Here is a 144,179-nt window from a genome sequence, read left to right on the forward strand (position 1 = left end):
TAGTTGGGCTGGCTAGGCTCCAGTATGCAGCCCAAGAGGTCAGGTGCGTGAGTGGATTCTGCCAGAATTAGGACTTAGGCGGGCTGGCTAGGCTCCAGTATGCAGCCCAAGAGGTCAGGGGCATGGGTGGATTCTGCCAGGATTAGGATTTCGGAGGGCTGACTAGGCTCCAGTATGCGGCCCAAGAGGTGAGGGGCATGGGTTGATTCTGCCAGGATTAGGATTTCGGAGGGTTAGCTAGGCTCCAGTATGCAGCCCAAGAGGCCAGGTACGTGAGTAGATTTTGCCAGGATTAAGATTTCGGAGGGCTGACTAGGCTCCAGTATGCGGCCCAAGAGGTCAGGTATGTGGGTGGATTCTGCAGGATTAGGATTTAGGTGGGCTGGCTAGGCTCCAGTATGCAGCCCAAGAGGTCAGGTATGTGGGTGGATTCTGCCAGGATTAGGATTTAGGCGGGCTGGCTAGGCTCCAGTATGCAGCCCAAGAGGTCAGGTATGTGGGTGGATTCTGCCAGGATTAGGATTTAGGCAGGCTGGCTAGGCTCCAGTATGCAGCCCAAGAGGTCAGGTATGTGGGTGGATTCTGCCAGGATTAGGATTTAGGCGGGCTGGCTAGGCTCCAGTATGCAGACCAAGAGGTCAGGTATGTGGGTGGATTCTGCCAGGATTAGGATTTAGGCAAGCTGGCTAGGCTCCAGTATGCAGCCCAAGAGGTCAGGTATGTGGGTGGATTCTGCCAGAATTAGGATTTAGTCGTGCTGGCTAGGCTCCAGTATGCGGCCCAAGAGGTCAGGTATGTGTGTGGATTCTGCCAGGATTAGGATTTAGGCGGGCTGGCTAGTCTCCAGTATGGAGCCCAAGAGGTCAGGTATGTGGGTGGATTCTGCCAGAATTAGGATTTAGTCGTGCAGGCTAGGCTCCAGTATGCAGCCCAAGAGGTCAGGTGCGTGGCTGGATTCTGCCAGGATCAGGATTTAGGCGGGCTGGCTAGGCTCCAGTATGCAGCCCAAGAGGTCAGGTGCGTGAGAGGATTCTGCCAGAATTAGGATTTAGGCGGGCTGGCTAGGCTCCAGTATGCAGCCCAAGAGGTCAGGTGCGTGGCTGGATTATGCCAGGATCAGGATTTAGGTGGGCTGGCTAGGGTCCAGTATGCAGCCCAAGAGGTCAGGTATGTGGGTGGATTCTGCCAGGATTAGGATTTAGGCAGGCTGGCTAGGCTCCAGTATGCGGCCCAAGAGGTCAGGTATGTGGGTGGATTCTGCCAGGATCAGGATTTAGGTGGGCTGGCTAGGGTCCAGTATGCAGCCCAAGAGGTCAGGTATGTGGGTGGATTCTGCCAGGATTAGGATTTAGTTGGGCTGGCTAGGCTCCAGTATGCAGCCCAAGAGGTCAGGTGCGTGAGTGGATTCTGCCAGAATTAGGACTTAGGCGGGCTGGCTAGGCTCCAGTATGCAGCCCAAGAGGTCAGGGGCATGGGTGGATTCTGCCAGGATTAGGATTTCGGAGGGCTGACTAGGCTCCAGTATGCGGCCCAAGAGGTGAGGGGCATGGGTTGATTCTGCCAGGATTAGGATTTCGGAGGGTTAGCTAGGCTCCAGTATGCAGCCCAAGAGGCCAGGTACGTGAGTAGATTTTGCCAGGATTAAGATTTCGGAGGGCTGACTAGGCTCCAGTATGCGGCCCAAGAGGTCAGGTATGTGGGTGGATTCTGCAGGATTAGGATTTAGGTGGGCTGGCTAGGCTCCAGTATGCAGCCCAAGAGGTCAGGTATGTGGGTGGATTCTGCCAGGATTAGGATTTAGGCGGGCTGGCTAGGCTCCAGTATGCAGCCCAAGAGGTCAGGTATGTGGGTGGATTCTGCCAGGATTAGGATTTAGGCGGGCTGGCTAGGCTCCAGTATGCAGCCCAAGAGGTCAGGTATGTGGGTGGATTCTGCCAGGATTAGGATTTAGGCGGGCTGGCTAGGCTCCAGTATGCAGCCCAAGAGGTCAGGTATGTGGGTGGATTCTGCCAGGATTAGGATTTAGGCGGGCTGGCTAGGCTCCAGTATGCAGCCCAAGAGGTCAGGTATGTGGGTGGATTCTGCCAGGATTAGGATTTAGGCGGGCTGGTTAGGCTCCAGTATGCAGCCCAAGAGGTCAGGTATGTGGGTGGATTCTGCCAGGATTAGGATTTAGGCAGGCTGGCTAGGCTCAAGTATGCAGCCCAAGAGGTCAGGTATGTGGGTGGATTCTGCCAGAATTAGGATTTAGTCGTGCTGGCTAGGCTCCAGTATGCGGCCCAAGAGGTCAGGGGCATGGGTGGATTCTGCCAGGATTAGGATTTCGGAGGGCTGACTAGGCTCCAGTATGCGGCCCAAGAGGTCAGGGGCATGGGTGGATTCTGCCAGGATTAAGATTTCGGAGGGCTGACTAGGCTCCAGTATGCAGCCCAAGAGGCCAGGTACGTGAGTAGATTTTGCCAGGATTAAGATTTCGGAGGGCTGACTAGGCTCCAGTATGCGGCCCAAGAGGTCAGGTATGTGGGTGGATTCTGCAGGATTAGGATTTAGGCAGGCTGGCTAGGCTCCAATGTGCGGCCCAAGAGGTCAGGTATGTGGGTGGATTCTGCCAGGATCAGGATTTAGGCGGGCTGGCTAGGGTCCAGTATGCAGCCCAAGAGGTCAGGTATGTGGGTGGATTCTGCCAGGATTAGGATTTAGTTGGGCTGGCTAGGCTCCAGTATGCAGCACAAGAGGTCAGGTGCGTGAGTGGATTCTGCCAGAATTAGGACTTAGGCGGGCTGGCTAGGCTCCAGTATGCAGCCCAAGAGGTCAGGGGCATGGGTGGATTCTGCCAGGATTAGGATTTCGGAGGGCTGACTAGGCTCCAGTATGCGGCCCAAGAGGTCAGGGGCATGGGTGGATTCTGCCAGGATTAGGATTTCGGAGGGTTAGCTAGGCTCCAGTATGCAGCCCAAGAGGCCAGGTACGTGAGTAGATTTTGCCAGGATTAAGATTTCGGAGGGCTGACTAGGCTCCAGTATGCGGCCCAAGAGGTCAGGTATGTGGGTGGATTCTGCAGGATTAGGATTTAGGCAGGCTGGCTAGGCTCCAGTATGCAGCCCAAGAGGTCAGGTATGTGGGTGGATTCTGCCAGGATTAGGATTTAGGCGGGCTGGCTAGGCTCCAGTATGCAGCCCAAGAGGTCAGGTATGTGGGTGGATTCTGCCAGGATTAGGATTTAGGCAGGCTGGCTAGGCTCCAGTATGCAGCCCAAGAGGTCAGGTATGTGGATGGATTCTGCCAGAATTAGGATTTAGTCGTGCTGGCTAGGCTCCAGTATGCGGCCCAAGAGGTCAGGTATGTGTGTGGATTCTGCCAGGATTAGGATTTAGGCGGGCTGGCTAGTCTCCAGTATGGAGCCCAAGAGGTCAGGTATGTGGGTGGATTCTGTCAGAATTAGGATTTAGTCGTGCTGGCTAGGCTCCAGTATGCAGCCCAAGAGGTCAGGTGCGTGGCTGGATTCTGCCAGGATCAGGATTTAGGCGGGCTGGCTAGGCTCCAGTATGCAGCCCAAGAGAGGTCAGGGGCATGGGTGGATTTTGCCAGGATTAGGATTTCGGAAGGGTTAGCTAGGCTCCAGCATGCAGCCCAAGAGGCCAGGTACGTGAGTAGATTTTGCCAGGATTAAGATTTAGGCGGGCTGACTAGGCTCCAGTATGCGGCCCAAGTGGTCAGGTATGTGGGTGGATTCTGCCCGGATTAGGATTTAGGCGGGCTGGCTAGGCTCCAGTATGCAGACCAAGAGGTCAGGTATGTGGGTGGATTCTGCCAGAATTAGGATTTAGTTGTGCTGGCTACGCTCCAGTATGCAGCCCAAGAGGTCACGTGCGTGGCTGGATTCTGCCAGGATCAGGATTTAGGCGGGCTGGCTAGGCTCCAGTATGCAGCCCAAGAGGTCAGGTATGTGGGTGGATTCTGCCAGGATTAGGATTTAGTTGGGCTGGCTAGGCTCCAGTATGCAGCCCAAGAGGTCAGGTATGTGGGTGGATTCTGCCAGGATTAGGATTTAGGCGGGCTGGCTAGGCTCCAGTATGCAGCCCAAGAGGTCAGGTATGTGGGTGGATTCTGCCAGGATTAGGATTTAGGCGGGCTGGCTAGGCTCCAGTATGCAGCCCAAGAGGTCAGGTATGTGGGTGGATTCTGCCAGGATTAGGATTTAGGCAGGCTGGCTAGGCTCAAGTATGCAGCCCAAGAGGTCAGGTATGTGGGTGGATTCTGCCAGAATTAGGATTTAGTCGTGCTGGCTAGGCTCCAGTATGCGGCCCAAGAGGTCAGGGGCATGGGTGGATTCTGCCAGGATTAGGATTTCGGAGGGCTGACTAGGCTCCAGTATGCGGCCCAAGAGGTCAGGGGCATGGGTGGATTCTGCCAGGATTAGGATTTCGGAGGGTTAGCTAGGCTCCAGTATGCAGCCCAAGAGGCCAGGTACGTGAGTAGATTTTGCCAGGATTAAGATTTCGGAGGGCTGACTAGGCTCCAGTATGCAGCCCAAGAGGCCAGGTACGTGAGTAGATTTTGCCAGGATTAAGATTTCGGAGGGCTGACTAGGCTCCAGTATGCGGCCCAAGAGGTCAGGGGCATGGGTGGATTCTGCCAGGATTAGGATTTCGGAGGGCTGACTAGGCTCCAGTATGCGGCCCAAGAGGTCAGGGGCATGGGTGGATTCTGCCAGGATTAAGATTTCGGAGGGCTGACTAGGCTCCAGTATGCAGCCCAAGAGGCCAGGTACGTGAGTAGATTTTGCCAGGATTAAGATTTCGGAGGGCTGACTAGGCTCCAGTATGCGGCCCAAGAGGTCAGGTATGTGGGTGGATTCTGCAGGATTAGGATTTAGGCAGGCTGGCTAGGCTCCAGTGTGCGGCCCGATAGGTCAGGTATGTGGGTGGATTCTGCCAGGATCAGGATTTAGGCGGGCTGGCTAGGGTCCAGTATGCAGCCCAAGAGGTCAGGTATGTGGGTGGATTCTGCCAGGATTAGGATTTAGTTGGGCTGGCTAGGCTCCAGTATGCAGCACAAGAGGTCAGGTGCGTGAGTGGATTCTGCCAGAATTAGGACTTAGGCGGGCTGGCTAGGCTCCAGTATGCAGCCCAAGAGGTCAGGGGCATGGGTGGATTCTGCCAGGATTAGGATTTCGGAGGGCTGACTAGGCTCCAGTATGCGGCCCAAGAGGTCAGGGGCATGGGTGGATTCTGCCAGGATTAGGATTTCGGAGGGTTAGCTAGGCTCCAGTATGCAGCCCAAGAGGCCAGGTACGTGAGTAGATTTTGCCAGGATTAAGATTTCGGAGGGCTGACTAGGCTCCAGTATGCAGCCCAAGAGGTCAGGTATGTGGGTGGATTCTGCAGGATTAGGATTTAGGCGGGCTGGCTAGGCTCCAGTATGCAGCCCAAGAGGTCAGGTATGTGGGTGGATTCTGCCAGGATTAGGATTTAGGCGGGCTGGCTAGGCTCCAGTATGCAGCCCAAGAGGTCAGGTATGTGGGTGGATTCTGCCAGTATTAGGATTTAGGCAGGCTGGCTAGGCTCCAGTATGCAGCCCAAGAGGTCAGGTATGTGGGTGGATTCTGCCAGAATTAGTATTTAGTCGTGCTGGCTAGGCTCCAGTATGCGGCCCAAGAGGTCAGGTATGTGTGTGGATTCTGCCAGGATTAGGATTTAGGCGGGCTGGCTAGTCTCCAGTATGGAGCCCAAGAGGTCAGGTATGTGGGTGGATTCTGTCAGAATTAGGATTTAGTCGTGCTGGCTAGGCTCCAGTATGCAGCCCAAGAGGTCAGGTGCGTGGCTGGATTCTGCCAGGATCAGGATTTAGGCGGGCTGGCTAGGCTCCAGTATGCAGCCCAAGAGGTCAGGGGCATGGGTGGATTTTGCCAGGATTAGGATTTCGGAGGGTTAGCTAGGCTCCAGCATGCAGCCCAAGAGGCCAGGTACGTGAGTAGATTTTGCCAGGATTAAGATTTAGGCGGGCTGACTAGGCTCCAGTATGCGGCCCAAGTGGTCAGGTATGTGGGTGGATTCTGCCCGGATTAGGATTTAGGCGGGCTGGCTAGGCTCCAGTATGCAGACCAAGAGGTCAGGTATGTGGGTGGATTCTGCCAGAATTAGGATTTAGTCGTGCTGGCTACGCTCCAGTATGCAGCCCAAGAGGTCACGTGCGTGGCTGGATTCTGCCAGGATCAGGATTTAGGCGGGCTGGCTAGGCTCCAGTATGCAGCCCAAGAGGTCAGGTATGTGGGTGGATTCTGCCAGGATTAGGATTTAGTTGGGCTGGCTAGGCTCCAGTATGCAGCCCAAGAGGTCAGGTATGTGGGTGGATTCTGCCAGGATTAGGATTTAGGCGGGCTGGCTAGGCTCCAGTATGCAGCCCAAGAGGTCAGGTATGTGGGTGGATTCTGCCAGGATTAGGATTTAGGCGGGCTGGCTAGGCTCCAGTATGCAGCCCAAGAGGTCAGGTATGTGGATGGATTCTGCCAGGATTAGGATTTAGGCAGGCTGGCTAGGCTCAAGTATGCAGCCCAAGAGGTCAGGTATGTGGGTGGATTCTGCCAGAATTAGGATTTAGTCGTGCTGGCTAGGCTCCAGTATGCGGCCCAAGAGGTCAGGGGCATGGGTGGATTCTGCCAGGATTAGGATTTCGGAGGGCTGACTAGGCTCCAGTATGCGGCCCAAGAGGTCAGGGGCATGGGTGGATTCTGCCAGGATTAGGATTTCGGAGGGTTAGCTAGGCTCCAGTATGCAGCCCAAGAGGCCAGGTACGTGAGTAGATTTTGCCAGGATTAAGATTTCGGAGGGCTGACTAGGCTCCAGTATGCAGCCCAAGAGGCCAGGTACGTGAGTAGATTTTGCCAGGATTAAGATTTCGGAGGGCTGACTAGGCTCCAGTATGCGGCCCAAGAGGTCAGGTATGTGGGTGGATTCTGCAGGATTAGGATTTAGGCAGGCTGGCTAGGCTCCAGTATGCGGCCCAAGAGGTCAGGTATGTGGGTGGATTCTGCCAGGATCAGGATTTAGGCGGGCTGGCTAGGGTCCAGTATGCAGCCCAAGAGGTCAGGTATGTGGGTGGATTCTGCCAGGATTAGGATTTAGTTGGGCTGGCTAGGCTCCAGTATGCAGCACAAGAGGTCAGGTGCGTGAGTGGATTCTGCCAGAATTAGGACTTAGGCGGGCTGGCTAGGCTCCAGTATGCAGCCCAAGAGGTCAGGGGCATGGGTGGATTCTGCCAGGATTAGGATTTCGGAGGGCTGACTAGGCTCCAGTATGCGGCCCAAGAGGTCAGGGGCATGGGTGGATTCTGCCAGGATTAGGATTTCGGAGGGTTAGCTAGGCTCCAGTATGCAGCCCAAGAGGCCAGGTACGTGAGTAGATTTTGCCAGGATTAAGATTTCGGAGGGCTGACTAGGCTCCAGTATGCGGCCCAAGAGGTCAGGTATGTGGGTGGATTCTGCAGGATTAGGATTTAGGCGGGCTGGCTAGGCTCCAGTATGCAGCCCAAGAGGTCAGGTATGTGGGTGGATTCTGCCAGGATTAGGATTTAGGCGGGCTGGCTAGGCTCCAGTATGCAGCCCAAGAGGTCAGGTATGTGGGTGGATTCTGCCAGGATTAGGATTTAGGCAGGCTGGCTAGGCTCCAGTATGCAGCCCAAGAGGTCAGGTATGTGGGTGGATTCTGCCAGAATTAGGATTTAGTCGTGCTGGCTAGGCTCCAGTATGCGGCCCAAGAGGTCAGGTATGTGTGTGGATTCTGCCAGGATTAGGATTTAGGCGGGCTGGCTAGTCTCCAGTATGGAGCCCAAGAGGTCAGGTATGTGGGTAGATTCTGTCAGAATTAGGATTTAGTCGTGCTGGCTAGGCTCCAGTATGCAGCCCAAGAGGTCAGGTGCGTGGCTGGATTCTGCCAGGATCAGGATTTAGGCGGGCTGGCTAGGCTCCAGTATGCAGCCCAAGAGGTCAGGGGCATGGGTGGATTTTGCCAGGATTAGGATTTCGGAGGGTTAGCTAGGCTCCAGCATGCAGCCCAAGAGGCCAGGTACGTGAGTAGATTTTGCCAGGATTAAGATTTAGGCGGGCTGACTAGGCTCCAGTATGCGGCCCAAGTGGTCAGGTATGTGGGTGGATTCTGCCCGGATTAGGATTTAGGCGGGCTGGCTAGGCTCCAGTATGCAGACCAAGAGGTCAGGTATGTGGGTGGATTCTGCCAGAATTAGGATTTAGTCGTGCTGGCTAGGCTCCAGTATGCAGCCCAAGAGGTCACGTGCGTGGCTGGATTCTGCCAGGATCAGGATTTAGGCGGGCTGGCTAGGCTCCAGTATGCAGCCCAAGAGGTCAGGTGCGTGAGAGGATTCTGCCAGAATTAGGATTTAGGCGGGCTGGCTAGGCTCCAGTATGCAGCCCAAGAGGTCAGGTGCGTGGCTGGATTATGCCAGGATCAGGATTTAGGTGGGCTGGCTAGGGTCCAGTATGCAGCCCAAGAGGTCAGGTATGTGGGTGGATTCTGCCAGGATTAGGATTTAGGCAGGCTGGCTAGGCTCCAGTATGCGGCCCAAGAGGTCAGGTATGTGGGTGGATTTTGCCAGGATCAGGATTTAGGTGGGCTGGCTAGGGTCCAGTATGCAGCCCAAGAGGTCAGGTATGTGGGTGGATTCTGCCAGGATTAGGATTTAGTTGGGCTGGCTAGGCTCCAGTATGCAGCCCAAGAGGTCAGGTGCGTGAGTGGATTCTGCCAGAATTAGGACTTAGGCGGGCTGGCTAGGCTCCAGTATGCAGCCCAAGAGGTCAGGGGCATGGGTGGATTCTGCCAGGATTAGGATTTCGGAGGGCTGACTAGGCTCCAGTATGCGGCCCAAGAGGTGAGGGGCATGGGTTGATTCTGCCAGGATTAGGATTTCGGAGGGTTAGCTAGGCTCCAGTATGCAGCCCAAGAGGCCAGGTACGTGAGTAGATTTTGCCAGGATTAAGATTTCGGAGGGCTGACTAGGCTCCAGTATGCGGCCCAAGAGGTCAGGTATGTGGGTGGATTCTGCAGGATTAGGATTTAGGTGGGCTGGCTAGGCTCCAGTATGCAGCCCAAGAGGTCAGGTATGTGGGTGGATTCTGCCAGGATTAGGATTTAGGCGGGCTGGCTAGGCTCCAGTATGCAGCCCAAGAGGTCAGGTATGTGGGTGGATTCTGCCAGGATTAGGATTTAGGCAGGCTGGCTAGGCTCCAGTATGCAGCCCAAGAGGTCAGGTATGTGGGTGGATTCTGCCAGGATTAGGATTTAGGCGGGCTGGCTAGGCTCCAGTATGCAGACCAAGAGGTCAGGTATGTGGGTGGATTCTGCCAGGATTAGGATTTAGGCAAGCTGGCTAGGCTCCAGTATGCAGCCCAAGAGGTCAGGTATGTGGGTGGATTCTGCCAGAATTAGGATTTAGTCGTGCTGGCTAGGCTCCAGTATGCGGCCCAAGAGGTCAGGTATGTGTGTGGATTCTGCCAGGATTAGGATTTAGGCGGGCTGGCTAGTCTCCAGTATGGAGCCCAAGAGGTCAGGTATGTGGGTGGATTCTGCCAGAATTAGGATTTAGTCGTGCAGGCTAGGCTCCAGTATGCAGCCCAAGAGGTCAGGTGCGTGGCTGGATTCTGCCAGGATCAGGATTTAGGCGGGCTGGCTAGGCTCCAGTATGCAGCCCAAGAGGTCAGGGGCATGGGTGGATTTTGCCAGGATTAGGATTTCGGAGGGTTAGCTAGGCTCCAGCATGCAGCCCAAGAGGCCAGGTACGTGAGTAGATTTTGCCAGGATTAAGATTTAGGCGGGCTGACTAGGCTCCAGTATGCGGCCCAAGTGGTCAGGTATGTGGGTGGATTCTGCCCGGATTAGGATTTAGGCGGGCTGGCTAGGCTCCAGTATGCAGACCAAGAGGTCAGGTATGTGGGTGGATTCTGCCAGAATTAGGATTTAGTCGTGCTGGCTAGGCTCCAGTATGCAGCCCAAGAGGTCAGGTGCGTGGCTGGATTCTGCCAGGATCAGGATTTAGGTGGGCTGGCTAGGCTCCAGTATGCAGCCCAAGAGGCCAGGTACGTGAGTAGATTTTGCCAGGATTAAGATTTCGGAGGGCTGACTAGGCTCCAGTATGCGGCCCAAGAGGTCAGGTATGTGGGTGGATTCTGCAGGATTAGGATTTAGGCGGGCTGGCTAGGCTCCAGTATGCAGCCCAAGAGGTCAGGTATGTGGGTGGATTCTGCCAGGATTAGGATTTAGGCGGGCTGGCTAGGCTCCAGTATGCAGCCCAAGAGGTCAGGTATGTGGGTGGATTCTGCCAGGATTAGGATTTAGGCGGGCTGGCTAGGCTCCAGTATGCAGCCCAAGAGGTCAGGTATGTGGGTGGATTCTGCCAGGATTAGGATTTAGGCAGGCTGGCTAGGCTCCAGTATGCAGCCCAAGAGGTCAGGTATGTGGGTGGATTCTGCCAGAATTAGGATTTAGTCGTGCTGGCTAGGCTCCAGTATGCGGCCCAAGAGTTCAGGTATGTGTGTGGATTCTGCCAGGATTAGGATTTAGGCGGGCTGGCTAGTCTCCAGTATGGAGCCCAAGAGGTCAGGTATGTGGGTGGATTCTGCCAGAATTAGGATTTAGTCGTGCTGGCTAGGCTCCAGTATGCAGCCCAAGAGGTCAGGTGCGTGGCTGGATTCTGCCAGGATCAGGATTTAGGCGGGCTGGCTAGGCTCCAGTATGCAGCCCAAGAGGTCAGGGGCATGGGTGGATTTTGCCAGGATTAGGATTTCGGAGGGTTAGCTAGGCTCCAGCATGCAGCCCAAGAGGCCAGGTACGTGAGTAGATTTTGCCAGGATAAAGATTTAGGCGGGCTGACTAGGCTCCAGTATGCCGCCCAAGTGGTCAGGTATGTGGGTGGATTCTGCCCGGATTAGGATTTAGGCGGGCTGGCTAGGCTCCAGTATGCAGACCAAGAGGTCAGGTATGTGGGTGGATTCTGCCAGAATTAGGATTTAGTAGTGCTGGCTAGGCTCCAGTATGCAGCCCAAGAGGTCAGGTGCGTGGCTGGATTCTGCCAGGATCAGGATTTAGGTGGGCTGGCTAGGCTCCAGTATGCAGCCCAAGAGGTCAGGTGCGTGAGTGGATTCTGCCAGAATTAGGATTTAGGCGGGCTGGCTAGGCTCCAGTATGCAGCCCAAGAGGTCAGGTGCGTGGCTGGATTATGCCAGGATCAGGATTTAGGTGGGCTGGCTAGGGTCCAGTATGCAGCCCAAGAGGTCAGGTGCGTGAGTATATATTGCCAGAATTAGGACTTAGGCGGGCTGGCTAGGCTCCAGTATGGAGCCCAAGAGGTCAGGTGCGTGGCTGGATTCTGCCAGGATTAGGATTTCGGAGGGTTAGCTAGGCTCCAGTATGCAGCCCAAGAGGCCAGGTACGTGAGTAGATTTTGCCAGGATTAGGATTTCAGAGGGCTGACTAGGCTACAATGTGCAGCCCAAGAGGTCAGGTGTGTGTGGATTCTTCAAGGATCAGGATTTAGGCGGGCTGGCTAGGCTCCAGTATGCAGCCCAAGAAGTAAGGTATGTGGTATGTGGGTGGATTCTACCAGGATCAGGATTTAGGTGGGCTGGCTAGGCTCCAGTATGCAGTCCAAGAGGTCAGGTATGTGGCTGGATTCTGCCAGGATCAGGATTTAGGCGGGCTGGCTAGGCTCCATTATGTAGCCCAAGAGGTCAGGTGCGTGAGTGGATTCTGCCAGAATTAGGATTTAGGCGGGCTGGCTAGGCTCCAGTATGCAGCCCAATAGGTCAGGTGCGTGGCTGGATTCTGCCAGGATCAGGATTTAGGCGGGCTGGCTAGGCTCCATTATGCAGCCCAAGAGGTCAGGTGCGTGAGTGGATTCTGCCAGAATTAGGATTTAGGCAGGCTGGCTAGGCTCCAGTATGCATCCCAAGAGGTCAGGTGCGTGAGTTGATTCTGCCAGGATTAGGATTTAGGCGGGCTGGCTAGGCTGCAGTATGCAGCCCAAGAGGTCAGGTGCGTGAGTGGATTCTGCCAGGATCAGGATTTAGGCAGGCTGGCTAGGCTCCATTATGCAGCCCAAGAGGTCAGGTACGTGAGTGGATTCTGCCAGGATCAGGATTTAGGCGGGCTGGCTAGGCTCCAGTATGCAGCCCAAGAGGTCAGGGGCATGGGTGGATTCTGCCAGGATTAGGATTTCGGAGGGTTAGCTAGGCTCCAGTATGCAGCCCAAGAGGCCAGGTACGTGAGTAGATTTTGCCAGGATTAGGATTTCGGAGGGCTGACTAGGCTCCAGTATGCGGCCCAAGAGGTCAGGTATGTGGGTGGATTCTGCCAGGATTAGGATTTAGGCGGGCTGGCTAGGCTCCAGTATGCAGTCCAAGAGGTCAGGCATGTGGGTGGGTTCTGCAGGATTAGTATTTAGGCGGGCTGCTAGGCTCCAGTATTCTGCCAAGAGGTCAGGTGTGTGTGGATTCTTCCAGGATCAGGATTTAGGAGGGCTGGCTCGGCTCCAGTATGCAGCAAAAGAGGTCAGGTACGTGGGTAGATTTTGCCAGGATTAGGATTTCGGAGGGCTGATTAGGTTCTTGTATGCAGCCGAAGAGGTCAGGTGTGTGTGGATTCTTCCAGGATCAGGATTTAGGCGGGCTGGCTAGGCTCCTGTATGCAGCCCAAGAGGTCAGGTGTATTTTAGAAGGGCTGGCTAGGTTCCTTTATGCAGCCCAAGAGGTCAGGTGTGTGTGGATTCTTCAACGATTAGGAGTTAGGCGAGCTGGATAGGCTCCAGTATGCAGCCCAAGATGTCAGGTGCATGAGTGGATTCTGCCAGAATTAGGACTTAGGCGGGCTGGCTAGGGTCCAGTATGCAGCCCAAGAGGTCAGGTGTGTGTGGATTCTTCAAGGATCAGGATTTAGGCGGGCTGGCTAGGCTCCAGTATGCAGCCCAAGAAGTCAGGTGCATGAGTGGATTCTGCCAGAATTAGGACTTAGGCGGGCTGGATAGGCTCCAGTATGCGGCCCAAGAGGTCAGGTATGTGGGTGGATTCTGCCAGGATTAGGATTTAGGTGGGCTGGCTAGGCTCCAGTATGCGGCCCAAGAGGTCAAGTATGTGGGTGGATTCTGCCAGGATTAGGATTTAGGCGGGCTGGCTAGGCTCCAGTATGCGGCCCAAGAGGTCAAGTATGTGGGTGGATTCTGCCAGGATTAGGATTTAGGCGGGCTGGCTAGGCTCCAGTATGCGGCCCAAGAGGTCAAGTATGTGGGTGGATTCTGCCAGGATTAGGATTTAGGCGGGCTGGCTAGGCTCCAGTATGCAGCCCAAGAGATCAGGTATGTGGGTGGATTCTGCCAGGATTAGGATTTAGGCGGGCTGGATAGGCTCCATTATGCAGCCCAAGAAGTCAGGTGCATGAGTAGATTCTGCCAGAATTAGGATTTAGGCGGGTTGGCTAGGCTCCAGCATGCAGCCCAAGAGGTCAAGTATGTGGGTGGATTCTGCCAGGATTAGGATTTAGGAGGGCTGGCTAGGCTCCAGTATGCAACCCAAGAGGTCAGGTATGTGGGTGGGTTCTGCAGGATTAGGATTTAGGCGGGCTGGCTGGCTAGGCTCCAGTATGCAGCCCAAGAGGTCAGGTATGTTGGTGGGTTCTGCAGGATTAGGATTTAGGCGGGCTGGCTAGGCTCCAGTATGCAGCCCAAGAGGTCAGGTATGTGGGTGGATTCTGCCAGAATTTGGACTTAGGCGGGCTGGCTAGGCTCCAGCATGCAGCCCAAGAGGTCAGGTGTGTGGCTGGATTCTGCCAGGATTAGGATTTAACTGGGCTGGCTCGGCTTCAGTATGCAGCCCAAGAGGTCAGGTGCGTGAGTGGATTCTGCCAGAATTAGGACTTAGGCGGGCAGGCTAGGCGCCAGTATGCAGCCCAAGAGGTCAGGTGCGTGGCTGGATTCTGCCAGGATCAGGATTTAGGTGGGCTGGCTAGGCTCCAGTATGCAGCCCAAGAGGTCAGGTGCGTGAGTGGATTCTGACAGAATTAGGATTTAGGCGGGCTGGCTAGGCTCCAGTATGCAGCCCAAGAGGTCAGGTGCGTGGCTGGATTCTGCCAGGATTAGGATTTAGGCGGGCTGGCTAGGCTCCAGGATGCAGCCCAAGAGGTCAGGTACGTGGGTAGATTTTGCCAGGATTAGGATTTAGGCGGGCTGGCTACGCGCCGGCATGCATCCCAAGAGGTCAGGTGCGTGGCTGGATTCTGTCGCTGGTCAAGAACAGACTGCTAATGCCGGAGTCTCGATGTGTGCCCAGCACAACCACATTTGTCGTAGGTTGCTGCCGTGCACTAATGGCAGAGGTGTTGAGGCACGCCCGGGGTTTCAGCTGCACCATGCTCATTGCTAAGGGGCAAGCTATTACTGGATCAGTGGTGTTCTGCATGATAGAATTCTCGCCCAGGTAAGTGAATAGCTGTGGGTGCTGTATTCCAGCCTATGCACAAATGTTCAAGGTGAACCTTTTGGCATCTTGTTTCCCAGTTCAGCCATTGAAGGTGATACAAAATACAGTATCACCCATTTCAATCAACACAAAATATTTGGCTAGTGATTGCCAATTTTAGGGAAAAGGGCTGGGGTGCCATTGCCCTTCCTAACAGCATGCAGTACATTATTAAAAGTTGCGGTTTTGCAATTGTTTTATGTGATTTGTTGCTTCTGGCATTCACCCTTGGCAGATGCTGCTCTATGCCCCTCCACCACATTATGTATGTAAGTATGAATGCCTGTATGTTTTTATCGATGCATGCAGGTATGCATGGAGCTTTGTATGGATCCAGGCACGCATTGTGATACAATCCCCAGTCCTGCTCTGAGGACATCCAGTGCGGTGACCAAGAGCACTGGGTGCCTCCCCAGGCTAGTGGATGATGGGTTTGGGAGTGATATGGGGAGGGGAGGAGCTCCTGGCCACCCCACACTTGGCTTAGAAGGCAGGAGACAGTGACATGGAGGCAACTAGGGATCGGCTTGTTGAAGAGAAGTAGCCCTTCTGCCTGGGGAGCAGAGAAGACAAGGGATGAGTGAAATCTGGCTTTTACCAACTCCAAAGCACAGTGCTTTTGCTTGTGCCAAAGCTGGGAACCGTAAACAAGCTGAGGACATGTGGCCCCATGGAAATGGCAGTGACTTCGCCCGCTGATCCCCATCGGTATGTACCGGCGTCCAGGGGTGTTGCTAGGTCTGGAAAAGATCAGCGGCTAAGCTAATGTCAGGATTGGCAGGATTCGGGGCTAGCTATAGCCTTTTGGTTGTATTTCCTGAGCTTCTATCCGGGGCTACAACCAAAAGACCCGGGGCTATAGCCCCCGGAGCCCCCCCTAGCAACGCGTCTGCCGGCGTCCCATCCAAATCTAGACAGAGAAAGGGCGGGTCAGCAGAGTGCTCCAAGGGAATGCTGTTTTGCTGATTGGCTGAATGGCAGGATGGGACGAATGAGGCGTTCCAGTTAAAGGTACGCGGATTCAAGACAAAATCTAACCTGAATCGTTAGTGGTGAATATTGCTGAACCTTTCCTGATTTATCTTCCGCTGTAAATACTAAGGTCCCGATTCATGGAATATTTGCCCGGTTCAAAGTGAATTTGCACTGCTGAAAAGTGACTGATTCAAGGATCTGTGCAAAGTGTATTTTTGCTGTGCAAAGTCCAGGCAAAAGTCATTTTGAACTGCAAAAATGACTATGCGGTGACTTTGCCCGGACTTTGCAAAAATGCGCGTTGCACGGTTACATGAATCAAGGTTTGTACTGCCGGCAAAGTTACTTTTCAGCAGTGCAAATTCACTTTGAAGCAGGCAAATGTTAAATGTAAAAGGTATTCATATCACGCTCCGTCACCAACGGAGTTAGTCTCCAGGCGCTCAGGCAGATCTGCAAAACAAGGAGGTGGGAGGGATAGGTTAGTCGGCTGAAGAGGGAGTAGGAGAGTGAGAAGAGTGGTGTGCTTTTGGAGGCTTCAGTTTGGTTTTCACCATGCACTGAGCTTTGGTGTGTGTATTTGACTGGGCGAGACCTCGTGTGCTGTTGGTGCTGTTTATGTGTTGTTTGTTGTTGTTGCAATGTTGTGAAGTGCATGTCGTTTGCTGTGCGAGAGATGGTTGTGTGGATTTTTGGGTGAATTATGCATGCAGAGATGTGAAGTTGGGTTAGTGGGTTGTATGTCTTGGTTCTACCAGATCTTGTTCTGTTTAACTTGCATTCCTGTGGGTAGGTTTAGTTGCTATTTTACTTACTTTGACCATCTAACTGTTATGGGTGATGGCGCGGTGCATTCCCGGCTGTATTGTAGTGAACTTAGTATAATGGGATGGGGTATGTCTAGTCCCCCCCTCTGGTGTAGGTGCTGAGGATTGGCCACCCCCTATTCCCTTAGGTCTGTTGGAGCTTGGGTGTGATTTCGGCCAGGGATCTATTGATGAGTCGTCCTTGTCCTTCTGTCTTGGTCTGCTTATGTAATCAGTCTTCAGTGTCATCCTTTCATAGCTATCTCTCAGTTTGTAGTTTGGTATGCAAGGGATTAGTATCTTCATTCATCATTGTTTTAGCTACGTGTGTGCCCCTGTGGGCGGTCTTCTAGTTACACAGTGTAGGGCCAGGATTTTTGCAGTTTCCTGAATGGTATGTGGTTTCTTGTGTTACGTATGTTCTTTGGCAAGTCGTTCCAAGTCTTCGGTGTCTGGTGAGAGAAAGAAGATCCTCCAAGTTTTCTTTTGTTGTAGGGTTTCAGTTCCAGTTCGATACCGTTGCTTGATCTGAGAATTCTTGATGGTTGATGTAGGCATAATTTGTGTCTCAGTAAGTCTGCCCTTTGGTTGTGGATTGCTTTGTGCGTGATGCACTTTGATTTGAATTTGATTCGTAGTTTTATTACTAGCCAATGTAGTGTTTTCAGTGCAGGTGTGATGTGTTCTCTTCTGTGTCCTTTGAGAAGCAATCTGGCTACCGCATTTTGTATGCGTTGTAGTTTTTTTAGAAGTCATTCAGGCATACCCAAGTATAGGCTATTGGCGTAATCTACTGTGGACATGGCGAGAGCGATGATGGTAAGTGTTTTGTTGGCGAATAATAGGAACGGTAGTATCCTTTTTGCCACTCTCAGGAGGAAGAAGCATATCTTGAGTGGAGCATATTCCATGAATCGAGTAGAGCAAATATTCTATGAATCGGGCCCTAAGCTGTTAACAGTAGGAGGGGAAGTGGTTGAACGTCTAAACATCATCAATACTATAAAGGCAGCAGGTGCAGGCCGGGCTGGTGACCAATATGGCGAATAAGCATAAGTCGAAATAATCCTTCTACTACCTGTGCTAATACGAAACGTAATGACAATAAATGAACCTCTGGTAACGATATTACAGAGGAAATTGCTAGAAAGCTACAGTTATGCAAGGAAAGAAGACAACAGTATCATGACTGATTGCTGCAAGTAAAATCACTTCATATTTCCGAGCTGTAAAAAAAGTCTCCTAATAGTAGCACACAAGAAGGGGCGGGGCAGGGCGATGGTGCTGATGTGCAAGATTCTTGACAGGCAGGGACATGGATCACAACTCGCTGCTTAATCTTTAGTACTCCCTGCAGACACAGATTGCGGCACAGGTTGTCCCTCCCCCGATGATAGGTGTAATGACTTCCACGGTTGGCATGGAATCCATTTATGTACCACCGATAAGAACTTCACCAACCCCGATCACGAGGTTGAGTACCATGCCTCTGCACTATGAAGATTTGGCAGATGAAGAACAAATCCATCAGAGCCATGATTCTTCTTTGGATTTACTATCTGCCACTTTGACTATAAAATTGACCGGAAACATTATTTTATAATTAGTGGACAGACTGAATGAAGAAATTAACCATTAGGGAACTGCACCACAGAACATTGAAGTGCAGCTGTTATCAATTAGTGGCATTGTGTTCCCCGTTTTCAAACCAGAAGGTGGTCCAGGAGTCACCAACCCCAATGAGGTGGCCCCGGTCTTGGCTGAAGGTTTTGAACAGGCTCATAAACCAGAAGCAGTGTCCTTGGTTGAATGCCCAGCAAAGACAAATGGAAAAATCTGAACAAGCGGCCCCAAAACCGAGGGCTGAACATATTCGAAATAAGGAGGTAGTTCCCAGGGCTGTGGGGAGGAGAGCTAAGAATAAGTTGAACCAAAGAAGGAGGCGTGAGGAGGAAACAATGGGGACACTAACCAGTTGGTTGTTAAAGGAACAGCAGAATGGAGGTGCTCAAGTGAATACAAGAACTGGAGAAAATGTAGGTTCTTCTCTCTCTGAATCAGAACTAAGCACCGAATCAGTGATTGTGCGTTGTTTTATCCCGGAAGAAGATTAAATAAAAAATAAATAGCCCAAATTCACGTGGTGAGTGAAGTGTATGAAAACAGGTTGTCAATGGTAGAATCTCTGATTATGGCCATATCAAGCATTTATTCCAATAGGCCTGATGAACCCATAAATACATCAATCAGTGTTTTTGAATTTATTACAACAAATTTCACTGTTAAGAGTGTTCAGCAGAACAGATTTTAAAGATATGGAACTAATGGAGGGGTCACGTACGCATACCTCACAAGTGCACTGTGTTACATTAGAAGTGGAGGTCCTAATGAGAGTGTGGGGGGCCCAATTTGTGAAAATGGGCTTCATATTAAAAGATGTAGGTTTGAAACATCTTGAAAAGAAGTGCACCAGTAAGGATGTGCCTGACAACAAAACACTTAAGAAAAGATTGACTGGTGCGGAGACTGTCGCAGGCCTTGCAATCATCCAACATTTTAATGTTATAGGAACATTGGGTGGTAGGCGATTTGATTGTGGGAGGTTATGCAATCTTCCAAAATAAGGCTATAAATGGCCACTTGGGCTGTCCTTTCGGAGGGCTTTTGGAAGGCTGGAAACTGGTGTCCATCTGGGTTTGTCCACCAAGGAGATAAATATTCCTATTCTGCAAAACAATGTATTAGTAGTTGAAATACATTCCGACAGACAAACGGTTATACAAAGAATCTTGTTATTGAATGTATCTGACCCACCAGGTGTAAACTATACTGAGGACCTATTTGCTAACATCACATAAGATATATTGGGCCTCATTAGAAGTAGGCCGGTCATTCCGACCTACAATCCTGGAAACACCATCACCATCACTGCAAAGCGACCCCCGTGGTGTTAATGCAACCAGTAGCTCCGAAAACAGTGCATCGACTCGCTGGCACACTCACAGTCACCGACAATGCGCAACACCGCACACATTATGAGTGGCACGGACATGGAAAAGTGGCAGAAACACTGCGAACATCGCAGCGGTATCGCCGGCACCGCGGACATGGCATTAAACAGTGGCAGGTGAGCTGAATCAGGGCCCAGGTATGCAAAATGAGGCTAGCTGCACCTCATAGACCACTGGGAGCCTACAAAAGGGCAACACCCACACCCAGGCCACGTTCCTGCACAACCATGCTGCCAGCTGCTGTAGCAGCATTTGGGCTAGAGAACCTACAAGCAGTAGTGCACATCGTGGCAGCAGTGGGGCAGAGGGGGAGGAGGAGGCGCAGGCTCAGGAGGCAAAACTTGAACCCCGTGCCCATCCCAAACATAAACGTGCAGCAGGCACCACCCCACAGGCAGCCAGCAATACCCCACAACAGGGCCTCACCCTGGAACCTGACCCCAGGTCAAATCAACACACTATACAGGCTTGACTGGCTTCAATCATATCCATCGTCACCCTGATTGAAGAGGACATCAGTAGCCGCTTTGGCATCCAGACTGCAAGCCCCCCCTGCTGCAGGTAGTCTCCGTGCTGCATTTCCTCAGAACCGGGACATATCAGCACACTGTTGGGGAGCTGTAGGGGCTGTCATAACCCTGTTTTTCCAGAATACTGGTCCAGGTACTGGATGCGCTGCTGCACCATCCATCAGAGTGCATTTCCCTACCCCGTACCCCAGCTCAGGTCATTACCACCAAGTTGGCCTTCCATCCCATTGCATGCATGCCCAATTGCATAGGTGCAATAGACTGCACGCACGTGGAGTTGACAGTTAGACATGCAATTGAGGCGGTGTACCGAAATCGGAAGCAATTCCACTCACTGAATGTCTGGATGGTCTGCGATGCCGGACAAGTGTTCACCCATTGCTGTGCATGTTTCCCAGGGCCTACACACGACTCCATGGTCTTGCAGAATTCTACATTGCCACGCTACATGGTACGCTAGGCGGGACAAAATACATGGCTATTGGGTGAGTACCACTGCCAATGCATGACCCCTGTGTATTGGGGGGGTAGTGAAGGGGCACAGTGACCCAGGCATTGGGGTGAGTACAATTGCCAATGCATGACCCCTGCTCAATGTAATGGACAAGCACCACATTCCACACAGTTCAACGCGTAGAATTTTAAATTGCCATAGCCCGCAAGTACATGCCCTGCCTACCTCCATGCAGACCCTAGCCATGTGGAGGCACTACATGCAATATCGACATGAGAAGGTGAGTCCCTCCCCCACCCAATATACCTGTGTCTCCTCCATGCACACGATGTGTGCTCCCAATGCAGTGTGCATTGCTCACATCTGTACAGTGACCTAGGTCTGCCTGATGCAGGTCTTCCCATCACATCACAATGCCATAGTCACCCACCACATCTGAACCCATGGGCATTGACATGTGCACAACATGTTGTTTCCCAGTATCAATCCACAAATGTAACCATCACTGACCCCTGCATGGTAATGTTATCCAAGTGTGCTGTACAGATGAATCACGCAACAGATTACCAAACGGGGCATCATTGTACTGCATCTGAATCAGACAGTAATACCACAAAGACTAACATGTGCCCTTGCTTACACTCCCATGCAGGTGATGTTGGATATGCAGTCACGCCATGGCTGATGACACTCATACGAAGGCCATGGAACAGGTGTGAGAAGGTCTACAACAGGGCACACATACGCACACGTGGCATGATAGAGTGTGCCTTTGGACTATTGAAGGCCAGGTTCCGCTGCCTGAGCCGATCTGGTGGCTCATTGCTGTACAGCCCAGTGAATAGATAGATAGAGATAGCATGTTCAATGCTGCACAATCTGTGCATACGCAGGAACATTCCACTGCCCCCGGACATTGAGGATGAAGATGATGATGGTGATGGAATGGGTGCACTGCCAGCACGGGGTGCTATTGATGGACAACATGTTTGTTTGTTTGTTTGTTTATTATTTATAATGCGCGTCATACCCAGGGGTAACAGGGCGCAGCGGTTACAAGTACATGCAAAGCTTGGTTACAGCAGTTACAATGATAAATATATACATAAGGGTGAGAAATATATACAGGGAGAACAAATTTACTGGCCCATGTACAGAATATACAAAGAACATCGTACGAGTGTTGAAGCTGTGAGCAAGAGGTTAGTCATGTTGGTTGTGGGATTTTAACCATGTAGTGGCGTTAGTTCTAAACTTGTGATAAGTTTGGTCTGCTCTAAGGCTACATGGCGTAGAAAGTGTTCCTAATGTCCAAAATAGAAACTGACCACCACAGGGTCTGCATGTACACAGTCACTTTGCTGATTCTCACTATTGCAATAAACACAAAGTGGTGGGTGGCGAGGAGTCTCTGCAAGCGATGCATTTGTACATTAGGATTCTTTTAACTTGAATCTCTTCTATGAAGGAAACCAATCCGGCGTGTGTGTGTGTTGAAATCATCAGAACCTTACAAGTTCTGCTGCTGGAACGGAATCGCTGCAGAGCCGTGCACACCCACAGAGGAGTCTTTGCAAAATGTGGAGCAAGGGACTCCCCCTTCTTGACGAGTTTGTAGACTCGCTTGCACAGATTCCGTGGGGCCAGGGGGCTCGCTATAGGGTTAAGGTAGGCAACTAGTTCTTGATAGCTCAATGGCTGCGGCGAGGCGCTGGTCTACGCGGAGGCGCAGGGCTCCGTCTTCACCTTCACCATGGCAGGGGACGGGAGGAGCACGGGGAAAGGGCGGAATTAACCATGCTGGGCGTCTAACGCTCCTAATCCCACACACGAGGAGCTGGGCTCAAAAAACATGCACGTGCAGCACTCATCCACAATTTTTCATACACTTCTCATGCACATTCAGCACTTCATGTAGTGGCACAACATTAAATGGTTTGTAGACGAAAGAAATCAAGATTGTCCACTCGTCATTTGCTTTTTCACAACAGTGTATTTACAAGTAAACAGGGATGACTGGAATTATATAGGAATCAAGAACACGCGCGCTCCAACTCCCCAACGTACCGTGCTTGTGCCCGTACATGTCCTTTCTAGATGGTCCTGACAGCTGTCAAGACCTCCTACGGGGACTACTGGCCACCGAAGTAGAGGGTGTGGTGCTGGCATTTGGCACAGCTGGGTTAGCAGGTGGCACATAACCCAGGAAAGCCTGTCGGGCAAAAAGCATTGTTTTGGCGATATTTGACAATATATTATTGCCCTCCCTGACACTCTGTGAAAGACCATGTTGGTTGTTGAAAATCGCCGGGTTGCACGTGATAGCCAGCACACTGAGGTGGCACTGCTCTCCTGTTGGAGTCTATCCTCCTTGCGTTGTAGTCTGGCCTCCTCTCGTTGCAGCCTCGCCTCCTGGAGTTGTTGCTCCACAAGCTGCACAGGAGGCGGGCGCTGAGTTCCATTAATGAAGGTGTGGGGGAACGTAATGGACTGTGGCGTCTACTTATGGGTGCAATAGAAGTGGCAGCAGGTGTGTCCTCGGTTGCCACATGCTTCACTTTGAGTGCAGTGGGATGGAGGTGTCCGTAGCCACTGTTGGCGTGGCAGATGGTTGTGTGCCAGAGGTGGAGGCAGTGGAATCTCGGGATGTCTGTGTACGATGGCCACATGCAGTCACCCTTGTTGTTGGCTGTTGTGCCGAGTCATTGTCGGATGATGTGCCTGTAGGGGAATGTAGAGCATGCTGTTAGTTGTATGACAGGATGTGAATGGGGCTATCACATGCAACACACTCCTCATACTTTGTCCACTTGCATGTACAGACATTTGATGGGTGATGCACTCAGGTGTGTGGATCACGGCTTGCACACAGTTGCACGTTGTCTGCCTGTCCTGGTGGTGTTGTCACATGGGCGTGTTGCATGTGGAGTGGTCATTGGTGGATGTGGTGTGTGCCTCTAGGCCCTGACTGGGGAGGGAGGTTGTGGGCCATTGGTGGATGTGTTCTGTGCCTCTAGGCCCTGGCTGGGGGGTGGGGGGTTGTGGTCATTGGTGCATGTGTTGTGTTCCTCTTGGCCCTGACTGTGGGGGGGGGTTTGTGGGTTATTGGTGGATGTGTTGTGTGCCTTTAGGCCCTGACTGGGGGAGGGTTTTTTGGGTAATTGGTGGATGTTTAGTGTGCCTCTAGGCCCTGGTGGGGGAGTTCCATCATTTGCACTCATGGCAGGTGTGTTGGCCCGACCCCTCCTCCGCCAACTCCCTCGAACCCCTTGAGGTGTATGACACTGCTGCACCTCTCTTCCCAGGTGTGCAGCTTCAGGGGTGAAGCAGGTCCTCATCCTTTGCTGGTGCTGTGCTGCTGGTGTGCTGCCATGAGGTTGCATACAAGCAGCCGCGGATCGTCCCAGCGCTTGTGTCAGTCTTTGACAGTACACACTGTCATGCCGACTGCTGTGTACTTCTGTGCAGCGGCTGCCCAAATTTCCTTGCATGGCTGCTGGGTGCTGCGCCTTTGATCGGCGCTGAAGAGCAGGGGCGCATTGTCAACAATGTGCTCAACCAGCACTGTTAGTTCAGTCTCGCTGAAGCAGGGTTTGCGCTGTCATGTGGCTGGCATGCAGGATGTCATCTTCTTGCATCTCTGGATCAAGTCACAGTAGGTGTAGGCCTAGTGGTTACTGAGGATGGCAGTAGATTGTGGTTTTAGTAATGGCTGCCGCTCTCTTTCTGGTTTTCATGGCCACAGTGCTTCCGGGACTGGTATTTCCGTATCCTGGACAGCGGGGGCAGATACGGATGTACCGCTGCCATGTTGCACGGTGCATCTGTCTCCGTGGGTGTTAGCGTTACGGCGGTGATACCGGTTCCGCTGCAATAGTCTGGTGCGTGTGACCGACAACCCGTAATCGCACCTTATCACTGCATGCTTGCAGTTGCGGAAACAGTGTCACCACCTTCACGGAAACAACGGATTCCAGACCAGCTAACTTGTAATGAGGACCATTGTCTTGGTGGAGGTCAGAGAGTGATTCTATTATGTTGGTAGGTGACTTTAATGCCCATTGAAGAGATATTATGGTTGTCGATGCAAATAAATTGGTACATTCACATTCAAGGCTCCTCCAATAGAAAATGACCAGGGCGGGCATATGTTGGTCAGCCTTTATGAGTGATCATGATATGTTGATGCTCAATGGTCCAATCATCAGAGATGTGCTGGGAACATATACCTGGCACAAAGGAAGTAAGAGTGCTACTATTGACTTAATATATTTTGCACGTGATGTAAAACCCTCTGGTTAGAGGTCTCAGCATGCTAGAGATTGAATGCAGCGACCATTGCCCATGATATTAAAGCTTAAACTACCTTTACAAGACACTATGATGCTTTTCAAGGCTGGGGCAGCAGTCAACAGTGGTAAAAATCAGATGAGTTGGTCCCAATGCAATTAGGACAGGATGTGCAAGCTTATAGAAGAGAAGGGATGATTTTAAGATTGGTCAGTTAGCTAATAGAAATCCCAATGAGATCAAGCTATGGATTAGTGAATTAAATACCAGCATGGCACTTCCACTTCTAGCTGAACATTCTTCATGAAATGTTTCCTTTTCTACCATTTATGGCTTGCATCTCTGCTGCCTCTGCACGTAACCAATATTGATTGATATATGCATATTCTCTGTTTCTGGGGCTTCCAGAGATCTGTCTGAGATGCATTGAAACTCTTAAGAAGGTGCATGTCCACCTGAATGTCTCTGCATTCCGGTCCCTCCTTTATTGCATTTCCGTGAAGCAGAGAGTGCAATACCCGTCCCCAAGTACTCTGCTGTAACTTGGGGAGTGGTGTCAACTTAGGCAGGACACTCAAGAACCTCTCCAAAGAGCCGGGGATATAGAAAATGTAAGGCTTCTTTATTGTTACAGTTTATAGTGGGAAGGTGAGACAGGAGATCAGGTGATGCGCTTCTGCTTCCCTTGGCTCTCTCCCTGCCTGTCCCAACTGTCATTCCTGGAACCCTCACACTCACTTCATTCCAGGCCTCACACGAACACTCCAAGCTCCACTGCCCTCTCACACACACACACAACTCACATAGCAGATGTAATGCTAAACACTAGAGTTAGATTAGGCGCTAGGCTACAACACATTGCTACCCACAAGCTTAACCTTAATGCACCCCCTCGATGCCTTAGATCTAAACCCGGAGTTTACTCCAGACACCTCCTTTCCATGTTTTCCAGAAAGGTGGCCATGTTTTTTAATGTGAGCCCCGAAGTGTGGCAAAGTAGATTGTGCCATTAACGTCCCCATTGAAGAAACCTTCAGACAGAAATACAAGCCACTGCTTTGTGTTCAGGCATTTGGTTGTGGATCGGCTAATCAGGGGTGGACATTATGTCAATTACACGACTGAAAGCTAAGCACCACGAAACCCCTTGCGGTGAATGTGTGCTTTAGTAATGACTAAAGCAGAACAATGTCTGACGAATGACCTTGCATGGGAAATTGCATAAGTTACCGGGAGAAACATCTCAGGGCTATGTATAGTAGGCTGTTACTCCACTAAAATCACAAGAGATTGTGATTTTAGTGGAGAAAAGAGTCAGCTAAACCAGGCTGGGTGAGACATACATCTCAGAGGGGTGGGGAGACCAAAGGGTCTCCATCGATGCTCCCACTTTCTGGAACCAGCCAGTAATCCACAGCTATGAAGCTGCCAATCCAACCCAATCAGGGAACTATTAGAGACCTGAGCCTATATTGTTCATGGTAATGTTAATGTTTAAAGGTTATTTGTACCGCGCACTATCACCACCGGAGTGGTTCCCTGGCGTAACAACTTTATTGCGGCCCATGTGCAACTTGTATGGACTGTATGCTGTTGTTTGGTAAAGGATTAAGGTTTACAAGTTTGCAAACCATTTGATGCTAACAAAATAAATAAATACAAAAATCAAGGTATTAGCGCTGTCCACAATTTGACTTGTCCAAAGGGCCTCTGGGGTTCAAACGCGGAAGTAGAACATGTGTGCAGATCTCTGCGGCAGCCACATAACCCACTATGCTATATCTCCTGCCCTAGACTATTGTGTTGGAACGTATGGATGTTGTGACTGCGTTTCAAGTCCAAGTATAGCCCTCATTCACAAAGTCCTGAATGCAATCAGCAAGACTTGTAGATTCTCAGTAAACCATGCATGGGGGGTGGTGTGGCGTCTGAGATCAGATGAGCATGTGGCCAGCTTATTTCTGCCAGTGTCCGCTCCAGTGCCTCCCTGCCTTGCCTTTGTCTGAGCAAATGGATTCGGTATTAGTTTGACTTGGCCGAGCCTTCCACGCACTGGTAGAGCTACAAGGACCCACGCGGAGAGAGGCCCGCAGAGAGATGTGGGAAGCGCCCAGATCTCCAGGGGAGGGGCTTCCCTCTAAGCAGGGGCTGTAATTGGAAAGCCAAAAAAATGCCATACCGTGTTTTCTCAGCTCTTCGAAATAGCAGGGAGAAAAATGAAATGTTGCTCTTGTCGGTTCTATTTACCCAATTAGCCCTGCCAGTTCACTTTTTTTAGAAGGAAGGTTAGGAGGAGTGGGGGGAATGTTTAAATCAACACAGACGGGCCTTCCAGCTGCGGTCACAGACAATGGGAAGCCCCCCTGATTCACCCACTGAGAGATGGCCTGTCTCCTGGGGTGTGGGGCCCAGCCGTCTGGTGGGAAAGTATATATTTTTGGAAAAAATATGGAAAGGACATTTATTTCAGCCATACATGAGGTATTCAATTCGGGACCCCTTTGAAAATGTTTGTGAACGCCCACTACCTGAACATTATGAAGCAGAGGGTTGTGTTGCTGCCCCCTCTCCCCCGCACCCCCCCCACCCGATTCTGACTTTGCCGCCTTCACCCACAATTCACTGCTGCTGGTACCCTTCATTCCCATAACACAAGTTTGCAACTATGTTATGTTGTGCTATCTTGCATTTGTGTAGCGCCTTCTGCCAGAGAAATTGGACTTTACAGTTATTTGGGGGAGTTGGATTTCTGAGTGAATGCGTGGAAGAGGTTGTATTTTATTTGTTGAAGTACATGTTTGGTGTTAAGGTCTATTTATTTAGACCGGAGAGACATATACATGTATGCATACATAAATACATAATAACACACTCCAATCATGCTAATTATTCGTCTCCACAACGGGACAGAGCAATGATCGTGAGCTGCCCGAGTCACAGTCAAATGGTGGAGTTTTTCCATGGCTGCTTTGACGGTCTGCAAGATACCCTGATGAGGTGATGGGCCGAAACGAGTACTGGTGCAATCATCTACTCCAGATTTGCGTAGTGACCCCAGGCATTCAGCAGTGATCTGTAACGTTGCCTCATATTATGCTATGTTGTCTACTTGTCTTCCGGAGTTGTACAGCTCACTGTATACCATATGCGTGTACTACCTTCAGTTGCAGGTTCGAATTCAGGGAGTGTTCGTCTGCCCTTCATCCACGGGAGATCATTACATTCAGTACCACGAGAAGGGCTCGCTGCTGGTGTAAAGCTTTGCTCTCTTTGTAAGTGTGAATCTTTCCTCGGGGCCAACTTTGCAATTCACCCTTGCCAGGTCGACACATCTAGTTAGTATCTCTAAAACTATGGGGTACACATCTTTAAGGACAGTGCTTAGAAGTTGGAAATGTCTGACATGAAGTGCAATATAAGAACACATGTTTGCCATGTATTATAAACCCTTCAGTTTGAAGTACCTTCTCCATTAGGTTAATGTCACCTTTGGAAGTCACCTGATTTCTCATTGACATTTGATTTGCTTCATCCCTGGTCTATGCCCCAGCTTTCTTTTACCCTCATAAATTGGCTCTCAATATGTTCTCATCTTTGTGTCATTGTATAGATGGATGCGTAAGAGGATTTCTTTCCTCCATCAGTAAATACATTTCTGATCGAATCTGACATCCTGCTGTCCTTCAAATAAGTTGAAATACCATTTATTGCACTTAATATTATATTGCATTGTGTGTGTGTGTGTGTGTGTGTGGGTGCACATGTGCGTGTGGGTGTGCATATGTGTGTGGCACCAACTCAATCCATATTTGGGACTTGACACATTTCTAGTGGTGGCTCACATGATCTTTTGTCTGTCATGCTAGACTATGCCATGTTTTGGTAGGAGGCTGTTCTATGCCACCCTGCCCTACCTCTTTTCTATGCTCTGCAAATGCTAGGCTTGTTCAGGTTTGCCATGATACACTGTATTATTTTATCTTACTGTATGTCGTGTTTAAGCGGCTTGCAAATATTGTGTAAAGTTGGCTCATTTGGGATGTCTATTTGCCTCTTTGCCATGAATTAACTAGACATTTGACACCTTATTTTTGCTTTTAGGTGTGTTAACTTCACCACTCCCACTGCTCTGTTTTGGGTTTTCACTTCCTCCATCTCTTCATCTACACCTAACCATGTCCCACACTTGCTTGTTTTCCTGTTCTACTTCTCCACTTGTAACTTTTCTAATTCTGCGCTTGTAACTACTCTAGTTCTCCATTTGTAACTTTTCGATTCTGCGCTTGTAATTACTCTAGTTCTCCACTTGTAACTTTTCTAATTCTGCGCTTGTAACTACTCTACTTCTCCACTTGTAACTTTTCTAATTCTGCGCTTGTAACTACTCTACTTCTCCACTTGTAACTTTTCTAATTCTGCGCTTGTAACTACTCTACTTCTCCACTTGTAACTTTTCTAATTCTGCACTTGTAACTGAATTGCATTTTTGTGTTTCAAGGGAGATCTGCTCTTTTGTTGGTCTATCATTTTTTTGTTTATGGTTTTATTCATCCCTCACGTTCATTTTGTTTTTGGGACACGAAGATGGTTTGTGCTATCCACGCTAGATATATTATGTTATGTCAATGTTGTCATGTTCTGTCACGTTGTTTCACATTCCTGCAAAAGGCTGATCAGCACTCTGAAGCAGTTGGAAGGAGACATGTAGAACGCCAAAATAAATACATAAATACAGGATACTTCTCAGTGGCACCCAGTGCATGAAAAAGGACACAACTCCCAAAGTAGACTCCTAAATTAAGTTTGCATCCAGATTAGAAGCCCTGTTGTATTTCAGAGCATATGATGTCCTCTACTAACAGAACAAGGAAACTGAAGGCCTTCACATGGGGAGACAACGCTGGATTACGGAGATGGACTCATGAGGAGCACTGACACAGACCAAGGAACATCCTGCCTCACACACCGCTATGAGGATCAACACCTTCTTCTTCTTCTTCTTCTTCTTCTTCTTCTTCTTCTTCTTCTTCTTCTTCTTCTTCTTCTTCTTCTTCTTCTTCTTCTCCTTCTTCTTCTTCTTCTCCTTCTCCTCCTTCTTCTTCTTCTTCTTCTTCTTCTTCTTCTTCTTCTTCTTCTTCTTCTTCTTCTTCTTCTCATTCTCCTCCTTCTTCTTCTTCTTCTTCTTCTTCTTCTTCTTCTTCTTCTTCTTCTTCTTCTTCTTCTTCTTCTTCTTCTTCTTCTTCTTCTTCTTCTTCTTCTTCTTCTTCTTCTTCCTCTTCTTCCTCTTCTTCTCATTCTCCTCCTTCTTCTTCTTCTTCTTCTTCTCCTTCTCCTCCTCCTTCTTCTTCTTCTTCTTCTTCTTCTTCTTCTTCTTCTTCTTCTTCTTCTTCTTCTTCTTCTTCTTCTTCTTCTTCTTCTTCTTCTTCTTCTTCTCCTCCTTCTTCTTCTTCTTCTTCTTCTTCTTCTTCTTCTTCTCCTTCTCCTCCTTCTTCTTCTTCTTCTTCTTCGTCTTCTTCTTCTTCTTCTTCTTCTTCTCCTTCTCCTTCTCCTTCTTCTTCTTCTTCTTCTTCTTCTTCTTCTTCTTGTATTGAGCGTGGACCTAGCTCAGAGAAAACATGGAGCGCTTTAAAGGGGTATACAATAGTACAGATGCATAACAGGGCGCTTTTCAGAGGTAACAACCGAACAGATGTGCAGCTGGGGGTAGGGTACAGAGGGGCACAGAGGAGAGGTACAGCTGAACAGGGTGGCATGGAGGAGTGGGGGTGAATGGTTCTAGAGAGTCAGGAGCTGCGGGGGGCAACGTGATGTGCTAGGTGTTGAGGAGAGACTCTCTGAAGAGGTGTTTCTTGAGTTCTTTTCTGAATTGTATTAGAGTGTGGGCAAGTCTGATGCTGATGGGGAAGATGTTCCATAGTCTTGGGCCGTAGGCAGAGAAGGCTTGTTTTCTAGTCCTTTTTGCAGCAGCAAATTTCAAGTCAGCACCTGCCCTGGCTTCCAGTGGTGTACGGTCCGCCAGAGATGCTGAGTTTCTCTGCGAGGTAGCTGGGTGAATTGAGGGTGACTGCCTTATAGATGATGCAGCAAGACATGAAGTTGATCTGTGCATGCAGTGGGAGCTAGTGAAAGTCGATGAGGGTCAGGGTGATGTGAACATATCTGCCTAGACCCTTGATGAGACATCCAGCCACATGTAGGACACTTTTCAGGGGGACACAGAAGGACGACAGATGGCCTTCGAGGAGTGTATTGCCTCCATCCAGGTGAAATAGGATAAGTGCTTGAACAGTGGATCTAAGCTTGCAGGAGGGAAGAAGGGCATGGCTTCCCACTGGAGGGAGAGCTGATACCAAGCTGTCTGAGTTTTCTTAGCTATGTGTGTCTTGAAAGAGAGGTGTTTGTCTATATGGAACTCCCGAGACTTGGCACAGGATGTGAGCTCAGGTGCGAAGCCCTCAGTGTTTATGGTTGATAGCCAGGTCTGTATGTCTGGGTGTTCCGTGTTGTTTGTGAGGAGTAGAATCGGTCTTGGAGGGGTTGAGCTCCAAGTATGCACTGGACAGCCAAAACTGGATCAGCGAGAGGCAGGTTTTGAGCCGGTGGATGTCCTTGTCGGAGTCGATCTTGAGGTATAACTGTGAGTCATCAGTGTATTGGTGGATGTGGATGTTATGTGTGGTTACAAGGGCTCCCAGCAGCTCCATGTATAGATTGAAGATCACTGGGGAGAGGATGGAACCCTGCAGGACTCCACAGGTGACTGGTGGCATTGGCGATCTAGAGGAGTCCATTTGAACAAGCTGCTGGCGGTTGGCGAGGTAGGATTTGAACCAGCGTAGGACAAGGCCGCTCATCCCCATGCACCGATGTGCAGTGTCTTCTAGAAACTGGTGGTCTACTGTGTTGAAAGCAGCTGAGAGGTCAAGTAGAACCAGGAGGCATGTTTGGCCGTAATCAAGGATGTTGAGGGTGTTGACCACCAGCATGGTTGCCATCTCTGTGCTGCATCTGGGTCTGAACCCAGATTGGTAGGTTTGGAGAAGACAGTTGGTGGAGATGTGTTGAAGCAGCTGCATGGCTACTTCATTCTCATTGATGTCACCTAGAAAGGGAAGATGGGTGATTGGGCAATAATTACCTAGGTTGTCGAGATCCAGAGTGGGTTTCTTTAGTAGAGGGGGGTTTGCCTTGTCTTTATGGTCAATGGGAAGATGCCTTGAGTTATGGAGCTGTTGATGATCTCCAGGTAGGGAAGGTGAACTTCTGCAGACAGGGTCTTGAGGATGGATGCTGGGAGGATGTCATCTGTATACAATGTGGCTTTGCGGGTGGTCAGGGTTTCTACTAGGTGATCTGTAGAGAGGGTCTTGAATGCTGTAAAGGGTTTAAAGGGTGTGGAGATTTCACAATGAAGGACGAGAGGTGGGTCTGGGGATGCAGAGCTGCTGTCTATGTGCTGGAGATGCTTGCTGATATTGCCAATGATGACAGTGGATTTTTCATTGGAGTGTGTTATGACAGGGTAGGGTAGCAGGTTAACCCAGTTATTGATGACTTTGAAGAAGGCTCTGCTTTTGTTGTCAGCAGGTGTTCTGATAGTAGGAGGTCTTGGTTTTATTGTCAGCAGGTTGCTCGGATTTCTTTGAGGAGCGCCAGGTCAGATGTTGTCCTGAAGTGGTGCCAGATATTCTCTTGTTTCCTGATGACTATTTTATTGAGGTTGAGTTCTTGTATGTATCAGGGTGCAGATGGTTTTGGTTTGCAGGTGCATTGTTTCAAAGGTGTGTATTGGTTAATGGAGGCTGAGAAGGTGGCAATGTGTGCTTCCAGTAGAGAGTTGCAGTTGAGATGGAGTGCTCGGTCCATGTGAGGTAATGCTTGGTGAGGTCTTCCATGAAGGCTTCCCCCAGGAAGTTCTTGAAGGACCTGAACATTTGTCTGACAGGTTTCTGCTGTGAGTGCTTGACTGGGTAGGTGTGCAGAATGCTGACAGGCATGGTCAGGTGGTCAGACCAGCAAGCAAGAGAGTAGAGCTGTAGTGGAGGGGAAGGCAGTGCAGTGATGATTATGTCAAGGATGTTACCTTTCTCGCGCGTTGGGTCTTTCATGTGCTGTGTGAGGATGAAGGTGTCGAGAAGACTGAGGATAGCTTCCTTCATCGGTTTAGTGGTCTTGTTGCCTGGGAGGTTGAAGTTGCCTAGTAAGATGTTGGTGTGTGTGAGGGACGTGCTGTTGACCAGGTTAGTGAAGTTTCTGATGAAGGCAGTGTTGGGTTTGGGTGGTCTGTAAATGAGATGGAAGGTGGCTGTGTTTATTGAGGAGAGCAGGAGGTGGCAGGAGAAGACTTCAAAGAAGCCAATTTTCTTCCTGTCAAGTCTGGTGCAGGGCCAAAAGGCTGTGTTGATGACTGCAATGCCTCCACCTGTCTTGATTGGCTGGTCTCTGTGTTGGATGATGCAGTAATCACAGACAAGGACGTCTAGGATGCATTGGAAGTGGGTGTCAGCCAGGTGTCAGTGATGAAGATGGCATCAAGGTCATGTGTAGTGATGAGGTTGTTGATGTCTGCTGCATGGGTGATAGCTAAGCAGACATTGGTGAGAATCAACTTCTGTGTTGTGTATGGTGAGGGGGTGCTGAGGGCTTGAGGATGATGTGGGTGAGGTTGTTGCATTTCAGAATCCATGCCTTAGGGAGGTCTTGTTGATTTTGCCTGGTGATGGTGGGGATGGCCTGTGTCGAGGGAGGGAGAATACATATGTCAATGCGTGCTTACCTGTTGTCTGAACAGGGGTTCAGACCATGTGTCCTCCCGCTTTGAACAGGTCCAAACAGGAATTGCCCTTTAGGTAGGGCTAAGAAGGTGGATGGGGCTTAGGCCATGTGACCTAGATCCACTTGCACCTGCTTGAGAACTGCAAAGGAAAAAACAAGTGCAAAAAGAGGAGGGCATCAACAGTTTAGCAGCGATTGACAGGAGTGCAGGGCTTAGGCCATGTGACCTATCTCCACTTGCCCCTACTCACCACCTTCACATAACATTCCAGAAAAACCTCAAGAATTTCCAGGAATTCCAGTCCCATATGTTGCCCAGAGTGAAGCCACAGGTCTAAACCCACCATTCTTTAAAAGTGCCCATTATTTCTCCCAGCTTTCTTCTCTACAGGACATTCCCATTTCTGGTGGTTCAGGTTCTGGGGGAATAACGTGAACGGCTATTTGCTCATGATTTCCTGCAGATGGTATCAACAGACAATGATACCCTGGCACTGTGGAAAGCCTAAAACTGTGAACACTGCTGAACCAAAGATGTGCTCATTTTCTTAAACATTCTGCACAAAAGTGGGGCAGAAAGTAACTGCTCACTGAAAGACAGACACATATATCTACCCACCCTGCTTGTGGCCATCCAGTTACATATTTCTCCAGTGGTGGCTTGTGATTTATTTACTTGGAGCAGTGTAAATATTTCAGTCAAATATGCTGGATAAACCGAGCGTAGCGAGAGAGCCCGCATCAATCATAGGAGAAGTTTTTAAAATAAGGGGTTTCAGCGGTGCATTTTGCAGCAAGCTTCCTCAAGTCTAGTCGCTCCGGCACCTGGGGGATTTAAGTCCATTGAATAGTCATTGCGGTTTACAGCTGGTGGAATGACTGAGCTTTCATTGCAGTCACTGTAAGAGTGACTAAAGTGGGCAGAGATGTTCCGGGCCACACTATCCATTACCATTTCATCTAGTAGTGGGTTCCGACTCAAGAGATGGGCATCTACAAGATGAAGAACATTGGCAACATAGGACATACAAATGGTTTGGCCTATTTTCAGGAAGATCCAGCATGAACCATGTGCTAAATGAGAAGTTAACATCAGAAGTCCCCACTATGAGACCCCTGAGGTTAATATTGAATATCCACTCTTTCGAGTTTCCACCAGTTACAGAAAGAGAGATGCTCTCGTTGGTGTGCCAATTTAAAGCCACATTTTGTAAATGTGATAAATGTCCACCTGAGGTGGTGAAAGCTTGTGCTGATCAGTTTATCCCTATCTTTACCAAATTGGTACATTTGTCATTCAGCAAATGCCTGGTGCCAGCTAGCATTAAACAAACTTGGATATCACCACTTTTTAAGAAACTATCCCTTGACCCTAATTTGCCCTCCAACTACAGGCCCATTTATAATGCACCATTCTTACTTAAGATTCTGGATCAGGCTGTCTCTCTGCAAGTGCAAGATTATGTGGATAAACATCTGACACTGGGTCATAAACATTTGGGTTTCCACAGAGCCCATAAAAGAGAATCCGCTTTGCCCGGTCTTAAATCCAAAATGCTGGAAAAAGTGGATAGATGACTTCTAATGCTCATTGATCTCATAATATGCTGCTCACCAGGCTCATTCACTCATTGCACTTCTCGTCTTCAGCTGAAATATAGGTGGAATCCTTCTTAAAGGGTCACACCGCCAGGGTCTTTGATGATAATCAGAAGGCTGACGATGTTGGTGACATGTGGAGTCCCTCAGTGGTCTTGTTTGTCCATTGCCTTTTTGAAAATGTTCACCATACCCCTATTTGAATTACCTGATGCCAAAGAGGTGATATACACAAACTATGCTGACGATACACAGTGTCTCATCCCACTCTCGGGTGATAACATCAGAGACACTGAGGCCGTCGACACGGTTTTTCCCTCAAATCTGGATGATGGACAGTGGCTTTGTGCTTAATGACGCTAAAACAAAGATGATCGTGGGGACAGCCGCACTATTAAAGACATTAACCCGGCCTACAGGGGGTTTCAGATAGCCTGTTGTGTCATTACCACCCTCTCTAAAGTTAAGACACTGGGCTTGTTAACATGTGTGCAACAGCAAGACCTTTGGCGGTAGGGCAGATAGTGCCAGCGTTATTAGCTCCGGCGTTACCGCCCAACTCGTGATGAGGCTGAGAGTCTAGGTGTGCAGTTGTAGGTGGCAATTGAGGGGCTGTTGAACATCATTTGGAACTTATAGTGTCTCTCTCTACTCATCTGCAAGAGCTTCCCCTGTGTGGAACTGCAAGATCGTTGGCGTGATGAAGCAGAACAGTTGTGCAAATGTGTACATTGTTGCAGTCAAAGGGTAGGAGGCTACAGCCCACTCGGGAATTTCTTAGCAGGGATGAATAAGGCAAGGGAGCCATCTGAATCCATGGGGTTATGCTGAAGATCAGGACAGTTATCTATTGTCAACATTATACAAAGGTTGTTATTGACAGAGACGTTCATGTGTTTTGTCGCATTTTGTTAAACACTCAAAAGTCTACGCAGCCATTGTAGGGGAAATAAGTTATCTTTGCTTGATGGGATCTGTGTGCACAGATGGAGTTCTGAGCGGGCTTCTGTATCAGGAAGGCTCTATGGTGTGGTGGTGTGAGACGGTGCTGCGATGTGCCCATGTCTGTAGGGGAGCGACTGCCTTGTTCTCCTTTCCAATTTTGAAAGCTTGTGGATAAAGCTACCTCACAGGGGCCCAAAAGGCCCACCGATGCCAATCGGTACCCTGCACCACAAGACAGTTTGTTTGCATATATGGCAGGTGGTATGATGAGATTGTTGCTTGTCTACTGTAAAATGTCTCCACACTCCCGATTGTGTTGTCAATGGCCTTAACTGTCCTTCTTTGAGGCTGTTCTGCGTACTTTTCAGTGGATGCTGTGTTGGTGCTGATGAGCCCAGTTGGTTGCCATGATTGATTGCAGACTTGTAACAGAGGTGTTGCTAGGGCGGGGCTAAGGGGGTGGTAGCCCCTGGTCTTTTGGTTGTAGCCCAGATAGAATCTCAGGTGCTACAACCTAAAGGCTCGCTAGCCCCCTGTCCCGACAGTTCCGACATTAGCGTAGCCCCGGGTCTTTTCCAGACCTAGCAATGTTGTGCAACTACCAGAATGTGCTTTTGTTAAAAACATGTTTGTACACTGGTTCAGGGAGTGTCTGAACCTTGCTTTCTGTGGACAGTGCTTTCATTTGAAAATTGTAAGGGGTTGTTGATTCCTGTGTCCACTACTCCTGCCTCCAGGCTTCCCTCGCTATCTGTTGCATCATCAACGTAGGGGTCTATGAGTCTCGATCGTGAACCAGGGAATGACTTTGTTAGGTTCTTCATTGACATCTGTTTCCAATGAAATCAGAGGTTGGGCATTTTCAGTAGAAACCCCTACTTTCTCATCCATGGATTGATTTCTTTGTTGTTGAGGTGATGCTATTTCTTCTACCACTTGTGCCTCTGCTGGTGGCAGCCTATCATCCTCCTCTTCTTCGTAAACTCTATTCTGTGGCACCTGTGCATAATGATAGGCACTGCCCACTCCACATTTATTTGAGTTAGATGCCCTAGTCTTTTCAGAGGAACGCTTATGCAACTACCAATTGACCAGCATGGCTCTCACAGGGACCCACATAGTATGTGAGTTTTTCCAATGCAAACATTTGCTGCTGCTGCTGCGGGTGGAAAATGTCCAACAGATAATTCTACCTGGTCCCCACAACCTGCAAAATGTGGCTATAGCATCAGGTTAAGTTTATTTTTTTCACCACTTCCCTTAAATCAGCCATGGCCAAATACCACTTAAATGTGCCATCATTGAATAAAATAGTAATTCAATTTAAAACTGGTTAGGGAAGTCAGAAAATCCAGTTCAAAGAACCTTACTTGTACTACAACCTTGGACAGAACCATCACCCGCTCAAAGATTATTGATTTCCTCAACCACACCTTTGGGTCAGTCAGATAGCACGTCCCCAGACGTGGTCACTTCCTGTGCATGGTTTCCACTTGAGTGAACATAGAACTGTTAACAGATCTTGTCCAGTAATTGCTTCCTTGTTGATGGGGGGTATACCTTCTATAGAATCAGCCCAGGTCCACTGGCCTTCATTTTTGGTCCTGCTGAATTTGAAGATTAACACACTTAATAAGGCAAACCCTTAGCCACTCTATCCAATCACGCACCAGCCTCACTCTCACACCACACCAACAATTGACAACATTTGCCTGCCTCAGTCAAGAACAGTGGTTTCTGCAACAGTCAGAAAAGCACCTGCCCATGCCGTCCGAGGAAGGTCCATCCCCCTTTTATTCCACAATGAAAATTGACAACAGCCCCCCCCCCCCACCAAGAACTGAGGTTTTTGAAAACATACACACCCAATTCAATACGATAGGAGGATCTCGCTTTTCTTTGAACCCACCAGTCCTGCCAAAGTAATTAAATGAAAGATGTTTGGAGCATTGAAAAAAGATGAAAGGGAAAAAGGACATTGTAAGCATGTGTGAAGGTTTCTAAACTACCATCACTATTGACTGGCCTTTGAATACACTTTTATGAAAGGGGTGAACATAAGGGCTGTTGGTTGTGTTTTTTCCACCCCAAACCTTGTTACCATGCTATAGTATAACACAGTTGTATTGTTGTTACGGTTATCTGTGTCTGAACCTTAGGTTCATTCCCTACTGAATATATTGTTTTTGAATCTGTTGATGCTTGCAAGACAATCTGGAGGGTTTAAGCCTTGAGCTCAGCCAAATCTACTTAATAAAAGAGCAGAAGCAGATGACAGAGTCTAGGTGTGCAGTTCTAGGTGGCAATCGAGGGGCTGTTGAACATCATTTGGAACTTATACTGTCTTTCTCAACCTCAAGAGCTTCCCCTACCACGGCAATGAAATCCTTTTGTGTTGGCTGCTAGTTCATTTACTCAATTACGTGATAGAGCTGAGGGTGAATCGGTGAGTTAATGGACACCTTTTCTATTATTTACTTAAACCAAGAAAAGTTTGTTCAATTGAGGATGGATGTTATCTGTGAAAGGAGGGACATTCAAATTTTACTATCATCGGACGCCATTCAAACAAGGCAAACAAGACCTGTTAACAGTGTTGTTGCCACAAAACAACACAGAATGTTCATGTGATTAAACTTCTATAAAGAACTCTTTTTGAAAGAAACCATCCCAACATGGCCTCATTACGAGTCCGGCGGAAACCAGCCGGTTTTTACGACTCAGTTACCGCCGGACTCGTATTACTATTCCGCCTCCGTGACTGCCAGAATTGCCAGGGCATTACGACCCTGGTGTCCCGGGAATTCCGGAAGCGGAATTGGGTAAATCCCCATTCCCATTGAGTCTCACAGGACTCAATGGGAATGGGGAAGTGGAAACACTGGCACCATCTCGTGATGGTGCTGGTGTTACCACGTCTGCCTGCAGGCGGGCAGTGTTAAACCCGCCAGGTCAGACCTGGCGTGAACGCCACCTCCCCCCTGCAGGACTCGAGATCGGGTGGTCCGGAATTAACAGTGGCAACGGGTTTACCGCCACTGTTATTTCCGGACCGCCCGACCCATGATGAGGCTGTTAGTAACTGATTTAGATACAACCAGAGGGTTGTTAACTAATTAGAAAAGTACAGGCAAATTTAGGTCCAATGATGGAGGTATTTCCAAACAATAATACATGCAGACCATAATTAATGTGATAAATACACATCTCATACCACAAATGCAATATTATTCATATATAAAAAACATATTTTCATTACTCGCATATCAAAAATATAATGTGCAAAATGAAAAGTGCAAAGTGCTCAGATATCTCTCCCAACAGACACACTAAACATACACTTCAGGAAACATACATACAATTAACAGATGTTTAACAATGTAATTCACAGACAGGTGTGCCATCTCATTCTTCAACTGTATAACAAAAAAACAAAAACATAAAACTTGCCAAATGATCAAGGGAAGTGGTACTGACATACAATAGGTAGATAGGCTTACATACTCTGAAAACATAAACATAAACAGGTTATACAAACATCATACACAATAAAGGTCATCATAGCAAATGATCTTGGCTGATGATACGAACTTACAAAAAGGTCTGAGTTGAACTACGTGCCAATACGTGTGCAACATTCAGCAATTAGCCACTTACCTGCTGCTCAACAATGAAACTGCAGTGGATATTTTAAACACTCTGTCGCGTACTAATGAACAATGTAGTCTCATCTTCCTCAGGGCCAATCTTGGCTTACAAATTCTTTTTTTTTTTAAACCTTTTATTTATTGGCATAAAGGTCAAGACAGGCACAGTTCAAATTACATGGCATTAACAGCATCTGACATCGTAGGAAGGCGACAAGCAGCACAAAGAAAAAGCAAAAAGACAAAAAGAAAAGAGAGAGGTTAGCTCACGCGTGGCCTATCTGGTTGTCCTGGAGGGGAGATGAGGTCAGATCCATTACCTCTCTGCTATTTAAGTAGCTGCAAAATTCCGACCAGACATTTTTGGGGCGGGATGTCGGAGGTAGGGATCCAATGTACTCCTCCTCGCACATTTGCGTCCATGTAAGGGCTTTCAGCCACATCTTAAAAGTGGGAGGATTGCGGCGCTTCCAGCATTGTAATATGCATCTTTTGGCCACCATAATACTTACATTTACAAATTTTGACATTTTCTTTACATTCTCACCCTCCCAAGCACCAAATAGTATGGCAAGTGGTTCCATAGTTAACTGAGCGCCAGCTATTTCTGAGAGTGCCTCTGTCACAGCCGTCCAGAATGTGTCGAGGGCAGGGCAAGCCCAGAACATGTGTACGTGGTCCGCCTCACACGATTTGCATTTGGGACACAAAGGGGTCGGGGTGCCAGTGAATGATGCGACTCTATAGGGTGTGTAATAGAGTCTGTTGAGGAGTTTAAATTGAATGCATCGGAATCTGGCGCTCAGGGAGACCTTACGTGTGTGTGTACACATTTTGCTCCAGAGATCGTCTGTGGTTTCAACTCCAAGCTCCTTAGCCCAAGACTCGCGTGGTTTAAGAGAGTTGTCCGCAATGTTATTCAGTTGTATTTTGTACAAATTAGAAATTATGCTCCTGGCGTTACCGGAATTTGCTATATATTGTATTTCAGGTGAGTCTGGGGGTTCAATAGGGTATGAAGGCCACATTGTCCGTACTGCAGCTCTAAGCCTATAATACTGCAGCATTTCGAGTGGAGAGTTGGAGTGATCAGGGCGCCATGTCTGGGGGTTAATAAAAACCCCGTTAGGGAAGAGGTCTGCAAGGGCATGGTATCCCAGGTTTTCCCAGTAGCGTATGAGATTGGGGTCGTGTGTGGGGGGGAGCCCGGGGAACTGCCATAGAGGAAGCCATTTGTAGTATGGGCGCTGTTCCCGGTCCGAGCCCAGGATGTTCCTCTAGGCCCTAAGTGTAGCGGCCACCGGGTCCGCCTGGGCGTCTGTTTGGAATGCGCGGTTTAATAACAGGGACATTATACTGGTTCCACCTCCCGCCAGTTTCTCAAGTTTTACGTGTATGGGCGGATCTTGGAGCGTGTACCAGTGAGAGGCATGATGGGCCTGTGCAGCATTCCAGTATAGGCGAAGGTCTGGGGCCGTGAACCCGCCTTTGTCATAGGGCGGCGTCATGTGTTGCCATTTCTTGCGGACTGAGCCTGGGTGCCAGAGGAATTGTGCGCACTCCGAATGGAGCTTCTTGAAGTATTGGCTCCCAGGCCAAATCGGGACGTTAGCGAAGACATACAGGAGTTTAGAGACCACCACCATCTTTATTAGAGATAGTCTGCCCGCCAGGGATAAAGGTAGTTTGCGCCATTTGGAGAACTTGGAGCAAACTAGGAGGGCTGTTGCCTCGTAGTTATCTGTTAGTAGAGAGGCCCTGTCTAGTGATATTTGTACCCCAAGATACCTCACCCCATCCGGGGACCAGCGCAGCGGGTACTCACAGGATGGTCGTTGGGTCGCCGCAGTGAGAGGGAAGATTTCGGACTTAGAGTAGTTGATTGTGAAACCTGAGAATGTACCTATCTTGGTGATGTCTCGAATGATCGGGTCCAAGTATGTGGAAGGATTTCTGACATACAGGAGCACATCGTCTGCATATAGAGAGATGATCTCTGGTGCATCCAGTAATCGTATGCCTTTACTGCCGTGCCAACCCCTTATATGATCAGCCATGGGTTCTATGGCGAACGCAAACAGGAGAGGAGAGAAGGGACATCCCTGACGAGTGCCCCTGTGTAGTGTGATGGGAGAGGAAAGAGCAGAGTTTACAAGAACCCTAGCTCGTGGGTCTGTGTATAATAGTTTTATGTAAGAGGTCATTTTGGGGCCTACACCCATTTTCTCCAGCACGGCCCACAGATATTGCCACGAGACCATATCAAAAGACTTTTGGGCATCTAGTGTGACCGCCACAGCGTCCGCGCCTGGGTCAATTCTAGACATCACATTAAACAGGCGACGTATGTTTAGTGCCGTGGATCGGCCCGGGATGAACCCACCTTGGTCTTCATGAATCATGTGGGACATGAAAGGGAGAAACCTGACGGCAATTATTTTAGCAAAGATTTTCGTGTCGGTATTAATAAGGGATAGAGGCCTATAAGACCCACACTTGTCCGGGGGTTTACCAGGTTTGGGGAGGACAGTTATTAAAGCTTCTCTGAGGGAGGGGGGAAGGCAATTCAGACGGAGTGATTCGGCCCAGACCCCATGTAGCACAGGCGCTAGTATGGCCACATGCTCCTAGTAGAATTCAGAGGTGAGCCCATCTGGGCCCGGCGCCTTGTTTTTGGGGAGGTTCGATATCACCTGAACTATCTCCTCTAGGGTAAATGGGGCGTCTAGTATTTCACGGGTGTCTTGGGAGATAAGGGTCATAGGGATGTTCTCAAGGAGGTCGTCTAGGTCTTGGGCCGAGTGTTCTGGTTGGGGACTATACAGATTGGCGTAGAAGTTAGTGAAAGTGTCTAGTATGGACCGATCCGACCAGTGTCGCACTCCATTGCTATCTATGATGCTATCAATGCGGGTCCCACCAGTCTCAGCACGGACTAGCCTGGCCAGGGTTCTACCCGGTCTGTCCCCCTCCCCATATTTGCGGGCCGCAACAGGGCGTGTAAAGTATTGTATCTCTCTTATGGCGTGTGATTCAAACTTTTCCAGTTCTGATCTGATCGCAGCTAGGGTCATTGGGGACTGAGTGGTCAGATAGTCCTGTTCAAGTGCTTTAAGTTTGGTTTCCGAGTTGGTTAAGGACTGCCTTATAGCTTTCAGGACACCAGCTTCCCTGGAGATGCACATCCCCCTGATGTACGCCTTGAACGCCTCCCATCGGGTCCCCTCGGACGTATCGGTTGTATTGTTCTTTTCGAAGAATGTGGTTATGTCGGCTAGGATCTCAGCTTTAAAGACGATGTCTGATAGGGCGGTGGATTTGAAGCGCCAGTGGGGTCTTAGGGGCACTACGTCACCAAGTTGGATCTGTAGGAGTACAGGGGAGTGGTCAGATAGCGTGCATGCAAGTATCGTGACATCTGAGACTTTCCCTACCAGTCTGCCAGAGAGTAGGAACAGGTCTATTCTCGAGGAGCTGTCGTGAACAGTGGAATAGAAAGTATAGTCTCTGTCGTGGGGGTGGAGCGTTCTCCATATATCGTGTAAATTGAGGGAGCCCATATGTGAGAGAAGCCGCTTGGTCGCTCTTGGTGTGGGTCTGCGACTGGTCGTCGTCCTGTCCAGTAAACTGTCCAGTGTTAGGTTCATGTCTCCCCCCCATATTATGGGGACGTCTATGTATTTCATAAGTATGGCTGTCACTGCATCAAAGAACTCGGGGGTGTCGATGTTGGGCGCGTACACGTTGACCAGTAGGCATTCTTCATGAGCCAAGGTGCAATGCAGGATTACATATCTGCCTTCAGGGTCAATGTATGATGAGCGGAGATTAAAATGAATAGATTTATGGATGAGAGTCAGGACCCCTCTAGCTTGGGTGGAGTTTTGGGTGAAGTATCTGTTGACACCCCAGGTTTGTGCAATGCTCGACGATAGGTGTTTAAGGGCATGTGTCTCTTGTAGTAGGAGAACCTTGACCCCGTGTCGCTGTGCGTAGGCCGCGATCCTACGGGATTTCGTGAAATTTGTCAGGCCACGTACATTCCATGACATCATTTTAATCGCCATGTGGGTGGCTTACAGAACATCCCAAGTAAAAGCCTTGCCTCTGATAAACGCCATGAGTGCTGCCATGCAGCACCACTGCCATCGTGTGTAGCCCGTCTTAGCCCCCATGCCATTTTGAATATAATCTACCCCAACTTTCCAGCCCCCCACCCTCACCGCCCTGTCCCAACTTGCAGTGTGTGGATACCCACCCTTAACGTGAACTATTAGCTGCCATCCCCAACTTGGCAGTGTTTGAGAGAAAGCCCAACCGGGGCGAAGATACAAACATTTAGATTCTACAGGAATTGCAGCTGCAGTGGGGGCCACCGCTGCCGTCCTACCCACCGGTGATGATACGAATCTTGAACAAGTAGCATAATCATAGGCTCGGCTATCATAAATGAGGTTACAGAGCAAGGATGCATATATTAATGGGCAACAAAACAGACTCATAAGAGAAGGACAGCGGCCAGTCCTAATCGTTGTCCATCGGGACCGCAGGCGGCTCCGCCAGCGGGATCTGCGCCTCAATGAATTTCACAGCCTCGTCCGGGACTGTGAAGAAGTAGAGCTTGTTCCGATGAGTGAATTTGAGGCGCGCAGGGAAGAGCATAGCGTATTCAATCTTCCTATCGCGTAACATTTTCTTCACCCCAGTGAATCTGCGTCTCTCCAATTGGACACCTACTGAGAAATCGGGGAAGATCCTGATTGTTTGTGAATCCATTCTTAATTCCCCCTTCTCTCTGGCCAGGCGGAGTATGTGATCCCTGTCCTTGTAGCTGAGGAGTTTTGCTATGATAGGTCTGGGGAAGTCCCCGGGTCGCGGGCGGGGTGCCAGGGAGCGGTGAGCCCTTTCGATCGTGAAGAATGGCGAGAGCTCAGGGTCATCCAGGAGATCTCTGATGAGTTTTTCCACCGCTAGTTCCATGCGTCCTTTAAGTGCAGTCTCGGGGACCCCAATTATGCGAATGTTATTTCTCCGCGACCTCGATTCGAGGTCATCGCATTTAGATTTGACCTGTTTCATGTCACGGACAAGCTCTGACACTGGGCCTCATTAGGACCCAGGCGGATTTCGCGGTGCTAAATGCACCGCGAAGCATGGCGGAAAGCCGCCGATAGCGCCATGGGGGTTGGCGGATTTACCGCCCCATTCCGACCTTGGCGGGGCGGTAAATCCCCAATCCCCATTCTGCCCTTCCCCATTCCCATTTTTGCCCCATAGGGTATAATGGGAGTGGGGAAGGAGTTAATTACGCCACCGTAAAATACGGTGGCGTAATTAACAACGAGGTCCCGTAGCGCCATGGTTTTCTCCGCCTGGTAAAACCAGGCGGAAAAGGCCGCCATGGCGCTACGGGAACTCGTAGTATGGCGGAGAGGTACGCCATGCACTACGCTGGCGTAAAACCCTCTCCGCCAGGGTCCTAATGAGGCCCACTGTGTTTTGCAGTTCCTGGACATTGTCTTCAGTGGTGCTCGTCCTCTGCTCCACTTCAGTGATTCTAGCCCCGTGTTGGTCGAGCTTAGCCCTTAATGACGCCACATTCGCATTAATGTCATCTAGTTTTTCATGGTACGCTGCAAAGTTTTTAGCCATGGATTCCATCATAGCGGCCAGGTCCGGCTGCGGGGGGTCCGGCCGAGGGTCGCCCTCCTCCTGGGCTGTAGCGGACGATACCTGGTCTCCCCTGGGTGTTGCCCTGGCGTATTTGTCCATAGCCCCAGCTTTGCTAGTGGTACGCGATCTATTAGCCATTCTCCGGGGGGCAGGGTCAGGGCCAGCTCAACGATATAGGTGGTGGAGGAGGTCTGGAGCGCACCGCCAGGAAGGTAGGTGGGATGCGGCGGTAAAATCCCGACTTGGCATGTTCAGGCGATACCGTTCCTCTCTGCGGGTATTTGAGAAAAAAGGGCAGCCCCTCCCTACCTCAGGGTCTTAGGTGAAGCCTATACGTGGTGTGGCGCCCCAACAGGCAAAAGTAGGCCGCTAGTGCGATGTCAAAGAGGTGTCGAAGTGTCCCGCTCCCTGTCAACAGAAGTTAGCCCAAGGATCCTTACTGATCGAGAATATCCGGGGGAGGCAGAGCCGGGCTATCTGCAGGCATTGATATCGAGCAATAGGCCGGGAAATCACAATTAAGAGCACCCACCTCTACCAATTCGCAGGGTGGGTTATCCGCGCGTCTCCAGGAGGCTCCACTCCATGGCGATGTTCGAGGGTCAACTTTAGGGGGTTGTCGGTAGTAGTGTCCGGCCCGCAAGCACGAGCGGCAGGCCCCGCGATAGGTACGTGAGGCAAGCCGGGAGGGCCCGCCTGTTCAACGGGGACCGCAGTCTTGGTCTCGGTGATTTACCCGGGCGATCCCAGGGTCCACTGGTGGGGAGGAAGGGGGCGCGGAGAGTCTCTTGGCGAGGTCTTAAGGCGAGCCGGAAGGCCCGCTCGTTCAACGGTCCGAGGACCGACGAGGATGGCGATGATAGTCGCTTCCCAGATGGTCAACCCAGGCAGCTCCAGGGCCCGCAGGCGAGGAGGCGACGCGCCCGTCCCGGCGAGGCACAGCGCCCGGCCCCGGCTCCACGGGCCAGGCCGCTCCGCCCGTCGCCAGACAGCGGCCCGTCAGAGCCAGAGCGTCCGTGGCTCCAAATCCGGCCCAGTTCGCAGGATCAGGGAAGGCACCCGCGGAAGGCGGAGCGCCGGCGATCGCCGGAAGGCAGCGGCGCCAGGGGCCCAGGAACCGCCGGCCCCGCGGATCCGCGTGGTCCCGCAGGTCGAGCAGCCGCAGCAGGCCGAGCCGCTCAAACTCCCGGTCGGCGGCAGCGTTTTCGTCCCAGTTTTCGGCCACAGTCGCAGGAGAGTCTTAGCAACAGAAACGCAGCAGTGGTTTGGAAAAATGTTGCAGATGGACGCCGATATGCCGAATAAGCTGGTGGGCAAGGACGGAGCTTCCAGACTAGGCAGCCATCTTCCTTGGCTGCTCAGCAGCGCCCCTTGGCTTACAAATTCTACAATACAACTAACAATCTAAATTATGACCATGAACACATTCCACTAATATACATATACAACACACTCAAATTCCGAAACAAAAATTCAGAAGCAATACCTCTTACCTCAGCACTTCATAGTAGACATACATGTGTCAAGTCGTAGGTTTTAAAGTAGGCTGTGAAGTGTAATAAATCCACTTTAAACAGATTGAGCTAATACATACTTAGAATGTTCATACTAAGGACTGGGATAATACCTACATGATCATTTGCTAACGCGGTGTGAGAAAATCTCAGTTGTTCATATACTGATTGCTCGATCCCACCTTATTTGTAGACCTTAGATGCTGTGAGAACAGAGAACAATCTATACCACACACTAAAGCAATCCCAAGGCTAACATCTACACAGAAAGCTAATGCTTCCTTACTTACCAGCCTTTGCGCATCTGACGTCTATACGTCAATAGCTCCATCGCCGGAGTGAACTGGAATCAATAACGCTCAAGCATTTGCACTGTTTAATAAGTGCCATCATTCGCTATGCGTAATCGTGCTCATGTGATACAATCATCCGCGCGTCAGGACACTAGAACGTTGCATGAAGAACCGAGTTCAGCCAGCCTAACAGGCATTGTTTATGCACCCAAAATGTCATATGGTTACCACCTAAACATAATCACAAACATTTTATCAGGGTGAGTCTGCCGATAGATCTCTTGCAGTATGGATCTCACTGCCAAACAAGTTTTATTATTAAAACATATATATTTTCCTTTATTAATTAATTACATTATTTTATTTATAAAAAAGGATATATATATATTCAAAACATCATACATTGCATATCATCGCTTGTTTAGAGATCAACAATACATACACATATGAAAGACCACCCACACTTTACACATTTTAAGTGTTCACCATATGACCCAACACAATTTCATGGACACAGGAATGAGAGAGACAACACATTATTATATATCGGTTACCCTCACCCATTATCAAAGTTGCAACTCATTATTTGTCACCCCCTTCACATAAAGGAAAATCTTAGTTCGTATTTTGCCTTACAATTTGACTTGTTATACAATGTATATAAACTACACGGTCTAATAGAACAAATCAACAGGCAGGGTTTTGGTCTCACGAGCAGATAAACAACACTATCATTTTCTCAACCTTCATCAGGACAAACATCATTTGTGAATCTCCCAAACATGGGTTCCTGTGTTCTGCTTTGTCTCCAAACACTCTTCTTGGACCCCCACATCAATCATGTCCAATTTGTTACTCCTAGTGCACACTCTTCCCTCTACACTAATTCCCTGTGCATGTTCTTATCACAATAGGCTCCATAACAGTTACACCTACAAATGATTATTATTTTTCTTTTAGTCAAAGTGTTTGTAGCTGCTGGGGCCCCACTCTGATGAAGCAATGGAGGTTCACGTGATGTTGAACAGGTGCGATGACCAAGAGTGCATACTCTAGTGGAGTGGTCTCTTCACTGGCCTCATAGATGTCACTTCTTTCACAGGAGGTGGTCCTCATATCATTGGGCTTATGCCATGTAAGTGGGCTGCATTCGATCGCTGACCGTAGGTGCACTCAAAATGAGTGCTATTCTTTTTTCCTGATGATGTGCAATGCATGATGTTTAGAAAATACATATATATATTTTTTTTTAAATCAAGAATTTAATTAATAAAGAGGAATACATTTTTATAATTAATTGAGTGTGGGAGTGGGTCCATAATGCAGAAGATATATCCAGAGAATTGCCCTGATAATATATTTGTGATTATGTTTATATGACTATCTGGGAGATCAGGGAATAAGCCATGCACCCCTAAATATCAGTTGTTGTATGTACCACCTACATGACTAACACTTAGACAAACAACTGTTAGGAAAACACAAAACACTTTTATGTTCTTTGCCATCCAAAATTGGATAAATACATCTTTATTTTTCATTTCTAGGTGTCGACCAAGGACTTCACCTTAATCAGTGCAAGAGCATGTATTACGTAGCCAGAGTCACTTTGAGCTAGTGCACTATGCAAAGGCACACCATGAGCACATTTTATGAATAAGGGGCCTCTTTTTCTAGGAAAAGATGTTTCAAATTAGTACCATCCATTCAATAAGGTCATTGAGACCAACAATATGAGTGTGTAGATTCTGGATCCATCTTGTTCATGGACTGCTAAACACTGTTCAACTGATGACCCCCTTCTTTCATCTACACTGATTCTTTCAAGAAACAACCACTTCAAATATTCATGATTGTTTTGGGCTTCATTCAACCAGAGGTGCAAGAGCCACATTATTATAAATCTAGACGTATGTTCAGTTATACACAGATGAACATGTCCTTACCTACATAACACCTTTTGCAGGGACACAAAATCCCATAAATCAATGTTTTTAATTTACAGTTGGTGTGTGTATATAGTCTCCAAACCCTCTCAGAAGAACGACATTCACATGTTTTGATGGTATAGGGGCAATCTGAGCAATTGCCACAGGGAAAATACCCTATAATGGGTGCCCGGCCTAATAGGTTGCGAGTTTTATGTTTAGATTTATCTTTCTTCTGTAATGCATGCACTCATGATTGACGTACGTTAACATCTCAATTCAATGCATGCAAGGGTGTCAGAGGTCTGGTTCAAAAACTTCTAATACGTGCCAGTTGCGGAGTACTAATTTCTGTATCTTACTGCTGAAGGCGCCATAGGTTGTGACACAAAATGACCTGTCTACCTTAGGTTTAACCTTTTTCTTTCTGCAGTAGACTTTGTCCCTCATTACAAGGGTGCCAGTCCAGGAAAAATGTTTGTAAAAGTTACAGTAATTCCATGACCAACACTTTTCCCGGACTGTCAAACTATAGGTCACTGATAAACCTCCAGCAAAGAGTTGGGGGGAAAGCAGGCCCCAACAGCAAAGAACTGATTGCATTGCCGGCACCAGTTGTACTGCTGCCGGAAATACCGGCAATCCCTTCCATGGAATCCTATGGGACTCCATGGAATCCTATGGGACTCCATAGAATGGGGATTTATCACCCTGTCCAACACCTGTAGTATCCCGATAATTCTATGATATCGGTGGTGCAGACGGTAGGTCAGTTTGCCGGTATCCCGCCGGTATTACCGACGTGATACCGGCAAACCTGTAATGAGGGTCGTTATCTCTCATAAAAGCTGGCCCTATACATGGAACGTTTCAATAATTGTTTGGAGTACCGTCCTTGAGATAACCATCTTGAAATAATATCGGATTGCATATAGAATTCCTCTAAGGAGGTACAATTATTTCTTGCCCTCAAAAAGTGGTTAACAGGGATATTTGTTCAATGACTATCCGGGTGCAGACTATTTTAACACAGGATGGTATTCCTATCAGTCGGTTTTCAATGCAGTGTAACTTGCAATCGCCCATCAGTTTCTGTAGGAAGTTTATCTCAGTGTAACTGTAAGTCACCGTGGACCTGAGATTAGCTTTAAGTGTATTGATCCAAACTAAACATTTTTTCAGATACTCAAAATTGCCCTGCTAGATCATATAAATATTGTCAATGAATATACGATAGAGGGAGAAAAACGGCCCAAAACATTTTTTTGTTACAAAAGTGTGGTGTTGTTGCCTGCAATCACAGAAAGACACAGTTTCCCCTCAGTTCATCATAACAGCGTTGTTCTGTTGCGCATCTACTCTGCACATTGGCAATAACCCAACACATCCCCAACTTGCAGAACATGGGTAGCTATGGTGCAAAATTAGCTTGCTTTTTAGAATGAACGGAGGGTTACTGTGTCAGCCGCTGATGTCCAAGCGAGTTTACCTCCAGTTAATAAACTCTTTATGAAGCCTCGGTCTCTGGGGAACCAGCCTGTGGTTAGGGGGCGCCCTGACTTTTATTACACTTTGCAATGGCTTTGTCCTTCTTCTGCCTGATAGGCATCGCATAGAAGCGTATTGTGTACTGTACGTTTAGCGGCTGGGTCATGTGGTTTTTAATATCAGTGCACGATTAACCATGCTCAAAAAATGGGCAAACCGCATGGGAAGTTGCTGCCTATTTTAGCTACTAAATAAGAAATTGATGGCGGCAGTGACGGGCAAGCGCGCAATCCTCTGGGAACCTGACCGCACGGGCTGCAGGGCCTTTAGCTGTCACCGGGGACAACTGAGCGCGCACTTATGCACTGTGGCGTCTGATATCCCGCAGCACCGTCAATGACTACTCCCTAGGTTTCCAAGAATCTAGGGCCACCTTGACTAACATAGCACTCTAACAAGTGTCTGCCACTTTCAGACCCTCCTTCCTGACTGATTCCCAATGATGATTCAACACTGATCGCTGGAATTCAACAAAGCTATTTATTCACACCTTTTTCCAAGTTATTTCATGCCAGTGAATTGTATTTTAGTGAAAGCTCTTTACAGTATTAACCTTACTGTTGTCAGTGGAGTGAGTGGCAGCACGGATGCGTTTAGCTGCCTGAGCCTTAACCTCTACGCCCTCTGGAGTCTTGTCTCTCTGTTGCGCATTCCCAATCCACATACCCTTCTTTTTTTTCTTTTTTTTTTAAACACGCTTTGCCTCAAATGGACTTTGTTCGCCTTGTACATAATGTCAAGTACAGACGTGGCTTTGTGATGATGGAGGCTCACGTGCGTGCGGCCTGGCCTCTGAATGCAGCCGTGGGCGCCAGCAGGAAGAGGCTTCTGGCTGCTGGAACAGCACAGGCTGAAAACTGAAACATGTACAGTAAGGTGTTAGCTGAGATTAAGGAGCCAGGTTTGACAGGCCTGGAAACTGTAAATGTCCATGTTCCCGAATGCAGGGCTATGCACAATGGCTGGATTCACACATGCGTCCAAACACACATGCGCGCGCACGCGCACACACACACACACACCCACCCACAGCTCACTCACACATACACCGCCTCACACACACGCGCGCATACACGCACGCACACACACACACAGCTCTCACACACAGCCACACATACACAGCCTCACACACATGCGTGCATACACGCACGCACACACACACACAGCTCACTCACATATACACCGCCTCACACACACGCGCGCATACACACACGCACACACACACACACACAGCTCTCACACACAGTCACACATACGCACTCTTTCTGACACACTAGGCAGATACACGGGTATGGAAGCAGTGGAGGCTTTATCACTCTCATGGAACAGGCACAGCTGGAGCTGCTGGGGGAAATAATGTTCTCCATACTATTGCTGAAGTTGAATCGCACATTCACGCTAAGTGTGAACTATCCTCGTGCACAAAAGACAGGCGCAACACCTTTCCAGCAGTGCCGTTTCAATGAGAACAGGGACAGAATAGTCAGCAGTGCATGCTTCTTCACAGGCAGACATAGTGCCACATTACGACTTTGGACGCAGCCATGCCCTCCAAAATCGTTTCTGGGTCCGGGTTCCCTGAATGGGGAAATACCGGGCTATTCCGAGTATGGAGGGCCCGGTATTTCATCCTTCAGGGAACCTGGGCCCGGTCCTTCCCCATTCCCATTCGAGCCCCCATAGGGCTCAATGGGAATGGGGAGGGAGCTAACAACGGGCCCATTACGAACAGGCCCGTTGTTAGCTCCCTGGTCCCCTCGCGGGACCTGCTATGGACGTCTGGAAAAAACAGACGTCCAGAGCGGGTCTCGCGAAGGGACCTCGTAATAGTGCGGAGTGGGTTTAACAGCGCCGGCACCATTACCAGCGCCGTTAAACCCATTCCGCACAAGTTATAACGAGGCACATAGTCATGAAGTGTGAAGGGTGGTGCGGTGTATGTAATTGCTCTTTGGTGTGCAGGTGTTCAATTGACATGAATGGGAGTGCTCGCCATCGCTCAGGTATTGGTAACCAACTTATTGACCAATAGACATATCACTCTCTTTATGCTGCACCAGCGTGCAATACTATGGTGACGGGATGCACACAAGAGTATACTGAGGGCACAGATACAATGGAGGAAAGGGGAAATGGCAGGGGGAGGACAGAGTTTGAGGCGGGACAGAGGAGTTGAAAGAGGAGGAGGTTAGAGGAGAGCAATGGAGAAAGGAATGAGGGGGTTTATAAGACAGGGACAGGTTGCAGATGGAGGGGGGCTCACAATGGATTTGAAAGTTGACCGAGAGATCCATAACAGAGAATCAGTATTGGCCAAGCCACGAGATTGTAGGTTTGCAGTAGTTCTGAGAAGCAAACAACATGACACCTGGGGCATGGCTGACAGGAATTCACCCAAGGCCCAAGGTGTACTTGTGCCCTGAGGCAGGTAGGGCTAAAAGCTTAAAGACCCCAAGAGACGCAGACAGGCAGACTACAGGAATCATTTAGGGAATCAAAAAGCTAGAGCCTGGATTCTGACACGCCTTGCAACATCGCTAAGACAGACACATAAGATTGGCTTATGGAGAATCTAAACCAGGTTGGCACATAGTGAATCTATGCCAGGGTGTTTTGATGTGAGCCAGAGACACAGGAGAGTGCTGCAAATGAAAGACAGGAGGGCTCACATAGAAGCTCAGCCTGGTTGGCTCATTGGAAAGCAGAACCAGGTGGGCTTACTGAGGGCAGTCCTAGCCAGGAATGAGCCTGTGCTGTGCTCCTGAGATAAGAAAGATGGTATCCAGAAACTGGGATACCCCTGTCCCTTGCACACCCTTGAACTGGTGCACAAAGCAGTCAAGACATATACTTGAGTACACATTTATATGTCAATATTCGTGAAGTGTAGACTTCAAGAAAGCAACTCTTGAAAATGTACACACCAGTGTAGTTCTTTTAATATTCGTCTTTTGAGGCTGAACGTGTTTCGGGAAATACATTCCCTGACTAAGGAGCAAATAATTATACCTGTTAAATAACAGAAATTAGTACTTGGCCTAGGTCAATGAGCTTGTTACAAGCAAGCTCAACGGCTCTCGCCTGGGCCTTTACCTCGCAGAGAAGGCTCAGAGCACCACCTGTGCAGAGTTCTTTCTGCAAGTGCCCACCATGTCAAGGGAGAAGGGGCTACGTGTAGTCCCTTCGCCCCAATCCGTGGCAGCCATTGTCTTTGTTTATTATTTTTTTTTATTGATTTTAATTGCTGCCATGGAAAGAGAGAAGCCATTGCTTATTTATTTTTTTCTTGAGTTTTCAAATGGTTGCAGCACCATTTCTCGGCTCGAGAAAAATTACAATTAGTACCCCAATGTGCATGGGTACTAATAGCAATATAACCCGAGGAGGGGGGCATTTCCAGTTGGGTAATGTCCCTAGGAATCCTTTAAAGACCTTGCTTCGCTCAGGCTTTGAACTATGGCTTTGGGGTCATCACCCAACAAGTAATGCCCCCTACTCAGGTTACATTGCCTACTTAAAAGGTATCACTATTACATTCAACTCAGGAGTATAAGAGTTATATCACAAAAGATGTATTTCAGAATAACAATTACAGAATAAAAATAATCATCCTAAAATAACAATACCAGAACCAAAAGAATCCTCCAAGATAACTATACCAGAAGAAACAGGAATCATCCCAAAATAACAATATCAGAAGAAAAAGAATCATCCCTAGATCACAATATCAGGAGAAAAAGAATCATCCCAAAATAACAATATCAGAAGAAAAAGAATCATCCCTAGATCACAATGCCAGAACAACAAGAATCATCCCAAGGTAAGAATACCAGAACAAAATATTCATCCCAAGATAACAATACCAGAACAACAATGAAAATCCCAAAATAATAATACCAGAACAAAAGAATCACCCCAAAATGACAATTCCAGAACAACAAAAAAAACATCCCAAGATAACAATACCAGAACACAAAGAATCATCCCAAAATGATAATACCAGAAAAAGAAAAAGAAATCATCCCAAGATAACAATACCAGAACCAAAGGAATCATCCAAAATAACAACAGTATAAAATGAATCATCTCAAAATAACAACACTAGAACAAAAATAATCATCTCTATATAGCAACACCAGAATAAAAAGAATTGTCACAAGATAACAATACCACAATCAAAGAATCATCCAAAGATAACAATCACAGAACAAGATATAATCATCCAAGTATAACAATACCAGAACAAAAAGAATCATTCTAAAAATACAGTACCATAACAAAAACAATCATCCTAAAATAAGAATACCAGAATAAAAAAAAAATCCTCCCAAAATAACAATACCAGAACAAATAAAAAAAAATCATCCCAAGGTAACAATACCAGAAACAAAAGAAGCATCCCAATATAAAAATACAAGAACAAAAATAATGATCAAAAGATAACAATACCAGAACAAAAAAGCATCATCCCAAGATAACAATAAACAAAAAGATGTATCCCAAGATAACAATGCCAGAAGAAAAAAGCATCATCCCAAGATAACAATGCCAGAAGAAAAAGGAATCACCTAAAGAAAACAATACCACAACAAAAAGAATCATCCCAGGTTAACTATACCAGAACAAAAAGGAATAGCAATTTATAGTATACATTTCAAATATTTCCAAAAGGTAAACAGAGCGTGGTGAATTTGAAAAAAAAGGACATAATTCAGTAAAATCACCAGATATACCAGATATATTATTTTATAAAATTACCTCATGTGGAACATACACATTAATCAAAATAATCTTCCAGAACAATGCCTGTCAAAAAAGGTATAGAATACAATATAGGTCATGATATAAAATTAAGGAGTGTGTAACATTCAAATAAGTTTACAAAGGATTAAGAAACAATATCTGTTGAGATAGGATCAGCCTGTCAGAAGTCAGTAGCAGCTTAATAGCCAGTAAAAGCTGACATGATCAACATGCAGCTAGACAAAAAAAAGAAAAATGTATCTATATAAAACATGTAAGGGAAAATCATAGAGCCTTTCAACCAAAAGAGCACCATCAGCAGGAAGGTTGAACAACTCAGCCCAAGTTGTGCAGTCGAACAGTACAAGAAAGCACCAGTTTGGAGATGGGTAAATATATCTCAAAAGAGATAGTTGAGGATCGAAGGGTAACAATTTCCAATTCTGCTTGATTATCCTCGATATTTGAGAGCTCTACATTGAATAACATGGCATGCGTAGCAGTGGAGTATTACTGTATAACATCTACTCTTATCTTCAGTTTCCTTTTTGTTTGCTTATTTATCTTTCTAGTCTCCAGAATTGGAGTGCTGTGAATGATCTCTGCCTCAATGCAAGCAAGACAGAGATCGTTCTCATTGGGGCCCCAGCTCCCGCTTTCCCACTTTCACTCTAGCTGGCCTCCCTTGGCCCTGTGCCCCCACCCACTAGTGAGGCAAAAAGTCTAGGGGTCAACGCCACGCTCTACTTCTCCTCTCACTCTCAGACATGTCTAAAAAGTCGCACTACCAGCTGCACCTCCTCAGATGTATTCTTTTTTAAAAAATTTAATTTTATTGGTTTTATCATAAACAACAAAGAAAAAGGAACAGAAAACCCAGGTACATATCAGGTGATACACCATTCGTAACATTCAATTACATGACGAAAACAGAAAGCTTAATGTCAGCTCCCAGTGTTAGACATTTATCTCAGTTCTCAGGTGAGGTGCATTTCTTGAAATTAAAAAAGAAAAACTTCCCCTGCCCCCCTCCCGTGTTTTAGCACCGATCCATTGATCGTAACTGAAGCGTAGAAACGTTAATAGGGCAATATTTGTGACTCTGGTGTCTGGTCGCACAGTGATCAGTTGTTTCGAGAGCTATTCAATTACTGCTGCCTGGGCATTGGATTTCCATTAGGACTCCTCAGGCTTATCCGATTGGGGCTCATTATCTGTTGTTAGGTGTTGACTTTTAAAGTCCATCCATAGGGCTTTACATTGGGCGGCCCTTCCGTGCAGGGCGGCCGTTATGGTTTTTATTAGGTAGATATTTGTGGCCAGGGCAATCCATTCATTCTTTCCAGGCAGCGCTACGGATTTCCATTTGATCACCAGGAGAGCCCTGGCGGCAAGGAGCAGATGGGGGGTCAAGCCTTTCACTCTGGTCCAATCGTCTGCGTCCCTTTCTAAGCCAAAAAGCAAGAAGTAGGGGTCAGTGTCTCTTTGAATGCCATCTATTTCCTTGATCCACCCTAGGACTTCGTTCCAGAATACTTTGATGCGCGGGCAACCCCGCCACATGTGCCAGTAATTAGCCGTTTGGCCACATTTCCTCCAGCATGTCGGGCTCATTGTTTGAGACATTTTGGATAGACTGAGGGGGTCGTATTGCCACCTGTGTAGGGGTTTGATGGCATGTAGCTTGTACTGACAGGATAACGATGTTCTGGAGGCAGCTCTGCACATTAAATCCCATTGCTCGGGGTGTATTTCTTCCCCAAAGTCCTTTTCCCACCTTGACCTCAAGGGCTCCGTGGATCCATCTCCCGCTGTTATTAGTTCCTGGTACATTATTGATATGAGACCTTTCCTGCCCGCTTTAGAGTCTAAAATCTTCTCGAATGGGGTCAAGTCTCTGTTCAGTTTGTCCTTCCATTCTGCCTTCACTAGGATCCCTTTCAGTTGAATGTACTGGAATGTGGATAGGGTGCCTATGCCCAATGCTTCAGTAGTTCCGGTAGAGTGATATAGGAGTCCTTCCTCTGGAGCTGGCCCACTCTCTCCAAACCCGCCTCGTACCAAGATTGGTATCTGCCCACATCAGGGATGTGATTGTTTATGCCGGGGACCATAAGTGGCTGAGCGGGGATGGCCAGGTGGTAATCTTGCGCATCTCCTTGTTTGCACGCCATTTACTCCATATCGTGATCAATATAGGGTGGCCTTTGATTTTCCGTAGTACCCTTTTGTGCGGGGTCCATAGCCATTCTGATACTGTGGCCGGGGCAAAGTAGTGGTTATCCATTTGGACCCATTGAAGGTCATGATGTTCTCTGAGGTGTGGGATCAAAACTCTTAACTTGGAAGCATTGTAATATGATCTCAAGTCCGGGAGCCCAACCCCTCCTTTGTCCTTGAGGAGTATCAGCGTGGTGTATGCAATTCTTGGTCTCTTTCCCTGCCATATAAATATCATCATGATTTTTTTAGCTTCACTAAAGAACTATTTGGGTATTTAGATTGGAAACATTTGGAAGGGGTACAGGAAGCGGGGGAGGCACGTCATCTTAACCGCGTTGATACGGCCAAGCCAGCAGATCGCAAGTTTACCCCATTTCCTAAGGTCTGCTGTAAACCGCTGAAAGAGCGGAGGAAAGTTGGCTTCAAATAAATCATTCAGAATTGTAGAAATCCATATGCCTATATACTGTAGTGTGAGGTGTTCCAGCTTAAGGCCTAGTGGCAGAAACATAAGATCATTTTCTACCGTGGTTCACTGAAGGGGGAATAGGATGGATTTTGCCTTATTTACTTTAAAGCCGGAGAATTGACCATATTCGTCCATTAGTCTAAGGGCATGGGGGATGGACTCTGCGGGATTGGTTATGTGGAGGAGAATGTCATCTGCGTAAACCGATATTTTATATTCTGTCGGGCCTAATCAGATCCCTCCTATCGCGGGGTCAGCTCTTATCCTTTGTGCAAGGGGTTCTAACGAAAGGGCAAAAAGTATCGCAGAGAGGGGGCATCCCTGTCTGGTCCCTCGTTGCAATTCAAACCAACGGGAATATTCTCCGTTCACGGACATCGAAGCTGTGGGAGATGTATATATTGCTTGTATACCCCTCCTGGCTTTAGGGCCTATTTGTTGTGTCTTGACTCTCGTGTAGCTGAAGAGTCCTCTGTCCACAAGTGCCGCACAGAGAGAATCAAAGTCACTCTCTGTAAAGCCTTTGAGGCCACAGGTGGGAGAAGTTCTTCCAGAACTGTGGTACTCGTGGAACCCCGAACCCCGAACCACTGTAAAGGAAACACCGGTTAAGTGTCAAGCCAAAACAGAACCAACAACGGTCTTACCAAAAGGCGTCTGTGGAGTAGCGGTTGTACCTATGGGGGAGGTTCCGAGACCCAGCAAGGCTGTTCCTCTCACTGTGTAGCAATCCCAGTAATGTTGCAAGTGCCGGGCCCACCTGATGCCAGAATCCGCACAAGAAGGCGGAATGTAGTAGGAGTCCGTGAAGCAGTCCGTGGTCGTAACGATGATCCAAAAGTAAGCACCAGAGCCAAGGGTTATCCGCTGCCAGTCCGTGAAACAAATCCGAGGTCAAGATCCAAAAAAGGTGAGACAGAAGGTAAGTAGCGCCGTACAGGAATCCGAGGAAACAGCTGTGAAGCACCGAAGCACCGCGATACAGTCGTTTAAATACTGGCGCTGCTATTTCCTCCCGGTCACATGACCCGCGACCGCATCACATGAGTGTAGTCCAGAAACACGTAAGCGGAAGGTGGCGGTCATGTGACGTGGAAGAAGCCAGTCTAGCAGCCGCCACGGAAGACGCCAAAGGGGCAGACATCTCCGCGGGTAAACAGCATGCAGACCCAAGCTTTGTGGCAATCGGCGCCGTGGCAACTGAAGTGAAGAGAAAACCTGAGTCCCGGAACCGGGCAAGAGGGCGAGGGGTGTTAGGGGCACGGGGATGAGGAGTGGGACCCCCAGAGGGACGAGTGGAGTGCGTGACAGAGCCCCCCCCAAAGGCCCACGACCCGGTGGGCACAAAGGATGGTCCGTATGGAACCGTGCCACCAGGCGGGGAGCCTGGACATCAGCAGCCGGGACCCAGGACCGCTCCTTGGGGCCATACCCCGACCAATCCACAAGGTACTGGAGACACCCCCTAGAGACACGGGAACCCAGAATGGCAGAGACCTCAAAAACATCCGGGGTGGACAGAGACACCGGGGCCACAGGAGAGCGAAGCCGTGTGGGAGCGGGACAGGGCTTGAGCAGAGAAACGTGGAAAACGGGGTGAAGCCGCCAGGAACTCGGGAGAACAAGTCGATAAGACACATGGTTGATAACACGAGTGACCGCATAGGAACCCACAAAATGAGGTACAAGCTTGCGACAACCCACCAAGCGCAGATGTCGGGTGGACAACCAAACGCGGGATCCCACAGTATACAACGGAGCCATCACCCATTTCCTGTCCGCCTGCGCCTTCACGGACACCTGGGCCTCGACAAGATGAGTCGACGCCTGAGTGTGGACAGAGGCCAGGTCCCTAAAACATGCAAGGGCAGCCGGATTGGCTGAAAGAGGCAGATCCGTGAAGGGCAGAACACGGGGGTGCTGACCATAAAGCACGTAGAACGGGGAGAAACCAGTGGAAGAATGGACAGCGTTATTGTACGCAAATTCCGCAAGATGCAACACGTTCAACCAAGAAGACTGCAGCTGTAGGGTCAGACAACGCAGGTACTGCTCCAGCGTCTGGTTCAGTCGTTCGGTCTGGCCGTCCGTTTCAGGGTGATATGCTGAGGAGAAGCAGACGTCCATACCGAGCAACTTGGTCAGGGCCCGCCAGAAACGTGAGGTAAACTGAGAACCCCAGTCAGAGACAAGAACTGAGGGAAGCCCAAAAAGACAAAAGACATTCTCGAAGAACAACCGGGCCAGTGTAGGCGCCGAGGAGATGCCCTTACAAGGGATAAAGCGAGCCATCTTAGAAAAGGAATCGATGACCACCCACAAGGTATCGAAGCCCCGGATCCGGGGTAGGTCAGTGACAAAGTCCATGGTCAAGGTGTGCCACGGTTTGGGAGGGACGGGTAAAGGAAGCAAGAGACCCACAGGGCGACCCCTACGGTGCTTACACTGTGCGCAAACAGCACATGCTTTGACGTACGATTCCACACCCTTTCTCATAGACGGCCACCAGCACCACCTTCGCAGCAGCACCAAGGTGCGTTTCTGACCGGGATGACCATGGACCGGGGCATCGTGAGACCATTCCAATGCCATGTTGCGGGTGTCTACTGTGTGCATGAATAAACGATCAGAAACAAAGGGGAGGCCATCGTGAACCACCAAATCCCAATCGGACAACTGGCACCCAACCGGGTGTGAGGTAACCCAGTCTCGTGTCGCATCAAGTAAGGGCAGGGTCGGAGTACACAAACAAACCACCTTGTACATGTTTAGAAGGGTGTCTGGAAACGTCGGCAAGGCCACCCCCCTTGGGGAACGCGATAAGGCATCGACTTTGCCATGGGTAGTACCCGGGCGATGTTTGATCACAAAGTCGAAGGCCGCAAAGAAGAGATGCCACCTGACCTGCCTGCTGTTGATACACTTCAAGGATGCCAGGTCTTGTAAGTTCTGGTGATCGGAATAAACCGTGACACAGTGCTTAGCACCCAAGAGGTGATGCCTCCAAACGCAGAATGCGTCCATGACCGCCAGTAGTTCCTTTTCGGTCACAGTATAGTGGGATTCGGCATCTGTGAATTTACGGGAGTGGAAGGCCACAGGGTGAAGACGACCAGAGGTAGGGCAAGTCTGTGACAATACAGCACCTAGGGCAAAGGAAGAGGCATCAGCCTCCACTATGAATGGCAGTTCTGGGTCTGGGTGCTGCAGGATGGGGGCAGTAGTGAACACCGTCTTTAAAGCCTCGAAGGCCTGTTGGTGTGTGTCCGTCCATGGAAAGGGTGTGCTTGGGCTAGTCAGGGAAGTGAGAGGAGCCACCAAAGAAGAAAACCCAGAGATAAACCACCTGTAAAAGTTAGCGAAGTCAATGAAAGACTGGAGCTCCTTCAGGGAATCGGGGACCGGCCAGTCCAGCACCGCGCGAACCTTGGAGTTGTTCATGGCTAGCCCTCCAGACGAGATGTGAAAACCAAGAAACTCTATGGAGTCGGCATGGAACTGGCACTTCTCGGGTTTGGCAAACAAGGAGTGTGTCCGTAGGCGAGACAACACTTTCCTGACGTGCTGTACGTGGTCCCTCATGGTTTGGGAAAATAGCAGGATGTCATCCAAATAGACCACAACAAACACGTCCAGGACGTCAGAGAAGATGTCGTTCATGAACCTCTGGAACGTGGCCGGAGCGTTGCACAAACCAAACGGCATGACCGTATACTCATACAAGCCATAACGAGTACAAAAGGCGGTCTTCCATTCATCCCCGGGACGCACACGAACCAGATTGTAGGCACTGCAAGGTCTAATTTGGTGAAAACAGTGGCGTGTGTGAGACGGTCCAACAGGGGCGTGATTAGTGGAATGGGGTAGCGATCTTTCTTGGTGATGGCATTGTGGCGGCGGTAGTCCACACAAGGCCGTAAGTCACCCTCCTTCTTGGGAATGGTGAAAATGGGGCTCGCCGCCGGGGATGTAGAAGGACGTATCTGGCCCAGACGGAGGAAATTTTGGATGTACTCCTTGAGGGCTAGATCCTCAATAGGAGACAGGGAGTAGATACGACCGGTGGGGATAGCGCTGTCTGGAACCAGATCTATTGGGCAGTCGTACGGACGATGTGGCGGTAGGACTTCCAATGAACCATGGTCAAACACTTCCAGATAGTCTTGGTATTGGGCCGGAATGAGTGTGGAGACCAATCCAACCGTGTGGTGTTCTTTGGAGGGAATAACGGGATCCTCTAGAGATAATTGAGCCATGACCCCCAATGCTTGAGCGGGTGTCTCGATGTTGATGGCTGTGGTTAGACAGAAGTGTTGACAGAGATCGGATTCGAAATGCACCGAACCCTCTTTCCAGTCAATTGAGGGGTTGTGTTCCCATAGCCAGGGTATTCCCAATATTACACCGAACTGGGGCATTGGGATGAGATCGAAACTCAGGGTCTCCCTGTGTATAGCTTGCATGGTCAGGAGCATTGGGGCGGTCTGTTGTTTGACCGGTCCGGAAACCAGAGCAGTCCCATCGACTGCCTGTACTGGTTCCGGCCGGGTTTTGGCTAGAAGAGGTAGGTCCAGGGTTTGGGCCAGCGTAATGTCCATATAATTGCCTGTAGCCCCGGAATCTATGATAATCGTAACCGGGTGTGTGATGTCAGGCGTGGGTTGTAGAATGGCCTGCACATATATGGGTCTGATGTGACCGAAAGCAAACACACGATTCGGGGTATGACAAGGAGCGCTCAACCCAGTCCCCGAATCTAGGGTCGAGCACTCTGAAAACTCGATGGTTTCAGCTGTGGGCGACGGGACACTCCTTCACATAATGGCCAGTTAGGCCACAATAATAACAAGCTTGTCCACCCTCCTACGTTCCCTTTCTATGGGTGTGATTGGGCTCCTGATGCCCCCGATTTGCATGGGCTCGGGACTGGTGTTTGAGGGGGCCGAGGTGGAAGGAGATGGGGCAGTGGTGTGCATGAAACCGGCCTCAGCTCTACGTTCAGAGCGTCTGGCGTCCAATTGCAGGGTTAAATCGACTAGATCATAGTAAGAGGTCGGTAAGGAGGGAACAACCACAAGGGCGTCCTTCATGGCGTTGCTTAGGCTGCGATAATACGCAACAGCCTTTTTGGTTTCGGGCCAGGAAGTCTCGGCTGCAAGCTGGTTGAACTTAGTAATGTATTCGATTAAGGACCCCCTGCCCTGCCCCAGGTCCAGGAGTTCCAGGTCTCGGGACTGGATTGTATGGCGTGTATCGAACACTCGGGACATCTCAGTGACCAACAGATCAAAATCGTAAAGGGCTTGGTTGTCGTTTTCCAGGAGTGGATTGGCCCAGGCAGCAACAGTGCCTGCTAAATGAGAGAGAGTAAAGGCTGCCTTGGTGGTGGAGTCCGGAAAGGCCAAGGGCCTACACAAAAAATGCAACTTCCATTGATTCAGGAAGGTTCTGAATTTGCCGGGATCCCCATGATACCTCTCAGGGGCGGCCAAAAGAAAGGGAGAGGGCAGTACTATGGGGATGGTGTTAGGAGTGGGTGGAACGGGAGGCTGGACGGGCGGGGGGCCTGGTGGAGTATCCCCAAATTCAGCATCTGGGGGTAGAGGGTGTCTAGCACTCTGGATGGTATCCAAGCGTTGGTGAATGGCTGTATTTGCTGCGGCCATGTCTGCACGTAACAGGGTTATGGCCTGAACCATAGTGGTCAAGGGGTCCTCAGCAGCTCCCTCCATAGCTACACGACAGGATGGCTTCACAGTCTGTTGTGTCTTGACTGTCGTGTAGCCGAAGAGTCCTCTGTCCACAAGTGCCGCACAGAGAGAATCAAAGTCACTCTCTGTACAGCCTTTGAGGCCACAGGTGGGAGATGTTCTTCCGGAACTGTGGTACTCGTGGAACCCCGAACCACTGTAAAGTAAACACCGGTTAAGTGTTAAGCCAAAACAGAACCAACAACCAATCAACAAGTAAGTGGAACGGTCTTACCAAAAGGCGTCTGTGGAGTAGCGGTTGTACCTATGGGGGAGGTTCCGAGACCCAGCAAGGCTGTTCCTCTCACTGTGTAGCAATCCCAGCAATGTTGCAAGTGCCGGGCCCACCTGATGCCAGAATCCGCACAAGAAGGCGGAACGTAGTAGGAGTCCGTGAAGCAGTCCGTGGTCGTAATGATGATCCAAAAGTAAGCACCAGAGCCAAGGGTTATCCGCTGCCAGTCCGTGAAACAAATCTGAGGTCAAGATCCAAAAAAGGTGAGACAGAAGTAAGTAGCGCCGTACAGGAATCCGAGGAAACAGCTGTGAAGCACCGAAGCACCGCGATACAGCTGTTTAAATACTGGCGCTGAAAATTTCCTCCCGGTCACATGACCCACGACCGCATCACGTGAGTGTAGTCCAGAAACACGTGAGCGGAAGTTGGCGGTCATGTGACGCGGAAGAAGCCGGTCTAGCAGCCGCCACGGAAGACGCCAAAGGGGCAGACGTCTCCACGGGCAAACAGCATGCCGACCCAAGCTTTGTGGCAATCGGCGCCGTGTCAACTGAGGTGAAGAGAGAACCTGTGAGTCCCGGAACCGGGCAAGAGGGCGAGGGGTGTTAGCGGCACGGGGATGAGGAGTGGGACCCCCAGAGGTACGAGTGGAGTGTGTAACACTATTCCAACCTTCTGCAGGACAGCGCCCAGAAATTCCCACTAACTCTATCAAATGCCTTTTCCGCATCGATTGACAACAGGACGGGGTCCCCGGGGAGATCGCGGGCTGCGTGGATGAGGTGCAATGTTTTGCGCATGGAGTCAGCCTCCTGTCTCCCGATTATAAACCCAACTTGATCTGGATGGACCAGGTGGGGCATTCGCGTTTCTAATCTAGCCGCTAGCACCCTGGAGTACCTTTTTGCATCAAGGTTGAGAAGGGAAATCGGACGATAAGATCCACAGTTTTTAGGGTCCCTACCCTCTTTGGGAATCACTGTCATCAAAGCTTTTTTTAAAGAAGTCTGGGGCCTGACCTGTCACTAGTATTTCGTTAAATAGATCCGAGAGGAAGAGGGCTAGTTGTTTGGCAAACATCTTATAGAAACCAGCAGAATAGCCATCCTCTCCCGGGGATTTACCTAGTGTTAGCTGTTTAATCACCTCCTGAACCTCCTGTTCAGTAATTGGGGAGTCCAGAAGCTCAGTTTCTGTGTTCGTTATTGTGGGCATAGTGATTGATGATAGGTAGGCTGTCAGGTCCAGTTGTCCAGGAGTTATTTCAGGTGTAAAGTTTCTCATAAAAATTGGCGAAGGATTCTGGGATATTGCTGGGGGTAAGGAGGGGGGCGGCATCTTCGATAATTTCGTTCACCCTACGGTCAGCTCTTTGTTCCCTAAGTCTAGCCGCTAATAAAGCATCAGCTTTATCTCTTTTCTCATAAAATTTCTGTTTTAGGAACTGCAGTTTGCGCACCACTTGGTTGTGTTCTAAGAGCTGCAGTTCTTCCCTTTTTAGCTGAGCTGTTTTCATTTTTCCGGGTCCCCTTTAGGTTCCTTTCTCATCTCCCACTCTAATTGACCTATTTCAGCCCTTAGCCTTTGCTCTATGATCTTCCACTCTCTCTTCTTAGCGGACCCTTCCCGTATTAAGACCCCTCACCATGTGGCCTTCCCTGCCTCCCAGACTACTTGTTTGGAAACCTCCCCATCGTTATTTATTTTAAAGTACTCTTCGATTTCAGTCTCCATATTCGTCTTGAAGACCGGGGCTTTCCAGAGGGGCTCATTACGCCACCATTTCCCTCCCATGATGGGTCGATCAGCCCAGGAAATAGCCACCAAAACCATGTCGTGATCCGACCAGGTTATCGGAAGGATATCTGAGTGTTGTGCAGTGGTTGTGAGGTCATTCGTTATGTATATATAGTCAATGCGTGTAAATGTGTGGTGGGGATTCGAATAGAAGTTGTATCCAGTTGCACCGGGGTGCATTATTCTCCATACATCCTTCATGTTGTACAGATCCATTATCTCAGCAAGGTCGGTTCGTCCCCCTTTAGTCTGATTTCTTGTCTCTGGATTTCCCAGTTTCCAATCGATACATGGATCAGCCCATTGGTTGAAATAACCCCCAGGATGACGTGCCCCGTGGCCTCCAACATTATTTTTGGGATCACTTTCTGGAGGAATACAGTCTGTCCAGTGTTAGGTGCATATACAGCGGCAATAGTCACTTTCACTCTGGCTATGTTCCCCATAATCAGGAGGGTCCGACCTGTCACATCAGACCATGGGCCTCATTACGAATCCGGCTGTAAAACCGGCTGGTTACCGCCGGACTCGTATTACCATTCCGCCTCTGTGATTCCCGGAATTACCGGGGCATTACAACCCCGGTTTTCCGGGAATCACGGAGGCGGAATGGTGTTAATCTCGTAATGCTGCCGGTGTTTCCTCGTCCGCCTGCAGGCGGGCGGTGTTAAACCCGCCAAGTCAAACCGCCACCGTTATTTCCAGACCGCCTGATTTGTAATGAGGCCCCATGTCTTTTCCACCTCGAATTGGATGCCCTTTTTGAGCAAGATACCAACCCCTGCCTTCCTCAGCGGGCAAAAGCCCCAAAACTCCAGTCCTCCCCGCTTCCCGATGATGCTTCGTTCTTCCCCTTTGGAGAACTGAGTCGCTTGAATGAGCATTATGTCAATGTTGGATCTGCGAATTCCCTTAGCACTAACGACCTCTTAGTCAGAGAGTTCAGCCCTTTCACATTGATGGACGCTACTCTAAGTAAATCTCTCATTTTTTGGTTGTCAAGGGATGCCATCTTCAAGTGTCTCTGGAGGGCCTTTCACTACTGGCGAGCAGACAGTTGCTCGATCCTCAAGGCCCACTTCAATGTTGGTGTTGCAAATAAATTCAATGGTGCTATCATTATCAAAATCCCTTTCCCTCAGGAGTTGCTGAGGCTCAAGCAAGCCCAGGAACTCAGGGTGCTGCATTAGCAGCTTTTGACGGCATCCAGACCGGACTTGGTGACAGTGTTCTGTCCATGGTCGGACTGTCAGTGGGGACCGTTACCTCACGGTCCCAATCGAGTATTCCATCTCAACATAATCTATCCCATTCCCCCCCTAACTTCATATATTACAACAGTAACAGTAATAATCATACAAAAACATAACGTTATGTGCATTTCCAGGGTCGTCATGCGTGAGTTTGTGCCCCCTCTTGCTTCAGAGGGGGGCTCTTCATCCAACATCCCCATGGCACTTGACCTCCACAATTTTGGTGTCTGTAGGTTCAGTGTCCTGTGTTTCATCCATAGGTACCAGTGCTTAGGTTCGTAGCGTTCAGGAGGCACGCCCTCATTTTCCACTATCAGGTGTGCTGTAGGGGCGTCTGTATTTTCTAGATCCTTTCACTCTTTTTCGCCTAGGGCCCTGGTGTTCCCATTGCATTCCATTACACTCGTTGTCGCCACTTTCATTGTCTTTCAGACCTGTACCCAGGAGGTTGGCAATTCATTCCCTAATGTTTTCCTCTGATCGAAGGGCGATTTTCCTGCTCCCATGTTCAAAGGTGAGCGAGAAAGGGTATCCCCATCTGTATCGTGTGCCCTGGTCCTTGAGCCATTTTGTCAAAGGGCTACAGAGGCGTCTTAGCGCTAGCGTGAGCGAGGATAGGTCCTGGAAAATCGTAATTTGGGCCCCTCCCATCATGAGTGGGCCGCCGGATCTGGCTTTCTCAAGAATCCTGGTTCTGTCCTGGTATCAGTGATATTTGGCCAGGACCGAGCGGGGACCACCAGGCGGTCCACCAGCTCTGTGTATCCTTTCAGTTATGGGTTCATTGATTTCTTCATCAGCCGTAAGGATTTTTATGATATCGTGGATCGTATCTTTGAGGTCCTTTTCGGTTTCACCTTCGCGTTCCGGGATTCCAAAAAAGCAAAGGTTATTCCCTCTTTCCCTGTTTTCTAAATCGTCCATTTTGAGACACATCTCCTCTTCCCTTTTCTCAATATTTCGTATTCTCATGTCCATTTGAGTTTCAAGAGTGTCGATCGAAGCCTGGTTGTTTTCGACACCTTCCAGTCTTTCCTCAAAGCTGTCCATTTTCTGGGTGATTTTATCGATTTTGCCACCGAGATTGGCACCCATGTTTTTTATCTCACTTAGCAATGCAGCGATGTCCCCCATAGTAGCAGCGGTCCCTGCTTCCGAGGCCTCCAGCCGACATGGTGGGAGTGTGTCGAGTAATCGGGGAAGGTGGGGTGTAGGCGAATCTGGCAAGTCTATGTCGCGCGTTCATAAAATGGTCCCAAGGTCAGAGGAGGCACATGCTCCTGGGTCGGGGACCTTACCCTCTGCAGAGTCGCGTGGGGCTCCAGGAACAGGACAAACTCGAGTGCTTAGCTTGAGACACGACTCGATGTGGGGTCAGTGGGGTCTTCAGTGAAGCTTTCATAGAGCCGAGGAATCAGTCTTCTGGTGGGAGTACCTACAAAAGCCCCCTGTGGGAGGGAAGGGCCAGGTATATTCCGCGTTGGTACATAGTTCGTGTTGAATTGCCGGGAACCGACAGCTTCAGGGGCTGCAAGGCCACTGTGGGGGAGGCACCCGTGGCAACAGGGTAATAGTGGCATGCAGTGCACAGGAGAGACAATAAGTAGGTTGAGGAGGTATCGCCCCATGTGGCACTTGGACGAATAGGGCGTACTTTTTGTACCAGACTTCGCAGGACAGTGTGCTATCTGGTGCCACTCAGTGCAATGGTCGTGGTGATCTCCAGTACAGGGTGATCGGCGGGCAGTCTACAGTGCCAGAGGGAGAGTATACTCTCGGGTGTCACCTCTGCCATAAATCTTCCTGTTTTATGTTCATAGAGCAGGTCCAGGGTGAGAGGAGGCACACGCCCCTGGATCGGGGGCCTTATCCTCTCTGGAGTTGCATGGGCAAGTAGATTCTGGAAGGGTTCATATGTTGGGACTGATCCGCGATTAATCGGGTATTACCGTTGACCAATATGTGGCACTTGGGTCTGGGGGTTGATGGACGTGATTGTGAGACACTGGTAATGGGAGTCTTTTGGCTGGGAGTATGGGGTGGGGGACGACGTTCAAGAGTGCTCAAGGGTGTCTGATGAAGATCAGTTGTAGGGTGCGGTGGCGCCCTCCAAAATGCTCCTTTCTCCCAATTCGGCATAGGGGAGTAGTCATTTGCTTCCCCACAGTGGAGGGGTTACGACAGTCTTCTGAGTAAGATCCCCTCTCCAATTCCTAAATTCCAGCCTCAGTCGGTCAGGCACAGGATAACCGTGTTGGGCAACATTATTCCAGATTTACACCTCTTGTCTCTAATGCCGTATTTTGGGGCCACTTGAGTGGAATGGCCCTCCAGTGAGGGAGGCCCTGAGCAGCAGGGCTGGAGGCCCGCCCTTCAGGAGCTGTGTGCGGGGACCACCACACCGCTTTTCACAAAGGGAGGGAATGGGCCCACCAGGCGTCTCGTCCACAGGCAGCGGGCGGGGGAAGCCGCAGCACAGAATCCCTCGCTTTGTGGGGGGAGAGGGAGGGACTGGACTGCCCCGTTCGTCGGGTGCCACGTTTTCGAGCAGCGGATGGAGGGAGACGCTTCGCGGGTTCACCCGTTTTGCTGAAGCAGAGGAAGGCTCCTCACCTTAGTGTCCCTGCAGGCTCCTTTAGATTGTCGGAGGTGTGGGGGCCCGGACGTCCTGGTGTGGGCTTTCCTGGTCCTGCTCGAGCCTCCACTCACACACGGGGCCCAAACAACAGGACCGTAGGAGGGGGGCAGAGTGGTCCAGGGGGTACTTCACAGGCTGCCCGCCGCGGCCTTTGCCGTCTCGTGGAGTCTACGGCCGGGCTGCTGTAATGCCAAGGCGTGATTTCACTTTCGCTGGAAGGCCGCCTCAAGGCTCAGATTTTCACACGGTAGTATCTCCACTTTCCCTGGGCCGATTTTGTCCGTGTTTGCTCCCAGTTGACGGGGGGGCCTTCATACAGCCGCTCAGCACATCTCGTCTGGTGGGGGGATCGTGAGACGGGGGCTCAAGTCACCTTAGTGACTATGGGTGTCGAAGCTCACACAGAGTCGGAGTTCATCCGTGCGCCCCCTGGTGGCCAGTCCTCAGATGTATTCTACCTTTTTTCACTTTCCCCCAGAGACTTACCGTCTCCAGAGGCCTGCTTCTTGCTAGGCTGGACTACTGCAACAGTCTCTTTCTCAGTCTTCCAACCTCTACAACTCATCCAGAACAGAACCGCAAGACTTATCCTCGGCCTAAAGCCCAGGGACCACATCTCTCCATCACTGTCTCCCTGTGGCTGCAAGAATGAAGTTCAAGACCCTCTGCATAGTCCACAAAGCTTTCTGGGGCCAGCACCCACACTATCTACAACTCTCTTTCCCTAAATAATCTCCTTCTAGAGCCCTGTGTTCGGCCTCTTCCAACTCTCTGGGGGTGAGCCATGCTTGCAAACAGAGATTTGGGGGTGGATCTTTATCCTCTGCAGGTGCTTTCCTCTAGAACAACCACCCTGCCTCTCTCCGTCTTGAGCCTGATCTCCTTAGGTTCCGGAAACTGCTCAAGACCTTCCTCTTCTCTTCCTCTTTTTCGCTCCCTCTCCCTTGTTAACCTCCTCTCTATTCTCAGCTAGTTCCATCCTCCTTCTCTCCCTTGCTCTGCTCCGTTTGCAAACTGGTTGCTTTGTGCACCTCCAGAGTAACACAGGTCTCAGGCTCCCCCGAAAGTCCTTGCATTTGCCCCCAGGCCTCTGCACTCTTCTCACCCCCACAACACTTCTGGTATTTGTTCCATGAGAAGTGTAACCTCTCTTCACTTAACCCAGGGCCCTGCTGGTTGGGTGCCCTTTTTCCCCTCCCCCCTACCTTTCAGTTCCTGTCTGCGACTTAACTTACCTAGAATACAGTAGGACTAGTCTGCGAGGCCTAGTAGAGTACTTTTTTGCTTCTGTATGTTCTTCTCCTTCTCCCCCCCTTATAACCTCACTCTTTGTCACACACTTGCACTATCTGAAATGTCATTGGATTAGTACAGTAGTTTAATTATTATATGTTCTTCTCACTCTCCTCCCCCTTTCTCGCCTCCCCTCTTGTCATCCACTTGCACTAGTAGTGATGCCATCAGGCCTAGTTAGCTAGTCTTTTTTTGTTAGAACTTTCGGAAACTTCAAGGCCTAAGAATGACTCTGTATTCCCTTGTTCCCTTCCCACCTAAACACATACAATTACAATTACAATTGTGGTATTCCGTAATTACGTCATCATGTATCTTATGTGATGACATCATAACGCTTCTGAATACAACGTTTTTGTAACTGTTGAACCCTCAGCCTTTGGCACTCTTTTCAAGACAAAACACATTAACCAATAAATACATAATAATATAAAAATAATTGGGACACTCATTGGCCCTCATTACGACCCTGGCGGAAAGGGGTTTACGCCGGCGTAAACCATGGCGCCCCTTTCCGCCTGACTACGAGTTCCCGTAGCGCCATGGTGATTTTTACGCCTGCTTTTTGCAGGCGGAAAAATCCATGGCGCTACGGGACTTGTTGTTAATTACGCCACCGTAATTTACGGTGGCGTAATTAACGCCTTCCCCACTCCCATTATACCCTATGGGGCAAAAATGGGAATGGGGAAGGGTAAATGGGGATTGGGGACTTACCGCCCCGCCAAGGTCGGAATGGGGCAGTAAGTCCGCCAACCACCATGGCGGAGTTGGCAGCTTTGCGCCAGGGACCATGGTGCAAATTGCACCATGGTTCTCCGCCAGGGTCGTAATGAGGCCCATTGCCTCTCTCTAAAGACTTTGTGGGAGCGTCAGTCCCCACTGGTTAGCACAATGGACCACAAAGCATTCAGTACATCTGCATCCCTCTCACATGGCTTCAGTCACAAAACTAGGTCTTCATGCTATGCCTCCACTAGGACCATGCTTCAGGACTCACTAAAGTCCCACTCAGGGACCACCTTGACACCACTTAAATGAACCCAAGCCCAACACAACCAAGAAGCAATATATAACCCAATCACAATCATTCCTCAAGGTCTGACCAATTCTATAAAGGAAATTACCTGAATGATGTAACATATTGAAAACAGACGTCACCTGGTCTCCTAAGCAGCCTGCACCATCATTTACACCATCAGTCAAATGACTTCTTTAGGACTCCATGAATGCACCCCTACCAGTGCCATGCCACTTTGTCCAGGCCAAGGTTTTCAACCATGGCATCCCTGAGCCTCCTGAAACTGTCATGGGGCATTGCCTATGGCCATGCCAATTGGCTACATTGCCTGAGCAGGCCTTCAAACCTCTCCTCACACTCTAAGTCACCATATTGGCACCACAGGCTGCTACTATCCCGTGAGCTACTATGGCACTAGAGGAAGCCACTGGGAATGGCCTGCGGCTATTTATACTGGTTGTTGCTCGTGGCATGGCCCTAGGCCTTTTCTGTGGCACCCTTTAAGGGCTTGGCAGATTGTCAGTTGTCCACTAGCCTCACAGACTCAGTGAAATGCCAAATGTGGCCACAGGGAATGGTTTCCTGCTATTCCTAGTGCCCATTCTGGGTTAACAGCTGCTACTAACCTGGTGAACTGCAGATTATAGCCAGGTTCACAGGTTGTAGCACATTTCAGCAGTATTGGGCTATATTCCAAGCTTCTGGAACAGCCACCACCACTTCCCTTGGCTTTTCTTCTTGGGTACTCCTGGACGGGGTCTATAGTCTCTGTAAACATACCTTTTACATTTGTTGGCCGTATTCTAGTCCTCTGGATTCTCAGTTAGATGGACGAAAAATGCCAGATGTTTCAAGCAATAATTGCACACGGTGTGTAGTGGAAACTTCAAAGAGCACCACCACACTGGCTTGGCCTTTGTCTACCTGCGCCCCAACTCATCCAGAATGCCAGTAATAATTGACTCTGGGTTCCTCCCCAGTCTGATCCAAGTATGTGCATGTGTCATTATATTAATGAATTCTACAGCATTATAATTTGCTCTACTACCACCAACTATTTGTGTCTAGCTGGATACAATATATTCTATATTGTACACTAGTTGGAAATCATGTAGGCATCAGTTTGAAATGTATTAAACCTGGATTATTCATGGTTGATTGTCAAGATAACATTTTTCTATAACTTTTTTGGCAACGTTTTGTATAACGCTTGACATTTGGGTCAACATATGTCCTAAAGACAATGCACTGGTGTAATTCTGTTCCAGATTTAGCCCACTTCAATGGTATACTGCCCACATCTGCAGTTCCTAAGGAGTTTGGTGTGTATTCACTGCTGAAGTTGTGTATGAGTGACAATTGTGTGCAACTTTTTTGTAACACTTTCACTAGGGGTCATTGTACATCCTACAGATTTTGGTCTGGTGTCATCCTGGTCCATATTTGTCCCACTTCAATGGTATAATGTCCAAACTGCAATTCCTGAGGCATTTGAAGTCCATTCACTCAAGTTCATTCACTGATGAAGTTCTGTATAAGTGAGGCATTTGAAGTGCATTCACTGGATTTCATATACTGATGAAGTTGTGTATAAAATTGAATATAAGTGACAATTTCATGTAACGTTTCATGTGAGTCTGGTGTCATTCCATCCCACATGCAACCAACTTTGTTGGTATACCATTTCAAATTTACAATTCCTGAGACATTTGAATTGTCTTAATTGATATCGACTGATTAAGTTGTGCGATGAACTGTGTAAGTGATGGTACGGTGATGCTTTGACTTGGGGACATTGTAGGCCCTAAAGATATGGGTCTGCTGTCATTCATTCCCTCATTCCTACAACTTTGCTGGTATACTGTACAACTTTTGGGTTCCCTAAAGGGGGGGTACAAACGCAGCAACCACTCCCCGACTCCTCTATACTCTGGAGTCCATCCCTCATCAGAGCCGGCTATCCCTCCTGCACGAGGGTCATCAGCGCTCCTACGCTTGACTCCAGCCAGTACCTGCATAGGAAGACAACAACGTTACAACGTGAACAAAGGCAAGCGCTAACCCATTATAAAAACAGCTGTTACTTTCCTATACACTTACCAAAGGAATGGCACAGCACGTTTCTGCAGGGTTAGCTGAGTGAGCTGGAATCACACCAACACGTGCGTCCTCTCACACACTTCTACAATGACAGGTGGAATCACACCAACGCGTGGCTCCCTCCTCAAGCTGCTACAGAGTCAGCTGGAATCAAACCAACACACAACTCATCTCGCACAGCAAGTTGCTGTGCTAGCAAAAGACTGATATGAAGGAGAACTGTTATCCTACCACTCAAGGAACTGTTCCACCCAGCCAGAAGGAGCTTAGTCAGACTAAAGGCCATTGGACACTAGCAAATCACCATTTACAGCAGGAACTGGTCACAGCTGGCCTGGACCACAAAACCAGTGAAGTAACTGGCAGTGCATACCGAAGACAGCACCCCTGCAACTGACTGCAGTTCGGAGAGCCCAGCATTATTCACACACAGTTGAGATCAACACATTGGGGGGAGCTACCAAGGGAATTGACAGGGAGTTGGGGCACCCATATAGAGCATCCTCGAATTCCACCTGTACCTTTCCGCTGCCCTCCCTTTTAGGAGAAGCCCTAGCAGACCACACTCTGTGGTACACACTGCACCAGCTACCCCGAAGGTCTAGATGCTCCAGCAGAGACCAGGCACAAGGTAAGCGTTACAAAGACTTGGCAGTGAGGGTACACCGTTGTGGTGTGCAGAGTGAGTCCAAAAGTTCAACTATTTCAAACTGTATTGGAAAAAATCCATTGTTTTCATAAAATCTTTCATATTCCCAAAATGATGAATGCTAGCAGAGTGCAAGCAACTATATATAAGTAGGAACGTCCATTTGAGCCAAGTCACACATTCAACAAAACTGCCTAGTAGCCATTGCTGGAAGTTAAACTCCAGTTTTGAGCCACTCCAGCAAGGAATTGTGGATATGCAAATTAGCTCAAATGCAAACCTTTTTGTCCAGGAAATTGTCTTTGTTGAAGAGTGCATTTCTATTTTATACCTAGCTTAATCAACCCAAAACAGGCATTTGTAATGCTGCCAGGATAACTACTTACCTAGTTTTACCCTTATTAGGGATCACCAGCATTTTATAGTCCTGACTGTCTAGTGGTTTGGACTTTTGGCCATGTTTTCAGAACAGCAAGTAAGTTATGGTGGGTTCTAAAAGGGTGTCCAGTTAAAGTATCGAAATAAAAGGATCGAATGACCTTTTTTTTTAATCTAAAAGGATTGGAGAAAAAAAAAGGTCGAATGCGTTTTTATATATTTAATTATATTTTTTTTAGTTGTGTATGTAAAAAAAGTTTTTTTAAAAAGAGAAAACTGGGGATTGGGGAGGGAACCCTCCCCCCCATTAAAAAAAAAAAGTGTCCCTTTTTTTCGATCCTTTTGGCGTAGAAAAAAAGGCATTTGATCCTTTTGTTTTTGAATATGTGACCTAGAACCTTCTAAAAGGTTTGAAAAAAATCCCTTTCACCTGAAATGTGAAAGTAGGAAAGTCAATTTGAGTTAAGTCACACATTCCACAACGCCACCTAGTAGCCATCACCTCCAGCCCTAGTAGTTGGCCTCCAACTATAAGACAAAACGTCAAGGCATTTTGGGTATGCAAATTAGCTGAAATGCAAACCTTTTTCTCTAGGAAATTGTCTTTGTCTAAGAGGGCAGTGCTACTTTACACATAGCTTAACCAACCCAAGACAAACATTTAGGTATCACCAGTGTAGTACAGTCCTTGTGATTGAACATTTGACCATGTTTTCACAACACAAAGAAAGTTATGGTGGGTTTCAAAAGATTTGAAAAAAAAAAAAAAACATTCACCTGAAATGTGAAAATAGGAAAGTCCATTTGATCCTAGTCATACATTCTACAACACCGCCTAAAAGCCATTGCTGGAAGTTCACTTCCAGTTCTAAGCCAAAACAGCAAGACATTGTGGGCATGCAAATTAGTTCAAATGCAAACCTTTTTGTCCAGGAAGTTGTCTTTGTTTAAGAGGACTGTGCTACTTCATACATAGCTTAATCAACCCAAGACAGACATTTACAAGGCTGCCAGGATAATTACATACCTGGTTTCACCCTCATTAGTGATCATCTGTGCAGAATAGTCCTGACAGCCTTGTGGTTGGAGCATTTGGCCATGTATATATTTGTATGTCCATGAATTGCACAATGTTTGGTTACAAAGAACATTTTGAGAGATGGACTATAGACTATTAATAAGGGTTAGGCGTGAATTGATCAGGTATGATTTCAGAAAAGTTCTTGATTGGCATTCTTACACAACCTTGGACTTTTGGCTCGGCAAGCAGCACATAGCGAAACCAAATCCCAGGTGCTTGGATCACATCAGATTACTCCCTACTTTCCCAATTAGTCCATCATCCCTCATCAGACCGGCCATGAGCCAAAGTTTCCTGTCTGTAGATGACTTTTAACCCGTTTTCTGTTGTAGGACATTCAAGGGAGTGAAAGCACATCACTATCTTCATCCGAGGCTTAATGAATAGCCCTTATTTTCGACTTCTGAGTCACATTTGAAGAGACCATGAATGTGTCCATTTCAGCCTCTTATGTACTGCTATTTGATTTAGTTATACTGGGTGATATTGCTCCTGTTAGCCTCTAGAGACTTGCTCACTCTAACTTGTATAAACTGTATACACTTTTAAATGTCCAATACTTGGCTCTTGCAGATGTTTTTTCTTCTTCTTTAATATAAGACAAATATGTTCCATCCATGGCTTATCCGTCGGCCTGCCTTTGTATTGTGCAGCTATTCCTTAAAAAATAGCATCCGTGATCCCAAGCCAACATTGACCCCTCTTTGTTTTGCACATTAAGCTGTTATTGCAGTCTCTCCTGACTCTGCAACCTTGAGGTAGTTGAATCTAATATTTACACAAGGCAGCGTCCATTTTCCAACTGGATGTATACAAATTGTTTGTTTCCAAATTGCTCGAATTACAATTGACCTTTTCAAAATTGTCCGAATTGTGAAGGTCAATTGTAACATATATGCGGGGGGAAACCCCCCGCAACCCCCCACCCAACCCAAACCCGCCCCAAACCCTTCTATATATATATATATATTACCAAAGCGAAATATATATATATATATATGCGGTCAATTGTGAAAAGGTCAATTGTGACCCTTTAAATTCGTGCAATTGTGCATTTGAACAATTGCAAACGAACAATTCGGGTAAGACCTTTCCAACTATGGCTGTCCTTGCCATGTTATATATTCCTCCATAACAAGCTTCTATGTATCTTTTCTACATTGTGTTACTTTGTATTTACACTTATTGGTCAGCAAGTTACTTTTTTCTTCTTTTGCATTCATGATTACTTTATCGTTTTGTACATTTTTCTCTTGTCACTCTAGTAACATTGTCAAGCTTCAGTATTTTCATAATGTTTTAGCATGGCTCTGGATACGTTCTCCCTGACATCACTGTGCCCTCATCATATTTCACTCACCACCCCATTATGTCCAATGGTGCGTGCTTACATCCTTACACACTACACATCCATACACTCAATGAGGAATAGGTATAACACATAGTGTCTCACACAGGGCCGTTCTCCTGCTGTTCCAGTATGACGGCGGTGTGGGGCGGGATTTAGGGAAATACTTCCACCTGCTCCTCTACAAGAGTCTGTAAAATATAAAAGGTTACCTGCATGAATAGACATACATTAACAGATATGATAAAATGCCTCTGAAAACAGTGTGGCCAGCTCTCTCCCACATGTGCAAATATATAATGCAATCATAATCATAGCGGAAAACAAGCTGTGGAGGCTAACTACAGAGTATGATATTGCTGTAGATCTGTAGATGTACAGATTTGATGGAACTATCAATCACTACTTTGCGTAAACATCTAGTTAGCTTTGCATATTTATTATAGGAAAGAAAGTAAGAGTCTAAGAAGAGTGGATGGTGGATCATTCAGAGAACAGGGCAAATAAGGTGGACTACTGTAGTTTGCTGCCATCTCACTTTCAGGGTAGCTGGTATAAAGCAACAGGGTGATAACATAGAATGTATGGGATCAACTCCTGGGTTGAGCACATGTTGCACAGATGATGCAACCAGCAGGTCACATATCTAGGATTGCCATCAAAGCATTTGGATGTGTGATCATGTACACTTCCGAAAGTGTTAACTTGTCAATGTGATGCATCTTTCCCCAAAAAATGAAATATAGTTGATGCTGAGACTTAGATACACTAACCTAAACTGTAATATAAATTATGGAGACAATGCAGTGTTTTACAGTAGCAATACTGTAATTAAACATTATATAAGTTACATTTTAATGAATGGAATTGAATGACTAACATTTAAAAAATAATAATAATAACGTTAACACATACTGGTCTTTGCCAGACAGGATATAGTTAGCTTAATAAATGACATCATTCAGATTTACTTCTGGTTTGCAATTATTTGAAAAAGAAAAACAAATCTTGCCCGGCATTCTGACATAGGCTGTTGGCAATTAAATGAGGAGGATATGATTACTGTTGTGCTCTCTCTCCATTAGCCCCTTTGACCTTGCAGTGAACAGAGAAACGAGGGTGGAGAGATCACTGAATTCAAGCGAGGAGTACCGGTTGGACTTTGCTTTCTTTGAGCATGGTAACTTAAATATCAAACTTTGCTACAAATGTGTCAATTTAATTAGCAAACCCACAGATCTGCAAAGCAAATTACTATGAACTCTGCTTTTTTATTACTTGAATGGGATCTGTTGATGATTCAATTTGTTTTTTGAACCACCCATTAAATCATAATTGACTCAAAATAACTCAGATATTTCAGTGCACGAATAAATCTTTGACCCTGGTAATCAGCAGGGAATTGCAACAAAAGATGTCCTCAATCTGCACACATTTGTTAGGTAGGGTGACAGGGCATACCAGACACCCTCCTCCCCCCCACCAACCCAGGCCCTCTAAAATAACTTTACCTATGGCCTACTGGCACAATAAAACATAAAAACTGCTGCAGCATGACTTGTGAGTGTGAGTATGCAGTTGATCTACACCCAGCAGATGCTTCTGGTATGGATACACTGGACCCACTACATAGGGCCAAATTGCCTGTGACTGAGAAAGCAATTTACTGGAGGTGGCACAACCCAGATGTAGGATGCTCCACATGTTCATTGACTGTCCTAGGTTAAAGTAGTTGTGGAAGAGATTGCTGAGAGTCTACAACTGGGCATGGGCCAGACCATCGGCTTAAATCCAAAGGCATTCAATCAAATCACCTTACAGAAATACAGTAACGGGGGTCAGGCCATATGCTCAACCTATATGATCCCAGACTGTGTGCACGGAGCAGACCGCATAGAAGAACAAAGATGTCTGATGTAGGCCTCATGTGCCTGCAGCCCAAACCAGGTGACCGACCGTGTCGCCAAGTCAGGCAATACAGTCTAGCAAATGTCCCGGGCCACCCACGTCCTAGTCGCCTGGGTGAAATGAGGAGCTTCAGCATGTTGGCCAGATCCCAGTGCAGCCCACTTACTGAGCTGTGCCAATGCAGAAGGAGAAAAGGGGTGGCCGGTATCCAGTTGAGACACTGCGAGCATGGTGCAGATAAACAGTGGTGTAGTCTTGGCTGTAAAGTGACCATCAGAATAAATGATTAATGTTGGGGTGTGTCGGTAGGGGGGAATACCCCACCAGGGCATGGGGCTACTTAGAATATCAATAGAACCACTGAGCACAGCGATGAGTGCTGCAGCGCCCAGGGAATTGGGCTGCAGTGAAGATCAACAAGTGCGCTGTGTGCAAGGAGGAGTCAGAGAAAGGCCCTCAGGTCAGTGGGGACACTAAAGAAGATTTTCTGACCCTGAGTTATGCTGCCACATGCATATGTTGGGAATCACTAACCCTGACACACAAGTGCCTATATGGTAAAGCTCCGATTTATCTGAAATCAAAAATAGTCCTCTACACTCCTTCTCGATCATTGAGATCCGAAGCCCAGGGCCTCATTTTAATTAATCCAGATAAGAAAGCAAACGGTTTGGGAAGAGCATTTCCAAATCATGCAGCTGCCAGCTGGAACAAACTCCCCCTTAATTTGAGATTGGAATCCGACCATCTCACTTTTAGAAAGAAGTTGAAAGCGTTCCTTTTTCAATTGAAGATAGCCCCCTAGGTATAAGACAGCTCCTTCTTAGCGTCTTGTCTCATCATTGTCTGATACTTTTTGTTATGGTTTTGTACCATGTATTTCCACGGCGCCCCGATGCTTGCAGGCTTTCGGAGCATAACTAATAAATAAATAAAATACAAATTACGTAGTCATCTGACCAGATCATTGGCAATGTTTATTTGTTATAATAAGCTCACATGTCCTGAATATAGCTTCTACTTTACAACTCTCTTGTTGTGTGACGACAGAAGATTGCATTTGTATGCATAGTTCTTCCATCGATGAGAGCAAGGCCTTGGTATTGTCCAATCAGAGATTGAGATCCACTAGGATAGTCGGGTGGCCAAATCAAACAAATTGTGGATAAAGGCAGCAACGGGGGTGGGTGGCTGATATTTAAATTTTAAGAGGACATTTCTATTGTGTGTGTGTATTTGAGAGCGTGCATGTGTAAAGGCAGAAGGCCACACTAGGGAATAGCATTGCACATATAATCGTCTTGATTACAATTTCTTTACAGTAAATTAATGCCTGTCCACCTCCCGGCTAAACGAGCCGTTAGCCTATAGAGGCCCATGGGCATAGATACACTCTAGGATTAGAAGGTCACAGTCTTCTGCAAGCCAAGCCTTGGTCACAGCCAATGTCAACGTTGTGACACATACCATCACAATTGTGCATTGATACAGCAGCACATGCACGTATCAATGCACTTTTAAGTAATGACCCGATCTATGCATGCCTCAACTAATAAAGTGATGTGTTTTGTTCTTTCTTTCCAACAGACTGGTACTGATGATTGGGTACTGTCTAGTTCTGTTTGATAGCTAATATTGGCTCAAATGTGTTTATTCAGACTCAATTTTGGAAACCCGTGGATTGGAACCTTGGTAAAGAGGATGGCCATGGCGGAAGTCTACCCGCCTTCCATCTTTCTACTAACTTCACCTCTATGTGTATGTTTCTTGCATGACACAAATAGCAAGTCTCCAGAGTTGGATAATCCATTCTTCCCGAAGAAGTGGGGCTGCGCATGACGCGTCATATTTCTAATATTTCTAATAAGGATTCCTTCAATTATATTTTTAAGTCCTTTTGAAGATTGTGACTAGGTAGAGAGGAAACTGGAGAAAGCAAGTGTGCCACCACCCCGTAGAAGAGCTTTCTACTTCCATGTTTCCTTCCTGTCTTTCAGCTTTTCTTCTGATGGTTCATGCTCCACTCATAACTGTACGGGGGGTATGAAATGGCAAGAGGACTATACTGCCGACCATCGTTTTGAGTTACAGTACCGCGAGAGAACCCAATTGTCCCAAATAGGCCAGTATTACTTACTATATAATTACAATTACAAATGGGCAACGTTCAAACTCAATTCGCAGGTCATGATCCATCTCCCAAATTTCTTGTGAGAAAAAAAACCATACAAAAGTAGGATCAATATTAAATTGTTCACAGGAAAACATCCAGAGAGGTTGTTTATGTATCCTGATGAAATTGTATTAGTCATGGGGTGAGGGGAACATCTACACCTGCGCTAATCTGATCCATTGATTACCATGTCTACATTAGCATCCAGGTCCAAGCATCATTGTGCACACATGGCAAAGGCTCATTTGTTGTGTTATGCAATTGCCTGCAACGTGGGATTAACCTGTCTGTATGCACAGTAAGAACAGGATAATTGTGTGCAAGACAGCTGTAAATGCAGAACAGGTAATAACAATTGATGAGCTAAGGGTCACAGAAAAAAATAAAACATGTTTTTAATCCCTTCTGACAGACATTTCCCAAAATGTGTCCTGTGAATATTTGCCAGACCAAGGTGAAAAAGCTATTTTTGAAAATCCACTGAGTCTCCTTAAAGAACCCCTTTGCCCTCCCCCCCGCATTCCTCTCCCTCTCCTGCCCCCAACATCCCTTCTCCCGCACTTTACCACATGGACTTTCCTCCAGAGAATAACCCCATGTCCATTATGTATTTCATGCCCAAGAGCACAGGAAATTTAAACAATGTTTATCATGCATCATTGCCCCACAGTGCACTGCCAAGCCAAGTCATGGCACTAGGGCATAGGATAGGGCATTGTGGTGGAAGACAGCAGGCTGTTTTCTCTCGCAGGGCCCTTATTGTCTACCCCTGTGCGACCTCAAAGTGTGCCAGACACATTTCTGAAAACGTGTGAGAGGTTTATGGGAAAAACACTACAAATTCAGGGTATTCAGCAAATCACCAAACATGTTCACCCAGCATACTTTCCAAGACGAGTTGAGAGTGACTTTAAAGGTGCTGCACAGTGTTTATTGCAACTGAAGATTTCGTGTTTCCAGTCTTCAGATACACATTTTAAGGCTCGACCTGGAACCAAATCAAAATTCAAAGTATTTAAAGAAAAGTAAGAGCTTGGGTTAAGGTTGTAAGACAAAAGAAATACTGTCAGTGAGTTAGAACCTAGTATGTCTGCAGAGTGGGAAGAGGAAAAGAAATAACAGTTCCCAGGTAAGCATTTCACTCTCTGCCTTACTGTTTTAGCACTCTGCATACAGGCCCTACCTCTTCTCTGGATGGACATATTAGCATGGGGGAGGAGGAAGATTTAAAGTGTTTCGGGGGGAAGATTAGGCTCGGGGGGTGGGGGGGGCTCAGCGGCAATGTGCTCACCTTGGAAGCAAGACGACACGGAGCAACACAGGTTCGATGCACGGAGGAGCTTTACAGGTTCGATACCCGGATCCGCGCTCAGAAACCTCTGGGTATTAAGCACGTTATAAATAACCTATCATGTCATATCATATCATATCAAGAGGAGGTGGGACACTAAAGTCGTATGCTCATAAAAGTGGAGCCTTTGAGAGAACCAGGGAACATGGTTTCCGGGAAATCACCCTGCTGAGTGGTACAGGCTTTGGCAATCTCCTAGACAAGGGCCGGCATATCTCATCAGTAAGGGACACCATGATGGGTATCACCTCAAACATGAACATGCTGGCAAGTATTTTAGAATGTAATAATTACTGCATCTGTTGAGACCAAGCTAATACAACCGTTTGCCAGAATTGATGGAATGGAATTGAACGATGAGGTTGTCTGTCATGTTATGTCATGTCATGTTATGTTAGTGGAATCTACTCCATGCACCACTGCCGTTTGCATGGTCTTCAGCCATCCAATAATAATTTGCTAACTGATGGTCAATGGGGAGAAGAGAAGGCCAAAACTCAGATTCCCTATTTCAAATGTGAGCAAATTAATCACGAGAAGAAATCAATATGCATTTCTTTATTTATTTATATTTGTGTAGCGTATCAGTATCAGTGGCAACCCAGCTTGGAAGGAGACATGGACTGATATAATGAAAGGATCCTGTAAGGTGGATATCATTGGAAGGGCATACATTTAAGGGACATGCTATCAGGCCATTGCCAGAAGACAACACAGGTGTTACAGAGAGGTGATACAGGCTAAGGAGGGCAAGGCAGGCCTGCTTCCCTTAGAGCTGTGTGATCTCAAACTTCTAACGGCACTATTAATGCCCATGGTCTGCATCAGCGATTCCCTCCCTTGGCTTCTTCTGCTGCTGTGGTATAAACTTGTTCACCCTACAGCTGGGCATCCGCACACGGCATCTGCAGATTCACGAGCCTCGACAGGAGGTGGGATCCGCCGGCCTGTTCCTTTGACCCAAGAATGTCCCAACATGATAGAGCTGCTGGCCCCAGAAAGTGCTTACAGAGAGGAAACACAATAGGGCTCATTGGCTTCCAGCGCAAGTTCTGGAAGTGAACTCTGCGGGCGCACCGAGAGGAAATGGAGGAGAATCTAATTGTAAGCCGGACCTTCTGTTAAGATGTTCTCTTCACATTACGCCTCTTCAGCCCCTGGGGCACTCCTGAGCTAGCGAGATCTATTACTTGAAAGAAAAGCTGGTTCCTATTTACCAACTGGATTAGAGTGTGCAAGCTGTATGCACACATTTGAAAATATTTTGACATTTCTAACATTTCAGTCGCATTGAATAAATGAATGGTTGTAATGAAGGATGATTGGTCGTGGAAACATGTGTTATAACTGGTTAAAGGCCCTCAGTTGTGGATGCGAGTTAATTCGGACGATAAAAGCAGAGCGGTCGTTTGCCGCAGGCCCCTTCGTCTTCAGTGCTTAAGAAATAAATTAAATAAATAAATAAATACATGTGTTACGTAGTGTTATTGACTAGCATGTAGGCCAATATTGGTGCAAGTGAAATAGCCCTGTATCTCCCATGAACGGTCGCCCCCCTGCTCATTGTCAATGCGTTTAATGAACTAAATTAGAGGACTATACATGTGGATCAGGACTGCAATCTGAGAAATATAATGCGGCTCTCCCACTTTCAAGATACAGAATTGCATGTGACTGTGAGCCCCTTCATGATATAGTAAAGACAATGCTAATGGTTATCGCATGAGTGAGGGCACGAGTGTGTTCATTGCAAGGCACTTTTCACTGACTATTTGCCAATTACAAGTACATGTAATATTCGTATTCATTAATTTGAAGTGAATGTCCAGCACTGTCTTCTACTGTTGCTCATCCTATTCAATTAACACTATCTGATGGAGTAATAAATGGGACGTTTAAAGCTAATGCATTGCACCATTTCAGCAAGATATGTTCCATTTGTCTAATAACAGGTATTAAAACTTGAATGTTGTGTTGTTACATTTTGAAAAGTTACATGTTAGATAACTACACACACAAGAAGATATCCTACATCTTAATGTACACCGCATAATTGTGTGACCCATTTTCATAGTAGCTTTGAAAAGTCTGTGCTAGACTGATGCATAATGCCAGTAATTTCCCAGCCCAGCATCCAGCATTCACGGCCACTGCTGTCACTGCACAAGCATATCCTGTATTCTGCATCCAACATCAATGCTAAACGCGGGCGTAAAGAAATAAAGTATACCACTAAACATGACCAGACAAAAAAGTAACATGCAAAATACATGCCTCAAACCCATATTCCCCTTGAAACAAACTGACAACATATGCCTGGGAGAACTTTCTCAAAAGTGACCTGCAGTCTCCTGGGAATCTATTAGTGAGAATCGGGTAGGTTTGGGGTTCCCTTGGATTTTTCTTCCAGCCCAATCTGCTTTAATCTACAATTACCCCTGTCTGCCCTGCACTTCTTCCCTCCTCTCTACGGGACACGCCACTGGCTTTCACTCCCCCCTACACCAACGAGATAACCCGACCGTGCGATTCTTCATCCACCATCACAGTGGGGATTTGTGTGAAATTTCACGCCCCTCTCCACCTACACGGTGCACATCTTGTATATGGAGCCTTTTTATTTACTATGACTCCTGCTTAAAAATCGGTGAGTGTGTGTTTGCATCCAACCTACAGCCATGGCAGGAGCTCTTCCTCGTGGGCCCTGAGGGTTTTTTTCGTTCGTCCTCATCCAATCCATCATGGTTGCCGGCACCATTGTTCTCTAGGCAGCCAATCGCCTTTGTGTTCACTCACCCTGTAGCTGTGCTGATTAGCCCTCTCCCAGAATATCCTGCCAATCAGCAAGCCATCAGGCTGGTAAGCTGGCCTATCCACCTAAGGCCGTCACCAAAGGCCCCTGTCTTTCCTGGGCTGCACATCTTCTTCATTCCTCTCTACCACTGGCTGTCTCTCCCCCCTACATCCACGAGATGACTCAACCATGCAGATATTCATCCACCATCAAGGTAAGCCCAGTAGGGCTTTTCTGTGAAATTGTGTGCCCCTCGCCACCAACCCGGTGCATGCTCATCTATGGACCATTTTATTTTATTTACTTTGGCTCCTGCTTGAAGATCAGTGAGTGTGTGGCTGCATCCAACCTACAGCCCTGGCAGGAGCTCTGCCTCATGGACCCTGAGGGGTTTCTGCCGATTGGCCTCTTCCATTCCATCAGGGCCGCTGGCAATATTGTTATCGAGGCACCCAAGTGCCTTTGTGTTCACTCAACCTGTCGCTGTGCTGATTGGCCCTCTCACAGAATATCTGGCGAATCAGCAAGCCAGAAGGCTGGCAAGCCAGCCCTTCCATGTAAGCAACTCACCAAACACCCCTCTCTTCCCTGGACTTCACTTGTTCCTCACTCCACTCTATGGGACACACCAATGGCTTGCTCTCCCCCCTACACCCACGAGATGACCTGACCGTGCAGATCTTCATCAACAATCAAGATAAGCCCAGAGGGGCTTTGCTGTGAATTTGCGTGCAACTCTTCTCCCACATGTTGCACTTCTTGTCTATGGATCTATTTATTTACTGTGGCTCCTGCTTGTAGATCGGTGAGTATGTGGGTGCATCCAACCTACAGCCATGCCAGGAGCTCTGCCTCGTTGGCCCTGAGGGGTTTCTGCCAGTCGGCCTCTTCCATTCCATCATGGCCACCGGCACACTGGTTCTTCTGCTACATACTTTGACTCTCCTCTTGTCTGCCAACTGACTCCTGCCCCCTTGCCCTCTGCCTCTCTACTAGCAGTGTCCCTCCTCCGACTTGCAATAGTTACTTACCTGGGTGTGTTTTCCACATTTGCATTCACCCATCCTTTACTTATTTTATTTCTTAATGGCTAGTTTGAATTTAGTGGTGCTTTTTCCACCTTTCGCATTCCCCATGTTGTACTGATTTTATTTCTTAATGGCTGATTCTAATTTAGGTGTGCTTTTTTCCATCTTTGCATTCCCCCATGTTGTAATGATTTTAGCTCTTAATGTCTGATTCGAATTTAGGTGTGTTTTTTCCATCTTTGCATTCCTCCATGTTGTACTGATTTTAGTTCTTAATGTCTGATTCAAATTTAGGTGTGCTTTGTCCACCTTTGCATTTCCGCATGCTGTAGTGATTCTAGTGTTTAAAGGCTGATTCGAATTTAGGTGAGCTTTTTCCACCTTTTGCATCCCCATGTTGTACTGATTCTAGTGTTTAATGGCTGATTCGAATTTAAGTGTGCCTTTCCACCTTTGCATTCCCTCCAATTTTTAATGGCTGTTTCGAATTTAGGTGTTCTTTTTCCACCTTTACATTCTCCCATGTTGTACTGATTTTAGTTCTTAATAACTGATTCGAATTTAGGTGTGCTTTTTGCCCTTTTGAATCCCCCATGTTATACTGATTTTAGTTCTTAATTGTCGATTCAAATTTAGGTGTGCTTTTTCCACCTTTGCATTCCCCCATGTTGTACCGATTTTAGTTATAATTGTCTGATTCAAATTTAGGTGTTCTTTTTCCATCTTTGCATTCCCCCTTGTACTGATTTTAGTTCTTAATGTCTGATTTGAATGCAGGTATGCTTTTTCCACCTTTTGCATTCCCCCATGTTGTATTGATTTTAGTTCTTAATGGCTGATTCAATTTAATGTGTGCTTTTTCCATCTTTTGCATTCCAACCATGTTGTACTGATTTTAGTTCTTAATGGTTGATTCGAATTTAGGTGTAATTTTTCCATCTTTGCATTCCCCAATGTTCTACAGATGTTAGTTCTTAATGGCTGATTCGAATTTAGGTGTGCTTATTCCATCTATGCATTCCCGCTGCTGTACTGATTTTTGTAGTCTCAGGTTTAGGTGTGCCTTACATCTAGGCACCTTATTGCATCGGTGCCTCTGGTAAACTCAAAATTTAGGTTTTTCTCCACACTCTTGCATCCTTCTGCCCAACTCTTGCCTTCCTAAAGATTCCCTGTTCTGCATCGTGTCGGTGCCTTCCATATCTTTCCCCCTCCCCCATCTCCTTCATTCATGTCTCAGCACTTGCACTCTCTGAAACGCCATCTGGACTAGTATGAATGACAGTTGTGTTCCGCGTTTCTCCAAAAACAGCTGCTTTCTGTTCCGTGTCTGTACCATCTTAACACTTATTGCACTTGCTCATTCTAAATGACTCAAGGCCCAGTAAGAATGTGCAGCCCTGTGCTGTGTATGCAATTTACTTGTAATGACCTACTAGGACCTGTGCAGCCTTGTGCTACCTATCCTTATCATGACTTGTGTGGCCTTGTGCTGCCTCTGCAATGTACCCGTAACTACCTACTATGATCTGTGCAACCTTATGATGCTTATGCAATTCACCTGTAACTAACTCTTATATGCACTTTCTGTAACTAGTGCCTGGATGCCTGAGGGCTTTGTGCACTGAAATAAATGAAAATAAATACATACATAAATAACTCTACTGACAGGTTTGGGCTTGTTCCTGGGGAGAAGATCATACACAACATAACTTAGAAGATTTTAGGAAAGGCAAGAACGATAATAGTGGCTAGGGTTTGGTTAGGTGGGGATGGGTGGGAGGTGAGGAATAAGACATCAAACTCTGCAGAAAGATATCTCAGTAGATGAAAGCAATTATTGTAGAAAATGTTCCCGGGCTTCAATCCGTGTAAGAAGAACTCAGCCGTTCATCCTTCTGAAGTTTATCAAATTAGTAAAGTTGATCTGTGGAATTGTAAGACTGCATGTCAGATCAATCGAGCCACTCACATATCAAGCTTGCTTGAATCTTCTTTTTATCATTTAGAGGTTGGCACATTGAGTATTATTGAAGTTTATGATATTACAGTGTAAAGAATTCTAAACAGTAATGGAGTACTGAAAAGCCTGAAACAATCGATGGGTTAACTTCAGTCATGCATTATAGGTGCATGATGTTTCATCCGGATGCGTTTGCTGCCATGAGGACTACTGGGGTTATTTATTTAATTATACAGATAATTCATGGCTGATAAGGGGACATCATGGCTTCAGGTCAATGACCTCAGAAAGGCCAGTAGGGCTGAGCAAGAGGCAATCACATGTCAAGCATTCCTTTTGTAGACTCTGACAATGCTTATAGAAACACCATTTAGTGAGATGGGATTGCAACGTTATGAGATGTGCACCTGTGAAAGGCACTAAACATCTATCTACAGAAAGAGGCCAATTGGGAAAACGTTTGTTGGTGAAGTGGTTAGATATAGCAGTGCATCTCATCACTTGCAAACGACAAGAGTTGGGCCTTTGAACTTGATGCACACTATCAGATTCATTTGCACAAGTAAGAGTGGAGTTATGCAGATTTAACTGCATCCCACATGTAGAAATGGGATGCACATGAACAATTTGCAGAAAACGAAAGTGAAATCCATTGCAGGGTCATTTCTGGTTTGTTCATGTCATTTTTTGTTTGGGCTATTAGGTGTCGTTTGCAACACCTATAAGCTGAAACTATTGCAGATAGAGAGAAATGGCATGTGAGGAGGGACTTATAGCCAGTTGGTGTTGTTTGGTTTTTTGCCAACCCATTGATTGCCCATGGGCATTCTAATCCCTATGGCCATTCCCACCCAGTACCTGGCACTCCCCACCCAATAATACTCCCATGGGAACTGTTTGAGCTCTCTTTAATCAAGCCTTACCATTAGACTTTACACTGAAGTGCTTCCAGTTTTTTGTCAAAGCGGTTTTCTGAGAGTTAATGACTTAAATGGAGTTGTAAGTACGCTATTGGGGTAATAAAATTGTTTATATGTCTGCCTTCAGCCACTCGATTTACAACTACTCTGTGTGTCCTTCACCGAAGTCCTGTTAAAAATAAGCATTGGCACAGCCAACGGTTTTAGTTTGTGTACAAGTATTATGCATTTGCCAGTCACTGCTATCGTATGGCCAGGATCTCATGCCATGCTGCACCTGCTATCATCAATGCAACAATTGTCAAATGCAACAGTGAAGAAATGTTTTTACCTCCTCCGTGCGGCAAGAAGAATCCTTCCTTTCCTCTCCTTTACGCACAAAACACTCACTATCGTCGCCTTCATCATGTCAAGAATCGACTATGCAAACAGCCTCTAACTCGGAATACCAGAATACCTCCTGAAGAAACTTCAACAGATCCAAAACACTCCTCAAACTATCCAGAAGACACCACATCACTCCTGCCCTAAAAACACTACACTGGCTCCCAATAAAACATTGCATCACCTTCAAAACCATTTGCATAAAGCACAGGGCAATCAATGGACAAGGAGCAGAATTCCTACAAAAGAAAATAACAATCTACAAACCAACGAGGCCCCTCCGATCCAGCAACGAAATCCGCCTGGAACTAAAACCTTACCTTAAGAAAAAACTTGGAGGCACCTCCTTCTACCACTTAGCCGCAAAAAACTGGAACAACATCCCAAAAGAAATAAGAAACACCGAAGATCACCACAAATTCAGGAAATTACTAATAACCTGGCTCTTCAACAACATAGACCCAAACTGAAAACCGAAACAACAGAGAAAAAGGATGACTAAACTGAAAGGGACACTGATAGCCCCAGAACTGACAGAGAAGCTCCCAAAGCACAGCGACCGGTGACACCAGATAGACTGAAAACACAGGTAACACCCAGGAAACTGACTCAACTACCCCAGCCAATCCCGCCTAACATCGTCACCCCCCATAGCAGCTACCACGTACCAAAGTGTTAATTTAATTGTGGAGATACTGGCATTCATCGCACTAGCTGAATGGTGGACATTGGCAGGTACACTGACCACAAGAGTAGGAAGGGAGGACAAGTGGGGTAGAGAGGGAGGCAGCTGGAGATGGGGGCCAGATGTGAAAGGGACATTGAACGCTAGATGGGCCCAGATCAGGACAGAGGTGCAGCAGGGAAGACTAGGCAAGCACAGTGCCTCAATTTAAGATAGAGATGACAACTAATCAATTCCACTAACGATTTCCTCCTCTGCACACACCTCTCAAACTCCAAACCAAACACAACCACAAATCTACAGCACAACAAACCGCACACACGTCACTACATTGCAACAACAAAACAAAAACACACATAGACTCGCACAACAGTACACAACGACTAACGGCTGCAAACACCCCAGGCCCAGCCAACGGACCCACCGGACCCAGCAGCACATCACTGCTCTCTTGCACTTTCCCTGCTTCCAACCACTAACTCACCCTCCCTCCCTCTTTCAGAGCCACCAGTGCACCAGGGGACCACTCCGGTGGTGATAGTGCATGGTACAAATGTCCTTTAACATTAACATCAATGGGCAGTTAATACGGTATTAGCATAATTGTTAATTTGTATTTGGTTGAATGGCACATTTGACTAAATTTGGCCTGTACCATTAGACTAAAAACAATTAGGCTAATCCATACCGAACATGTGGTGCAGGAGTGGCAGGGTTGTCCCCCGCTCCCTATGATCAATCTGTATCATCCTTGAAGGTTGCAACGGTGTCCCCTGCTTCCTCAACAAGGAAGGCGGTGGACCAAAAAAAATAAATAAATAAAGGACCCTGTGGCGTTGGATCCGACCCGCGTTAGAGTGATGGATCTGACACTGAAGGGTGCAAGGGGACCAGGTGGTGTCCAAACAGGTAAGTAGGGGAGTGGGGTCATTGGAGGGTTGGTGTGTGCGGATTTGATTTGCACTTTGTACATTCCATTGAATGCTTGCATGCAGTTTTTTTTTTTTTGTTGGTCTGTTTGCTGCGATCAATTGTCAAACGAACAAACACCACCAAACCGTTAATACCACTACGCCTGTGCCTGGCAAGTGCATTTGCCATGCCTACAGAAAAGCCCAAACTGTTGGCATTGCCAATGCTTGTTTTTAGATTGCGGAACAGCAGTAGCATGAATCACTGATGCCCCATTTACAGGTGGGCTTCATCTTTCTTCAATCCATTCCTCAATACCAAGCAGGCTGTGTGCTCATCATGATGAAATGCACCCCTAGGGTCAACATGGGTGCAGAGAGCGCCACACATGTTCCTGACACTAATGCATGCAAAGGTTTATGAGGGGGCTGGCCAGTGCATCATTTGTGCTACAGAGCAGCACCATTGAAAGGTGCAGGCCGCCTTTGTGGATAATGTGGCCCGCAGATTTCTAAACCTTACTTCTTTGTGAATTTTGTGTTGTGTGTTTTTTTATTTTTTTAATATTGCAATGTTTTGTTAGACAGAGATAATTTTGGTTTCTATACTACAGAAACAGCAAGGTGCAATCCTGCACGTTCTGACCTATCCCATTAACTTTATACTGTGTTTGCTTTGCACATGGGCTTGCAGAAAAAAAAAAAACGCCTGACCTCTTCAACCCACTGATCAGAGCAACCTTTCATCAGCATGAAATTCTCATGAGCTTAACCAGCACCTGGCAAACAACTCTCTTGCACCCTAATCTCCCGGATACAGTTAAAATCAGGTGATTCGGGTATTGCTCCAAACCTTTTGTGTCACCAAGGAGGATGAAAACACCTGATTTTCTTTTTGGCGTGTGAGAGCCCATAGAAGTGAATGGACGTATGAGGGTCTTGGCTGGTATGAGGGTCTTGGCTGGTATGAAGGTCTTGGCTGGTGATTCAGTTGCTTGCATGGATTTGGGCTGCCGCTGAATGTATTCACCCAGGCACGACTGCAATGCGCTCTGCAGCTTCTTGGAGCCTGATCTAGACTATATAACATAGTAAACTCGTAAAGTCTTGCCTAGCCTTGTCTTGCACGTGGCTTTTGTACTGTGTAGACCGTCGCCCATTTCTCATTCCTGTCTTACACCGAATACAAGGATTTCTTTCAGCTGCCACTGTGCGGAGCTCAGCCCATTTTTGTCTGATCATCCGGCTTTTATTCACTTAGCATTTATCACCATTACCTCTTTACCGCACACGATATTACCAATTCAAACAGGACTGTAAAAGCAATAGTTATGAAGAGGGTATAATAAGAAAACATCCTTTAAACTCTGCAGCCTGTTAGGGAGCCATAAGCATCAGCACAATTTATTGAGGAATTCCTAATGGAGCACTTTAGGTTTTACAAGAAAAGTCCTCCCATTATCACTGTAGGCTGGGAATTATCAAGCACACAGCTGGAGCGAGTTCTTACATTCAGTAGTCCACCCATTCTTTGACTTAAATATGATGTGGGGGGTTGCATTACTGGGACAAACCTTTTGTAGGGCGCACGTCCTCACTGGCATCATTTTGTAGAGGATGCAAGAGATCTGATGTATGTGTCACGAGAGCATTTCAGAATGCTTCCATGTCATTTCATCGCAGGATGTTTTTTTCACTGGGTTTTTTACCACACATTTATTATTGAAAAAACCCATCAAATGTTTTTTTAATTTATTTTTGGCGGTGTCCCTCCAACCCCCCATTCCCTTTCAGTTTTTATCTATTACCAAAAACACACATCCCATGTATATAATTTTTTAACCCCCCCCCAAAAATAATTCGATGTTTTTTTTCAATAAAACATTCGCGGTAGAAAACCCTGCAAAAAAAGTCCCGCGATGAAAGGACGTTATACCTTCAGATTCCAGCCGCACCATTAATGATCCACACTGCTACAGTGTGCTTTATGAAATGTCATCTGCACATGTGGTCCCTGTAAATGCACCTGGCACGGGACATTTCATGGGCATGCCTCCCACTGGATATCTGTCAGGGCCATCCTGTGCAAGGTGCATTTGAACAAGCGCAGAAATAACAATAGCCTTATGTCAGGCAAAAGTATTATGGTGTGCAACGAAACTCAGAATTACATTTAACAGTTTTGGGGCAGATTTAGAAAAGGGATTTTGAATAGGAAACCCCATTGAAAAAGGCTTTGTAAATCAGACCCTTGGTCTCTTTGATAACAGTTCTTAGCCATCTTTGCACCTACCCCACATGTCTCTCTCTCTCTGTATCAAAATGTGCATACTATTGCTTGCTCCGTGAATTTCCAATGTCTTTCTCTCTCCCCGTCTCTCTCTCTAGCTTTTTCTGTCCCACTTTCTCTCTCTCCTCCCTATGTCTGTCTTTCTTTCTCCGTCTTGAATTTTCTCTCCCCTCTTTCACTCTCTCACCTTTTTCTCTCTCCCCTTCTCACGCTCTTCCTTTCGCTTTGTCATGCATCTTTTCTTCTTTCTTTTTTCTCTAGCTTTGTTTCCCATTCTCTCATTCTTTCCTCTCTTGCTTACTCTTTTGCTCTCTCTCATTCCATCCATCCATTTTCTCTCTCACATTCTCTCTTTTTGTCTCTTTTCTCTCTCTCCTGCTCTCTGAACTTCTTTATCTCTGTACTCCCTCCCTCTGCCCTTTCCTCTCTCTCCTCTTCCTCACTCACTTTGCTTCTCCTTCTCTCTCTCCCTCTCCACTCTCTTTCTACTCCTCCTTTTCTGTCTACCTTCTCTAACACCTAGTTTCTCTGTACCTCCCCACTTTCTCTCATTGCCTCTCTTTCTCTCCCTTCTATCTCTGTTCTGTTCTTTCTCTCCCTCCCCTATCCCTCTAAATGGCCTGTTTTCTCTCCTCTCACTCTGTGAACTTGCCTCTCTTTCTCTCACTCATATCTATCTATGTTCACCTCTTTCTCCTCTACCCTCTCTCACCATCCTCTTTATGTTTCCTTCTTCCCCTCTCTCAACCTCTCCCAATGTCTTCCTCTTTGTCCACTCTATTGCACCCCTTTCACGCTCTTCGCATTCCCTCCCTACACTTTATCCATCTATCTCTCATTGCAGAAAGATTCATGCAATACTACTATTTCTCTCTTCTGACAGTGGACCCTGGATTACAGAGTTTAGACCTCAGCGAGTTGATCTTGAGATCCTAGTCGAAATGTTAATCCACTCTGCTCATTTTTCATCTTCATATGTCAAGTGGACTAAGGCTCTTCACCGCTAGGGTAGTTGGTGGTACCACAGCTGCAGATGTGTTTCAACTGTCATGTGGTGTACGCTTGGAGTCATGTGTTTCCAATTCATTGCACAGCATATTCACCAGGTCATTATGCAATCTATTGGATGAGAAAGGTGTACTATACACCACCTTCATGCACGACACACAGTGCCTCCCTATTACAGGCGATTTTGAGAGGGACACTGTGGTTGTTAATGAGGTATGTGCCCTCATGCAACATTGGATGGTGATGAACGGGATGGCATTGCACGATGTCACAATGGAGCTGATGCTTGCAGGTGCATCTCATAGATTGACAACACTAGGCCCTGAATACAGCACTTGTAGTGCAGCTGGTTGCACTATTACAACTCAAAAGAACGTTAAACCCTTGCTATGATGTCAGGTTCAGAGCTTCTTATGAAGGCGCAGATAAACCATACTGTTCCCACAGCTTCCTACAATTTGAGATTTCTGAGATAACTGTGTCCTTTTCTGACAAAAAAAAAGACCTACTCATTGCTGGCCAGAGCCATAATTAGGACTTTTAGATTACTTTAATAGTCGTCGTTTGGGAATCAGCAACGGAGACATTGGGAAACTCCAAGCGATCCAAAACAGTGCAGTGCAAATAATCAAAGGGCTTGGAAGAAGGGATCACGTGTCTGAAGCTAGAAGAGAGCTACATTGGCGACCTATGGAAGCTCGTATTTCCTTCAGAGGACTGACAATAGCACACAAGTGCCTGCTTGGCGGTTTTCCCAGCTATCTTTCCAACATCATCTTTTGTTTCATGCACGCAGGACTCTCTGATCCACCAACGCTGATCTGTTGGTGTTTCCACGCACTAACCCTACTGCTGTCAGCTGGCGTGCTTTTCATAGCGCTACACCAAAACTGTTTCTCGGATGTTTGAGGGAAGATAATTTCTTGCAAGAAGAGAGAAAGAGCAGAAGCGAGATGAAGCACAGGGAGGGTGAGGAGCCACAAGGGTAGTCGAGGAGTTAGAGCTGAAATTACGAGAAGGCTTATAGAGTTTGATACAGGAGGATAGAAACAGTAGTGCCTTACTGTGGAAAGATTTGTGAACCAGGAGAAGAAATGTAAATCTTGTCCTGTTTTGCATCATCAGCCATCCAGTCTGGTGACTGTACAAGGAAGTGGTGTGAAGTGAGGGAGTTCAAAAAGATTCCTGGTAGCAACGTAAATGATCTTGCCAGGAGGACAGACAACATAGCTGGAGAGACCAAAGCGGATGCTGGCACAGCAGTCCAGTTTAGAGAAGACAAGAGTGGTTTAGAGATGCTTGGTGGTGTTGAAAGGAAGGAGGTATCTGATTTTCCTAATATTTAGTCAGTTGAGGCGAGCTGCTGTTCCAGTTTTGGAGATGAATGTAGAGAAGGTGTGAGAGGGGTCATAGATGATGCTGAGGTTTCTAGCTGGAGAAGAGTAGGGGAGAGTGTCCGGTAGGAACTGGATAGGCAGATGAAGAGTTGAGAGATAGATTTTGTCAGGGAAGAAAAGCATCAGAGAGAGCAAAGCCATCCGATATTTAATGGCAGAGAGACCATTGTACATTTTGATAGAGGTTAGGTAGAATTAATATTTCACTCTATTAAAAGTGGATTTTAGAGAGTTCAGGGCAGAGAGGCAGATTTACAGGTCCTCGTGTGTGTGAGTACACCTCCATTTACACAGTAGCTGACACATGTCTGTGTGGAGTGAGCGTATAAATGTGGTGACCAATGGTTGAGGGTGCTGAGACTTAGGGGTGAAAGTGAGCAGGGGAAAGTGAGAGGAGCATGAGTCCTATAGTAGGGATCAGTAGATCAGAGGATAGTTTAGGAAAAGAAAAGAAGGTTTGGATGTTGTCCGCGTAGAATTGATATGAGAATCCAAAGGATGAGATTAGTGCCCCAAGAGCAGCGCTGTAAAGTGTAAAGAGGAGCAGACCCAAGACAGAGCCTTGTGAAACACCGACAGTTAGAGGAGTGAGTTGAGAGGTGCTATTACTCCAGGAGACAGAGAATTGGTGAGGCACAAGTTAGGATTCAATTCAGGCAAGGGTTCAATTGACAATCTCAAGAGGAAATAGAGTATTAAGGAGATCAAAGTGATTGACAGTGTCAAAGGCAACAGACAGGTAAATGAGAATTTTAGGATAGAGGATAGGTGTGAGTGCTTAGCAGAGGCGATGAAGTTGGACACATTCATGAGAGCAGTTTCCATGGAGTGACTACTTGAAAGGGCTATTGAAGGTTGTGGACTTCTAAGAAATTGGTAAGAAAGTTGAACATAACCTTGCCGAGCACTTTACAGTAGTGCAATAGGAGAGACACAGGGTGAAAGTTAGCCAGTAGGTTCGGGCCAGCCCCTTGCTTTTTTAGAAGAGGGATGGCTGCACCTGTTTTGAAAACAGAGGGAAAGCAAGAAAAGTCGAAGGACAGGTTGAAGTGCTCAGTGAGGTGAGAGGCCAATAAAGGTGGAATGGGCTTGGCTAGCTGAGGAGCAAGAGGGTCTGATGGGGCACGATAGGTGTTAGCCTTCATCAGTCGAGGTAGCACTTTGTCAGTATTAGTGTGACTATAGTTTCAGATAGATGCAGGGGATGATGGGAGAGTATGCAGATCTTAAAATGTAGGAAGATGGAGTAAGGGGAAAGTCAGGAGAGAGTCTCTAATTTTGAAAATGTTTGCAACAAAGAATTCAGTTAGGTCATTAGCTGGGAGAGTGGAGTTGATAGTCATAGGAGCGAGATGTGAGTATAGGCTGCCCAGTAGCCAGCGAGAATAGTTGGAATAAGAGTCAATGAGGGTTAGTTAGAATGTCCTTTTCATTCTATCAAGAGTGGACTTGCAGAGTGCAGAGGAGTGAGGCAGAGTTACAGGTCCTCATGCAAGTGGGTACACCTCCATTTGCACATCAGCTGATTCAAGTCTGTGCAGAGAGAGTAGTTGAATGGGGTGACCCATGGTTGAGGGTGCCGAGACTTAGGGGTGAAAGTAAGCAGTGGGAAGTGAGTGGAGAAGGCGTCATGTAGTAGGGATTGGAAGCTGGAGAAGGCAGTGTTGGCAGAAGGGTCATCCAGTGTGAAGGAGGAGATTGAGAAATGTAGGTCAGAGACAAAGGAGGAATGGGAGAAGCTTTACATTTCCTTTTAGTAATAGGTGATTCAAGTGGTAAGAAAAGATCAGAGTGTGCAAAGGAAATGGAGGTTGAAACAATTGAGTGATCAGATATGAATGGTATGACTGTAGTGTTAGTGGCTGAGAGAGAGAGGTGGAGGTGAATATGAGATCCAGAGAGTTACCCCCTGTGTGAGTAGATAACATATGGATGAAGTGGAGAGAGTGGTCACTAAGAAAAGACTGATGTTCAGATTTCTGGGAAGTGGTTGGAGAGGGAAGGTTAAAGTCACCTAAAAGGGTATGCAGTGATAAAATTGTGGCAAAAGTGTCACCTGAATAAAAAATGGTGGCAACAATGCTGTGGTTTGACCTGTTAAAGGTGTACCTCATTACACCCTTTAAGGGGAGCGAGGGTTTCTGGGGTGTGCCCTGCTGCCTTTAAATGGTATAATGTGTCCAGGGATTACGGGGGTGTCCCCCGCATACTTTACATGGATTGCGGCAGCAAAAACACTGCCTTTTTGCCGCAATATTTTGTGTTCACTGCCATTTTTGCCGCAATCTTAAAACATGGAAACCATAAGAAAATGAAGTGATGTTTAGTGGAAAGAGTATTAAGGAGTTGCCCAAGATCATCAAAGAATGGTCCAGTGGGACCAGGAAGGCGATAGATGGAGATGAGTGAGGCAGAACAATAGTAGAGATGGTGAATTCAAAAGAGGTACAAGAGGATGTGGCATTGAATATTTGTGAGACATTAAGGCAGGAAGAGAGTAGGTGTCCGACGCCTCCACCTCTGCCAGTCAGTCATGGAGAGTGAATGAAGGATAGTCTGGAGTCATGTAGGACTGCCATAGTGGCAGTGTCAGATGGAAAAATCCAGGTTTCAGTGAGAGCTAGTGTGAAAGTAGTCAGTGATAAAGGAAGTTTTATTTCATATGGACTGAGCATTTCTGATTGCAATGTTCAGTTGATGAGGTAAGGAAGAGTAGAGAAGGTGAATCTAAATGGCAGAGAGGTGAGGTGGATAGATGTTAGAGGAGGTATGGTAAGCTTGTTTGTCGGCTTTGTTTTTGTAAGGAGGTGCAAGAGAGATGGAGTATTGGGGGTTTCGAGTTGTTTTATAATCGGAGGAAGTTGTAGTGTGATTGTAGAAAGTGTAGGAAGAGCTGACTAGGAGGAGCTGGAGTGAAAGCATTATATGTGAGTAGCACAATGTGGAAGGACGGTACAATAATTAGGAAGCTCTTGTAATCACAGGTGCAACAGGGAGAAAGGAAAAAACAAAGGCTCAATTGTTGAAGAGGCAAAGAGGCTGCTCAATGGGTAGTCTTCACCATTCGCTGTATGCCCTTCACTGGGATGCCCCTGGCTGGACGCTCCTTGAAAATTCCGAAGGGTTTGACACACGCTTGTGTCACTTAATCACCTAATCTATCAGTGGTTGGTCTCTCTGATATTGTCAGTGGTGTTTCTGGGATGAGGCAATTTCTTCCTGATTCGTGTTTCCAGCGGAGCCTCCTTTTGCCTTCGGCTGGAGTAGGGGCTGATCCAAGATGGCCACAGGAAATGATCTCACCAATCCAAGATAGGCATAGGAAGTGATGTCACCAATTCAAGATGACCATAGAAGTGATGTCAGTCACCAATCCAAGATGGCCACTGGCAGTGAAATTACAAACAGAAAGTGAAGGAATAAACCAGAAGTGATGATGCACGCTTTTGTCACCTCATCACCCAGTTCATCAGCTTGATTCAAGATAGCCACAAGGGGGACCTGTAAAGGGAAGCTATGATATAGATGCTTATATTATAGAAGCATTATCTTGGACAGAAGGCAGCACTCAGCTAGGTTGAGCCACTCAAAAGTGATTCATCAACAAAACCTATCACCCAAATTGTCTATTAAATTGTTAGTTCCTGGGGACAGGAGGTTAGTTCAGGGGCAACATGTTTGTCTTGGAAGTAAGACAAAGCAGAGCAACATAGGTTTGAGTTCTGGTCCAATGCTAAGAGACTGGTCTACGATATTCGGCACATAATACATTAATATTAGTTAGTTTCTCACTACATTCGAACAGAATGGCTGAATATAGCAGATCTGATGTATTGCCCCCAAGACCTTACTTGTCCAAATCTATGTGTCCCCAGTGAAGAGACAGTGTGTGAGAGAGCCAAGCAAGGTGACTTGTATGCCCATCTACAAGGGTATTATTTAAAGGGGATTGGTGACAACAAAACAATATGCAAAACATAGACAGGTGCATCCTCTTGTTCTAAGTTAAGCATGCCATTCACAGCAGCCGAGGGACGTGACTATACCATACAGAGCCCTTCCACTGTGAAGACCTAAGCATCAGCAAGTGTTTGTGAAAAGGAGATCCTTTTTCCTGGATAAGGATATTTCAGTGATGAAGAACAAAAGTACTTTGTTTTTTAAACATATATTTGTTAATATATTTGTTTCAATTGATCTTCTCTAACCAATCACATCAACGGTTCATCTCTAGTTGAGAATAATGCAGTCTTTCTGCACCTACGTTGATGACGGTGAAGAAATGCAAGGTCCTGATGTCATTATAACTCATGCCCATATAGGTCATGCAGGCTTTCATGAGGTTTTAGGTCGATCCAAGTGAGGATGCTTAGAAAATTCAGGCGAATCAAAGATATTTCACCTTTCTGTCAGCTCTAGTTAATAATTCTCTCTGAAAAAACATTAGTATAACTAGTATTGTGGCTCTTGTGAAAAAAAGAGCATTTATATTCAGTATTCCAGTGTCTCATTGACTTTTCCAACTCCACTGTGAAGATATCTGCCTGTTCCTTTATGACTTAAAGCAAACTAACTGCACCTAACTCCCTCTCTCACTCTCTCTACATTTCTGTCTCCCTCTTTCTCTCCGTCGCTTTCTCTGTCTTTATGCTCTAGGCCTCTCTCTCTCACTCTATATCTCTGACTCTCTGATTGCGTGAGTTGCTTTGCCAGGTGCGTGTTTGCTACAACCCACTTAGCAATTCCCTACAGCAGAGCAAGCAAAGAAAAAACAAATATAATTTGAAGGTGGTTGGGGAGTACTGTTTATTTTTTTATTTGCTTTATTTATTTATTTATTTATTTATAGTGTAATTGGTTAGTAAACACCTTAAACACTTATACACATTCATTACAAATACATTCGATTTTAAAACATATATACAATATGAATCGATCTGAAACAATTGTACACGAGTCTTATGCAAATTCATCCTTTAAATCGATCCTATATAAATAAACCAAACTTAAAACCTTAAAACATTAAAGAGCATTAAAAAATCTACAAGCACAAACCAATGACACATCTAAGCCTCTTTCCTAGCTAAGTATCTGGAGATGTAGCAATTACAATTGTCAATATAACCTTAATTGATTAAGCCTCCACGATCTATGCAAAATTCAAATTAGAAATTCCTGCACAAACCGATAGAGTACAAATAGAGTAAGTGAGATATCTGGTCAAATTTCACCTCAATAATCTGTGGGAGAAATGGAATGTGGTATCTATTTAAAAGTAAGGGGAGACAACAATATGTTTACTCTGGAGTAGCTGTTACTACCTCCGATTTTTTGACAATCTCTTTCCGTATAAAGTAGGCCGCACCGACATACACAAAAGAAGAAGCCATATAGATACTTGACCAAAACTGATATATTACGATCATCCTTAAATCGCATATCAGATCCGTATAGCCTCTGTAATATAACTCTGATAATTTAGTACTGAAAAATAGTACTGTTTATTACTGTTACGAGTAGAATGCCTCTACAGACCCAGGCTGCGCATCACTGATGTGGCCTAAACATGTCCAAGGTCGCTTGTGTTCTCATGCAAAAGAAAGGTAACCTAACAGTTCTGGCTAGTTTGCCACTTTTGGCGAAGCAGCACGCTGGATTTGCATGCTGTCTTCCCCAAATGAAATGGTTGCCCAGAGCAGTGCCATTATTATGATTAATTCAAACCTTTGCAGACATCACCCTTCAGTTTTGCTACAATTAGAATGAGAGCTGCAGTGACAGAAGTATCCCTCCCAGGAGGTGACCAGTCTTGTACTTGGATTCAACGTCATCACATTTTTTGCAGAAATGTCGCCATCACAATGGGGATGCGTTGTCAATATCAGTGGAGGTAAGGCAAATAATGATAAGCTCTGAGGGTGGTGTGGGGTTCGGACAGACCTCATAAGTTACCAAAAGACCAGACTGCAGTTTCTACAACTGAATTTGTTTTCTAATTTATGTTAATTATTAGCTTTGTCAGCAAACTGTAACTCATAAATAGGTTCAGCAGCACTACTAACCAATTAGAGATAAGCACCAAACAGTGTCTTGATGCTGAATATTGGTGTTAATCTAAGAGTAGCCCATCCGAAGAAGGAATGGCAATTTGTGAGATAAAGGGATGTGTGTTCTTGGCCAAATATGCTGTTATTACAATACATTATTTAATTGTACCAACGTTCATAGAACTAAATATGTATGTGTAAACTGTCCCTTTGTACATGTTTTCATTTCTAATGATGACTTCTAGTATATGTTGTGGCCAGAATAAGAATGTTATACTTGTGTTGCTGAGCAAGCCACTCTTGAGGATGAAATGACATCCATAATGACTACGAATGCACATTTAAGGGAGACTCTTGCCATAGTGTCTTGCCATTGGTAAAAACAGGATGGATTGCACTGTTCAATGGAGCAACACGTACAGCCATTACTGGTCACCTGTAGATTAGCTGGAGGATGGTGGCACTGCGGTGTGGTGGAGCACCCTTGTGGAGGGCTTTGGCATGACAGCCATGACTTCTGGCATTGGCTTTTAAGCATCTTGCTGCCTATTCCCAAATCTCTTGTTTGAGTAAAGCAGTGGTGGGCACAACATCCTTCTTTGTTTGCAAAATTACTCGTAGTAGACTTGTAGTAGACCCTGTGCAGTGCAGGGGCCCTTCATTATGACAATCTTAGACAGATGCCCCTGGCCTCTAGGCGCTATTACCAGTTCAATGATACTCAATTTCATTGACATCAAAAGGATTAAGGGATGCATTTACCACAGGATGCAGTGAGAACTGTACACCATGCGTCAATACGCTATGCACCTATACACTATGCACCTGCAGAAACCTTACATCATGCATGATATAGAAAAACTTCTGGGAATAATGTATTAAAAATAACAATGTATATTACAAACACACACCACAAATGTATCTTTCACTTGCCCATTAAAGCGTCTGTTTTTTTACTCAGCCCAAATTGCAAGAGTCTCTGGAGCATCACAAACCTCTGCCACACTGAAACGAGTTGATATGTAAACCTTGCAGTGCTCGCCAATATATATGCTGCAGTTGTTGTACAAGTGCAAAAAACGATGTAAAAGTGTGAAAAACAGTGTAACTGCTCCGACAGCATTTTGTTTTCTCTCACACTGACCCAGCTTGAGCATTGGCAAAACCAATTGTTGATGGCTGGAAGGTTTTGAATAGACCATAACCACGCAGGCTATCATTTTTCAGCCTGCCAAGCCATTACAGAAAGGGAAAGACCATATGAAAAGCAGGCGTGGTCCCACCACCAAAAGAAGCAGTCCATCCTGAACTGCTAGGTCATAACCCTTCTGCATGAGACCAAAGACAGCCCCAGAAATGTTTCTGCTTTGTTGGGCATCGTCAGTGAAGAGGAGCTTGGGTCTCTAGGCCCAGCAGGCTCGGGGCCCACATCTGGGTATAGCTTTCCAAATCAGGGTGACTAAAGCAAAACCAAAGGCTAATGGCTGCAAGGTTTTGAATAATTCATTACAATGGAGACAGCCTTGTGCAACCCTCCAGTCCATCGTTCTTCACCTGCCAAGCCGCTACAAAAGCAGAAAGACCATTTTGAAATTATGCTTGGTCTCAACCCAATAGGGGCGCTCCATCCTGAACTGCTAGGTCACATCCCTTCTGCATGAGACCACAGGAAGGCCCAGACATGTTTCTGCCTTGTTGGGCCTCATCAGTGAGGAGTAGCTTGGGTCTCTAGGCCCAGCAGGCTCGGGACCCACGTTTGGGCATACCCACTCAGGGTGACTAAATCAAAATTAATGGCTGATGGTTGCAAGGTTTTGAATAATTAATTAACACAGAGACAGCTCTGGGAAACCCTCCAGACTGTTGTTTTTCAGCCTGCCAAGCCATTACTGAAGGGGAAAGACCATATCCAGATCAGGCTTGGCACCACCCCAGAGCTATGTTATGTCAGAGCTTTGGCTCTGCCATAACAAATTAAACATACATTAGCAAAACAAACAATATCATCACATTGAAAAGAATAGCTCAGCATAGCATTACACACATCATACCTTAACAATGCACGACAAAATATGACAACACATAACATAGCATAACAATAACAATACACAGTACAACATGTAACATAATTCACTACATTAGATAACACAACATAGAACATACCACACTGTTATATAACATACCACCAAACTTAAAAAGAACCATGAAGTAACAAATAAGACACTGTTGTCTAGTATAACATACAATGATGACACCTAACATAATATAGAACACAACAGTACACACCATATAACAGGATACAACATAACAGAATTCAACATGCATACATGTTTCACGCTATTGTGCTTTGACACAGCTTGGTGGTGGTATCAGGAACTACACAAGAAACCTGAATACAACATGACATGATATAAAGTGACAGTCCATAGAATGAAACACAAAAAGCATAACTGGGCATACATATACTCCCCTGGACTCTACACCCGGGCTCCCAGAATGCTCGTCCGGATCTGTAAGCGGTGCTGCCTGGATCCTGGGCAGCTCGAGCCTGGCTTTAAACGGGTGCAGCCTTTTCCACCAGCGCCTCGGTGGAAAGTCACTGCCTTCCATCACTCCCACTGGAGATGCCTCATCAGCTCGGCTGCCTCGTGCCCAGCCCAGTCAGCCACAGCGCTCTCATCTCTTCGGCAACGTGGGGTTTTATCGAACATGATTGTGACCCGCACAGAATCCGAATCAGTGATGCTCAGAGGCCGGTGGCTGGAAATATCTCAGTCATCCAAACTTTTGACACATGGTCCATTGCACGTGCGTGAGGATGGACACGTGCCACCTTGAGTCACTACTGCCTTTGTGCGGACCCAAATCAACCCTCCACCCCCACCGCCAAGCCCGCCCCCAACTCATGCCTCCGCAGACACTCGATTTATGATTGCATGACTGATACAACCACTCTTAAAACAAATCCATGATCTAGGTTTTGAGACTAATGGAGTTATCACCTGATTGCACAACTGCATAAAGTATGAGGGTACGCAGGGCATCATGGGCCAATCTAATTATCGCTCTCTCTCCCTCTCTCGCTCTCTTTTGTTCACTCTCTCTCGACATCTCTCTTTCTCTACCTTTCTCTCTTTCTCTGTCTCTCTCTCTCACTCCCTCTCACACTTTCTCCCTCTGTCTCTCTGACTCTGTCCCTCTATCTCTTCCTCCCTCTCTCTCTCTCTCTCTCTCGCGTCCCCCTTACGCAGCCTTTTCTTTCTATCGAGCTCGCTCTATCCATTGCATTCTCTCTCTGTCTCTCTCTCTTGCTCTGTCTCTGTCACTCTCTCATATTCTCTTTTTCTCTACCTTAATCTCTTCCGCTCGTTGTCTCACTTTACCTCTTTCTATCTCTCACTCTTGCACCGCCAGTCTCTGTTTCTCTCTGTCTCTCTCGCTCTCACTCTTTGTTTCTCTCTCTCTCTCTCTCTCTCTCTCTCTCTCTCTCTCTCTCTCTCTCTCTCTCCCTCTCCCTCTCCCTCTCCCTCTCTCTCTCCATCTCTCTCTCTCTCTCTCTCTCTCTCTCTCTCTCTCTCTTTCTCTCTATCTTTTCTCTCTCTCTCTATGTGTGTCTCTCTCTCTCTGTCTCTCCCTCTCTTTCTCTCCCTCTCTCTCTCTCTCTTCTCTCTCTCTCTTCTCTCTCTCTCTCTCTCTCTCTCTCTCTCTGTCTCTCTCTCTCTCTGTCTCTCCCTCTCTTTCTCTCCCTCTCTCTCTCTCTCTTTTTCTCTCTATCTTCTTTCTCTCTCTCTCTCTCTCTCTCTATCTTCTCTCTCTCTCTCTTTCTCTCTATCTTCTCTCTCTCTCTCTCTCTCTTTTTCTCTTTCTCTCTATCTTCTTTCTCTCTCTCTCTATGTGTGTCTCTCTCTCTGTCTCTCCCTCTCTTTCTCTGTTCCTCTCTAGGGGCAGAGTCTCATTGCCAGGTGTGCTTTTGTTAGATACACCCCAGCAGTTGCTGACGTCTATGTGACCAGAGACTAAACACATATATCTTGAAGGGGGAGAAGGAGGTGGAGGATGCTGTGTTTTTTATGTCTTCAGTAGAACATGATCCGCCACAAAAGATGCATTTTTAGAGGTGGTGAATGTCCTGCTGTGCGGAAACAGACACTGTCACTGCGTCTGTCATGCGGGAACGCTACCTTCACTTTTAGGCCACATTGCCATACTAGAGTGTCAGCAAGTTCTTTTTGAAATTAGTGTAATCACTTCCAGTATATATTGTATTTTTAAATAACAATTAGAGTTTTTTTTTCTGACCGAATTTGACCATTTCAGGATGGATCGACAGGCCCAATCCTATTACACTCTTTCACATAAGACATGGGTGGGGGACAAATAGCACCAATCAGGTTTAGTGGCTGTTTTGCGTAACATTAAAGAGCATTTCCGGAACATAAGAATGACCATCGATCTTAAACCTTGAAAAATTGAAAAAATGCGTCTGCAATAAAAGGAATATGATTCAAATACTAATTACATATTGGACATTTATAATGGCTGTGAACATGCCCAGTCTCCAACGTGCTTTGCTCTGTAACACACGTGTCCCGTTCTTATTATGACACTGGAAGTGATCATTGCAAAGGAACATTGTAACATTTTAAAAAAGAGGCACTTTACAATGGCAACCCAATTAAATAATGCATTTTTACATTCCAGTTTCCTTTGCTGAGAATAGAAGTACATGTATAATTCAAATGTCCTTTCTTCTCGGAAAAAGGTCACATGCAGATTAAAATAAATGATGTGTTTATTTTGTAGTTTTGAAGGAGTTCACCTGCAGCCACACATTTGATACAGTGCAAACAAGCACTAATAATTAGCAAGGTATGTCAGATAGCCAACATTCACTCAGAGAATATCCACATCCCGTCACCGCCTTTGTTTGGAAAATGTGCCCTCACTTTGGTGGTGATTTTCTACCAGGACAAACACAATATATCGCTCTAAATACAAGGCTGTGGAAGGGTGCTGGTTTTGACTGGAAAGAAGGGCCTGGGATCCTGTCGGAGTCATGAGGATTAGGCCACCGGTCACTGCAGCAGTGGAGTGATTAGCAGGGAAGGGAAAGAGGTAGAGAAGAGAAGTTCCCGTAACTTAAGGAGGTCCGGCTCAAGTCTGAGAGGGGCAGGAGGGCTGTTCCAAAGGGAGGCACCAGCTGAGGAGAGAGACCTACCCCCCACTCTCGGCCTGGAGAAGCATTTGACAGTCAGGGAGTTGGAGTTAGAGTAGCGTAGGACTCTAGCAGGGGAGCACCTGGGGAGGGAGAGTTGGAGATAGCATGGTCCCAGGCCCCAGAAGGCCTTGTGGATGATGCAGCGGGTCCTGAATTTTTATCCTCACAGCCAACAGGAGCCAGTGGCGAGATTATAGGTCTGGAGAGATATGGCCCCTTGGCTTGAGGCCAAGGATAAGTCTTGGAGCCCTATTCTGGATTAGCTGGAGGAGGTGAAGAAAGGAAAGAGGGAAATTGAGAAAGAGGCTGTTGCAGTTGTCCAGCCTGGAAAGGACCTGAGTTCTGGAGACATTGAGCTTCTGGGGGAAGATGAGAAAAGAATGAATGCAACTGAGAAGGTGCAGCTGGAAGTGGGACCTATTGGTAAGGTCCATGATGTGAAGGGTGGAGTCGAAGATGATCCTGACGTTTTTGGCCTCACAAGATGTTGGGGATATAGGGCTCGAGGACAGTGGCAGGAGGATAGGAGGAAAAGAGGGCACAGGTGTCCCATAGAGGAGGATCTCTTTCTTACTGGCATTGAGGCAGAGATAATTTGCTGCACCCCATGCCTGAATGGCGGACAGACAGTCAGGAATGAGAGAGGAGGAAGAGGGGGAAGTAGAGGGAAGTTTGAAGGAGAGCTCTGTGTCATCGGCATAACATTGTGTAGAAGAGGTACCAAGCACGATTTGTACTCCAAACGCCAATTATGAAGTACCAGGAACGTTCATGCCGAAATATGTGACGTATGATGAACCGATAAACCAGCAAAGAGCTGCAGTTGGGCTCTGTCCAGTACCTATCACAATAACAGCACCTGTTGAAGTACCAACACCTAAGAAAACCAGGACAGTGAGGTACCCATTGAGAAAACCATACCGACAAATGATACCAAATGACGATTGTAAACATGCAGCACCTGAAAATGCCAAGGAGATACTAAAAGAAGATGAATGGTGACATCACAAGAACCCGGACTGACTCACATATAGAAGATATGGCAACCTGAGAATGATGAAAAGAGATGAAACACCATGGATAAGTGACATCCTGAGCCTAAAGTGAAATGATTGATGTCAAAATGTCAGAAACTTATGCCATGAGTGTGATGAATATATTCATCCAGTTTAAACATGTACATATGCACAGTAACTTTAAAAAGGACAGAAAATCGTTAGGCTTGCTTATGCTGAGTAGTAAGATAGTTTGCGGCAAGCACCACCTATACATATCTACCTCAAAAGGAGCACTTTATATAAGTATACTTCCACTATGCACAAGAGCAGAATCAACCAAAGGTCACTAAAGGTCTCAAGAGGAGAAAGGTCAAGATAAGCCACAGATGGCAGACGACTGGCAGAATTAAATCAAATACACAAAATTGTATGGAGGATAAGACAATCGTGTGACCAATCAAGCAGAAGGGATGAAACTTTCACACCTACTCATGGACTCCTGCCATGCCCAGACGCCTTAACTTTCCCAGACCAAGAAGCAGACTCGAGGCCAAAATACAAAGAAATAATTGACACATGACCAAGGAAGCATTGATTGATTGTTGCAATAATTGGAGAGCGGCTGGGGGTGCAGACAAACTCCCTGCACCCCACCGGACATTCTGCACGCTGCTAAGCAAGTGGAAAAGTATGAATGGGGTTGCTGCCAACCCAATCATAGTGGACCAAGTAATCTAGGGTCCTATAGTTAGTAGAACCAATGGGACGTCGTACTTTTAGTGACGTCTACAGTAACCATCTTGGAGGAAGGGCTTAGATGCCCCACCTGAAATTGTTAATCCAATCACCTCACTTCGTTACCATATACAGATATAGTGCCTATATTAAAGTTACCTTCCTAGAACCAATCATGATGCATGCTAAGTTTTGAGAAATTATACATCATTGATGATGAGTTTTCAGTATAAATACTATGTTTTTTTCTGAAATTAAGTGGAGTTGAAGTGAGAAGGAAGATCAAGCGATTGCTGATATTCATAAACTCCACGTTTTTTGTACTTGTCATTAAACGGACTCCCTTTGCCAAACTAACGAGTTGTCAATATTGATTTGATGCGAGAGTACTAATCTGCATCCCCATCCATCTCGAGAGTGCTTCTACTCATTTTAAAGTGCTGTTTGGGAAACCCCCAGTCCTATGGGCCGGCTGGGGTCCCTGCTGCACAATTGGAAATTGAAAAGGAGGACATCAGGTGAGCAAGAGGGGCAAGATAGATATTGAAGAGCCATGGCGATAGGCTAGAGCCCGGGGGATGCCACAGGTAGAGCAGGTGGTGGAGGAGAAAGGACCCAGTTGCTTCTGGTAATGGTGGTTAGTGAGGAAAGAAGACAGCCAAGCAAGTGCTCAGTCAGTGATGCTGAAGGTGTCACATAGTCATTTTATGAGGATAGAATGGCTGACTGTGTCAAAGGCAGAGGAGAGATCGAGGAGAATGAGAACAGCAGGAGAGTTGGAGACAAGATTTGCAAGCATGGTTTCACAGGTGTTCAGGAGAGCAGTTTCAATGTCTCTGGATGCCCAGAATCCAGATTGATGGTCATATCGGCAACCAACGAGATCAGTGGGGAGGGTCAGTTGGGGGAGGACTATCTTCTTCAAGAGTTTACCCACGAAGGGGGTAGTGGAAAGAGGGTGATAATTAGCCAGGCAGGTGGGGTCAGCGGATGGCTTTTTTAGGAGGGTGCACAATGTAATGCTTGAGTGATAGAGGGAAAGAAGCAGTGGTGAAGGAGTGGTTACAGAAGTCAGCAAGTTCTGGGGAGGGTCATTAATGGTTTTGGAGGAGCAGGCGGCACCTGGTTGGAGGAGGCCTTCATAGAGTGGACCACTTTAGAGACCTCATGCAGTGCTATGGGCAGGAGGGAGGAGAGTGAGAGGGTGCAACAATGGAGGCCAATGGAGGTAGGGGAGCAGGCGTGGTTGTGGAGATCGGTGTGGAGGAACGTGAAGACAGGATATCCTGAGTTTTGTATGTGACATGGGAGGCCAAGGAAATGCAGAGAGCCTGGGTAGGAAGGAGAGAAGTGGAAAGTGCAACTGGATTGGCAAGTTCCTTGCAAATTTTGAAAAGGTAGGCTGTGTTGTTAGTGGCGCCAGAGATGCGGGCTTGGATGTGGGCCAGCTTCTTGGAGTGGAGAGAGAAGCAATATTGCCTTTGGAGAAGGCGGCAGGCCAGTTTGTCAGAGGGTAAGCCTAAGGTCTGCCACTTCCGTTCAGCAACTCTGCTCTTGCATTTCAGAGCTGCAAGATCAGAATCGTACCAGCTGTTGTTCATGGTGGCAGGTTTTATTCTGATCCTCATGGCAGAGGCAAAGATGTCAAAGGTGTTAGAGATGGCAAGATGTAATTGTTTGCTACTCTTATGAAACAGTACTGTATGTTGACAATCCATTTTCTATCCTTCACTTTAGGCATTTGAACACGATCATAAATGTACTGTGACAGGACGAGGACAGGACTGTCACCTAAAGACAATTTTGTTGCATGATCATGGGATCACTGGCACAGTTACATGTCTTCATATTGAGGTAATTTATAACAAACAACCTTTTATCTTGAAAAAGTTTATAGTGAATGCATATTTGTTTAAACATTTTTTGGGGGGTTCCCTGCCCAAACCCCAATTTCCCACCCTTAAAAGACCATCCTGACTGCTTACCAAAAATATTTAACTCTTTACCCCACCCAAAATACATTCACTATAAAGGTTTTCAAGATAAAATATTTGATATATGTGCATTCAATATAAAGGATTGAATATAAACACTGTATACCCATTGGCACCATAGGTATCATCTACCATGTTTCACAAGTGCTCAGCTGGAAGTTAAGGACTGCAGGGTCAATTCTGTACCGCACTCTCCAAAAATCCACTCTACCTAATCCACTTTCCTTCACCCGACTCACCAACTTTTGAACTCTAGACAAGTCTGATATATGAAAGTCTTGCCAATTCAGGTTCTACCCTGCTCACCCAGAAACATCAAGGACCACATCGACACCCTTGCTCCAGCCTTGGCCAATTTCTCCAATCACTCCTTTTCCACTGGAACTTTCCCCTTCCCGATTAAGCACTCCCTTGTGCACCACCTTCTAAAGAAGCCCTCAGCCAATCCTTCCTCTCTGGCTAACTATCGCCGGATCCCCTTCACACCCTTCCTGGGCAAACTCTTGGAAAAGCTAGCCATCTCCCAGATTAATCTTCAAACTGTATCTGTTGGTTGCCTCCATGACCACCAGTATGGCTTCAGAGCTGCCAGAAGCACAGAAAATGCTCTCCTGAACAACTGTGAAGACTTTCTCTCCAATATTGACTCTAATCTCCCTTCTGTACTCATTCTCCTTGCTCTATCCTCTGCTTTTGACACAGTCATATATGCCACCCTGCTCAATCGCCTCTGCGACAACCTTGGTATTACTGATCAGGTCTTGGCCTCGTTGACCTCCTTTCATACTGACCAACCCTCTCAGGTCCAACATGGGTCTTTCCTCTCTTCTATCTCTCTTTATACTTGTGGTGTTCCCCAGGGGTCTAAGTTCTCTCCCTTGCTCTTCAACCACTAATTTCTCCCTCTAACCCATTGCATCTCTACTTTCTGCTCCAATTTTCAATGTTATTCGGATGACACTCAGCTCTCTTTGAGGCTCCCTACAGCCACCTCTGCTTCTTCTCTCATAACTGACTGTCTGGCCACAATTCAGGAATGGTGTGCTGCCAATGATCTCTGCCTTAATGCCAGTAAGACTGACATCCTTCTCATTGGGACAACTGTTCCCTCCTTTCCCCTCTCTCTCTCTCTCTTTGGCCACCCACTCTGGGCCCTCTTCCTGCTCCTTACTGTGAGGCTAAGACTCTTGGTGCCATTTTAGACTCCACCCTCTCCTTCTCTCCTTTCATCGCTGATGTCTCTAAGAAGTCAAACGTCCAGCTGCACCTCCTCAGAGGAATTCTCCTTTTCTACTTTCCCCCAGAAGCTCACTGTCTCCAGAGTTCTGGTCCTCTCTAAGCTGGACTATTGCAACAGCCACTTTCTAAATATTCCTGCCGCTACTCTTCGACCTTTACAACTTATCCAGAACAGGACTGTCAGACTTGTCCTTGGCCTCAAGACCCGGGAATGTATCTCTCCAGCTTTGAAATCTCTTCACTAGCTCCCCATGTCTGCAAGGATCAAGCTCCAGACGCTCTGCATCGTCCACAAGGCTTTCTGGGGCCTGGGACGGCTCTACCTCCAACATTCTCTTACAAAATGTTTTCCTTCTCGATCTCTCTGCTCAGCCACCTCCAACTCTCTGAGGGTCAGATACTTCTCCAAGCAGAGAGTGGGGGGCAGATCTATCTCCTCAGCTGGGGCCTCCCTCTGGAATAGCCTCCCTGCCTCTCTCAAATTTGAGCAGAACCACCTCCGGTTCCGGAAGCAACTCAAGACCTACTTCTTTGCTTCCGCTTACTCTCTTCCTCTCCCCTGCTTATACACCTGAATGATCTGCACACTGATCACCTGGTCACCCTCTGAACTTGGGCCCAGGCTCTTGCATGTCCAGTTGCCCTTGCACTTCCTCCAGGCTCCCCAGCACTTAATGGTCTGTATCTGCAACCCTACAGTCCCTTCTCTCTGCACCTATGAGCCACCCGCTGGATGCATTTGTGAGTTAACTGAACTTCCCCCCTCTTCCCCTCCCCTGGCACTTCTCCCCTTCACTCTTCCCTGCACTTGCAGGATCTGACTGACACAAGGCCTAGTAAGATTGTTATTTTGTCCACCCTTTGGTTCCCTCTCATTGTCTTGTCGTGCCTAGGAAAACATGTGTACTGGCGTGTTATAAAAGGCACATCATATCATATCATACGTTGTGGCATTGGTCATATATTCAGGTAGAAAAGTGCTGCCCATGTGCAAAGTATTTACAGTGCCAAATTGTTGTTTATTAATTAACTGTGTAAATGTAAACAGAAACAGACATGCTCTGAGTGGCAATGAGCGCACAGTGGAATATTGCAATGTGATTGTCACTTTGTAGTTGAGTGCATTGTCACTTTGTAGTTAAGTGTATTGAGATGTATGGGCATGAACTGTTCCTCAGTTATGCTACTCCAGGCGTCATCGTCATGGTGGCAAGAAAGATATTGTCTGGTGGCAACAAGCTGGTGTTGTTTCCCTACTCTCCCAATGCTATTTGCCCTTCTTTAAAAAAAAGAAATCGACAGTGACTTTAAATGTGGTGTTTAGATTGCTGGTTTTGGTGGCAATGAGGAGAGGGTATAACATTCACAGAGGGCTTCATACTGCCCCTTGCCACTTGCAAGGCTTTTGCATCTATTTACATGGGACAGTGTTGCTGACTGATGTCAATGGTGGTGGTGGGGTTATAAATAAGTGCAAGGCAAATGAGCGCAATACCGCTTTAGTAAGTGGGTTGAGTGGTGGTTAAACGAGAGGTTTACTTGGCAGCAGAAAAGTTCTGTTGTACTTCAAAAAGCAAAGAACACTCCGCACATTTACTAGTGCTTATTTCCAATCCATATTTTCTGCAGCCAAAAATGAGAGTATGTAAAAACACAAGATACAATCTGGTTTAAATGACAAGCAACATATTAAATACCAAATACAAGTAACAGAGAAAACTGCAACTCAATTAATGCATTAAAAGAAAAGAAACATCAGCAGAGTGGTTCAACTACTGGGACCCACTTGATTAGGTCTCACCCAAATTGAAGAGGCATTCACCCAGTTGTTGAGGCGCAAACAAGGTTCCAACCCTGGTCAGCAGTATATCATCGGTGCACCAATTGCAACCCTGAAGCCACCTGGGGCGGTGAGACACAGAGAGTAAGAGGAAAATAGAGATGGAGCCTGAAGTGAGTGTCTGAATACCTGTGTGTTTGAAAGGAGGCCTACTCGGCTTCCACTCAAAGCACGCCTGAGGCCAGGAGGATAGAGCACACAAAGGAGCGGGTGCTAGAGGGTGCTAGCACCCCCACTGAATGGTAAGGAGCCGCCTAGTGCTGAAATGATAAACAGCATCTTGAAAGTCTATGCAGACCAGTATCACATTTAGATTCGTGCCACAACACCATCAGGTTCTCTCGTTGGCAAATTCTGCCGATAGAAAAAAAGCACTGTGCAAACACTCATTCACAGGTAATGTACATGCAGAATACCCAGGCGAGTAAACATTCTGTCTGCATTTTCAATACTGAACGGGAAGCTCTGGTGCGCCTTCGTTCACCCACCTACTTTAGAGGAGAGTCATCAGCACCCTTCTTTCTGTTTGCCACGCGGTCAGAGCCTGGGTGGTTCCATCCCTTCTTTATCTTTGAGCCCAGCTTGGTGTTGATTAATGTCAAGATGCCTCACCGGCATTACTGAGTGCAGCAAATTTCAACTGTGACCAATTTCCATCTGCTGTAGAAAGTCACACATGACTTTTCACATGTTAAGCAGCTCAGGTGCATGCATTCTGAATGAAAATGAGATCTGCTAATCAGCCTCACTGCCATAAAGTGCTCAGTGTCTTAGCAAATAGGGCCAGTGTGTTCTACCCAGTAGTTATGCTGGTCCGTAGCATGTGTAAATGACAGATGTCAATGCATACTTTCTGCTGTGCACTGCCTATTTTACATACGTGATTGGGAATGAAAATGCACCAAATTGCTCCCAGGATCACAATATAAATGGAGTTTGATCAGACCCACATTATTGACTCCTATTGGGGGTGTTGATAGCACAAAGTAGCCTTTTCTAGTGATGGAGGAATTTGGTAGGATGTAGGCACTTTGCTTTAACAGGCATCTGAGGAACAGAAAGGCATCAGATGGAATTACCCTGAACACTAATAGCAGGTATTTTATTTATCTTATTTTATTTTTTTCTTGTTATGCACTTATCCAATAAGAAAACAATGTTTCAAAGCGCCCATAGAGCAGAGAAGGAGCGAAGGTGGGAAACACATTACAACGCAATATTTAAGAGCAGAGGGGGAAAGAGAGGGACGAACATTCTATGTCTTATGAGTATTCAGAATGTGCAAGTGCCAAAAAAAAGAGGGAAGAGGGGGTATGTGCTGGGGAGTTAAGAACAGTTAAGAACAGTTTGATCCGACCCCTGACTACCCTAATGTTAGCAGCGCCTGATATGTAAAATCACATTTACTTATGCTCAATTGAAGTTTCGGCTGTAACTGTCTGTTTATTTGGGGGTCAGCCTTCATCAGGGTTTTATGGTAAAATCTGGAGGGGATTCTGTCGATTCCAGGATTTACACAACAGAAGTGGTGCTGCCAACACATTCTCTGCCTTTGTTTTATGGAGGGGCAACAAGCATGTTTTTAATGGTCCTTGAAACCCTTGTGATATAATCCCAGATCATGCCATGCCAGTTGCTCTTTGGATGCATCAATATGGTTGATGAGGGAGTAGGGTTAACAAAGCAAATGTTGTCGTTGCTCCCTCTCTAGCTCTCAAGCTGCACTCTCAGAACCACTAACCATGTCACGGCTCCTGCACCAAATCTTCACGTCAGCTACAAAAGAAAGTGCCAAAGATGCCCGCTTGACATCCTTGCAAGCTGCTTAAGAGATTAAGATAGTTATATTGTGCACGGAATGCCACTTCCCAGGAATTGCTACGTAGTGTGTCCCCCGGACGTTATCTTAGCCACTAGAGACTAGTAAACAGACTTTTTCTTATCTAATCGAAAGGCATTTTGAAGCGTCATTTACTGATTATTTCCATTTGGTGCTTTGCTTTTGGATTCATCCCGTTGCATTTTATGTTATCTTTCTCCAGCAGTACAATTCTCAGTTTACCCGTGGTATGCATGAAGCATGTACTATATTTCACATTTCCCTTGCAGTGATGGGTGATGGAGTCTCTGGTGCCACTGTGTTTTTTGGTGAGAATTGTTATCTATATAACGCCTTGCTTGGACACTCCTTTTATTTTGGTACTTACTGCAGTGTTGTTGTTAGTAGGTTTCTGCTACTTGTACACTCTCTGGAGAGCATTGCAATCACTGGGCCCGTGCTACTAAGATATAATTGAATGGGGTTTTATGTTCACTTTCTACCACTTTTCCCTTTCTGACTGAAAAACCATTGAGCCGAGTTGTGGTACTTGCTAGCACAAAGCACATAGGAAATGTTGGTCTCATGTTTACGTCTTCTGGCCATTATAAGACCTCATCCCACCAACCTTCTTTCTTGCTGTTAGAGAATTCCCATTAACATGTCACCATGTGAGCAAGGTCCGATAGAAAAGGCACATTTTTGGGAAATTTTGTGCAAAGGTCAATGCACCACATTGTGAATGTAACCTACTCAGTAATTTCTGATTAACAACTCCAAAAGATCCACAGCACATTAATATATTTTGTCTTGGAGGATAGCCCAGGGGTAATGCGCTCCCTTTCGAAGCAATACAATGTTTTTAAATGATTTTTATTAGCAAAATTTTTTTCAGAAGGGGTTATTGGAACATTAAGTGATTGAAGGTCCACCTGGGGATAAGACTAAAGCCCCGAGTCCGGGTAGCTTCCCTATTGACTTTTTTGCCAACTTTTCCAATCTATTAGTTTCTAAACTTAATGAACTCTACTCCCATTTCATCTCAGAAAATATGGCTAAGGGCTATTTGCTAGAGGCCAGGTACATTGTATTCGCTAAACCCAATAAAGATCCTGAACTTCCTCAAAACTATCATCCTATTTCAGTTATTAATACCAATTGTAAGATATACACCAACATTTTAGCCAACAGACTTCTCCCCTTCTTACCCAATCTAATAAAGCAAGACCAGGTTGGATATGTGAAAGGCAGGGCGTCTTCCTCCAACATTAGACTTTTCCAAGATATCATAGATTTAATACACTATTCAAATGATCCCCACTCTGCTGTTGCTCTTGATGCAGAAAACGCATTCGACAGAGTTGAATGGGATTATATATTCGAAGCGGCATGGTTTAGCCCTCCCACCCCCTTTTCTTTCAATGATTAGCATCCTCTATTCTAAACCCAAAACTGCAATATTTGTTAATGGACAAAAGGCTTCTTTCTTCCCCTTATCTAGAGGGACATGTCAGGGATGCCTCTCTTTCTGATTCTTTTCTTTTTACCGCTAGATGCCTTTTAAGAAGAGAAGCAATAAGAGAAAATGGTAACATTCTAGGAATTCAATATGGACATCTACATATTAAAACTACAGAATACACTGATGAAGTACTTTTATTTTTTTTTTAAACCCACAGCAAAGTGCCGAACATCTACTAGATATTATTTCAAGGTTTTCCAAATCATCAGGCTACAAGCTGAACACTGACAAGTCAGTTCTCCACCTTAACATCCATTGCACATCACATCACACTCTTACCTTTGGTATGAAATGGTGCCGTAAAGGGTTCAAATATTTGTGTATTCACATTTTAGCATCCAGTAACAATATTCACCTACAAAACTCGGAAATCCTGTTGGCTAGGTTTAAATAACTAGAATCCTTGTGGTCTCCTCTCTTCCTTTCCTGGGGGGCCATCTGAAATCTATTAAAATGATGATCTCCTCCATTATTCTATCCCTTCTCTACATGTTACCAAGCACCCTTTCTTCTTTCTCTTTTCAAACCCATTGATACCTGCCTAACTAAATTCCTATGGGGGAAAAAGAAAGACAGAATTTTGCTCAGTGAATGAAAGAAATACCACATTCGAGGTGGTGTTGGCTTCCCTGACTTAAACAAAACATCACAAGGCATTTGTTATCAAGCAAACACAGCTATCGTTTACTCATGGGGAGTCAACCTGTGTACCTAATAGGGTCCGTTTGGAAGGAGCTATGTTTCCCTGATTTCGCTTGCAGATCTTTATCTCATTAAAGGTAAGAACAAATGTACTTAATACTCCTGTATCCTCCAATCTGCAGTTTTTCTTAGATTATATATGATCCCATCTATAGATAAACAGTCTGTGTTCATTTCTCCTTTCATTTGGCTTAATCTCCTGATTAAAATTAAAGGTAAATCTATTTGTTGGAAACCAGGGCTCTCCAGAGGCATCACATTTTGTATACATTTTTCCTGAAGGGTATTCCTATTACCTTTAATGAATTTGCTACCAAGTTCCACTTCTCTACCTCTTTCCTGAAACATTATCTAGATAACATTTCTGCAATCGTGGAAAACTATGAGACGTTAACGTATAGCTCCAACATTTTGAGTGCGCAGATGCTACTGCATATGCTTAACTTTGATACTACTGCTTCTATGCATTATGAACTACTACTGCTGGCTTCTACTACTCCAATGCTTAATCTTCTTCACAGTGACTGGAAAAAATATTGCCTACTACCCAACATTCAACTATGCTGGCCCTCACAATGGAAATGCATCTCCAAGATCACCACCTCTGCAGGCCTAATCCAAACCCTCTTATTTTTTCACCCTGGAGCCGTTATCACCCATGTTTCTCTTTTCAAATGTGGCTTAACACCGAATGATAATTGTTGGAGTTGCTTACACTCCCAGGGCTCTTTCAAACATATGCTTGTCGAGTGTCATCATGTCAAACCGTTTTGGAACTCTGTGGAACACTATCAAATGTATTTTCAACTTTCACCAAGATTTCTGTTTTGATTTCCTTATCTTTGGTAGTTCTCTTTTACATAATACTACCATAATACTACCAGTAACAAACATGCAAGCTTTTATGAGCATTATCTGTTATTATTGTTCCCGCCCCACACTTCTTCCCCCTATCTTGTGTATGTGCTGACCGGTCTGTCTTGTCTCTTCATTTTTATTGTCCTCTTCCACTTATTTAAAAACACTTCACCTTTTCACGCAATAGTAGATGTGTCTACTTTGCCTCTACGTGCACCAAATATCTATTTTCTTTTATGCTCCTTCTTTGCATATGTCATATATCATACATATCTCTGGTAAGTATTAGTTACCATCTATACCCACTTCCTCTAATAAAAAATGTTTAGACATGAGCAGCAGTACGACATAGATAACACAGGTTCAATCCCCGGCTCAGCAAACCTCTGGAAATTAAGCACGTTATAAATAACCAATTACAATCAGGTGGGCCATATCTATAGGATCATGTATGTGTAATAATAATACAAATAACAGATTTTGACATAGTGCTACATGCTGAATTAAACCATGTTCTGAATGCTGCAACATTAGGTTTTTTTAACCTAAAGTATTGGTGCATAGTTTGTCAATCTTGGTATACTTGAAGGCCTGCAGCAGCTCAGCTATGGATTTAAACTTGCAAAGTGCAGGTTGGCCTCATTTCATAGCAGGGTGCTTAACCCATGAGCTACACACCAAGCATGTTCCCTTTCTCAACTCCTGTTATTTGCAATACTCTCTGATGAGAATATCTGTTGTTTTCAATTTATTTCAAGGTGCTGCCAGGTCAAGAATAGGAAAAAGAAGTGCCCCATGTCATGAGATCTATCCATGGAATAGATTTCCTTTTCCTTGTGTTCTTTCATTACAGGGACATATCCTTGAGCTAATAAACTCCACTACAACGATCTAACCCCGCAATCTGGAAAAAAGGGTGTTTTAATTTTAACATGCTGAATATTCTGTTTCATTTAAAATAATAAATCAATTAATTGAAGGTGGTCCACTCATTTGCAATTATGGGGAAGTCTCCTTGAAAAGCACTACAAATAACCTCAGAGTACAATGAGAATGTATACAATGCAGTCTGCCCCTTTTTGTCTCGCTAGCATTTTACTTAACTGGTATATTCATGTTTCAAATAATTCTCTACGGGGACGTGTGCAATTGATGAGGATGATATATTCAGATCTGTAAGTTAATTTTGAAACTGGAAATATATGTATGTGTCTGTACCTTAATGCAGAATGGAATTATTAAAATATGCCATTCTTCATAACATTATTTTAGTGTATGCTTTTTGGTATGCATGTCATCAGTGTTTTCCTGCTGAATCCAGATTTCTATCGAATTCTTTATTAGGGCACATGATTATGAAATTACAAAATTACATTCAATAATGTATTTCCAATGATCACTTTGAATGAATCCTTTGTACTACACATGTTTTAAGGAGAAGATCCTTTGTCTGTGGCTATCAGCAGAAACTAAATGTTTTGCAACATCTGTTCTGTTAACGAAAGGATATTTTAATAAGCAGGTTAATGGAACTGATGGAACTCCATTGTGAAGCTTATTCCACACCAAGGTTAAAGCGTCCGAGACCTGCCCTACACATCTGCCTTTAGGAATTAACCAAATTATTGACCAGACACTGGAATGGCTTAATAAATACGACCCTAGGTTTGGGCCTTTTGAATGCAAACTACTCACAATTATATGTATTTTTTGCAAATTTTCCAAATATGGTCCTTTGCCTTTGGTAAACACAAATGAGGTATTTATCTTCATTGATTGATTGATTATTATTATTTTTTTTTATTTACATCATTTAGTTTTAATTAAACCTTTGATGCAACCATGTATAAAAGACTTTGATAACAATCAAAAACATTTAACCAAAAACAGAAAAGAAAAGAACCCATCACAAAACGTAAAGTAACGTAGTCACGTAATCGCGGGAGGTCAAACAACAAGAAAGAGAAGAAAAAAAAAAACAACAAGGAGAAATGGAAGTTGGAAGTTAGTTTTTGTAATGGAGCTTTTTCAACCTGTCAAAGCTGTTTCTTTGGCCTGCAAATTAGAGAAGATTATCCTACTTAGTTGGAGAACAGCTAGTGATAGGGAGAGGCGACCACCCCATCTAATGCAAGCCCACCAGTCCTCCTGCGATTTTAATGGTGATTCCTCGAGGAATCTCCCCAGGAGTCGATTTCTTATGGAATTTATGGGCTTTCACACTAGTACTAAATGCTGTAAGGTCTCCATATTTTTGTTGCACTATCGACAGGTCGAATTTCTCTCTTCCTGGGCCTTTGTTCTCCTTGCTATGAGCTCCCGTGATGGATGTAAATTCAGACAAAGTCTTAAAAAATGTTGTTGCTCCGTTTGTGACGGAAATTTAGCCAAGTAAGGCATCACAAAGCCTCTCCTGTAGAACTCCTCAGGTTCATCAGCAAACAGTTTATATGATTTCACTGTCCACTCGGTCCAGATCCAATCCAAGTCAAGTAGTTTACACTTGACCCTCATTGGATTTTTCGATGAGTGACTTTCCCGAAAGAGCGAAATTGGACAGAATTGCAGAACACGACTCATACCAAGTCTTTAGAATTTCAACCTTCTTCCCTTCTATGGCCTCCTTCATAATGGAAAACCCACTAGCTCCTGGTGGTTCATTGATTGATTATTTATTTATCATGAGCTTATACACAAGTGTTTCAAAGCTTAACCATGCAGGGGAGGGTATGACATAGAAAGGACAAGACAGATGATCTTACTAGGCAAGGTACATTCAGATCATGCAGGAGAACAGGAAGTGTGTGGGGCCGGGCAATAGGGACCAAGTGTGCTCAGTCCCATCATAACATGGCTTCAGTGCAGAGAGATACCACTCTCATTGGTCATAACTGAAGTGCAGTAGTGCTGCCGCAAGTGCAAGGACCGGGGGCAAGTGCAGAAGATGGTGAGGAAAGCTTAGGACCTGTGAGGCTCTGAGAGTACCCCAGGCAACCAGTCAGCGAAACTGAGCAGAAGTAGAGGAGAGAGAGCGAGAGAGCAGAAATTTTCCATGCCAAATTTTCTTTCTGTTCTGTATGTTTTCAGATGATCACCTTGGCCTTTGTTGGGCCAGGCTGAGCCCAAAATTACTTGTCCTATATGCATGTCTGTCTCCTGATTGTTCACCCATAACCCTACGGGTCCCTGGTTGCACATTGCAAATGTTATAAAAGAACAAAGAAAAAGCATTGATCAAAATATTATGTTTGTGGGGCCTGGACATTGTGCCTTGATGAAGGAGTTAGTTTGCATATCACATACACTGTGGATCATGTTAGGGTCACAGTTTAAATGCAGCATGTAAGAAATGTGTGTGCAATTGCCATGTTAGAGAGACTTCTATCTCTAAAAAAAGAAGAAACTTAATTATAGGCTGTATTGTGGAAAATGCAAAGGATCTTGAAATCAAGGCTTTCTTCCACTGTTAACCAATACAGGGATGATAGAGCTGGCGTTAATATGGTCAGACATATGGTATTAGTAAGAGAGCTAGCTGTCACATAGTGCCGCCTTTGGAGACTACACATCAGAAACATTGGTGCACTAAAAGAGTCTCTTTTTGCAAAATACAACCAAGAAAGCAAAAGAGCCATCAAACGTAGTTTGTACGGAGCTGAGAGTGCAGGAAGAAACATGTCCTAGTAATGTGATTGACCAAATGTTCCATTGATAGGTCTTTATCCAGTAATACATCTGGATTTCTTTTATGGGAACATGCTGGGGCTATGTGTTCAATGACACTGTGGGGATATTTAGTTGCAGAGAAGCAGCCACCAGCATTTCTGCATTTTAACATTTCAATTTCAAGATGTTTCTGCTTATCCTGTACTGAATTGCATCAATGCAGTCTGTAAAGTTGCATGGATTCCAAAGGCTGGCAGTGATGGATTTTTGGATAAATATCTCTTTGTCATCCACACAAATATATAAACATTAGAGCAAAACATCCTATTAAGGAAGCAAGACCTCATAGTCAGCCAACCTACATTCTCAAGACCAGTTCAAGCTGGTGCAAACTAGGTTTAAGCTGGTCAGATTTGGTGGTACTGTTTTCGATGTCAAGGCACCTTCAGCATGGACTGAGCTCCGCCTTGGACTTAGAACAGTAAATACACTTAAAGAATGTAAAAACATTACTAATACTCACTTGTTCAACCTCAAACAGGGTTGAAACACTTTTATGTAACTGCTCAACCTCTCTGCTGACATTCCCACTGCATCCGTTGTCTGTCTTGTTTTTCTCTTTTGTACGCCCTGAGGCCCATGGGCATGCAGAGTGTTATACACATTAAAATAAATAAATGCATATGGATGAGAGAGATAGACATTGAGAATGATTGATGCCAGTGTGCAGCATTGAGGCACTCCAGGATTCTTTTCAATAGAACATAGATATGGGGATTGTAAGGAACTCTTGGTGGCAAGAGTAAAGACAGACACAAGTGATCAAAGTTCAAGGGTGTTTATTAAACTGTAAATACAGGATGAAAAAACGCCTACACTAAACCTAAATCTAAGTTGGGAGCAAGCTTCCACCATCAAAGGGAAAATAAGGCAGTCCATGTGGCATTTTGTCAAAGTAAAAGGCCTATAATAAAAAAAAACCTTTGCCAAATCCTTCCAACTAATTACATAAGCGTGTGTGATAGGGTTTTCAATAAAGAAAGAAGTGTTCACGAATAATAAGTCAGGATGTGATTGCCAGGGGTCTCCCTTCCCTAAGTGTTGATCATATTCAAGGTGGATCTCGTGAGCACAGCACACACTCAAGTTTTCCCAGCATGAGTCGACAATTCTGTACTAGCTATAATGTTCTTTGATGGTTAAGTCTCTTTTCATAAAATGACTCTTACCTTCGAGGGCCTTATGTATTCAACAAAATAAACATACAAAAGTTATTTTCCAAATGAACCTTCGGGTGTTGACTTCCCAGTCCCTGGATCTCCCTCTCTCGGGCTCGGACCCTTAGTCTTCCCTCGATCAGGCTCAGGCCATTCTTTCAGGATCTCCCTCTGCCGGACTCAGAGCCCAATGCCAAGGGGGACAATCCACTTCCCCTGGTGTTACAATACTTCTTGCATTCACAAATCATAATTTCTTTTTAAACAGTACTTCAGGGTTCACCATTTTTTGTTGGCCGACCTCTGCCAGGTTCACTCTTGCCAACTTTTGCAAAACAGTTCACAGTGGACAATCCCCGGCTGGGTTCACTCCTGTCAACATACTGTTCATAGGGACTTCAGGCCGTGCCCCTTTTTGCTAGCATTCCTATGACAGGTTCACTCTTGCCAACCTTTGCTAAACAGTTCACAGTATTTCGGGACTTTAGACTTTGCCCCTTTTTGTTAGCATCCCTCTGCTGGGTTCACTCTTGCCATCTTGATACACACTGTTCATGAGCTAATTTCAACAAGAGGCATTCATTTCCCTTTTCTTTACAATCATTTGTTGGTCAAAAACTTTTGACTGTACCGAGGATTTTACAAGACACCTGTATGATCACTTTAACAATTTTTCACCTTTTCCCAAGGCTTTCTGGTTACGGTAGTTTCTACCATCGGGTAATCGTCCAGAGTTTGCAGCTTGAGCACCCATGTGTTGCCAGACTCCTCTGTTGCTGGTTTCCCCCTTTTTTCATCTCTCGCTCTTTAAATATTTCACAGTTCAAATGAGCTGTTTGCTACTTTTCGTTCAACACTGTTCGGTTTCTTATTGGCTCTCCCCTCGAGTCACCGGCTGTAAAGAAGCACTTGGCTTTCTTTCTCTTTGGAGTCAAGATTGGTACCACAGAGACAAGTGTCTTTCCCCAGCTTAGTAATCATCGGAGGGTCTTGTTTACTGTTGACATCTGCTGCAACACATGCTGGCTATTGTTTGCGGTCTTATGATTCTGTCTGTGGAATTTTTACGGGCCTTGGTCGGAAAGGGCAAGGTCTCCTTGTCACCCTCTCGGTATGCGTCACCTTTCTCCTCCTCTTGAACTTCCGTGCTGAGTTAGCTTTCACGTCGTGCAGTCTGCCTTGCATGACCTGTGCTCTTGTGCTCCACCTTTTATCCCTGTGGGGAAAGCAAAGGGATTTTGGCCAATTGCCTTACTTTGTCTGACCCTTAGGTTGGGACATGTCAGGTGAACAGCTCTGGAATGAGTCTGTTTTTTCTGTGGTGCAGAACAGTGTTTGTGTCGGAAAAGGGCGGGGTTAGAGTGTTAGAGTATCCTATGGGAAGAAGTTTTGTATGGGTTTATAGTTCTCATCGTAGGGGTTTGGGTAAATTCAGAAGAGTGAGATTGGTAGGGGTTGTGGACTGAACGAAAATGACCAGCGTTTTTTTCGGGACCTGAAAAGGGTGATTGTTATATTCATAACTCCATTCCTCCTCCTTGTCCTAGTATATTTAAAGGACTCATACATATGAGATTGATAGTCTTTTTTTATTACAGGATATGGTGGCAGGTCATCAGCAAGTATAGTGGGATGTTGTCGGGGGTTACCACAATATGCCATTAAGTCATCAGGAATGCATGGGGCATCCCTAAAGAGGGCAGAGGGATACCATGTCTTATCTGATGACGCCAATCTCCTGGTTCCTGAAGAATAGATGATTCCCACTTCAATGTTTGTTTGTTTGTTTGTTTTATTACTTGTATTGCGCACCAGACCCTAGGGTATTAGGGCACATTGCATAAGATCGCTCACGATTTAGTTACACATAAGAAATACAATTACATAATACAATATGGTTACACATAGGCAGAATATAAATGTACAGGATATTACATACATGAGATATAGGCTGTGGGCTAAGAACAGCCGTGTAGGATCATGGGAGAATCATGGTTCGTAAGGAAATATTCTGTAGAGTAGGAGATAGTTAGTGGGTAGCCACACAGTGCTGGAGTAAATACATGGTGAAATGCCAGTTTGTCTGGGTATTGATAATCAACCTAGACGTCCGTGTCTTTGAACCACTTTATGAGGCTCATACAGAATTTTTGGTACAATTGCTCTACTCTTATGTGGAAAGGTAGTGAGCTCCATAGTTGGGCAGCCTTGACCTGGAAACTGCTACCTCCAACTCTGGCTAGTTTAAATCTGGGAGTCAAGTGACAATTCGAATTAGAGAGTCTATTTGTTCTTGTCACTAGTTTCATGACAATTCTATCCGATAGGTACTGTGGTGCTGCCTTGTTCATGCATTTATGCGTGAGAGAGGCCACTTTTAGTTTGTCATGTTTGGACAGCCAGTTGTTGGCTCTTCTCGTCTCAGAGATGTGTTCTCTCCTTGCAATTCCAAGTGCAGCTTTAAGAGCATTATTTTACATGAATTGGATTTTATTAAAAATGTGTTTGTTCGCCCCTATGTATAAGGCATTGCAATAGTCGAGCTTTGATAAGATAAGAGCTCTGGCAAGGGTGATGCAACTGGCATTAGAGAGGGAGGCTTTAACTGCTCTAATCAGTTTGCACGTATAAGTCGTGGCCGAGGCCATGGCGTTGACCTGTTTGTTGAAGGAGAGAGTGGAATCCAGGTAGAACCCCAATGTTTTTACCTCCTTAGCAACGGTGATGATATTATGGTCTATGTTGAAGGCTGAGTATTTGGGGCTCAGTTTTTTTTAGGGTTGGAGGGGTGCCCAAGATGATGATCTCTGTTTTGTCATCATTCAGGCATAGTGAATGCATCCTTCAACACCAACTGAGTCCCAACCAACCTAAAAGAAGCTTGGGTGCACCCTCTTCTCAAAAAACCCAGCCTAGAGCCTGAAAACGCCAACAACTATAGACCTATCACGACTGTTCCCTTCCTGCTCAAGATCCTCGATAAAGTGGCCTACACACAAATCCAGCAATACCTGGAAGAACATTGTATTTTAGGAAAAAGGAAATCGGGTTTCCGCCCAGGACATGGGACCGAATCGGCATTACTAGATCTCAAAATCCAACTCAATGACATCATGGACAAAGGGAAACCAGCACTCCTGCTCCTGCAGGACCTATAGACGGCCTTTCCCTTGGTCAACCATGACATTCTAGGCACGCAACTCAAAAGTGAAGCTCACTTCTTGCCCGAAGCCATCTCTTGGGTCAAATCCTTCCTCGAATGTCAATTTATGAAAGTCTTTTCTGACTCTGCGAGCGCTACCCCCATCACTATCCACTGTGGTGTCCCACAAGGGTCCTGCACTGCCCCTATCCTATGCAACATCTTCACCCTCCCACTGTTCAATGACTTGGACCGACGTCACATAGCTTATTCCAACTATGCTGACGATACGCAAGTCCTACTCCCCCTCACAGGGGTCTATATACAGCTATCCAAACCTGGATGGCAGCCAACGGTCTCTGCTTAAAAGGGGATAAAACAGAGAGCCTACTAGTTGGCACCAAAGAAACACTAAGCAAACTCCCACGCATTACAAATCTTTTAACATTGATAATTCTACCATCACAGTCTCCACTGCAGTAAAAACGCTTGGAGTATACCTTGACTCCACTCTCTCCATGATACGGCGGTCAATGCCATAGCCTCCTCTGATGCACTTACCACTAAGATAATCAATGCCGTTAACCCTTCCTATCCACCAAAAACTGCCTGGCCGTAGCCAGAGCCACAGTAGGCACCAAATTGGACTACTGCAATGCCCTCTTCTTGGGCACATCTGCAAAAAACCTAAACAAAATGCAAGCCACACACAACAATGCTCTGAGAGCAGCCTTGAGCATCCCAAAAAGGGAGCACATATCCCAAGCTAGAAAATAAGCCCACTGGCTACCAATAAAAGAACATATATTATTCAAATCTCTGGTCATCACCCACAGATGCCTCTCCGCCAACACACCGCCCTATCTTCTGAAAGAATCACACCTAATACATCCACCAGACCCACTAGGTCACACCTGACCACCCAGACCCATGTACCCACATTAAAAAGAAGTAGAGCCGGAGGGTCCAGCTTTCAACACCTAGCACCCAAAAACTGGAACGCACTCCCCACCGCACTAAAGAACGAAAGATCTTACCATGCTTTCCGCAGACTACTCAAAACCACATTGGTCAACTAACCATCTCCACTCCACCCCATCTGTACTGTTGTATGTCAAAACTGGATGTAAATAAGCACAACTGTATGTAAATATGCTCTGTATTGTCTCTATCTTTATACCATGTATGCTATGTAACAAGTAAGACTGCTTTCAGCGCCACAATGCCCCCGGGCAGATGTGTGCTAAACAAATCCAAATAAATAAATAAAAACCAAATAAATAAATCTGCATAGTTAGTGTAGGTGATACCTAGATGATCCAGATCATCGAAAAGGGGCTTGGTAAAGATGTTTTATAAGGTGGGTGAGACACAGGATCCTCGGGGCACTCCGGACTTGATAGGTATGGGGTCAGCTGCAGCCGTCGGTGAGAAGACTCTCATGGTTTGATCGCTTAGGAATGATCGGATCCAGTCTATGGCTTCTGTTAAGAAGTATGCCGCCGTATCCAAGTGGCTGCATAAAACCTTGTTGGGTGTCCTGACCCACGTTTGGACTATTAAGCTGCAACATTTGGTGCTGTGGGCTTAGAAAATCCAAGATGGCGGAAAAGCCCACATTTGCGCCAGAATCCTACAGAACCGTGCAGTTTTGCGCACAGCAAAGTGGTCCCCTAACCTGCCACCCACCAGTGCAAGCATGATGGGCCAGGAGGGCAATGAGTGAAATCTGTGCCAAAGGAAAAACAGCAGTATCCGGTTGGCTAAAAAAAGCGCTTTAAAATCACCTTTGTTTCCCTGAATGCAAGCTCAAAATGCCTATTTTAAACATCACAAGATATTCAAAAATCTCAATGAACACCAGCAGACATTTGGCAGAATGCATTCTTGTGTGCATACAAAATCTGGAAAGATGAAGAGCCCAAAACAATGTTTATAACACAACTGGCTGAGCTGTGGATGTCAGCAGCTTAAGTTAAATGGACAGAAAGCCACTAAAATCGAAATGTTTAAAATAAATGAGTGACCTACTTTTGAGTGTAACATAGGTTGCAACTGTTAAATGTCATAGTTTTGAACTTAGAATCAGCATTCTAGCTGCATGTGCAAAAATTGTGAGTTTGATTTGAATGAAGAAAAAGTGGGAACAAAAGTGACATTTAGCTGAAGCCTGGCTTAATGAAACTGGATTCTGCCTGACAACTACCCCCGACAGGAGAGGGAATTCAGCTGCTGTGTTCCCAGGCCTGACTGCATCCTGCTGCCCCTGCCAAAAGGAGATGACACCTCTCTGATTGAATTAGGGGAGTGGCACCTGGGGACTACAGGAAACTAAACAAAGCACTGTCGCTGGTTCAGGCAAATGTTATATTGGGGGGTCGTAAAATGGCTTCCTCTTGGGAGAAACTGGGAGGGGCAGTCCCTGTGAGAGCAAGCTGAGCTTGGGGGAAGTGGATAAATCAGAAATTCTACCATGTGCTTTGGAAAACCACACCCCTTTGGGGCCAGAGCATGATTTTAAAAAGATGGATAATTCATAGTGCGGACTTGTAAAAATTATATAAATAGCATCATCATTCTTGTGATTTTTCTGTGCACATTTTAAGAGGTGTTAGGACCCTGTCGTATGTTCTTGGGGATAGTAGCGGAAAAAAAGGTTGTTACTCCAAATGTATGCATGTTAAAAATCTGACACTTTATCATCTTAAACCCATATCCCTGGTGCACATTTGTGTAAAATCTGGAAAGGTTTAGAGGTCGTTATCTGGATGAAAAGGGGAGAATTCTGTCATCAGTGGACACAACATCGTACAAAGACAGGGATCAGATGGTTTGGTGCTACAGAAAATATGTTAACTGGACCTATAATATTAGAAAAATGGTACCTAGATAAATATGTATTTGGGTCAGAAATAGATTTGTGTGCAATTTGACAAGGGGAGGTTCCTCTGACCATAAAACCTACAGCATCACTCTGGCACTCCATTTCCTTCCCCCAATCAAGGGAGAGAGGAAAGCTTGCCCAATGATAAGTGAGAGGGGCAGGCTTAGCTAGGCCCAGGCACACACCCATTTTCAAAACACATAAAAGGAACATTGAAACCCAGGTAGAGTGATTCACTTTCCACTTTCTTGTGGGACGCTTTGCCGGGAGACTCCAGATTTCAAATCCGTACTCCAGGGATCCAGAACTTTACTTCAGAACTTGTAGCAGAGAGGCTAACCCACAAGCTGAGTTTTCTTCAGCAGGCCTCAAAAATCATTTGCAAACTATTCAACCGCCGGGATGTGCGGTTTGCTGCTTGCTAAGAATCCACTTGATCCAGACCCGCAGAACCAGAGACCACTGTATCCAGAACCGCTAGCAGAACCGATAACAGAACCGGAGACCCAGAGACCATATCGCTGTGAAGAACCGCTAGCAGAAGTCCAGCCAATCCTGACCCGATCGGTGACGAAGTCGCATTCCTGTCCAAAATCTAGTGTGAGTACCCAGCTAGCACTGTGCCAAAACCAATCTCTTAGTTTAAAATAATCTAATCCAAACTATTTTAGCCTATTAGAACTGTCTCCTAGAATCGTGTCATTCTGTCATCTTTAAAACTGAAAACTGGCATCTGTCATTCTGAGCTTTAACTTTCAAATCCGAAAAACTACCTTTACTAAATCGGCCGTTTCTCCGGAACCGTTTGTGCTAGGAAAGAGATTCTAGGCTTTCCAACAAACCTAGAACCGACTTCCTACTCCTTATAGTGCCTCCGTAATTGCGCTCGACGCACGCGACTAAATTTGCAGTGATTTGACATTTTGCTTAATTTCAGCCACGGGTAAAAATATTTGTTTTTGCTTCCATCCCTGAAATCTGTTTTCAACCTAATAACCATCCCTGAATCATTGATAGGGCTGGCCTGAACTGATTCAAAATATCTATCAACTACCCTGAACCCCCTATAGGGAATTGAAAGCCTTTTTAGTATATTTTTCACTTAATTGCAACCACATCAAAGTATATTGCCTGTGTTTAAAACTCCTACCTGTTTTCCTCTAAGCTTGCTTGGGGGGGAACTGAATTATATTTGATTGCATTCCTGAGAACTGTGTGCTTTCCTTCCATCTCTTTACAATGCATAAAGGGGGAGGTGAATTGTTAAAGAAAAGTGATTACATTGTCTTTTGTTGAAGTCATATCAAGTTTGCTTTCTGTAATGCATTTCCATTCATCATTGCATTGTCCTTGAAGCCATAAAAGCATTCTCAGCTACTTTATCCTCTCTATATCACTTCTAAGCCATCAAAAGAGTGTACCACTGTAACATTATCCATTGTTGATCACTATCATCTTCACAAGTGTGCTATCAAATATTAATTTACTATAAAAGTGTGATAGATATATATTGTTTAATTTTCAAATAAACCTTTTAATTTGCAAAACAAGCCTACTTCTTGGCTCAGTGGGGTCAGGGGGATTCTAAGAGAGGGGTGTTATATAAGGGTTGTCATCCAGAGTAAACGAACTGGACATAGAAATATATCAATAAGGGTTTCCCTCAGCATCCCAGACTAGGCATTGACTTAGCTGTAGTGTTGAATTGAATCCGCTTACAACCTGGTGATCGACCAAGTCAAAGGCAGCCAATAGGTCCAAGAGGAGAAGAAGGGCTGATTCCCCTTTGTCCCTTTGTTCAAGTCGATTAACGCTGTTTCGGTCCCATGCTGAGGCCGAAAACCTGATTGCCTAGCTCCTAGTAAGGAATTTGTTTCCAAGTATTTTTGTAACTGTGAGTAGGCAATTTTGTCTCGACTTTTCAAAAGAAATGGCACCCATGTTAATAGGGCGGTAGTTAGTAGGAATCGGCAGGTCTAGAGTCTGATTTTTTAATAGTGGAAGCATCCAATATTCCTTGAGGTTAGATGCGATAGTATGGGATGCGAATGAGGCATTGATGAGTTTTGTAATAAAGGTTGCCGGATCTCTAGCTGCATCCTTTTTGAGTTGGGCGGGGCATTGATCACCCTGGCAGTTAGAAGTTTTGAGTGAGTTTTAGTTTATTCAGTTTCAATTATGGTAACTTTAGAGAACTTGAAACAGGATGGCTTGACAGAGTTATTGGAAGGGTCTAATGAGGTTCTGTTAGGCGTTTTGCTGGTTAGCGAAGCTTTTTTCTTAGCAATTTTTTCTTGTAGAGTCTTTATTTTGTTGGCAAGTGCTTGCTGTATGCTCTAGCACCCAGGTTTATCCTTTATACAGTTATCCGGCACTGGTATAGGAGCTTCTAGCTCCTTAAGGATTACAAAGAGTTCCTTAGTGCTAGAATTAGCTTGGGATATTCTGGTTTTGTAGGTTTCACGTTTGGCTAGTAGTATTTCATTTTTGTATAGGTCTGTAATGGAGCTGAGATTAGTCTTATTTTCTTCCATTGGTTGTGCTTTCCTAGATATCTCGCATTGCCTTTTTTAGTGCGTAGTGTTTTGAGGTAGGGTGTGTACAAAGTGTTAAGATGGGCCTTGGGTTTACTTTGTCTTAATTTGAATGATGCTATAGCATCTAGGGAAGTTGTCATGATATGATCATATTCCCTAACCAATGTGTCAGGTCCAAGAATTTCCAGGATAGCATTAAGTGTCGGGAGGATAAGAGGGAATAGGTTGTCACAGGTAATGTTCTTTTTATTCCACGTGGGAATAGGTGGATCTGGTGATACTGACATAGAGATGGGTTTTTCAGTGGCTAGGGTGAATGTTATGAGGTAGTGGTCCATCCATATCTGAGGGGATATGGAGGAGATGGTGGCGGTGGCAGTTAAGGTCTGCTACCCAGTCCAAAGTTCTTCCTTTAGTATGTGAAGGGTGGAGCACTTTCTGGGTGAAGCCTTGTTCTCTTAGGATATTTGCCACACTTGATGCATGCGCATCTTTCGGGTCGTTGTAGCCTAAGTTGAGGTCCCCTAAAAAATTAGACTTGTGATGAGATTTTTAAGCTATTGGATGCAATATTAGATATGTCATCTTCAAACAATCCCATTGGACCTGGAGGTCTATATATCAGATGGATTGTGAGAGTAAGGGAGCTGTTTATGCTGAGTTTGGCTGTTAAATTCTCACATGATTTAGTATCCAGGGATGGCACTAGTATAATCTGTAAGTTGTCTCTTGCTATGAGTGCAATACCTCCTCCACGAGTATCGGCTCTGTCTGATCTTAAAATAGTATATCGCTTGGGGATAGCTAACGAAAGAGCTGGTCCTGCAGCTGCATGGAGCCAGGATTCAGTAATCTGTAGGAAGTCAAAGTGTTCTAACGGTATAATATCTGCTATTTCAGTTGCATGGGCGACCATGGATCTCGCATTTATTAAAGCACCCTTAAGACTATTGTAGGCTGAGGCTGGTAGTGGAGAGCGTATTGTAGTTTGAGTCTTAGAGGTGGAGTAGTTAGGGGCAGTAAGTATAGGATGATCTTTAGTTTTGGAGATGGGATTAACAAGAAAGGGATAAGATCTTTTGTTAATGGTAGCAAGGGATCTAGCTAGCGGTTCGTAGTGTTTGGATAGTCTCGATCGGAGTCTTCCATTCCTATCAGTAGTAGTGCGTGGTTGGGCATTCAGTAGGGGTCCTTGCATGGTGTGTTTTGTATGCCATTGTAGACTTGAAGGGGTTGGAAGTAGGGCCATAATGGAGTGCTATGGTAGTGGTAATCTACCAATATGAGCGCTAACACTGTGACTGTCACAATAGGCAATATGCTCCTTAAAAAGTGCATGTTTAGGTGAGATAGAGGAAGGGAACTTGCAAGACCTGTTCGCCGGGGTTGGCAGGATCCCTATATGTTTAAAGGCAGCAATCGATGCAGTATATGCAGCAATTATGCGTTTAGGCATGTGTACGAATCAATTTGGGCATATGGTCAGCAATCAACTTGGGCATAGAGGCAATGGGGCATTCAATACAGTAGCTATCAAGTGGGAGTTTAGGCAACAATCAAATAGAGCTTAAAGGCAATCAATATGGTCGCAACCTATTCAGGCATATACACTACAATCAGTACAGTCACTATTAGATGGGAGTGTAGACAGCAATCAATTAGAGCAAAAAGGCAATCAATATGGTCGCATCCTATTCAGGCATATACACAACAATCAGTACAGTCACTATCAGATGGGAGTGTAGGTAGCAATCAATTAGAGCATAAAGACAATCAGTATGGTCGCAATCAATTCAGGCATATACACAACAATCAGTACAGTCACTATCAGATGGGAGTGTAGACAGCAATCAATTAGAGCAAAAAGGCAATCAATATGGTCGCATCCTATTCAGGCATATACACAACAATCAGTACAGTCACTATCAGATGGGAGTGTAGGCAGCAATCATTTAGAGTATAAAGGCAATCAATATGGTCGCAATCAATTGAAGCATACAAGCAGGATCTGTGCAGTAATTATAAATTAGGCATATAATCTGCAATCAATGCGGACGTATGCAGTGATAGTCAATTTGGCGTGCGCCAGAGATGGGTGCGTTGAATGCGGCAACAATTGACTTGACCCATCATGTGAGTTTGTGAGTTTGCACAGTCATGCTCTGGCGTGTCTTTGTTGCAAAAACAGTAAGGGTGCTGCACTTTGTAATGAACCAGAGGACCAGACTATATGACCTACAATTGTATTTATCTTGTATCTTTTGTTAATAAGTAGTGTTCTTGCATACTGTGCACATGAGAGGGTTCAGCAGCACTACAAACTCAAACCGATCAGTGACTTGTACAAACATGTAAACATTGCCTTGTTGCTTGCTGAGGAAACAGATAATTGGTCTCAATCTGATATTCTCCCATTCAAAGAAAACAGGACATGTTAATAGACAAAATAGTGGTGTGTACTCCTGGACAAAGAAGCAATTATAATAAGAGAAATTAACACATTTTTACAATGTTAATTTCTATTGAACAATTCCACTTTATATTTTAGTCATACTAAGATTGTTACAATCAGGTTGGGGACAAACATTCATATCGATGTAGACATCAGGCACCATAGCCCCGAAAGATTGAAATTAATATTCACTTTTCTTCACTACAGACCCAATACAAATCCATGGAAGTTTAAAGTCTGAATATAAGAATGCACGTTCTCGTATATAAGTCCAGAGGCTGTCCATTAACAAAACCTTAACTAATTCCCTTTCTCCTACAGAATCCAAGGGAACATTATTCCTATAGCGACTAGGAGGGAAAGTGAGATTACAAGGTGCCCACTACCCCGGTGAGTGCCGCTAAATATTTAATGCAATAGATGCACTCAGTGAGGATCGCTAGAGGCCTAAGTAGCACATATGCTGAACTGGCATATTTTTGAGGGATAATTATTATGCTACTTGTTGCAAATTTCATGGTAAAAGAATACTATAAAGGAGTCTACTCTTCAATACGATTATATTGGTCGCCCCCACCGACCATCTCAGGTAAATACACCTTATAGATAGGTCTGAGTTCTTAACAAGAACTGTAACAGAACATTGGCAACTATAGCTTACACTGTGTTGTTTTGTTTTTTTTACTTGACAGCTCAAGAAGTATTCTATGAAACTACGGTGATATCTAGAACTATCATGGAAAGATAAGAGTGACATATAAGTGGAAATCTCCTGATCATAACAGACGAGGAATAGAAACACATGGAGAGCACAACCCTCTGTATATATACATAGGTGTTTGGTCAATTAGATGGCATAGCATCACCCTGAAGTCGAGTTTGCAACATAACGTACACGACAGGAACCTTCTGAATAGCAGATAACCATCTAGGCTTTACGCGTAGTCTCTATCACCATTGCTAATGTTGATTCTTATAGACTGTGAATTTTTGTTTTAAATACGTATTTTTATAAATGTTGATGTTAATCTTAATAAATTAATTTTATATGTGTTGATTAACAGCATTCAAGAAATGATGTACTCTTGAATTGTCATACTTTTCTCTCTATCTACACTTTACTGTTGTATGTACTTTCCAGGATATAGATAGAGGTGAGCACTTTATTATCTTTATAGAAGTGCATCCTGGGATTCCTTCCGTAATATTTATACAAGGTGGTGTTAGTCTCCATTAATTGGAGTCCATAGGACTCCATGGGGATTTCAGTGGAATTACCGCTGGTGGTAATTTTGCTGATGTTTCTGATTTTCTGTCAGAAAAGTGGCAGGTTTACCTCCAGCTCTTAGCTGGAGGTGAATTCTCCACCTCTCAGCCAAACTCGTAGTTGGGTGGTGCAGTAATGCAGCAATAACAGGCTTACATATGCATTACTGCCGTATTTTACCACACCACCCAACTGGTAATGAGGCCGAGATTGAGGTTTTTGATGGACCTCACATTGCCAACATACATACCGTACAATGTCCTTTCTTCGTGGGATGTTTCTTTGCAGGGTTTTTTACTGCAAATATTTTAATGAAAAATCGCATTGATTTTTTTAGGGGGGTTAGAAAATTATATATATGGGGTGTGGGTGTTTAGGAATACATACACAATTCAAGTGAATTGGGGGCTTGGAGGGTGAACCCCCCAAAAATAATAAAAAAAAATATTGATTTTTTTTTGTAGTTAAAAAATTCACAGTAAAAAACCTGGTGAAAAAACATCCTGCTATGAAATGGCATGCAACCATACATAGTTAGGAAGTGAAAAGGGCATCCTGTGATCTTCATATCCGATGCAGCAGTTTCTCTGACCCCACACGTTCTTACCATCCATCCATAACTTGTGTGGAGTTAAATAGACTGCCCTACAGTGCTTCAATGCCATTACAACCGTAGGCTCTGTTCCAATATGAGATAACCTAGTGTCAAATGTATCAATCTATTAGAGATGGAGATAAAGATTGAGAGCAACAGAGAGAGGGAAAGAGAAAGAGAGAGCGAGAGAAAGAGAAAGTGGCACCATGAGAAAGTGAAATGGGACCGGCCTGCAGGAGGTTGTGGTAGCATCATGAGGAGGAAAACAGGTTGTATGGACTTTTCCATGTATTTCTATGATTTCTAATGCTCTGTGATGACTTTGCCTTTTCACGTACTAAGCTATTTTGTGTTATGGCCTGCTACATGTGGTTTCAGGCTTGCCTGCCTGTCCACGTCTCTGACTGCTCACCCCACTGACACACACATATGTTATTTTCAAGTATACAGCGTGCTTATCAACTAAGCCACTCAAACATGGCAATTGAAAACTTGTCCCATTAGACATTAACTATCAGTACCCTACACTTCTACAACCAACATAGAGCCATATCCTGGGTCAACGCATCACATCACCACAGGCACTTCTTCAACCAACTAACATGTGATACCCTGGGTTAATTCAACCCAGCACCACAGGCACTTCTACAACCAACTTTCATGTGATAAACTGGGTCAATGGATCCCAGCACCACAGGCACTTCAACAATGCATCCCAGCACAGGCACTTCTTCAACCAACTAACATGTGATATCCAGGACCATTGCATCCTACAGCCACAGACACTTCTACAACCAACTTCCATGTGATACACTGGGTCAATGTATCCCAGCACCACAGGCATATCAACAATGCATCCCATCACAGGAACTTCTAAAACCAGCTTACATGTGATATCCTGGGTGAATGCATCCCAGCACCACAGGCACTTCTACAATACATCCCAGGAGAAGCGCTTCTAAAACCAAATTATATGCAATATCTCGGGTCAATGCATCCCAGATCCACAGGCACTCAACCGTGCACCCCAGCACTGGCACATCTAAAACCAATTTACATGCAATACCCTGTGTCAATACATCCCAGCACCACAGACAGTTCTACAACCAACTTACATGTAATACCCTAGGTCAATGCATCCCAGAACCACAGGCACCTCTACAACCAACTTCCAAGCGATACCCTGGGTCAATGCATCCTACCGCCACAGACACTTCTACAACCAACTTCCATGTTATAACCTGGGTCAATTCATCCCAGCACCACAGGCACTTATACAAGCAACTTCCATGTTATAACCTGGATCAATTCATCCCAGCACCACAGGCACTTCTACAACCCACATACATGTGATACGCTGGGTCAATGTATCCAAGCACCACAGACACTTCTACAACCAACGTCCATGTGATGGGTCAATGCATCCTACCTCTACAGACACTTCTACAACAAACTTCCATGTTATACCCTGGGTCAATTCATCCCAGCACCACAGGCACTTCTACAACCCACTTACATGTGATACCCTAGGTCAATGCATCCCAGAACCACAGGCACCTCTACAACCAACTTCCAAGCGATACCCTGGGTCAATGCATCCTACCGCCACAGACACTTCTACAACCAACTTCCATGTTATAACCTGGGTCAATTCATCCCAGCACCACAGGCACTTATACAAGAAACTTCCATGTTATAACCTGGATCAATTCATCCCAGCACCACAGGCACTTCTACAACCCACATGCATGTGATACGCTGGGTCAATGTATCCAAGCACCACAGACACTTCTACAACCAACGTCCATGTGATGGGTCAATGCATCCTACCTCTACAGACACTTCTACAACAAACTTCCATGTTATACCCTGGATCAATGTATCCCAGCACCACAGGCACTTCTACAACCAACTTCCATGTTATACCCTGGGTCAATTCATCCCAGCACCACAGGCACTTCAACAATGCATCCCATCACAGGCACTTCTAAAACCAACTTCCATGTGATACCCTGGGTCAATTCATCCAGGCACCGCAGGCACTTCTACAACCAACTTCCATGTTATACCCTGGGTCAATTCATCCCAGCACCACAGGCACTTCTACAACCAACTTCCATGTTATACCCTGGGTCAATTCATCCCAGCACCGCAGGCACTTCTACAACCAACTTCCATGTTATACCCTGGGTCAATTCATCCCAGCACCACAGGCACTTGTACAACCCACTTACATGTGATACACTGGGTCAATGTATCCCAGCACCACAGGCACTTCAACAATGCATCCCATCACAGGCACTTCTAAAACCAACATACAGGCGATACCCTGTGTCAATGCATGTCAGCACCACAGGCCCTTTGATGATGTATCCCAGCACAGGCACTTCTAAAACCAGCTTACATGTGATATCCTGTGTCAATACATCCCAGCACCACAGATAGTTCTACAACAAACTTATATGCAATGCCCTGGGTCAATACATCCCAGCCCCACAGGCACCTCTACAACCAGCTTCAAACCGATACCCTGGGTCAATGCATCCTACCGCCACAGACACTTCTACAACCAACTTCCATGTGATACCCTGGGTCAATTCATCCTAGCACCACAGGCACTTCTACAAACAACTTCCATGCCATACCCTGGATCAATTCATCCCAGCACCACAGGCACTTCAACAATGCATCTCATCACAGGCACTTCTAAAACAAACGTACAGGCGATACCCTGGGTCAATGCATTCCAGCACCACAGGCACTTCGACAATGTATCCCAGCACAGGCACTTCTAAAAACAGCTTACATGCGATATCCTGGGTCAATGCATCCCAGCACCTCAGGCACTTCTACAATACATCCCAACAGAGGCACTTCTAAAACCAAGTTACATGCAATATCTCAGGTCAATGCATCCCATCACCACAGGCACTTCTACAATGCATCCCAGCACAGGCACATCTAAAATGAACTTACATGCAATACCCTGTATCAATACATCCCAGTACCACAGGCACCTCTACAACCAACGTCCATGTGATACCCTGGGTCAATTCATCCCAGCAAAACAGGCAACTCTACAACCAACTTCCACTCGATACCCTGGGTAAATGCATCCTACCGCCACAGACACTTCTACAACCAACTTCCATGTCATACCCTGGGTCAAGTCATCCCAGCACCACAGGCACTTCTACAATGCATCCCAGCAGTACCACTTCTTCAACCAACTTCCATGTGATATCCTGGGTCAATGCAGCCCAGCATCACATGCACTTCTTCAACCAACTTCCAAGCGATACCCAGGGTCAATGCATCCCAGTACCACAGGCACCTCTATAATCAACTTCCATGTGATGCCCAGGTCATTGCATCCTACCACCACAGACACTTCTACAAATAACTTCCAAGAGGCACCCTGGGTCAATTCAACCCAGCACCACAGGCACTTCTACAACGAGCTTCCATGTGATACCCTGGGTTAATGCATCCCAGCACCACAGGCACTTCTACAACCAACTTCTAAGAGACACCCTGGGTCAATACATCCCAGCCCCACAGGCACCTCTACAACCAGCTACCAACCGATACCCTGGGTCAATGCATCCTACCGCCACAGACACTTCTGCAACCAACTTCCATGTGATACCCTGGGTCAATTCATCCTAGCACCACAGGCACTTCTACAAACAACTTCCATGCCATACCCTGGATCAATTCATCCCAGCACCACAGGCACTTCAACAATGCATCTCATCACAGGCACTTCTAAAACAAACGTACAGGCGATACCCTGGGTCAATGCATTCCAGCACCACAGGCACTTCGACAATGTATCCCAGCACAGGCACTTCTAAAAACAGCTTACATGCGATATCCTGGGTCAATGCATCCCAGCACCTCAGGCACTTCTACAATACATCCCAACAGAGGCACTTCTAAAACCAAGTTACATGCAATATCTCAGGTCAATGCATCCCATCACCACAGGCACTTCTACAATGCATCCCAGCACAGGCACATCTAAAATGAACTTACATGCAATACCCTGTATCAATACATCCCAGTACCACAGGCACCTCTACAACCAACGTCCATGTGATACCCTGGGTCAATTCATCCCAGCAAAACAGGCAACTCTACAACCAACTTCCACTCGATACCCTGGGTAAATGCATCCTACCGCCACAGACACTTCTACAACCAACTTCCATGTCATACCCTGGGTCAAGTCATCCCAGCACCACAGGCACTTCTACAATGCATCCCAGCAGTACCACTTCTTCAACCAACTTCCATGTGATATCCTGGGTCAATGCAGCCCAGCATCACATGCACTTCTTCAACCAACTTCCAAGCGATACCCAGGGTCAATGCATCCCAGTACCACAGGCACCTCTATAATCAACTTCCATGTGATGCCCAGGTCATTGCATCCTACCACCACAGACACTTCTACAAATAACTTCCAAGAGGCACCCTGGGTCAATTCAACCCAGCACCACAGGCACTTCTACAACGAGCTTCCATGTGATACCCTGGGTTAATGCATCCCAGCACCACAGGCACTTCTACAACCAACTTCTATGAGACACCCTGGGTCAATTCATCCCAGCACCACAGGCACTTCTACAACCAGCTTCCATGTGATACCCTGGGTTAATGCATCCCAGCACCAGAGGCTCTACTACAATGCATGCCAGCACTGGCACTTCTAAAACCAACTTACATGCAATACCCTGCGTCAGTGCATCCCTGCACCACAGGCACACAAAAATCTATTAAAAAAACAAATGCTTCTTCGTTTGTGACAAAGGACACCGATCCAAATGCAGAGCTTGCTCTGGGAACTTCCAGACTGCAAACATCAACACAGCAGCAAAGCTACCCTGAGTTCCCCCCTCTCTCCACACTTAACCTCAACCAGCCTCAAGCAGAGTGTGGTATGCATCACAATGCATTCAAGTGTTTGTGACCATGAACGAACTCTCCTGCTCCTTCGGACAGCCACGTGATTTGCATCTGAGCATGAAGGGTCTCTGTCCACACAGCACTTTACATCTCGCTAGAGGGTAAACGCCTGCCTGTTTTTACAGAGTAAAAACATACTAGAACATACACATGGCGACAGGTCGCGTAAGAAAGTGTCATCACTACACGGATACACCTATTTTGACATTGTCGAAAAAGAGATAAAGAAATAATTCCTAACTAAGAGTTTCTCCACAAAGAGGACCTATTACTGACGCCTCTGTTCCATTTTCATGTGGCGCGTGTGGCTACTTCAACAAATACTTGCTATGTGCTCAGACACGTCAATTGAATATATCCTATATCAGGTTTTTTAAACACTATGATCTCTTTTTCAACGGGGCCACATTAGGTGTATAGGTTTACTGGTGACACTTCCTTTTTCACAGTGCTTATTCGACCATGGAGGTTATAGAACGTTCATCAATGCCATTTTCTAGTATGTTCTTACAACGAAATACAGGTAGGCGATGTACTCCCCAGCGAGAAATAAAATGATGTGGATAGCTTGCAGATGGATTTTGGTCGTATACTATGCAGTATACATGTCTTGCTGCAAGTTGAATACACCTGAGATATTCATTTAGATAGATCACTTTTACATGTGAATATTAGTGTGTTACAAAACACAAGAGGACTTCTATATTTGAGACCTGAAAGTATAATGAAGCGAAGTATGAATGAACTCAGTTATCCATAAAGGAAATTTAAGTGTCTTTTTCTGAGGGATTGTAAACAATACAAGGCAAATGATCCAATGGCTAATAACAGTTTTTTTTTTTTTTTTAAAGCATGGAGGAGCAATACATTTTTTAAATATAATTGCACCACAGCAATGCCCAATTACAGATATCTATCGTTATGACTGTAAACTGTTCAAATAAATGGTTGCATATTAACATGTGATTGGCATTTGCAGGAGGGACTGTAATTTTTAAATATTTGTTTTTCATTTTTCAAGATGGGTGTGACTGAAGTATTAAGGAATCACTAACCAACCACAGTACGAAAGGAGAGGTAGGGAAGAGTAATCAAGAGTAGAAGAGGTACGGGGAGGTGGCCAACAGGAGGACTGGGGAGGAAGAGAGAGGATGGCTGAGAGAGTGTCACACATTTTAGAGAATTTAGAAGAAAGGTAGTGATGGATATTGGTGTAAGAGATGTGATGTCACGCCTCCTCCCTGCCACACCATTGCCAGACAACCTTCCAGATTCACGTCCACCACCCCTAACCATGCACGACTCATCCGGCGTGTTCCCCATAACATTCATCGCACTCAGCATCTGAATTACCAAGGACAGCTACGACCTTTCCTACATTGGAATCTGCCATGGCGCTTCTCTCCGGGACGGCACCTGTCTACGGGCGCCCGGAGACTACGATCCAGCGCACGCAATGCTTCCGATCAGGTGACCAAACGCCGGCAACAGGCGGCCAATCGCCAGCAGACTCCCCGTGCAGCGTCGAGGGTCACGTGACGTGGACCCGCGTTTCCCTCGTGACTGTATCACGTGATTAATTCAACACAGTCAAAAGGACAGGGGAAACGTGGAACAAACGCTTCACAGCTGCTTTTCGGACTGCTGCACGGCATTTTTGGATCTCGCTTTGAATTCGGATTTCTTTGACCACGGAACGTTTCACGGATTGCTTTTGGTCTCTTCCTCAGGCTCAGGTGAACTTTAATCTTTAGACTTCAAGACCTTTGGCTTTTCACAAACTTTTGAACTTTGGATATTGGACCTTGGTTATTGTTTTCTTGGCTTTCGACCCTGGACTGTTAACGGATTGTTTACGGATCATCCACTGGCTATCTGACCTACAGGTGTTTTCCATCAAGAGTGCCCACAAGGACCCTTCTGTTCCCCTAACCCTTTGAGGCATCCTGACCAGCACATTTGGGTAAGCCCTTTAGCTTCTTCCACCATATTGCATTGTGATAATTGTGACTGTCTGCCCTAATCATTTATTGCCTTACAGTGGTCAGGGGGTCTTTCCGGTGTTCCTGGTTCCAGCTTGATGGCACTCCACACCTGTGGCCTCAAGAATTGCATTGGTAGTGTTATTAATTCTACCAGTGTGGTACTTGGGGACGGAGGTATCTTCATCTACACGACCA

Source organism: Ambystoma mexicanum, chromosome 5p (genome assembly GCF_040938575.1).
Source record: "Ambystoma mexicanum isolate Mex_15411 chromosome 5p, UKY_AmexF1_1, whole genome shotgun sequence".
NCBI lineage: Eukaryota > Metazoa > Chordata > Amphibia > Caudata > Ambystomatidae > Ambystoma > Ambystoma mexicanum.